This window comes from Canis lupus, chromosome 10, assembly GCF_003254725.2.
Source record: "Canis lupus dingo isolate Sandy chromosome 10, ASM325472v2, whole genome shotgun sequence".
NCBI lineage: Eukaryota > Metazoa > Chordata > Mammalia > Carnivora > Canidae > Canis > Canis lupus.
This window is the reverse complement of record NC_064252.1, coordinates 36608261-36715216: the sequence shown is the minus strand read 5'-3', so window position 1 is coordinate 36715216 and position 106956 is coordinate 36608261. Positions and strand designations below refer to the sequence as shown.

General features: G+C 38.9%; 1 protein-coding gene, 2 long non-coding RNA genes and 2 pseudogenes across 3 annotated transcripts; 4 read left to right on the top strand and 1 right to left on the bottom strand.

Annotated features, from left to right (window-relative positions):
* The first annotated feature begins 18305 nt into the window (after positions 1 to 18305).
* On the top strand, positions 18306 to 20050 carry LOC112675074 (WD40 repeat-containing protein SMU1-like; annotated as a pseudogene).
* Positions 20051 to 39326: 19276 nt separating this feature from the next.
* On the bottom strand, positions 39327 to 69814 carry LOC112669599 (uncharacterized). Its single transcript, XR_003142376.3, has 4 exons — positions 69530 to 69814; positions 43469 to 43659; positions 41186 to 41589; positions 39327 to 40536 (listed from the first exon to the last, which is right to left on the bottom strand). It is a non-coding gene; the product is annotated as an uncharacterized LOC112669599 (long non-coding RNA).
* A 383-nt stretch (positions 69815 to 70197) lies between these two features.
* On the top strand, positions 70198 to 75886 carry LOC112675234 (casein kinase II subunit alpha-like; annotated as a pseudogene).
* Positions 75887 to 87158: 11272 nt separating this feature from the next.
* LOC125755937 (uncharacterized) lies at positions 87159 to 101305 on the top strand. The gene is made up of 3 exons (XR_007413528.1): positions 87159 to 87449; positions 98281 to 98353; positions 100576 to 101305. It is a non-coding gene; the product is annotated as an uncharacterized LOC125755937 (long non-coding RNA).
* LOC112669585 (developmentally-regulated GTP-binding protein 1-like) lies at positions 96631 to 97832 on the top strand. Its single transcript, XM_035696113.2, is given in 2 exon segments — positions 96631 to 96850; positions 96852 to 97832. Coding segments are annotated over 2 exon segments (975 nt in total). The 5' UTR covers positions 96631 to 96638; the 3' UTR covers positions 97615 to 97832.
* Positions 101306 to 106956: the final 5651 nt, after the last annotated feature.

The window sequence follows — 106956 nt, the reverse complement described above, 5'->3', positions numbered from 1 at the left end:
TCGAAAGCATGTGAAACAATTGTAGCCCCAACCACATTTGTTTGTGTTCACAGAGCGTGAATAGATACAATGGATGTCACATGATCTATGTTCTGTTACTCAACACTGAATTGATGTTTAGCCTTCAGAAAAAATCTAACCCACATAGGCTTCTATTCCATAACAAAAGCTTTTCATTTTATTTTAGTTTTTAAATAAAATTCCTATTAAATAACACTATGTTTAGTATTTTCCACATTTCACTTTTCAGAGAGAACTATAAAGCTCCAGTAAACCAGTTCTTACTAGAGATTTTAAAACATAATATAAAATAAAACTATCTGACTACAGCCTTATGCATATTTGGTTCAATCTTCTATTGTTTTTACACTTGTTATCTACAAAACAATTCTGAGATCATTGTTTTAAGAAAGGTGGCTAAAAAAACTTAAAATTAATTTTAGTTCACTCTACCTTCTAGTTTAAGAAAAAGTATAGAGAATTTTAAACAATAAAGCCTAAAGGGAAATAAGTTTTCAAAATTTATGTTAATGATCTATTAGGAATTCTACTTTCTTATCTTCATCCCTGATAGAACCAAGGAGTCAGGACATGTTACCTTTCTTTCCTGGTTTCATCTTGGATGAGCTAATTGACCTTTCTTGACATCAAGTAATTTTCTGTAAATGACGCTCTTTAGAACATCTCTCTGACTTGAAATTTAACAACTACATTTAACAACTGCATCTGTCCTCCATATCACTCCAGACATACTTCATTCAGACAATTCATTATAGAACAACTCAAACTATCAAATTCTCTCATGAACTGAAATGGGAATGGCAAGAGAAAATTGTGGTGATGGACTTGTTCAGTATCTTGATCGTGGCAGTGCTTACGCAAATCTACACATCTGACACAACTGCACAAAACAATGGGAGCAAGGCTTCCCTTTCTCAGTGTTCCTGTGAAAGCCCAAGCTTTCTGCAACTCCAAATACCATGAGCATTGGCTCTAAGGCCATTTTTCTAGTCAATTGATCTGACCCAAAGTATAAGAAAACTTCTCATACCAAACGACTATAGCCCATAGTAGGGCTCTGGATTATATCCAAGGATGTCAAGTAGACTGGAATGTTTTTTTTCTATGTATTTACACTTCAGGAGAAATGAAGCTCAGAACTCAGAAGAATCTCTAGGTATTAAAATCCAAATTTTGAGTTTTTCTGAATTTTAGAGAGATTTTATTTAAATACCAAAAGGGTTGGAATTAGGACCCATGCCCATTATCCTTCCAAGAAGACTCAGGAGGTGAGGGAAACAGCTGAATTCTTCATTTCTATAGGCAAAGAAAAATCATTTTTCCTCATCTTTCATCTGTATTCACTGCCCAGAAACATTGTGTGCCATACACCATCACCATACTTTTTATGAGTCAAGTCCCCTTAATGACCACCCAATCTTGTTGCCTATTATTATAATTGTGTCTCCTGCCTCTTGATATTTGAATACCTTCATTTGGACTCTACTGTTTTGAGGTCCTATCTCCTATCACTCCAACTGCTATCAATGAGCCCCTGCTACCATCTGCTTTGGCCTACACAGGAAAACACTGCTGAATTTCCAGCACTACAGTGTATACCACTCAAGTAAGTCCACTTCCCAGAATGTTTTAATCCTTTCCTCTGCTATCTGATATGGCAATGCTGGTATTTCATCTTCACTGAGCAAAGCCAAAACATTTTCTTGTTTCTAGGGCCATCCTAGTAATGAGTTTACACTATCTCCAGGGGTCCTTGTCAGGGTGTTAAATTTGATACCTCAGACAAGTACTCCCATCAAAAAACCTTCTCATCTGGAAGAGGTACCAATGACCAAGTATACAAGACACCAGCCAGTCTTTGTCATTGGCCACTCGAGTCTTTATCATTGACCACTCAAATGTTGACATGGTGACTACATGAATAAAGTGGTCATAGTGGCAGAGATAGAGGGTATAGATGAGACTGGAAACACAGGCTCCTTTTGACTAAACTGATCTAGATACTACTGCTGAAACTGTCTGGTCTACCAGGAACAGAGACTAACACTGATTTCTGATATGGCTTCATTCCTTGAGGAAACCATCAGGCCACATGGTGGCAAGTTGATTTCATTGGGTTTCTTCCAATCCTGAATAGTAAGCAATTAATTCTTCCAATAGAATATATATATTTTTTTCTGGGATGGGTTGACTTTATTGACAGCACCCTCATCTAAGAGTTTATAGGGTGTGGCTCCTCCAGCACAGGATCCTTCATAACCTCGCATTAATCCAAGGGACCCACTTTATAGCAAAAGAGGTATGCAAGTAGGCCATGGGATTCTATGTCCATGGGATTCTTTGCTCATATTCTATAACAGAAGACCCAGAAGCTGCCTGTCTGTCAGAGTGTAACAACCTTCTGAAGGTACAGCTGAAACACTGCTTCAGAGAAAAGATTTTGTGATAATACAGTACCATTTCCTAGGATGCAGTATACAACGTAGATCAAAGAACTTTACCTCGTGCCATGTGCCCACAAGGAAAAATAAACGTGTCTGGGAACCAAGGAATGGGGAAGCAGAACTGACCCTACTAATCCACACTCCTATGGACCCAGTGGGGGAATTTGTGCTACCTATTCCTATAGCTCTGAGCTCCTCATAGGTGGAAATCCTGACCCCAAAAGGGAAATACTTAGGCTAATGAAATCATCAAGAATCTCATTGCATTAAAAGCCACAGCTGTCACCTGGGCACTTCAAGCTCATTTACCAAGGCTCTAGCAGGCAAGAAGAAAAGTCACCATCTTAATGAGGTATTGACCCTGATGGTGAGAGAGCACTAGAATACTTTTACCCAGTGATAGCAGGGAAGAATACATTTAGCATTCAAGTGGTTACTCTGTGCCTTTTGGTATTTTCTTGCTTACTTGTGAGTATAAGTGGATAAATTCAAGAAATATGTCTGAAAGGAGACATCATGGCCCACCCTTAGACCCCTCAGGAATGCATGAGTCACCAAGCCTGTCACCATAATCAGCAGACTTGCTAGTGTGAGTAAAGGGAATTTAAGATGGCTAGCAGAGAAGGGAGGCAATGAGTGCTGATCTTGGCCCTGAAAGCAGGTGCACTGGTAGAAGCTGTAGTTGGTATCATTTCTTTCTTTTTTTCAATTTTTCCTGGGAAAAGAGATCCACTGGAATTTTGAAAGAGTCAGTTAAAATTTCTGGACCCCCTAAGTAATGTGTGCCTACTTCCTCCTTTCAGGTGGTCCTTCAGGCTACCTTGGAACTACTGGTGAAGGATACTCAGCAACTCTAGAGTCAGCCTACTCACATATTACAAAGTTCCTACTAGTCAACATGTATTCATTTTATTTAAAAAAAAAAAAACTACATTTCCCTTACACTTGAAGCAAAAATTTTATCTATACAACAAAGTGCAAACTAACTCCCTATCCACAATTTTGATCGAAAAATGTAACAGGAAAGTCCCACTCTTGCCACCCAAACAGGTACAGATGATGCCTTATGGGCAATAGCAAATAATCTGATTAATATGGTAAATTCCTGTCATCTTTTGTCCTCATGGAAAAAAAAAATGTAGCTAAGTAGCAGAAAAGTGATGTTCTATAAGATAGTTCAGAAAGAGAAACCTTTGTTATAATTTCCATTCAGAGCAAATGCAAATTCAAATCTAATATACTTTTTTTATTTTTTTATTTTTTTATGACAGTCACAGAGAGAGAGAGAGAGAGAGAGAGAGAGACGCAGAGACACAGGCAGAGGGAGAAGCAGGCTCCATGCACCGGGAGCCCAACGTGGGATTCAATCCCGGGTCTCCAGGATCGCGCCCTGGGCCAAAGGCAGGGGCCAAACTGCTGCGCCACCCAGGGATCGCCTAATATACTTTCACATAATTTGCCACCTTGAAGAGGTGACAAAGGAAAATTTCACGACTCCACATGAAGTCAGAAGTTATCCACATAAGTCAAAATCCCACTGTGCCTGACCCTGTAATGGCTCTGTCTTTTTTTCCCAAAATTTCTGGCCAGGATCTCTCTTTGACCCTCTCTTGCCTTTTGTTGCTCATGGAGAAAGGGTTTGAGCCATTTTTGTCTTCTTGAGTCCTGTATCTTCACTCTGTACTTGGATGAACAGAATAAAGTTGGTAAACCTACAAATGCCCTTTTTAGAACATGAGAAGTGTAGAAGCTATACCCACTTACATTTTTATAAATATGTATTTTCCCAATATTTGAATACGTCAACCCTTGCTAATATCCTAAGAGCACAACTTTATCATGGTTTCTAAAACCATATTTAGGTATGTCTAAAAAAATCTAGAGCTAAAATAAACTAAAACAAACAGAAAACAGGAGAATGCTTTTAATTTTACAAGCAAAACCCATCACTTATAAAGACCACTGTCATAATGCACATGGTTATAAGAAACCATACTTTGTGAATTAATTTCACCCTCTTAACTGAAGGAATAGCTTCCATGAGATCATGAACTCATCCATTATTTATGTGGAAGCTATTTATCTTATCTGGCCTCATGCCTTTAGAAAAAGGTTGTAGGTTTCAGATATATCTTACAAAGGACTTTAGATAATTCAGGGGAAGTGTCCTAATTTATGACCCTTCTAGAAAAGAAGCAAACTATAAGATTCCCTGCCTTTGCCCTTCGTAGTGCCCTTACTAGAGATATTTCAGCTAACTAAGGGTACAGAGAAAACAAAACTGTACACATATTCCATTCTGGTTTTTATTAAAGGAGAACATATGTGAACAGAAGCTGATGTGATTCCCTAAAAACACTATTCTGTCCATATTAATCTAGTTGTTATACAAAGAAAACTTACAGATGCTTAGAGCATTATGGAACTCAGATATCTTTCCTCAGAGGATATTAGTAAGTACACAGGTCAGAAACATCATTCCAGATATTACCTAACACACACGTGGTATGCTTTTGTTAGCCAACAAAAGGATTCTGAGGCTTTTGAGATTATTTCTGGGATGGAAATAGAACCGTTTATTCAATTTTATGAGACCAGGCAACAGTTTCATTGGGTACTAGTAGAAATCAAAGATCAAGCAATAATAATACATTTAATTCTATTTATTAGGAAGCAGAGGATTAATATTTTTGGGAAACACATGCTGATTTCATTTAATAAACCATATTACAGAAAGACTCCAGGATGTCACCAGAGTGGCAAAGTAAGAGATCCCAGCCTCCATCCTCCCACGACGATCAATAATTAGGCAGCTATCTAGGAACAAAAACATCCATGGGAGAGTTCAGGATTCCACTTAAGAAATTTCAGGAACACAATGGGAAAACCTGGGAATAACTGCACAAAAAGGTAAGGAAGAACAATTTCATTTTACCTGCATCACCTCATTCCCCAGGCCAGCACTGCTGATCACCAAATGGGAACTACCTAGGTAGAAAGAGTGACCCTCGATGGGAAAAGCAGAGCAGGGTGAGCAATCAGCTTCCTCAGCCTTCGGGACACCACATGAAAGCCTCACTTCAAATCTACCCCACTCAGAGACTGGTAAAGCTGAGATGAAGAGAGACAGCTAAGATCAAGAAATAAAAGCAGGGGCTGCTGGTACCAGCCATGCTGAATGACTGAGGTTCCCATAATCTCTGAAGAGGACCCCAGCAGCTTTCACTTCTGAAAAAACATATGGCCAACACAGCAGCCATGAACCCACTGCAGATTTTACTAGGTGTTCCCTCTAAAAGTATTTGCATTCACATAAACTAGTCATAGCCCCTCCCTGCCCCATGCTACTCCCACCATCCAGAGCACAAGAACTGCACCAGTAGCCAACCTAGGCCTCTGCAGCTGCTTGAGGATGAAACACCAGCCTAGACCTTTGAAGGTGACCCTCATCTCCATGTATTTTTTAGGGCTAATCTCTCCAGCTGTGCATTTACACATCACCGCATTCTACTGCCATGTATTATGCCTGTGTCAAGGTCCTGCAGTTGCAGAAGTACACCCAAAAATCCTAGGTCCTAACAGATGCTTGTTGGCCCAGATCTGGCCCTGTCCACAGCTCATCTGCAGCTAACCCACACAGTTATTGGTGGGCGTGGCTCCAGCCCTGGGTCCTATCACAGGCCTGCAGCAAGTCCTTCCAGCTAGGCACCTTTACACCAGCAGCCCATCTCCGTTTACCACCCTCAACTGCCATGCATGCACCAATGAGGAGACTCTGCAGCCCAAGGAGTACATACTGAGGTGCAGGAAACCCTCAACTGCCAACATACCCACAGTTGACCCAGGCCCTTGCTGATGCTCATGGCCCCCACTGCTAAATGTGTTTGCAATCAATCCCTACTACTACACAGGCATCTATAGCTGGCCCCCAACAAAGTATGTATACGACACCAGCTCCAGCCACCAGTGTTGCCTCCCATTGCTCCTAGCCATTGGACTAGAGGTACCACGGAGGATCCCTAGAGGCCTTACAGGGTGGTCCTGCAGTGTACATCAAGGACCATGTAGTTATTGATACCATGGACTCCAAAGACCTGGACCAGAAACAGGATTACACCCAAGATTTGGAGCCACCACATGGCCCTGCGTGACTAGATCCAGTGTCCCAGTATACTGCAGGGGTCTCCTACCTGTAGATGAAGGGCTTTTTTACTGAAGTGAGTCCATGAAGTCTGGATGAGGTGACAGTTTCTTCAGGAATGCAGACACTTGCACAAGGCTATGGGGATCATGAAGAATCAGGGAAACATGATATCACCAAAGGGACACCATAAACTTCCACGTACAGACCCCAACAAGATAGAGATACATGAATTGCCTGACAAAGAATTCAAAATAATTATCTGAAGATGCTCAGAGTGCTATATGGGAACACAGATAAAGAATTTAACAAAATCAGAAAAACAATATAATAAAATGAGAAGTTCAACAAAAGCATAGAAAATAAAAAAGAACCAAACAGAATTTTGAATCTGAAGAATACAATGACTAAACTGAAGAATGCAATAGAGCTTTAACAACTGACTCCACCAAATAGAAGAAAGAATCAGTGAGCTGGAAGAGAGATCACTTGTAGTTATCTAGTCAGAGAAACAAACAGAAAAAAAGAATGAAAAAGAATGAAGAAAGCCTATGGCACACATAGAGAAATAAAAGAAAAAACTGACACATCACTAGAGTCCCAAAAGAAAAAGGGGCTAAAGATAATGCTTACATAAAGAAATACTGGTCAAGAACTTCCCAATCCTAAAGAGAGATTTGGCCATCCAAGTTTAATAAGCTAATAGATCTCCCCATAATTTCAATCCAAAATGACCTTCTACAATGAGTATTATAATAAAACTATCTAAAATCAAAGACAAAAATAAATTTTAAAGCAAAAGAAGAAAAACATATTCTCTCCTCCAAGGGAACCTACATAAGGTGATAAACAGATCTTTCAGCAGAAAAGTGGGATTATACATACAATGCATTGAAAGGATAAACTATCAAACATGAATACTTTATCCAGCAAAGTTGTCTTTCATAAGTGAAGGCAAGTTGAAACAAGCAAACAAAAGCTGAAGGAGTTCATCAACCACTGGTCCTATGTTACAAGAAAGAGTTTTTCAAGCTGAAAGGAAAGGATGCTAATTAGTAACATTAAAATATACAGCAATCTGATAAAGCTTAGCATAAAGTCAGATTTAGTATACTTTAATACCATACTGTAGAGGATAATTAACCACTTAATTCTAATATAAAGGTTAAAGAAAATAAGTATTAAAATAGCTATGCAATAGCTTGTTAAACAGTGTACAAGATAAAAAGGTGCAAAGTGTAACATCAAAAACATAAGATGGGGGCAGGTGGATAAGAGTGAAGAATTTTGTCATGCAATCAAAGTTAAGTTGCTAGCTTAAAATAGACTGTTACATTAGCAAGATGTGTCAGGTAAGTAAGCCTCATGCTAACCACAAAACACAAACCTACAGTAAATACATACAAGATAAAGAGAAGGTAATCAAAGTATATGACTACAGAAAAGCATCAATTCAGAAAGGATGATGGCCAAAGAGAAATAAAAGAACATAAAAAGCCTTACAAAAAAAATTAACAAGATAATGATAGTCTTGAGACTATCAGTAATGACTTTACTTATCAGTAATCACATCAAGTATAAATGGATTAATTCTCTAATCACAAGATAAAGAATAGTAGAATGAATTTAAAAAATAAGACTTACCTATATTATGCCCACAAGAGACTCACTTCAACTTCAAGAACATACATAGGCTCAAAGAAAAAGGATGAGAAAAAAGATTCCATGCACATGGAAACTCTTCAGCAATAATGTTTTTTTAATTTTTTAAAATATTTTTATTTGTTTACTCATAAGAGAAACAGAGAGAAGTCAGCATAGGCAGAGGGAGAAGCAGGCTCCCTGCAGGGAGCCTGATGTGGGATTCGATCCCAGAACTCTGGGATCACACCCTGAGCGGAAGGCAGACATTCAACTGCTGAGCCACTCAGGGGTCCCAAGAATAACATTTTTAAGATTAAAGTATGTACTTTGTTTTTTAGACATAATACTACTGCACACTTAATAGACTACAATATAGTAGCAACTTTTATATGCACTGGAAAAATAAAAAAATTCACTTGACTTGCTTTATGGCAATATTTGCTTCATTGTCGTGATCTGGAACCAACCCCTCAACACCTCCTAGATGTGCCTGTATTTATTCTTCTCAAGTGCAGGGGGAACATTTTCCAGGATACTCATATGTTAATTCATTGAAATGTCTTAGCAAATTTAAGAAGACTGAAATCATACCAAGTGTCTTTTCTGACCATAAGGACATGAAGCTGACAAGAAGGAAAGCTGGAAAATTCATAAATATGTGGAGATTAAACAACATACTACTAAACAACCAGTGGATCAAAGATGAAATCAAAAGAGAAATTAGGTTCTTTTCAAAGATTTTATTTATTTATTTAATCATGAGAGACACCCAGAAAGAGGCAGAGACACAGGCAGAGGGAGAAGCAGGCTCCCTGCAGGGAGCCCCATCTCAGGACCCGGGAATCATGACCTGAGCTGAAGGCAGATGCTCAATCACTAAGCCACCCAGATGTCCCAAGAAAAATGGTTTTAGAGTGGAAGATTGTGATAATGCAGTTAAGAGCAAATTGGAATCCAGGAACTGTATGTGTGTGTATTTTCTTTTCTTTTGTCTAGAATTCTGGTTTTATAAAGGAAAATTCTGCTTATTTAATCTGAAGTTTCATACCATGGTTGCACATTAAAATTTCCTGGGAACTCTTTTAAGAACCTAGAGGCCCAGTTACCTCTCCAGAGGGCATTAAATCAGTTTCCTACATGGGGCCCAGGCATTAGGATTCATTGGCCTCAAATATTTTCATTAACACTGTCATCGCTGTAAAACTTGTAGTATAAATTACAATTTACATATCAACAGGCTCGTTTTACCTTCTAGGATTCCAAAAGACTTTTTTCTAAAGAGAAAAAAAAAATTGTTTTAGAGAAAAAAAAGTCATCAGTGAAGATGCTAAATATATAATTCTTTGCCTGAAGCAGAGTGAGTGACAGGAAGTGGACTTTGGTTGAATCTTGAGTGAAAGTGTTTGCTCTTTGAATGTACAACCTTAGATGAACTATTCTATAGGTCACTCACTCATTTTGGGTAGAGGTGGAGTGAAAAGAAGGTCAGAGCATATCCATCAATCTTGATGTTGAAGGCAAGGTTATTGACAAAAAGGAGCTGATCCATCACACTCAGAGCACTCCCTTTCAAATAAAATGCTTTCTATTTGTCACGTGGGCATCATGCACAGATATATCCACTGGGGGGGGGGGTGCATGTATTAATGCACACAATGGATATTTTGTAATTTTATCCTTCATATTTCCCCCTTTCTGGTCTTGTTCTGATTAATTTTTTAAGGGGCACAAAATGAAGAGAACCTTTAGAAAGTTTTAGTGCCAAACCTTACAAAATGGCCAGCTTCAAAAATTAGCTCAGTTTATGTTACTTAAATTTAAAAAATGATGTGTTTTTCTTCTTTTCTATAGAGCACTGTGTTTAAGATCAAGGATACCAGAGCAAGGCTACCATTCAAATCATGATTAAAATATTTGCTAGCAGTTGGCAAGTTTCTTCACCAGCCCCACTTTCTGTATTAATAAAATGAGTGAAACACTTGAAAAATACTGCCTGGCACACTGTAAGCTCCATTGATATATTTGTGTTCTGTAATGTTCATCACACACACTTTTATTTGCAAGTAAGGACATATTCCTGCAATAAGAAAACAAAACAAAGCACCAGAGATTATAAAGTATTTCAAAGAGAATCAGAAGTCTGCTGCTTAGACCCCCTATGTGGTCTGGGGCTGGTGTCTTAGCTTCAATAGCTCTTTTATGAAGGTGAGTCCTATTAACTCCCACTGTTAGCCTAACCCAAAGTTACAAGGAGAGGTGGCTGGCAAGATACAAGCCACAAGACAGGTGGCTGGATTGATTATTAAAATGACACTGTTTGTTTATGATATACCCATGATCAGGTTGTGTTCACAAATGAAAGCTCAAAGTTCAGAGAAGATAACTATTTTAGATTGAGCCAGACTTTGGTGGCTTCTCTTGAGTTGAGACTTTTCCTTAGCAGAAGAACAGGAATCTAAAGTTTGCTGCTTCCGCATTAGTAAACACATGATTGCAAGGCTTCTGAGGCATCTGTGATTCTGTCATTGTTGGGACCAGAGGCTGCCTCTCAGGAAAGCGTGGAGCTCCACAGTCACTGCATGGCGGGGCCAGGAATGATTCTTGCAAAGACAGGCTGTGGTTTGCAGAGACTCTTGGAATTGCTTATACTCTCACAGCCCTTCCCAATTGTCCTTCAGGGTAGAAGCGCTTTGAAAGCGCCTCCCAAGTGGCTAGCTCTTTTTGGCATAAAACTCTAAATTCACTACTACTGAAAATAAATAGACTTGATTAAAACCATTGGAGAAATAACCCTAAGATGAAATATTTGAATAAATATGAATATTATTAAAATAGAACATTTATAATTATAGACAAATATGTATGATTAAATTTCATTACTAAATATTGTATTTATATATAACTATTAATCAAAGGATGAATTTATAGATATATAAATAGATAAATATATAGATCTCTATCTATCTATCTATCTATCTATCTATCTATCTATCTATCCGATTCAAGAAGGAAATTATTTGAGTCTTAAAAGTATCAGCCTACCCCCTCCACTTTCCCTAGCCTCATGCTTCTGGTTCCATGTTCCATTTTCCAGCAAGAGTTTGTAAAACTCCCCAAACAAAATGATCAGGACTTATTAACCTCCAGTAAATGCAAGAAAGGCCTGCAACTACAATTTAGCTGAAAAGAAAAAAAAATTTTGACTTGACTCTTCAGCTCAAACCTTTGAAAATACTATAGCTTCTTACAGGTTGGCTCCTCACATTTTAAAATCTGCTCTATCAAAATAGAATCCTGAGACAGATACTACTGCATCTGCTCACAAATGCCCTTAGTTCAGATGCTATTTCTTCTTAGTATATTTTTGTTTCATTTACAGAGAAGTTAAGATTGCATGGTCAATTCCCATTTGGCAAATAGAAGTTGCAAGTTTCCTTTTAATTCTATTGGCCACCTTGGCTGTAACTAATCTTAATTTTCAGTCTTCTACCAATTTTCTACTATATGAAAAATCACTCTTGTTATATATAATTTGCTATAAAAATTGCACACATAATCTCAATCAGAAACCAAAGAAATGTATAATATATAACTACAAACATATAAACATTCCAATATATATGTGCATGAACTTGCATTTCCTTATTTTTTTCAGTAATGCAAAAAGATAAAGTGATAGAGATAAGATTATAATTATTTGTAAGTCTTAGGCTGTCATCTTATTGACAGTAAATCAAAATGTGGATGGTGATAATGTTTTCTTCCACAAGAGTAAACTTACTAAAAAAAAAAAAAAAAACAGTCTACAGGAGGAAATATTAAGGATCCAGTTGCTTCTGCAGCCAATTTTGCCATATGTTAATACTGGATGTATTTTTTGACACTTGACGTTTCAATAAAAACAAAGTAACACTTATGTTGAATGTCATATAGTATGACTTTCTGAGATTCTGGTAACAATGTGCCCATTTTAACTTAGAAATCTGCCTTAAGCAGTGACACTTTGAAGAGGCAGGGGATATTAACACCAACCTGAAACCCACAGAAGGCCCCAAACTCTAACTTTAGTTGGTAGAGTTAATGTGTTCTACTTCCAATTATTTACTGAACTACATTACTTTGCATTTGATTTTGTCTGTTCCCCTTGAAGTCAGCCAGCCCAAGGAAGAGGGACCTACACAAATTCTACACTGGCCCAACAGCCTCCATTTCTAAGACTTCACTTATCGAAGGGCACCTTCACCAACCAGACCTGTTGTGCAGGCTAAAACAAAGGACACAGCTGAACAGGACCAGAAGCTTGGCTAAATTGGGACTGTTTGCATAGAGTACAGAATGCCAAAGAGACAGAAAACTGTCCCTTGCAGCACTTTGGAAGAGCAGAACCTTAATAGGCTCATCACTTACAGAGGCTGAACACCTGCCTAGGGACAGATAAATAAATGGCAGAGCTAAAAAAAAAAAAAAAAAAAAAATGGCAGAGCTGTCACATGAACCCATTTCTCTCCCGGTGGAACTTCCCAGCACCAAAGCCACCATCTTTCTGTGAGTGCTACCCACAAGGAGGCAGGTGGTAGAGTGGGACTGAGTGAAACTAAAGCTGCATGAGCCCAAAGCAACATCTTATCTAAAGGCGTTGAGAATAAATAAATAAATAAATAAATAAATAAATAAATACATTGAGAATAGAGAATACAAATTACTCAGGGAGGTCCACTTCCTTTACTAGGGTTCTTTGTTGGAATTTGAACTCTGTTCTTCTAGGGCAGCAAAAGAATGAGTCTCTTCAAAATGTAATTTCCCTCTAGTTCCATCACAAATGATGAATCACTGAACTCTACCTCTAAAGCTAACTACACATTAATTAATTGAATTTAAATAAAATAAAATAAAATAACTTTTAAATGTGATTTCCTCTGCAGAGTATATCTTATATAAATATATGTTTTAATATATAATATAAAACATATAAAATAAATTAAATATATTTTAATAAATTAATTAAATATATTTTATTTAATAAATAAATTAATTAAAAATAATAAATTACACACTCACACTTCAGAGGAAATCTTTCAGTAAGTATGAATATCTGGGTTATGGAAACATACTTCAAGTTGCTTTCAAAATTTGCAGGTATGGGGCACCTCAGTGGCTCACTCAATCAGATAAGTGTCCAGTTGTTGATTGCAGTTCAGGTCATGATTTCAGAGTCCTGAGATGGAGCGCCATGTCAACTCTGTGCTCAACAATGAGTCCACTTGAGATTCCCTCTCTCTCCATCTGCCCCTCCCCACCTCTCACCCTCTCTTTCTCTCTAAAGTGAATAGATACATGTATTTTTTGTTTTAATTTAGAGGTACAGGGCATCACCTTTCAGTGTACATTAATTATCTTTAATATTTTCTTATCCTAGATGAAATAAGCAAAGTGAGAAAAAGCATATTGGGTTCTGTTGTGTTTTTCTACTCTACAGACTATCAAACTAGTACATAAAACAGGAAGCAAAATTATGATACATAAATGTTGGCAATGAGCCTTAAAGAATGAGTTTTTCTGGGGCTTAAAAGGAAGCCTGTGTTTTTCCTGAAAGAAAAATATTATTTATACCTTCAAATATAATGTGGAAGTTAATTATTATAGAGACATTATTTTCATTCAGTGTTTGCAATCGCTAGGTAGAATGATAGTTCCCAGACAGACGGCAGGAAAGGTTGACATTTGGAAAAACAATTTGGTCACGCACTGTTTCAGTGTAGAGACCTAAGTTAAGAAGTTGTGCCAAACGTCTGGGCCATTAAAAATCCAAAATGTATTTGTGGGGGTAGGAAGCAACAATTGAATAATATGAAAGTTAAAAGGAAGGCATAGGGATCCCTGGGTGGCGCAGCGGTTTGGCGCCTGCCTTTGGCCCAGGGCGCGATCCTGGAGATCCGGGATCGAGTCCCACGTCGGGCTCCCGGTGCATGGAGCCTGCTTCTCCCTCTGCCTGTGTCTCTGCCTCTCTCTCTCTCACTGTGTGCCTATCATGAATAAATAAAAATTAAAAAAAAGAAAATTAAAAAAAAAAAGGAAGGCATAATTTGGAGTACTAAAGAAAGATGGAGAGTCCCCTGCATAAGTTTGCAATGAGGGGTACCTGGGTGGCTCAGTCAGTTGAGTGTCTGCCTTTAGTTAGGGTGGTGATCTAGGGGTTCTGGGATTGAGCCCAGCATTGGGTTCTCTGCTCAACAGTGAGTCTGCTTCTCCCTCACTCTCTGCTCCTCTCTGCTTCTGCTTGCTCTCATGCTCTCATGCTCTCTCTCTCTCTCTCTCTCAAATAAATAAATAAAATCTTTAAAAAAAATTGTCAGTATTCACTGAGGAGAAGTTACAGAAAGTTGTGCTGATTGTGGAAACAAGAAGAGGGGATGGCGATAAGAGGTAGGTTTCGACCTTCAAAGAATAAGTTTCCAAGAGAAGAATAATGTTTCTAAGTAGCACTGGATGGTGGGAGAATGCTAATGGGTTCTTTATGCTCTATAGCATGAGGTGTGTGAGTTAATAAGGAGGTTTTAACCTAGAAAACCAGAAAGAATGTACGATCTTTCAAGGAGAATACCAGGAACCAAAAGTTAAACAGAAGAAGCATCTTCTGAACAAGTAAAGGATTCAACAGAACAATGGAAAATAAGATAACTTTAAAATGCATAGAAGTGGTAGAAGCAGGATCTTGGTGGAGGAATCATAAAGCCTCAGGGCAATTAGATTTCAGGTGTCAAAAGCTAAAGAGCTCAAGGGTCATCCCAATGGAGTTCTCAGAGTACATCTCTGAGTCTTCATTTCAGCACCCCAGAAGAGAACTATTCCATTTGTGGGAAGAGCAAATCCTCCAACTATTCCCAGGAAAGTCAGAAAGAAGGTTGCAGCAAGTCTGGAAAACATAGTTTAGATTCCATATTATTACAGAAAGATCTGCATAGAGTGAGATATAGACTATCAAAAGTGCAGGCAACATGCAAAAGATGTGGAGCAACCATAGATGACCCATGTCTACTAGATCTTGTGTACTCATGCCCTTGCACAACACATGACACTGGTAGATGTTCTACAGCTATTAAATTGAATATGAATGAGCATAACATAAACAAGTAGGACTTCAGATTTTTTTCAACCAGAATTTCACCTGGTGACAAAGTCTGTCACCTACACAGCTGCATGTATCACAGGCAGCAGTGGCCAGGGCACCCCCTAGTACAGGGATCTGTACTGTAACCTAAAAATGGATGGAAATGGGGACATATTTTTGTAAGGATAAATTCATTTCTCGTCCCTAGGGTCTGAACTTGTAAATGTCAATGAAAAATATAAATTTACAACTGCTATTCCCTTGGCAAATAGTGTAGCAAATTATCTAAAGAAAGCCAACTGGCTTCTATGAGAAAACAAGCTGGTTATTGCCTATGTACAATCCTGACTACGTGACCACTATGGATTTGGAGTTGCGTTAGAATAAGATACAGTTTCTGTGGCAGACAGTGGGATCAATATGGATCACTTACATAGAGAAATGGCCCAGACTAGAAGTGGGAATGTGGGGGAAAACCCTAGGTGGGTGGAAGATGGAAGGGAACTTTGGAAAGATAAGTGTTAGAGAGGGGAGACAGGTCAGGAATAAGGAAACTCAGCAGGAAGATGTCTCTCTTTTCCTGATAGCTCACTCAGAATAGTGGGACTTAGGAGTTCCAGAAAGAAAATTGTACTTTTAAGAAATTTTATTTTTATTTCTTGATTTTTCTCCTAATCTCCCCTTTGTTTTTGCTTTCACAGGTTACTACTATCTCTGACAAGAGGAATCAGGGAGCTTTTGGATTCCCTTGGGCTCAGTGTAATGGGAACAAGCAATATCCCTACTTAACTCCTACCAGGGGCCAAAGTGATGGAGGTGAGCTCAAGGGCAAGAAATGTGGAGGGCAGAGTGGCACCTGTCTTTCAGCTATCCTTTGCTGATGGGAAAGCCTCCTTCCACTGGGAAGCTTGGAGGTTTAAGGTTTTATTTTATTTGGTTTTAAATAACCAAAAAAACCACAATCAAAATAACAACTAATATTTATTAAGCAATTTATTAAACAATGCCAGACCCTGTGCCACACCCTTTAGATATTTTTTAACTTATTAAATACTCCCCTAACACCCCCTGCTTCAGATGAGAATCTTCAGGTCAGAGAAGTTAAAGAAATTCACCATGACCATACAGCTAGGAGGTTAGGGAACCAGAGTTAGTCTTGGTCACCAAATACACCACAATATTTGCTATAAAGATGGGACAGTGGGTATCAGCTCACACTGTTCTTGTCAGTTCTGAAACCAACCACCTTACCAGACCCCTGCACTCTTATAGGAGAGTCATCCTTATCCCACTCCCTGACCCCAAGGAACCCCCCAAGTGCCACTGTAGGGTCATGTCCTGCCTCACTTACCCTGGGTCTGTCCTGACTCTTGTATAAGCTCCCTTAGATGTCATACTTGACATCTGACAGCTACTGTTCAGAGCTGCTTTTGGCCAAATTTCATTCATCTGGTCTCTTTTTCTCTTTGGTATACAAACCCAGACCACTTCAGTCTACTCCTACCCATGGCTCTGACATCAAGGGCAACAACAGCCAGGTTGCTGAATTCCTAGAGGCCATTCCTTAGAGTCCTCTCCATAATTTTAGGTGCCTAGTCATTTCCTTGTTAGCACAGACAGTTAAACACTGCCCACAGAAATCCCTGTGTAATTCTAAACCTCCCTACCCTAATAAATTTCAACGAGGCTAAAATCTATCTCAGCTAGTACACAGGTAATCGATAAGAATTAGGTTCTCTCCCTTATTCTCCATTAGCACTTGTTAGCATGAACTGGAACCCTGAAAGTAAATGGGCAGGTTACAATTGATTTTCACCTCCCACCTGGAGTCACTAAGCAGCCTCCAGTGACACAGATGCAGGGTGCTAGTGGGATTGAGTTTACATCTTTTCTAGGGTGAAAACAGAGCAGGATTAAAACTGTGTGCTTCCAGAGTCTTTGCTTATGTAGTACAGAAGTACAGGTGGGTGAAAGCCCACCAGACTGAGATATGAGAGCAGCTTCCCCTGTTCTGGGTGCAATGCACTTCCGAGTTTGGGAGCAGATGCCCCTTGGTAATGGAGAGAGTGTGAAGGAAGTTCTGGTCTGAGCCTCACTCCACACAGGCCCCGGCTGGCAAGGGGCCTGTGTCCTGACTTAAGTCATGAGCAGTTACAGTGAACGGATTATTCAAAAGTTGGGTCCGTAGACAGAGGTGGGGGCATTCAGAATGTAGTAAGAAGACTGGGTTCCAGCTTATTTCCCTGAATAGCAGAGCCCAATTCTTCCCTTTGTCCAAGGCAGAAAGAGCTCACTTGGGTTATTATCCAGGACCAGAGAAAAGAGTAAAGTCCCTGCACGAGAAAATTCTATGACAGCCTTCACAGCTATAGCATCTAAAAGAAAAAGGAACTGACTTTCTGTAGCAGCAATAACAGGACATTCCAGCTCTGGCACTCTTGTTGGGCTGTCAAGTATAAGCTTACCTCTCTGGTCAGCGTTTCTGAGTGCTGGAGAGGCCTGATACCTAAGTTGGAGACCAAAAGAGGACAAGATATGTGGGACATAACTTTAGCTTGAAGACCACATTGGAGGAAGCTAGGGCCTGATGACCAATCACAGCCCCCTACTGGGGCAGGTAGCAGGGAAGAAACTCTTTAAAGCAAATAAAACATGGCACCCTGAGAACACATAAGGTGGAAAACATTTCATGATTACTTAGTAGACCTTGTTTTTCAATGTGTGGACCTTAGGCCAGTAGCAAAACCTGAGAACTTGTCAGAAATGGAGAATGTCGGGCCCCATCGCAGACCCAGTGAAATGTAAGGTGACCCTATGTACATAAAAGTCTAAGCCCACTCTAGTTTAGTGGTTTTCAAACTGGACTGAACATTAGAACACCAGAGGACCATCCAAACATTGTGATCTTGAAGACTGGAGTAAGTTCTGCACCCATGATGATAATATTATGTGGATGGAAATCAAGTCCTCAGATGTGATCCATCTTATCATGCAATATTTGAAGGAGAACAGTTTACATTAGGTATTAGCTACCTTACAGGAAGACACTACTGTGTTTCTGAATACCATGGACAGCACGGAAAGTGGCTGACATTGATAGTGGCCATTGGATACTGTTTTCAAGCTCTACAGTCTCTGAAACTGCCAGACAAAATCCTCATTGATCTCTATGAATGGGTTGTTCTGGAACTGATAGAGCTGCATGAACGGGGGGCTGCCAGGTCACTCCTGAGACAGACTGACCCCATGATCATGTTAAAAACAAACAAACTACAGCCAGAGGGGTATGTTCATTTGGAGAGCCTCTTCGCCAGGTCTTATTTTAATCCTGGTGAGGAATACCCAAATAGAAGTAGTAACAAGCAGTGATTGTGCAGGCCTTAGCTGGGGAAGTCAGAGTGGTGCCTCCATCTCATCTCATGGCATTGACATTGCTGGGATAGGCACTGAAGTGGCAGCAGCACAGGGGTTGTTCCTTCCTGGTGTGACCATAGATCTGTTCTGAGGAAAAGCAGTTATCAAAGATGTGGAAAAAGAAAAGTTTCCTACACATCTGAGCACGCATATTAAGTTTGGTCAGAAATCACATGTGGAATATGTTTGATTTTCTCCAGGTGGTCAGTATTTGGTCACTGAGGCTGTTGTTGGATTCACTGAAGCCTGGAACTGTGTAACTGGAAAAAATTAGGAAGGATCTTAAGCAGCAGGCCCACAATGACTTTATGATGATGGATGATGCTGTCTCCACATATGCTTCAGCAGCAATACAGAAATGCTAGCAACAGGGGCCCAAGGTGGACAAATCCAAGTATGGAAGATTTAGAGTGAATGGTGTTTGAAAGAGCACACAGTAAAGGTGTCACCTGTCTCAGCTTTTCTAAGGATAGCAATCAGATCCTTAGCTCCTCTTTTGATCAGACAATTAGAATTCATGGATTACAATCTGGGAAAACCCTGAAGGATGTCATGACCATTCCTCCTTCATAGTGAAGCAACTTTTATAAAAAGATGGACATTATATTATTAGCACATCCTCTGCTGGCACGGTGAAAATCTGGAACATGAAGACCTCACAGTGCTCAAATACCTTTAAATCCCTGGGCAGCACTGCAGGGGCAGATATCACTGTCAACAGTGTGATCCTGCCTCTTAAGAACCCAGAGCACTGGGATCCCTGGGTGGCGCAGCGGTTTAGCGCCTGCCTTTGGCCCAGGGCACGATCCTGGAGACCCGGGATCGAATCCCACATCGGGCTCCCGGTGCATGGAGCCTGCTTCTCCCTCTGCCTGTGTCTCTGCCTCTCTCTCTCTCTCTCTCTGTGACTATCATAAATAAATAAAAAATTAAAAAAAAAAAAAAGAAAAAAAAAGAACCCAGAGCACTTTGTGGTGTGCAATAGATCAAATAAAGGCAGGGACAGATTGACAGAAGCTTCAGGTCTGGTAAGAGAGAAAGTGAGGATTTTGTTTGCTGCACTCTCTCCCCGTGGCAAATGGATCTACTGTGCAGGGGAGGACTCTGTGCTGTCCTCTTTTAGCACAGTCACTGGCAAACTGGTGCAAACTGGCACTGGCAAACTGGCAAACTGTGACAGTTCACAGGAAGGATGTGCTTGGCATCACATGTCACCCTCATCAGAACCTGATTGTTACCTACAGTGAAGGTGGACTCCTAAAGCTCCGGAAACCCTAATTCCACTTTTCTTTTAAAATTTGCTTGAGGGAGGGGCGGAGCAAGATGACAGAGGAGTAGGGTCCCCAAGTCACCTGGCCCCACCAACTTACCTAGATAATTTTCAAACCATCCTGAAGGCCTACGAATTCGACCTGAGATTTAAAGAGAGAACAGCTGGAATGCTACAGAGAAGAGTTTGCGCTTCTAACAAGGTAGGAAGGCAGAAAAAAAATAATAATAATAATAATAATCCAGTGAGGGAGGGGCCCCGCGAGGAGCCAGGCTAAGGCCGGGCGGGCGGGGGGAGCTTCCAGGACAGGAAAGCCCCGCCCCGGAGGAGCAGAAACTTTAAAAATCTGCACCGGATTCTTCCCGGACAGAAAGGAGCTCAGCAGGGAACTCGAGCAGAACCGCAGGAGGGCCGTGGAGCCTCCAGGTTCCCGGGGTCACCGACAGAGGAGGTGCGCCCGGGGAGAGCGCGCTGCACGCCGCCCGCGGAGCTCCGTAAAGGGCTGGAGCGCACGCCAGGCGGGGCCTCAGGGGGGAAGCCGGGCGGGGCGGGGGGGGGGGGGGCGGCTCCAGGTGAGGGGGCTGCACCTGCTGCCTTCGGGAGCCGCGGCCCGGGAGCGCGATTCCAGCAGCGCAGGCCCCGGATCCCAGGGCGCGGGGGACACAGCCCAGGACCCTGCACTGCCCCCGGGACAGGCGGAGGCGGGGGGCACCCAGGACAGCGAGGATGCTCCTGCCGCGGAGCCCTCCCAAGCGGTGCAGGTCAGCGCCCGCCCCCGAGCATCCAGCCAGCGCGGACCTGGAGACTGCGGCAGTTACCGTGGGAGCTGACTCCGGGGCTGGAGGGCTGGTCGCCGCCAGGGCTTTCCTCCTGGTGTCACCCTGTGCCTCAGAGGGGTGGGGCCGCCAGGGAAGAGGGGCCTCACAGGACAAACAGCTCCCACTGAGCCGGGGACCCGGCAGGGGGTGGGGCATCTCCCCCAGGTGCACACCCCTGAGAACCAGCACAGCAGCCCCTCCCCCAGAAGACCAGCAGGAAGGACAGGGGAAGAGCAAGTTCCTGACCAAGCAGTGCTGGAAAGCTCCAGAAGAATTCGAGGGATTTACAGTATAGAACTAGAGGATGCCCCTCCTTGTTTTTTGGTTTTGCTTTGTTGTTTCTTTTTTTTTCTTCCTTTTTCCACTAAACGCATTTTTAGCACTCTGCACTGAACAAAATGACTAGAAAGAAGAACTCACCACAGAAGAATCAGAAACAGTACTCACTGCAACAGGGTTACAGAATTTGGATTACAATTTGATGTCAGAAAGCCAATTGAGAAGCACAATTATAAGGCTACAGGTGGCTTTGGAAAAAAGCATAAAGGATTCAAGAGACTTCATGACTGCAGAATTTAGATCTAATCAGGCCAAAATTAAAAATCAGTTAAATGAGATGCAATCCAAACTGGAGGTCCTATTGATGAGGGTTAAAGAGATAGAAGAAAGAGTGAGTGACATAGAAGACAAGTGGATGGCAAGGAAGGAAGCTGAGGAAAAAAGAGAAAAACAACTAAAAGACCACGAGGAAAGGTTAAGGGAAATAAATGACAGCCTTAGAAGGAAAAACCTATGTTTAATTGGGGTTCCAGAGGGCGCTGAAAGGTACAGAGAACCAGAAAGAATATTTGAACAAATAAAATCATAGCTGAGAACTCTAATTTGGGGAGGGAAACTGGCATTCAGATCCATGAGATAGAGAGATCTCCCCTAAAATCAATAAAAACCGTTTAACACCTCGACATTTAATAGTGAAACTTGCAAATTACAAAGATAAACAGAAAATCCTTAAAGCAGCAAGAGACAAGAGATCCCTAACTTATATGGGGAGAAATATTAGATTAACAGCAGACCTCTCCACAGAGAACTGGCAGACCAGAAAAGGCAGGCGGGTATATTCAGGGTCCTAAATGAGAAGAACATGCAGCCAAGAATATATTATCCAGCAAGGCTCTCATTCAGAATAGAAGGAGAGATAAAGATCTTCCAAGATACACATAAACTGAAAGACTATGTGACCACCAAACCAGCTCTGCAAGAAATATTAAGGGGGACTCTGTAAAACAAAGAGGAAGTCCAAAGAATTAAGCCACAAAAACAGGGACTGAATAGGTATTATGATAACACTAAATTCATAGCTTTCAATAGTAACTCTGAATGTGAGTGGGCTTAATGATCCCACCAAAAGTCCCAGGGTTTCAGACTGGATAAAAAAGCAAGACCCATCTCTTTGCTGTCTACAAGAGACTCATTTGAGACCTAAGGACACCTCCAGCCTGAAAATGATAGGTTGGAGTACCATTTACCATTCAAATCATCCTCAAAAAAAAAAAAAAAAAAAAAAAAAAAAAAACAGGGGTAGCAATCTTCAAATCAGATAAATTAAAGTTTATCCCAAAGACTGCAGTAAGAGATGAAGAGGACACTATATCATACTTAAAGGATTATCCAACAAGAGGACCTAACAATTGGGCAGCCCAGGAGGCTCAGCAGTTTAGCACTGCCTTCAGCCCAGGGCATGATCCTGGAGACCCGGATCGAGTCCCACATCAGGCTCCCTGCATGGATCCTGCTTCCTCCTGTGCTTGTGTCTCTGCCTCTCTCTCTCCCTGTGTCTCTCATGAATAAATAAATAAAATCTTTTTTTATAAAAAGAGGACCTAACTATCATGAATATTTATGCCCCTAATGTGGGAGCTGCCAAGTATATCAATCAATTAATAACCAAAGTTAAGACATACATAGATAATAATATACTAATACTGAGAGACTTGAACACAGCACTTTCTGCAAATGACAGACTTTCTAAGTGCAACATCTCCAAAGAAACAAGAGCTTTAAATGATATACTGGACCAGATGGATTTCAAGATAGCTACAGAACTTTACACCCAAATGCAACTGAATACACAATCTTCTTAGGTGCACATGGAACTTTCTCCAGAACAGACCACAAACTGGGTCACAAATCAGGTCTTAACGATACCAAAAGATTGGAATTGTCCCCTGCATATTTTCAGACCATAATGCTTTGAAACTTGAACTCATGCACAAGAAGAAATTTGGAAGAAACTCAAACACATGGAGGATAAAGAGCATCCTGTTTAAGACTAAAGGGTCAACCAGGAAATTAGAGAAGAATTGAAAAGTTTCATGGAAACTAATGAGAATGAAGATACAACCATTCAAATTTTTTGAGATACAAGAAAAGGAGCCTAAGAGGGAAATACATCGCAATACAAGCATCCCTCAAAAAATTAGAAACAACTCAAATACACAAGCTAACCTTGCACCTAAAGGAAATGGAGAAAGAACATCAAATAAAACCTAAACCAAGCAGAAGAAGAGGGTTAATAATGATTCGAGCAGAACACAATGAAATAGATACCAGAAGCACCGTAGAACAGATAAACAAAATCAGGACTTGGTTCTTTGAAAGAATTCATCAGATAGATAAACCATTAGCCAGCCTTATAAAAACAAAAGAGAAAAGACTCTAAATAAAACCATGAATGAAAAGGGAGAGATCACAACTAATACCAATGAAATACAAACAATTTTAAAAACATATTATGGGCAGCTATACGCCAATAAATTAGGCAATCTAGAAGAAATGGATGCATTTCTGGAAAACCACAAACTACCAAAACTGGAACAGGAAGAAATAGAAAACCTGAACAGGCCTAAAACCAGGAAGGAAATAGAAGCAGTATCAAAAACCTCCCAAGACACAAAAGTCCAGGGCCAGATGGCTTCCCAGGGGAATTCTATCAAAAGTTTAAAGAGGAAACAATACCTGTTCTACTAAAGCTGTTCCAAAAGACAGATAGGAATGGAATACTTCCAAACTCATTTAATGAGGCCAGCATCACCTTAATTCCAAAACCAGACAAAGACCCCACCAAAAAGGAGAATTATAGACTAATACCCCTGATGAACACAGATGCAAAACTTGTCAACAAGATACCAGTCAATACGATCCAACAGTACATGAAGAAGATTATTCACCATGACCAAGTGGGATTTATCCCCAGGATGCAAGGCTGGTTTAACACTCGTAAAGCAATCAACATGATAGATCATATCAACAAGACTAAAAACAACAAGCATATGATCATCTCAATAGATGCAGAGAAAGCATTTGACAAAATACAGCATCCATTCCCTATCAAAACCCTTCAAAGTGTAGGGATAGAAGGAACATTCCTCAGCATCTTTAAAGCCATCTATGAAAAGCCCACAGCAAATATCATTCTCAGTGGGGAAAAACTTAGAGTCCCCTAAGATTAGGAACACGACAGGGATGTCCACTCTCACCACTGCTATTCAACATAGTACTAGAAGTCCTAGCCTCAGCCTTCAGGCAACAAAAAGAAATAAAATGCATTCAAATTGGCAAAGAAGAGGTAAAACTCTCCCTCTTTGCAGATGACATGATACTGTACATAGAAAACCCAAAAGACTCCACCCCAAGATTGCTCGAACCGATACAGCAATTCAGCAGTGTGGCAGGATACAAAATCAATGCCCAGAAATCAGTGACATTTCTATACACTAACAATGAGACCAAAGAAAGAGAAATTAATGAGTCAATCCCATTTACAATTGCACTCAAAAGCATAGAATACCTAGAAATAAACCTAACCAAAGAGGTAAAGGATCTATACCCTACAAACTAAAGAACACTTCTGAAAGAAATCGAGGAAGACACAAAGAGATGGAAAAATATTCCATGCTCATGGATTGGAAGGATTAATATTGTGAAAATGTCAGTGCTACTCAGGGCAATGTACACATTCAATGCAATCCCTATCAAAATACCATGGACTTTCTTCAGAGAGTTGGAACAAATCATGTTAAGATTTGTGTGGAATCAGAAAAGACCCTGAATAGCCAGGGGAATATTGAAAAAGAAAACCAGAGCTCGGACATCACAATGCTGGATTTCAGGTTGTACTACAAACCTTTGATCATCAAGGCAGTGTGCTCCTGGCACAAAAACAGACACATAGATCAATGGAACAGAATAGAGAACCCAGAAATGGGCCCTCAACTCTATGGTCAGCTAATATTCGACAAAGCAGGAAAAACTATCCACTGGCAAAAAGGACAATCTCTTCAATAAATGGTACTGGGAAAATTGGAGAGCCACGTGCAGAAGAATGAAGCTAGACCACTCTCTTGCACCACACACAAAGATAAACTCAAAATAGTTGAAAAATCTAAATGTGAGACAAGAATCCATCAAAATCCTAGAGGAGAACACAGGCAACACCCTTTTTGCTCTTGGCCACAGCAACTTCTTGCAACATCCATCTATGAAGGCAAGGGAAACAAAAGCTAAAATGAACTAGGGGACTTATTCAAGATAAAAAGCTTCTGCACAGCAAAAGAAATAGTCAACAAACTAAAAGGCAGCCTACAGAATGGGAGAAGATATTTGCAAATGACCTATCAGAGAAAGGGCTAGTATCCAAGATCTATAAAGAACTTATTAAACTCAACAGCAAAGAAACAAACAATCCAATAATGAAATGGGCAACAGACATGAAGAGAAATCTCACAGAGGAAGACATAGACATGGCCAACAAGCACATGAGAAAATGCTCTGCATCACTTGCCATCAGGGAAATACAAATCAAAACCACAATGAGATACCACCTCACACCAGTAAGAATGGCTTCAATGAACAAGACAGGAAACAACAAATGTTGGAGAGGACATGGAGAAAGGAGAAGCCTCTTGTACTGTTGGTGGGAATGTGAACTGGTCAGCCACTGTGGAAAACTCTGTGGAGGTTCCTCAGAGAATTAAAAATAAAACTATCCTGCAACCCAGAAATTGCAGTGCTGGGGATTTACTCCAAAGATACAGATGCAGTGAATCGACAGGATACCTGTACCCCAGTGTTTCTAGCAGAAATGTCCACAATAGCCAAACTGTAGAAGCAGCCTCAGTGTCCATCGAAAGATTAATGGTTAAAGAAGATGTGGTCTATGTATACAATGGGATATTACTCAGCCATTAGAAATGACAAATACCCACCATTTGCTTCGACGTGGATGGAACTGGAGGGTATTATGCTGGGTGAAATAAGTCAATCAGAGAAGGACAAACATTATATGGTCTCATTCATTTGGGGAATATAAAAAATAGTGAAAGGGAATAAAGCGGAAAGGAGAGAAAATGAGTGGAAAATATCCGTGAGGGTGACAGAACATGAGAGACTCCTAACTCTGGGAAATGAACAAGGGGTAGTGGAAAAGGAGGTGGGCAGGGGTTTGGGGTGACCAGGTGACAGGCACTGAGGGGGGCACATGACAGGATGAGCACTGTATGTTATGCTATATGCTGGCAAATTGAACTCCAATAAAAAATATATAAAACAAAAACAACAACACAATTTGCTTGAGGGTATGTATTTGGGACACTTGTGGACTCGGTCAGTTGAGCATTGGACTCAATTTCAGCTCAGCTCCTGATCTCAGGGTCTGGATCTCAAGCTCCATGTTCAGTGGAGAGTCTGCTTGAGATTCTCTCTCCTTCTGCCTCTGCCCTTCTCCTCCCTGCCCTTGTGCTCTCGCTCTCTCTCTAAAATCAATCATTCAATCTTTTAAAAAATAAAAAATAAAACTCTCTTGAGGGCATGTACTTAGATGAAAATATTTTCATGTATTACTTTTTTGGGGGGCAAAAGGTTACCTTTTCTAAGCCATTGTCTGAATTAGGCCCAAGAGTAATTTGGGGAGGTTTATATTCAAGTAGAAGTTACCTCTTTTTTAAATTTGTTTAAGGTATTCATTTATCTCTTTCTAATTGGGACAATCACTCAATGTTTTCAGTAGACTTCTACCTGGAGAGTGAAATACTGCTGTTTCTGAAAAAAACTATACTCCTCTGATTATTTGAAACGGTGATTAAAACATACTTCCTGCAGTACAACTTGTAAATAAGGAACTATCCAATATTCAGTAGCTCTTTGCAGTTACTTTGTTTTTAGACTTCATAAATTTTACACCTTTTAGAAACGATCCTAATCTTGAATCTACTCCCCAGTGATTCCTTAATTGGCCTGGGACACCAAGTGAGCCCTGGGATTTTTCAAAGCTCCCCAGTTGATTCTAACTTAAAACAAATATTGAAAGCCACGTTGTATCCAGACAGATGGTCCTCTCTACAAGGAGGGCCAGCAAGAAAGAGAAGGCTGGAAGGGTAGAGGCAATATTTGCAGACTAAAGGATACAGGCAGGCAGGTGGGCAATGTGAATCACAGACCCCAGAAAGAAGTGATAGGGCCCCAGGCACAGAACAGAAGCTGAGAGGCACACAGCAGGTTCAGGTAGTGGGTAGCTGATCAAGACAGTCACATGGTAGGTAAAAAAATAAATAATTTGGAGGACATGTCAAGGAACAAGGTAGAACCATAGTAATTAGGATGATGGCAGGGGTCAGAGAAAAATTATAGTCAGTTCTGCTGTAACTCAGGTTTGGAAAACACAAGTTTATTCCAATGTGATTGATACATTAGGGAACCGAGCACAAGGCAAGTTTTGTTTTTGCTTATACATGATGTCATCCATAGAAATACTGGTGAAAAAGAAAACTGCCCCTGATTGCAAGGGGCCACATCGGGACACATACAGTACATACATGTGTGCACCTCAGATGCCCTCAGCTCACCATGTGTCCACATTGTGTTACAACTTTCCATCCAATCTCCCATCACCTTTCTTCCATCTCATCACTCTCCTGCTGTAACTCACAAGCTACACCCTCATCCAGCTTAGCCTGGGGCTTTTTTGTGGTATAATGCCATATTTTTTGTGGTTTGTAGGTTTTTCTAGACCATCGAACATGTACAAAATGGCACTGTTATTTTTATTAGAATCCTACTTTTTTCTTCCTACCTGTTTAGATGAAGGTTTTGAGTGTTGTGTCCCTAATCCCACTATTCCCATAAACTCTGTGGAATTTGTTGTGAAGTTTTGCATAGCACTGTTGGTTTTTGAAGTCTGTATATTTCATTAGAGCAGAACCGACTATAAAATCAAGTGGATTTGATGTAGACTCATTTCCCTTCTAAATCAATGCTCGGGAAATTCTCCTTAAGGACAGGATTAAATAACAGATTTGAATGGGGCCATTTTCACCTCTGGAGAGAGGAAAGAGAAGGTAGTGAGGGATAGATTGTCAGGAAGTTCTTTGAAATGCCCAGTGGAGGGAATGGTACAGTGTAGGTGCAGAGGAAAGGGGTGCCAAATGATCAGAGAATGGAAAGGAGACATCCTTGATAACCTCATGTGCTTACAGAAGTTACTAGAAATCTAGAGAAGTGGAGTGCAGCTAAGTTCAGTGAGAAGCTGAAGAGTTTGGCCCATCTTTTCCAAGTAGTGAGTATGGTTTGTGAAGGTTTGGAGCAGGAGAATTACTCACTTGCTTTAGGAATAATCATATGATGCTGTCATACAGGCTGGATCTGGGGGACAGTGAGAGCAGAAACAGGAGGTTGGGGCTGTGGCCTTTGTGGAAGTAACTGGTCCTGAGTCTGGGCATGCCCGTGGGAATAGCAGCCTGCTTTCTCCTTGCCTCCTCATTGCAGCTTCCCAAAAAACTAACTTATCCTGGCTTTGCTTCATTAACTCTTCACACCTGAATCTGTCATGTAATGTCATGCCCTCCAAGCACCTCTTAAGAAGGCCACTCACAACCCCTTTCAACCAGACCTCTGGAAGCATACTTCCAGTCTTTGCCTTCATTGTCCTTTTTTACCCATTTCATTTTGTTGCCTCCAAACCAGTTCTCACAGCTGCCCCCTCCTTTGCACTCTTCAACAGCACTGTTTTCTGGCCCTCTTCTTAGTTTTGTGTCCATCCTAGATTTGCTTGAGTCCCTGCCTCTCCCACTCTTAAATTCAGGGTTCTGTCATTGGTCTTTCTCCTTGTATATATCCTACGAGGTCATTGTATCCACATTTTTGGCTTTAACAACCATCTACACTACAATATCTCTCAAATCCCAGATGTCCCTTTGGTAGTTCCATTTCCACTGAAAACTCCCACTGACATCACAAATACTTCCTGTTCAAAGCAGGATGCATTGTGTTATGTCTCCAACTCAAACTTACTCTTCCTGGATATTCTTTCCTATTTTGTGGCACCAACATCCATGGAAGTGCCTAAGTCAGAGCCAGGGGATCATCAATCCCACACCTGCAGCCACCAAGCCCTTCATGTGTTTCTGTCCTCATTTCCTCACTGTCCTTGCTTCTCCAGTCTCCCTGTTACTGATTTAATTCCACTTCTTCCAATCACACACCTGGGTCATTTTCTCCAGGTTCAACTTTCTCAGATCTACACAGTAGGCTTTTCCAGAAACAGCTTTCAAAATTCATATCAGTTATGTCACCCATCCCTGGGTGATCCCTGGGTGGCTCAGCAGTTTAACGCCTGCCTTTGGTCCAGGGCATGGTCCTCGAGTCCCGGGATCGAGTCCCACATCGAGCTCCCTACACGGAGCCTGCTTCTCCTCTGCCCATGTCTCTGCCTCTCTCTCTCTCTCTCTCTGTCTCTCAGGAATAAATAAAATAATAAAAAACAAAAAACAAAACTATGTCACTCATCTAATCAATCTGTCCAAAAGCTCCAAATCTTGAGAATAAACACCCAGATTTTTACTTATGCCAGAAATTCCTCCATTTCATGCCCCCAAACGGTCATCCTCATCATTTCCTTCTTCAAACTTTACTAAGCAGAAATCCTGAAGAGTTCAGAGTTCCCCAAAGAGCCTGTTCTTCTGTGCCTCTGTGCCTTTCATATGCTATTCCCTTTTCCAAAGGTGTCTTGTCCTTCTCTGCTCTTGGCCAAAGAGCATATTCCTACTTTAAATTCTGCTAAAACATTACCTGACTCTCCCAGACATAATTAATTTCTCACTTATATTTATGATTTATTTTTAATGTAATTTTACTTGTGTATGTGCACAGTTTATTTGTTTACCTATCTATATCCTATACTGGTCTGTAAGTTTTTCATGAACAACGCCAATACTAGGTACATTTACAGAAAAATTATAAACTGAGTTTCTCAAAATTGTACATTATAAGTTTGATAAGTTTTCTTCCTGTCAATTAATTAAAATAATTGCCTTTATAATTTTTGCATCCCTTTGCTCAGAAAATGTACTTTTGGAAATTTTAAACCATTGCAGATAATGTGTGTGTAACATTTATATTCCATCAGGTGAGAAAAAATTAATTAAAAGAATTAGAACAGGAAAGGAAGGAGTAAAATTATCTCTCTGATATAATTTTATATACGGGAAATCCTAAAGACTCAACCAAAAAACTGTTATATCTAGTCAGTGATTTCAGTAAAGTCACACGTTGCAAAATTAACATTCAAAAATTAGTACCATTTCAATACACTAACAATGAAATTTTTGAAAAAACGATAAAGAAATCAATACCATTTACAATAGAATAAAAAATGATAGAATGCTTAGGAATAAATTTAACCAAGGAGGAAAAGTATCTCCATGCTCAAAACTATAAGAGCTTAATGAAAATCAAAGAAGACACAAATAACTGGACAGTATACTGAAACCATAAATTAAAAGAATTAATATTGTTAAAATGTCAACACTACCAAAATCCATCTATGGATTCAGGGCAATTCCTGTCAGGATCCCAGTGGCATTTTTTAGAGAAGTAGAAAAAATATTCCTAACATTCATATGGAGCTGCAAAAGAGTCTTAAATAGCCAAAGATTTCTGGGAGCCTGATAGCTAAGGCTGCTGTACAAATGCCTTAGACTTGGTGACTTAAACAACAAAAATTTATTTCTCATAGGGCTGTAGGAGTCTAAGATTGAGGTGCTGGCCAATTCAATTCCTAGGGAGAGCTCTCTTCCTGGCTTATCCTTGAGCTTCTTCTCACTGTCCTCACATGGCAGAGACCAGAGACAAAAAAAAACAAAACAAAAAAAAAAAAAAAACAAGCTCTCTTCTGTCTCTTCCTATCAGGGCATTAATCCATCATGATGGCTCCACCCTCATGATCAAATTACCTCCCAAAGACCCCACTTCCCAATGCTATCATTTGTGGAGTATAGTTTCTAGTTTCAATATATGAACTTTGAGGGTGGGGGACTCAGACATTCAAACCATAGCAAGGATCTTGGTAAAAACCCGTGAATCCCAGGGCTTGGAGCCTACTGTTACACTTCCTTTGTCATAAAGTGCATCCCTTGGTCAGAGGTAATATAGTATGGCAATGAATAAGGATTCCTTTAAATGCAAGAACAGCCTTTCTAACAGGAGACCTATGGGTAAGGAATTCAAATCCATAACTGAAATGTGTGTCCATTCACAAAAGCAATGAGTTGGGGTCTATATGCCCAGTGGTCACCATGAGGCCGGTGGTTCCTCTGAGGAATGGTGTCAGAGGGGTCTTCAGTGTTATCTCTGCTGTCAGCATGTTGGTCATCCTTCTCCCTCCTCTAATTTCTGCTGCTGCTTCCCGTTGTCCAAACGCCACCAGAGATCAGTATCAAGACGTTCCTTATTTTCAGACAAGGAACTCCCATGGGGCACAATGCAGTTCCTTTCCTCTCTGTACTTCCCTCTCCCTTGAGTCAACATCAGACCTTTTTCCTATTTTCATTTTGATATTTTTTTCATAGACACAACAAGGTATGAGTCATTGTGACCTTCAGATCATATGGGTGAGAATAAATTATTACTTTATGACATTTAATTTATCTTGTAGTTGATTACTGGGGTACTATCTTTTGATGGCTATGTGCTTTTTATGCATTTCTACCTGCCACATCCCACCTGCCTACCTCCCATTGTCACCATTCATGGGGAGGTTGGAAATTGTCAGTCACCAACTCCGGGAAGTTTAGTTATGGCTGAAAATCTAAACCACTCCAATACTCCACCTAAACATTGGCCAGTAAATAAAATGTATTTTCTCATTACCTGTGTCTAGTGCTTTCACTTTATTATCAAGAATAAAGCTAGCGGGGGGGAGGAGCAAGACGGCGGAAGAGTAGGGTCCCCAAATCACCTGTCTCCACCAAACTACCTAGAAAACCTTCAAATTATCCTGAAAATCTATGAATTCGGCCTGAGATTTAAAGAGAGACCAGCTGGAATGCTACAGTGAGAAGAGTTCGCGCTTCTATCAAGGTAGGAAGACGGGGAAAAAGAAATAAAGAAACAAAGGCCTCCAAGGGGGAGGGGCCCCGCGAGGAGCCGGGCTGAGGCCGGGGCGAGTGTCCCCAGGACAGGAGAGACCCGTCCCGGAGGAGCAGGAGCTGCACCGACCTTCCCGGGCGGAAAGGGGCTCGCAGGGGGTTGGAGCAGGACCCAGGAGGGCGGGGATGCCCTCGGGCTCCCGCGGACAGTAACAGAGCAACTGCGCGCCCAGGAGAGTGCGCCGAGCTCCCTAAGGGCTGCAGCGCGCACGGCGGGACCGGCGGGACCCGGAGCAGCTGAAGGGGCTCGGGCGGCGGCTCCGCGGAGGGGGCTGCGCGGCCCCGGGAGCAGCTCGGAAGGGCTCGGGCAGAGGAAGAGGCTCCGTGCGGAGGGGGCTGCGCGGTTCCAGGAGCAGCTCGGAGGGGCTCGGGCGGCGGCTCCGCGAAGGGGGCTGCGCGGCCCGGGAGCGCGAATCCACCAGCGCAGGCTCCGGAGCACAGGGCGCCGGGACACAGCCCAGGATCCCGCCTCCCCCGGGACAGGCAGAGGCCGGGAGGGCCCAGGACAGCGAGGACGCTCCTGCCCCAGCTGAGCAGATCAGCGGCCCCGCCCCGGAGCCTCCAGGCCCTGCACACGGAGTTCCTGCCGGAGCTGAATCCAGGGCTCCAGAGCTGCCCCGCCACTGGGGCTGTTCCTCCTGCGGCCTCACGGGGTAAACAACCCCCACTGAGCCCTGCACCAGGCGGGGGCACAGCAGCTCCCCCAAGTGCTCACACCTGAAAATCAGCACAGCAGGCCCCTCCCCCAGAACACCAGCTAGACGGACAACTTCCAGGAAAAGCCAAGGGACTTAAAGAACACAGAATCAGAAGATACTCCCCGGTGGTTCTTTTTTTGTTTGTTTGTTTTTGTTTTTGTTTTTGTTTTGTTTTGCTTTTTGATTTGTTTCCTTCCCCCACCCCCTTTTTTTCTCCTTTCTTTTTCTTTCTCTCTTTCTTTTTTTTTTTTTTCTTTTTTTTTTCTTTTTCTTCCCTTTTTTTTCTCTTTCTCTTTTCTTTCCTTCTTTCTCTCCTCTCTTTTTCTCTTTTTCCCAATACAACTTGCTTTTGGCCACTCTGCACTGAGCAAAATGACTAGAAGGAAAACCTCACCTCAAAAGAAAGAATCAGAAACAGTCCTCTCTCCCACAGAGTTACAAAATCTGGATTACAATTCAATGTCAGAAAGCCAATTCAGAAGCACTATTATACAGCTACTGGTGGCTCTAGAAAAAAGTATAAAGGACTCAAGAGACTTCATGACTGCAGAATTTAGAGCTAATCAGGCAGAAATTAAAAATCAATTGAATGAGATGCAATCCAAACTAGAAGTCCTAACGACGAGGGTTAACGAGGTGGAAGAACGAGTGAGTGACCTAGAAGACAAGTTGATAGCAAAGAGGGAAACTGAGGAAAAAAGAGACAAACAATTAAAAGACCATGAAGATAGATTAAGGGAAATAAACGACAGCCTGAGGAAGAAAAACCTACGTTTAATTGGGGTTCCCGAGGGCGCCGAAAGGGACAGAGGGCCAGAATATGTATTTGAACAAATTCTAGCTGAAAACTTTCCTAATCTGGGAAGGGAAACAGGCATTCAGATCCAGGAAATAGAGAGATCCCCCCCTAAAATCAATAAAAACCGTTCAACACCTCGACATTTAATTGTGAAGCTTGCAAATTCCAAAGATAAAGAGAAGATCCTTAAAGCAGCAAGAGACAAGAAATCCCTGACTTTTATGGGGAGGAGTATTAGGGTAACAGCAGACCTCTCCACAGAGACCTGGCAGGCCAGAAAGGGCTGGCAGGATATATTCAGGGTCCTAAATGAGAAGAACATGCAACCAAGAATCCTTTATCCAGCAAGGCTCTCATTCAAAATGGAAGGAGAGATAAAGAGCTTCCAAGACAGGCAGCAACTAAAAGAATATGTGACCTCCAAACCAGCTCTGCAAGAAATTTTAAGGGGGCCTCTTAAAATTCCCCTTTAAGAAGAAGTTCAGTGGAACAGTCCACAAAAACAACGACTGAATAGATATCATGATGACACTAAACTCATATCTCTCAATAGTAACTCTGAATGTGAACGGGCTTAATGACCCCATCAAAAGGCGCAGGGTTTCAGACTGGATAAAAAAGCAGGACCCATCTATTTGCTGTCTACAAGAGACTCATTTTAGACAGAAGGACACCTACAGCCTGAAAATAAAAGGTTGGAGAACCATTTACCATTCGAATGGTCCTCAAAAGAAAGCAGGGGTAGCCATCCTTATATCAGATAAACTAAAATTTACCCCAAAGACTGTAGTGAGAGATGAAGAGGGACACTATATCATACTTAAAGGATCTATTCAACAAGAGGACTTAACAATCCTCAATATATATGCTCCGAATGTGGGAGCTGCCAAATATATAAATCAATTATTAACCAAAGTGAAGAAATACTTAGATAATAATACACTTATACTTGGTGACTTCAATCTAGCTCTTTCTATACTCGATAGGTCTTCTAAGCAAAACATCTCCAAAGAAACGAGAGCTTTAAATGATACACTGGACCAGATGGATTTCACAGATATCTACAGAACTTTACATCCAAACTCAACTGAATACACATTCTTCTCAAGCGCACATGGAACTTTCTCCAGAATAGACCACATATTGGGTCACAAATCGGGTCTGAACCGATACCAAAAGATTGGGATTGTCCCCTGCATATTCTCGGACCATAATGCCTTGAAATTAGAACTAAATCACAACAAGAAGTTTGGAAGGACCTCAAACACGTGGAGGTTAAGGACCATCCTGCTAAAAGATGAAAGGGTCAACCAGGAAATTAAGGAAGAATTAAAAAGATTCATGGAAACTAATGAGAATGAAGATACAACCGTTCAAAATCTTTGGGATGCAGCAAAAGCAGTCCTAAGGGGGAAATACATCGCAATACAAGCATCCATTCAAAAACTGGAAAGAACTCAAATACAAAAGCTAACCTTACACATAAAGGAGCTAGAGAAAAAACAGCAAATAGATCCTACACCCAAGAGAAGAAGGGAGTTAATAAAGATTCGAGCAGAACTCAACGAAATCGAGACCAGAAGAACTGTGGAACAGATCAACAGAACCAGGAGTTGGTTCTTTGAAAGAATTAATAAGATAGATAAACCATTAGCCAGCCTTATTAAAAAGAAGAGAGAGAAGACTCAAATTAATAAAATCATGAATGAGAAAGGAGAGATCACTACCAACACCAAGGAAATACAAACGATTTTAAAAACATATTATGAACAGCTATACGCCAATAAATTAGGCAATCTAGAAGAAATGGACGCATTCCTGGAAAGCCACAAACTACCAAAACTGGAACAGGAAGAAATAGAAAACCTGAACAGGCCAATAACCAGGGAGGAAATTGAAGCAGTCATCAAAAACCTCCCAAGACACAAGAGTCCAGGGCCAGATGGCTTCCCAGGAGAATTTTATCAAACGTTTAAAGAAGAAATCATACCTATTCTCCTAAAGCTGTTTGGAAAGATAGAAAGAGATGGAGTACTTCCAAATTCGTTCTATGAAGCCAGCATCACCTTAATTCCAAAGCCAGACAAAGACCCCGCCAAAAAGGAGAATTACAGACCAATATCCCTGATGAACATGGATGCAAAAATTCTCAACAAGATACTGGCCAATAGGATCCAACAGTACATTAAGAAAATTATTCACCATGACCAAGTAGGATTTATCCCTGGGACACAAGGCTGGTTCAACACCCGTAAAACAATCAATGTGATTCATCATATCAGCAAGAGAAAAACCAAGAACCATATGATCCTCTCATTGGATGCAGAGAAAGCATTTGACAAAATACAGCATCCATTCCTGATCAAAACTCTTCAGAGTGTAGGGATAGAGGGAACATTCCTCGACATCTTAAAAGCCATCTATGAAAAGCCCACAGCAAATATCATTCTCAATGGGGAAGCACTGGGAGCCTTTCCCCTAAGATCAGGAACAAGACAGGGATGTCCACTCTCACCACTGCTATTCAACATAGTACTGGAAGTCCTAGCCTCAGCAATCAGACAACAAAAAGACATTAAAGGCATTCAAATTGGCAAAGAAGAAGTCAAACTCTCCCTCTTCGCCGATGACATGATACTCTACATAGAAAACCCAAAAGTCTCCACCCCAAGATTGCTAGAACTCATACAGCAATTCGGTAGCGTGGCAGGATACAAAATCAATGCCCAGAAGTCAGTGGCATTTCTATACACAAACAATGAGACTGAAGAAAGAGAAATTAAGGAGTCAATCCCATTTACAATTGCACCCAAAAGCATAAGATACCTAGGAATAAACCTCACCAAAGATGTAAAGGATCTATACCCTCAAAACTATAGAACACTTCTGAAAGAAATTGAGGAAGACACAAAGAGATGGAAAAATATTCCATGCTCATGGATTGGCAGAATTAATATTGTGAAAATGTCAATGTTACCCAGGGCAATATACACGTTTAATGCAATCCCTATCAAAATACCATGGACTTTCTTCAGAGAGTTAGAACAAATTATTTTAAGATTTGTGTGGAATCAGAAAAGACCCCGAATAGCCAGGGGAATTTTAAAAAAGAAAACCATATCTGGGGGCATCACAATGCCAGATTTCAGGTTGTACTACAAAGCTGTGGTCATCAAGACAGTGTGGTACTGGCACAAAAACAGACACATAGATCAGTGGAACAGAATAGAGAATCCAGAAGTGGACCCTGAACTTTATGGGCAACTAATATTCGATAAAGGAGGAAAGACTATCCATTGGAAGAAAGACAGTCTCTTCAATAAATGGTGCTGGGAAAATTGGACATCCACATGCAGAAGAATGAAACTAGACCACTCTCTTTCACCATACACAAAGATAAACTCAAAATGGATGAAAGACCTAAATGTGAGACAAGATTCCATCCAAATCCTAGAGAAGAACACAGGCAACACCCTTTTTGAACTCGGCCACAGTAACTTCTTGCAAGATACATCCACGAAGGCAAAAGAAACAAAAGCAAAAATGAACTATTGGGACTTCATCAAGATAAGAAGCTTTTGCACAGCAAAGGATACAGTCAACAAAACTCAAAGACAACCTACAGAATGGGAGAAGATATTTGCAAATGACATATCAGATAAAGGGCTAGTTTCCAAGATCTATAAAGAACTTATTAAACTCAACACCAAAGAAACAAACAATCCAATCATGAAATGGGCAAAAGACATGAACAGAAATCTCACAGAGGAAGACATAGACATGGCCAACATGCATATGAGAAAATGCTCTGCATCACTTGCCATCAGGGAAATACAAATCAAAACTACAATGAGATACCACCTCACACCAGTGAGAATGGGGAAAATTAACAAGGCAGGAAACAACAAATGTTGGAGAGGATGCGGAGAAAAGGGAACCCTCTTACACTGTTGGTGGGAATGTGAACTGGTGCAGCCACTCTGGAAAACTGTGTGGAGGTTCCTCAAAGAGTTAAAAATAGACCTGCCCTACGACCCAGCAATTGCACTGTTGGGGATTTACCCCAAAGATACAAATGCAATGAAACGCCGGGACACCTGCACCCCGATGTTTCTAGCAGCAATGGCCACTATAGCCAAACTGTGGAAGGAGCCTCGGTGTCCAACGAAAGATGAATGGATAAAGAAGATGTGGTTTATGTATACAATGGAATATTACTCAGCTATTAGAAATGACAAATACCCACCATTTGCTTCAACGTGGGTGGAACTGGAGGGTATTATGCTGAGTGAAGTAAGTCAGTCGGAGAAGGACAAACATTATATGTTCTCATTCATTTGGGGAATATAAACAATAGTGAAAGGGAAAATAAGGGAAGGGAGAAGAAATGGGTGGGAAATATCAGAAAGGGAGACAGAACGTAAAGACTGCTAACTTGGGAAACGAACTAGGGGTGGTAGAAGGGGAGGAGGGCGGGGGGTGGGAGTGAATGGGTGACGGGCACTGGGTGTTATTCTGTATGTTAGTAAATTGAACACCAATAAAAAAATAAAAAATAAAAAAAAATAAAAAAAAAAAAGAATAAAGCTAGCATGTAAATCACAGGGAGCTAGAATTCTACTGGCATTCCATTATACCAGACCTCCCATTGGAAATTGGGCCTCAGGCACAGTAATAAACCAGAGCTAACAGTAGCAATGAAAGACAGAGCTGAGAACATACAGGCTATCATAAGGGAAAGGGAATTGTTTCCTTATTGTTGCTTGGTTATATTTTACTGTTTTATTTGTATGGCAGCTATTCACATGATAGAAAACACTCATGATGTAGCAACTTCCCTTTTGTTGCTTCAACAGGAGAAAAGATAAAATTCAAATGCATACATTAGATCACTAACTTCTTGATAGAGCTTCTTCTATGGAAAAATGAATATTAAGCTTTTTAATGATTTGTAAGAAATGCAAAAAAAAAAAGTCAACATCAGTGTCTTGGATTGCAATAAACCTGTGATTAACCTTTCAAGACATGGAGCCTATAGCTCCAGATAGAAATTATATTTCTCACCCGGCAGGGTGTTTTCCATTAAATTAAAATGTTCACTATTTCTGCACACATTAGCTTTACTAATTGAGACTAATTTAATGCTCTCAAAAGACTGAAAAGCAAGTATGCAGAAGCACAGATATTACAGATTTTACTGACTGATTAGCAATGTGTTTCTATAAACAAGTGGCACAGTGGTTGGCCTGTTTGGTGGCACACTGTTAGACCTTGATGAAAAATGTTAATTTTCATTTGTGTTAATGGCCTTTGACATCAGTGCTTCACACACTGCTCCCTGGCCTTCGCGGTGGGTACGGATGGATGCTAGCCTGTCTCAGGATGGCTTGCCATTTGCATTAAGTATTCATCACAGAGATAAATAGTCATGGTCTGGCACAACACAAATTGTGGATTTGGAGAAATCAGAGCAAGACCTAGGGATGGAGAAGAAAGAAATGTGAGAGGTTTGCTTTCTCGAGATTCAATGGAGTCTTTGCAAAGCTGCGGGTTGGTCACCATTTACAGATGGCACAGATGCAGACAGACCACGTCTATTTACATCAAGCGGTAAAACTTACCATGTCTATCTGCATAGGCATTCAGTATCTATTCATTTATTCAACAAATATTTTTTCAGGGGGTATACATATTAGGCAAAGTTCCAGAAACTGCTCTCTAGTAGCTTGTAATTCTAGTGGCAAAAATCAGATAATAAACAAATAACTTTTTGTAAGCATAATCTCCTGGAGAAAATTCCTGTTTCTTCATGGGAAGAGGATTTCTTAAACGAATGTGTACCAAATGTAAAGCTGAGCATCCCCCTCTATGACTGAACTCTGCATGAGTGTGTTTGAAGTGGAGAGCAAAAGTTGGGATATTCTAGAATAGATATGAATTTAAAAGGAGAAGAAAGTAGAATATAAAAAAGAAAAATTAGAGTGAACAGAAGAAGGAGAGCATGGAAATGAGAAGACAAATAAATTAAAAGAACGTTAAAGGGGAAACAATCTCCTGTAAATGAACAGTGACAGAGCCCCTATGACTGGTGCCAGAGGTGACTCCATTCACCCTAGAGCTTTGTTAGGTACATGACATGAATCTCATTCATTCCTCACACACACACAAATAGAATGATGAATATAAGGTGCATATTTCATGCTATACAATAAAAATGCTTTCTACATGCACTTGTGGGCATTGTTGTACAAACACACCTTGTATGGAAAAGTCACGTGTGACATAGGTTTTGACATCCGCTAGCTTCCTGAGGAAGTATAGCAACAGATCTGCTTATGAATAAAGGGGAGAGTGTTTCCCATTGGCTTCTTTTAGAATCTCTCCAGAGATAATGATCTTTTTATTGGATCTACTACAAATGATAACTTTACAGTGATAATGGAAGGAGTCAGTAAGGGTGAAGGAATGCCATTTTGGTAAAACTCAAGTAAGTAAATCTGTCTACACAGGTCCTTGTTAGCCTTTAAGAGAAAGAAATCATTCATTCAAAATGTAACCAAATACTCATTATGGGCCTCCCATGTGTCAGGATCTGAATTTGGTTCTTGCGATAGAATTGAACAGGATTGGCAAGGTCTCTGCCCCATGCACCTCCAATCTGCCATGTTTGTCACTCTGCCCTACCTCTCAGTAGGAGTCCACCTGCATGGAAGAGAGAGAGTCACCCTTTAGGGTCAGTTTTCAATTTCAGTGTTCTAGGGTTTAACTTTGAAAGCATAATTAGTGAGTCCTCTCATTCCCTTTTCTCTCATGCCAGGAAATGCTGCAAAGGATGCTACCCCCCTCATCCCTCCTCCACAATAAGTTTTACAGTTGAAATGGTAATCAGGACAAGTCTAGTGATGACATTTTGATGAAGAGAGCAAGGAATGTCTGAATCCTAGTGTGATCTAACTGCTCCCTCCTTTCCATGAGCTTTCTGAGAGCCATTATGCACCAAGGAAAGCAAACATGGCCAAGAAACATTTTACCTGCAGTTGTGATTGGTCCCCAGATTCAATGAAAAACTCCTGCAGCTTATAGAGGGACATGCTGTGATTCCATTTTCTAAGCTAAGGTTACTGAAGGATGCAGACCAAATGTGGTCATTTCCTCCCAGGTTGGGTAGAGGATTTCCTTCTCCTTTGTTCATTTGCCTAATGTGAAGTGAGCACTGTAAACACACTCAGATGCAGGTTGAGCATCTAACTATATTTAAACTGTATCTGTCTACATCCCACACCCTTCTATCAGTATCCCTCCAAGGCTTAGTTCTTATCTTTGTCCCAGGCTTTAATGTTAAAGTACTGACCATTGGATTCCCATATTAGTCCCTGAGGGGTCTTCTCTGCTACGTATTCCACATGTAACCACTTGGATCTGTGACATCACTTGGTTGCCATTTCTGTGATGGTGTAGTCTTGTGTCCATCCCCCTCATGATGTTTGGAGCCAGGTCCTTAAAAGTTTACTTGGTGATAAATACCTTTGATCTCCAAAAAAAGACTTTCTGGATGATGATCTGAAGCCCAAGAAAAGCCCTAATCTTGTGTATCTTCATGGTTCTACTTCTGTGTTGTTAGGGCCACATTGGAGCTCCAGAGCCAAGCATTGCCTCAAACATGGTTGTTTTGGTAATCAAGCTTCCCCTGTGTGGCTGAATTTCTTCCTTCATGTCCACCATCCCTCATTTTCTGTTCTGCTGGGTGTTGTTTACCTTAAAAATAGAAGAGTGAGTTATTTCATCAGCAGAAAAAAATGTGTTTATTTGAGAATTGCAATGAAGTATAAGCAAGCTATGGCAAAACCATAGGCAAGTCCAACATTAGGAGAAGAATGTTATTTATAGAGAAAGGGTTGTTTTGAATGAAAGTCCATTGGAAAAAAGCAAGACTTCAGGATGATGACAGTTTCTCATAGACTGAGTTATAGGGATAGCTGATTCCTTGTAGAACATACATGTACACCTTTCCCTGCTGGGGTCTGTAATTGATAATTCTTTCCCATTGAGGATTCTTCTATTGGGTCTGTAAATGATAATTATACCTGTAATCAGTATTGGTGTAGGATTACGCATTCTAGGCTCTCCTTCCAACATCAGGAGTCGACTTTTGTTAGGTTTCCCTTTATTAATTTCCTCGGTGGTAACATCCTATAGACAAGCTCCTGCCTCCTCACTCCATTCCATGTTTACACAGAGAAATCAAACCTCATATGCAAATGACTCTCCTCCCTTCCTAGAACTTTCCTCCCTTCCATGGTACTCTCTTCACTTCCCATATTCCCTGTATCTCGTGCCTTGTCAACTTCTCCCCTCACCAAGGTGTTTCTTCAAGAAGAGAAGACAAAAGATCTGTCACTTCTAAATGGCATTAAGCCAATATGGTTTCATTTTAAACCAGAATTCTCCACAGTGAAAGGCAAGCTTTCTTCATTATAGGAACATAGAGCATTGAAGATCCAGTATGAGAGATGTTTGAGAACATAAGGACCTCCATATACCTCTTAAGTCACCATCCAGTAAGACAGAACCAGGGTTAGAGTAACTATACACTGAGATTTCTCTTCACCAAAGATTCCTTCCAGCTTCCTGTCCTCAACCTACTTTCTCTGTTATGTAGAAGCAGCCAAATCCTCCTTGGAGTTTCCAGAGGCTTTCTGCCCTACACATGCCTGTGCAAATGCAGAATGAGAAACCAAGAGGGCACACATCATAAATTCTAATCTTTACAGAGACTCAGGAGCTCTCCTTACTGTCAACATTTTTCAGACCCTACACATGATAGTAGCAATGGTACTTTTATTATCTGTTGATTGAGAAAAAACATAATGCTGAAGAATTATGTGATATATGCAATAATTCTTTTTTAAATGTTGAATTTATTAAGCATAATAATCTACATATATTTAGAATAGCCCTACATGTGGCCAAGAAAAGTTATGTGTTCAATCTACTGATCATGCATGGTGCACATTTGGGGTCCAGATGCCTGGCTTTGATTCCACAGCCCTGCAATTGTCTACCTTTACCTCACTGGATCTATGTGCTTAGACTGTGGATAGATTTCCTACTGGTCAAATGAGACTTCTTGGTTTATCCCAAGATGTTTAGCACCATGAAGACAGCCTTAGTCCTCTTTCCCATGCTACAAAAAGGATTTTCTGGGACTGACAAGAGGGTCGTGTGGCCAGTTTTGAATCCATGTCCCTGAGGAGAATGGTGGGCAAGGGCTGAGGTCAGTCTCCAGAGAAGAGGAAGAAAGTCACTTTTCTCTTCAGAGCAAAGCCAAATAACACTGTGCTCTGCATTTTGCACATGGGCACTTTTTAAACATTTATTTAGTCCCAATTGCTAGAGAATGACTGATCCCTGCTACCAGGAGGAAAGCTATTTGGTCATCTTTCAAATGAACAGTGTTTTCCTTTGACCATCTGAACAATGTCCTATTCTATTAAGTGAAGATGAGAATTTTCTTCTGTGCATGAAGAAATGTAAAAATTCCATTTATAAAATAGAAAAAAAAGAATTTTCTTCTGTCCATGATGAAATGTAAAAATTCCACTTATAAAATAGAAAAAAATGATTAAAATTTTACCTATTTCCTTGATGAGGCAGTCACTGGTATTCCCTTACTTCTTGCTGGTTTTGAAAAAAATGTTGCATACATCAGTTTACACTTTTACTAAGTCTTCTGTGAGCCATCAGAATCATGATTTGTCAAAGACAAATCTTCTAAAGCAGTATATCTTAAAGATAGGAAAAGCTTCCAAAGATATATCCATCCACCTTTAAGGAAAAGATAGAAATTAAACCTTCAATTTCCTTTCTGAAGCTCATGAATAAAATTCACTTCATGAGTAAGTTCTATCACTGAGACTTGCCCAGAGTCTAAATATATTATGCCTTATTAATTTCATTTTCTTACCAAGGGAGCATTTTTCCCAAAGGTACAATGAATGTATCCTATCCTAAGTTCAGGTAATCATGGAGTTGAACAATGGGCATCTCAATTCTTTCCTTACTTGAAAGAAACATGTCCTTTCGGTTTTTATTATTGAGCATCAACTGTGCATCAGATTTTGAGTGCAATGAAAACAGGAGAGTGAATAAGACAAATGCTTGTACACTTGGGTGAAGAACAGGGGCAAAGGAAGAACATAGGAGGTAACCAGCCCAATTTGGGGAGATCAGAGAAAGCATTCCAAATGACATCGTAATTGTGATCTAAAGAAAGAACACGGGTTATGGGAAAGCTATGCCAGTGATTCTCAAAACAGGGACTGCCTATTGGTGTCAATCACTGTCTGTTGTCATGGTAAGATAAGTACAAACGTGAGAGTGGGCACTGAGAAGTTTTTTTCCTTTTTATTCTTTAAAGATTTTATTTATTTATTCATGAGAGACAGAGAGAGAGAGAGGCAGAGGCAGAAACATAGGCTTAGGGAGAAACAGGCTCCATGCAGGGAGCCTGACGTTGGACTCAATCCCGGGTCTCCAGGATGAGGCCCTGGGCTGAAGGTGGCGCTAAACCACTGAGCCACCCAGAGTGCCCCACTGAGAAGCTTTTATAGCAATTTATCTTACCATGACATCGAAGCATGTGATCGGCAGGTTTAGGTTTTGTCATTTTTGTTATTTTCTAATGTTTTTTTTGTGTGTGTGTGCTTTATAAAAAGCATTAGTCTGCCGTGAACAGGAAATCTGATCCTTTTTCCACCATTAATTTAAGAAGAAGTGATCTAGTCAATGATGTGTGAATGAGGGAGATTCCAGTAGAGGGTACAATAGAGGTTCTAAGACTTGGCTCTGAGAGATGGTAGGCAAGCTCTGAGAACAGCGGTTCTTCCTGAAGCATCCCTGTCCCTAAATACTTGTGTTTCTTCCTACAGTCCAGAAGCACTCCTTTCTATAATATTCATAATTTGTAACATTATGCATGCTTTCTATGTGTCTGGCACTATGTTAAGCTCCTTTCTGTGTTACTTATTCCTTACCACTTTCTGATAAGTTAGATACTATTATCCTTGTTCTGTAAATGAGAGACATAGGACTTACAGAAGTCAAGCAGCTTGGCTAGGGTCAGATCCCAGACTCCAGCCCAGAAATCTCCGACTTTGCTTATTTCTTCTAGTCCAGACTAGAACTGGTTCTACTCCAGCCCCATGGAGCCTCCATATTTAGGACATCCCATTGTCTCCTAAGGAGTTGCTGACAAGTTTCCAATTCCCTCACTTCCATCACTAGCCTCAGAATTGTCACTCCTTGAAACAATTTTTTGCTCAACACTACTTCAAAAAGAAATATGCCTGTAACCTAGAGTTGTTTCCTCTCCCTGCACAAGAGCAAAGCTTTCAACTTGTTTACCTTAGATCTGCAGTGAAAGATTATCGTGGTTTGTGCTATCCAAAAACACACATATCATTTTGATTTCTGACCCATTTGGCCCTAAGAACACTTGCTAGTGTAATTCTCCACCACCAGATTTTTGAAAGCTTTTATGAAGATCTTTTTTTTTTTCCTTTCTGCTCATTTCAAACTAAATCAGGGATGATGATGACTGTAATAAACTCTGCTGTGATGGCTGGTGCTCCCTGAAATGAGGCTTTCTCTGGCAGTAGTGTGCTGCTAGCTCATTACACAGTTGCTTTTCTATGTACTTTGTACCACCTCCTACAACTGTTCTCCAGGTTAGAAGGAGCTTGCCAGTTGACAGAATAAACAAACAGCCATGCACTCTGATTGCAAAACTTTCTAAAATGCAAACGTCTCTTGCAAGTACCAAGACAGGAAGCTTGTTTTGTTTTGTTTTGTTTTGTTTGAGTATATTCCAGTCATAAGAGAGGCAAACTCCCCATGAGTGCCTGCGGTGATGAAAGGCTTTGAGTCTATCACATGAGGGGATGACCATATGGACAGCTTCTCTGAAGGCGATGATGAATAGAGTTTTATTTCAGATAATTTCAAAGAATATTTCAGCAGGGAGAAAAAAGGTATTGAAGATTATCTAAAATAATCTGAGCTAGTTTGTAAATTTAATTTAAAAATCTTCCCTTGTACTCCTTTCTTAAACACACTATGTTTTCAGAATATTCAGCCTGAGATCCATAGTTTTACCCTCAATTTTTTATTCTCTGGATTAAGCAGCCAGAGTGGAGGGAGAGGGGTGTGAGGAGAATAATTATCAGTGGGAAAGGGAAATATTTTGACTTACTGCTGAGTCAGATGGGATCTCCAAACTCCATTTAATAAGAGAATTTTCTTCCATTTCTATTTTGAACTTTACTTGGCTTCATTTTACCCTTTAATGCTATACATCATGCTTAATACTTTAGTCAGTTTATGGGATCTCTTACTGCTCTTGAATATCTCATTTCAATGCTATTTAAGTCTAGGACTTTACTACCTACATAACTAAAGTAAAAAGTGAGCTAATTTTAATAAGTCAGCATTATTTGCCCTTATTTTCCAGATTCCTTCTTTAAGGAATCCTTTGCTTTTTCTTTGGCCTCAGCTCTCTGGTATTCTTGGGTTGCTCAGTTGATTTGATAATTACTTGATTAAGATAATATTTGAAATATATAAAAAATTTGTTAATGTTAAAATATCTTCACTTTAAGTAGGATATGGAACACTTAGATGACTTCCTGTAAGTGTTGACTGACAGCTTCTACAGAAACCATATCTTTGCACATCCTCATTTTCTCCATCATGGATTCAATTATGCTGCCTTCCACAGCACTTGATTCCTTTCTGTGAAAACCATATGAATGGGAGGATTGAGACAACTCAGTGAACAGGGATAGAGAAAGAACTTATTTTTGTTATTTTCATTATATTTTGTGATTTATAAAATTAATATTTAGTGTATTTACATTTGTCTTCAAAGTATCTTGTAGTTTACAATGCCCATTCATGTACATTATTCATCTTCAGAATAACCATATGAAAATCTTTTGTAATCCATATGTGTGTTCCAGCTAATTTTGTCTAAAACACTAACATTGCATGTTCACTTTATAGTGGAGATTCTGAGATAAGCGTCTTTCATGTGACCTCCTTTCCACAATTATTTCAACAAGGAGTTGGTTTCCCCCTTTGTCCTCTATCACCTGCTATGTAGAATGCTGCAGGGCAGTTTTGGATTAGCTGGGCACCAGGTATGTATCAGGCGATAAGGAGCCAAGAATAGAAGGTCCTCATCCCTGTCACAAGCCCATTTTCAAATTTCTAAAAAACAATTAAAATTTTTTTTTCACAAGTGTTCAATAATACTATTCTTCCAAAAAAAGCAGAGTGGAGGGCAGTGGGCCAAGCACATGCACATTAGACCCACTCAGACATGCGACATTGTTAAAATGTCAGCGCCCTATTCTAAGCCAAAAGCCAGTGGTTCCTACTCCAAGCCAAATAAATCAAAATTGCTGAGGGTGGAGACTGGCACTAGTCATTTTTTTTAAATTAGTAATTTGCTAATTTCTCTGAACCTCGATTTTTTTATCCATAAAAATTGGAATAGTGGTTCTAGTCTCACAGGGTTAATGAAAGAATTACATGAAAGAGAGTATGTGAATGAGCCCAGCACACTAATGGGCAAATAGTAACTTTTCAATAAATAATAGATTCCCTCCCCTGTCCTATCTGACACTTGAACCTGCATTTCTCTGAGAGTCACAATATTAGAAACATGATATCCTATGTTACATAATCGAAGATAGTAATATCTGCTTATGTTTTCCATGTAACAATCCATGGGGTTTTCTAGAAAAGAAGAAAAGAACCTTTTGCACATAGTTACGTTCACATAGGATGGGTTGCTAGAGATGCCCCCCAAACAACCATTTTAGAGTATGATTTTCCCAGTAGACAACAGTGGATCTATTGCTTAAGCACTAACGCTTAAGAGTTTTTGAGGCTGCCTTTATCAATAGCATATTTAAATTCAAGGCTAAGTATTATTTTGGAAAAGTTCCAGAAATGTACAGTAAGTCCTTATTCTATAGGAACTTGTCACAAGCACATAAGGCTTAGTAACCAGACTCAAGCCAAGTGGAACTTCAAGGCCCAAGTCAAATTTTGAATTATACCCTGGCCAACTACTAATAAGCACTTATGTGTCTACCTTAAGAAGCCACAGAACATTTCATCATCCACTATCTCATTTTTATTTTGTTATTTGGTATTTATAATCTACAGCATGAAGGCAAGTAAAATGTCCCAAAAGAAGGAATAAACTCAAAAATTAGAAATAAAAGAAATTAATAAAATATAATTATTCTGAATTCATGGTTTGGGAGTAAGTAATCATTATATCCAGGAATGACTAGAGTCATTAAACAAATCAATAACGTAATTGAGATGAGTGGAAAATGTTTCATCTATTTAAGGAGACAAGGTGATTTCAAGGCCACTGATATGCATACTGATGTGGTTCAATTCACTTGATGTCTTTCTTAGATTAATGTAACATTTGTTATTCCATATTGAATTGCATTCCTCAAAATTTCTTAGAACTTGAATATTACATTAACTTAGGCCAACCCCTTACCCCACCTAGTCCAAATGTATGATTCTTTGGTGTTGGTAATAATTCAATTCGCTCAGTGTTATGGAATGAACGATTGATTGTGTCCCCCTCAAAATCCTTCTGTTGCAGCTCTAGTTTCCAGTGTGATGCTATTTGGATATGGGACCTTTGGAAGGTAATCAAGCAATGATGGCACCTTGTAATGGGATTCACGTCTTCAGAAGAGACACCAGAGAGTTCTCTCTCTCTCTCTCTCTCTTTCTGTCCCTCTCTCTCACTCTGTAATGTAAGCAAACAATAAGATAGTGGTACCTACACATCAGGAAAAGAGGCTTCAGAATGAAATCGGCTTAGTCACAATTTGGGCTTAGACTTCCCAGCTTCCTGAACTGTGAGAAATAAATGTCTGTTGTTTAAGCTACCCACTTCTCAATATTTTGTTATAGTTGCCAAGCAGATTGATACAAATGGGCAAATAGTGACACAGAGAGGCAAAGAGGCTGGAGGAAATTCAGGGGTGCTCTTTGTAGTCGGACTCCTCTACCCCAGTTGATGCTATCCAGTGGAATTAATACAGATAATTACTTCTGGTTGGATGCACTGCTGACCGTCCTAAATTATAGCCACATCTTTCATTAATATTGGTCATATATTACTTATGATTACCTCTATTCAGAAGAGATTGTCCTAAATGCAGGTTAGTGAAGAGTAGGGGAGGCTCTTGCTAATAGCATTACATGTTTCAGACTGAATTAACAATTAATCATCCATCCTTATCAGTTACTAAAGGGCAAGCCATCCATTTCATATGGAACAATTACATACCTTAATTATAAGAACTTAATAATGAATACATAATTTCTTAAGAAAAGAAGCCCAAGAAGTTTCCATGTCAGTTTTTCAATCATTTGCTAGCCAATCTCAACTTCCTGTTATCTCATATGCTGAGCTTACTCCCTAAAGCAATGGTTCTCAAAGTGGGTCTCCTGACCAGCAGTATCGGCACTTCTGTGGAATTTATTAGATATGCCCTATTCCAGAAACTGAACCAGAAATTCTGGATGAGCGGCCAGAAATGTGAGTTTTAATATCTCTAGGTAATGGCATGTACACTAAATATGAGAGCCACTGTCCTAGAGCAAGGTGATATCTAAAAGCATGCATTAACCATGACAGACTGTAGATGATCATGGAAAACTGTTTATAGACCCTGTTAACTATAGCAGACTCCCTCCAGTATTTATTATCCAATGTCCCACCCTGAAGGAAGATGACCTATTATTCAAAAACTGTTTTAAGCACCTGTTTATCACCATATATAAAATAAATAAGGGATATTCTGACAAATCCTTGCCCTTGGAAAAATTACATGAGAAATCCTTGTAGAGAACAATGAACACATCAATCACTACCAAAATCAGACCAAATAAATAAACAAATTAGAGCCAGTAAACAAAGAAACCTTTAGAAGAAACTGAAGTATTCACCTGGCATGGTTACACACAAAATTTAAATGGTTATGTGAGATATGGGAATTCATCTTCACCTTCTATTCATTTAGTCCAATGGAATGGACCCTGGGTAGCCAGGGAGTAGCCAAGCTTAGCAGTCAATTTCTGTATCCAAGGGGAAGGTAATCTGGGTTTGTGAATCAATCTCACTGCAGCCCACCCCACTTTATGGCCACTCTTGGCCATCACAGGAGGTATTATCAGGCTCAGCTTCAGCCCCAATGTCCTAAAGACTGAAAACAGGTTCCAGTGGCCTGCTTGATGCCCTGGGACTATTTTCTGCTATGGGGAAGTGCTAGTATCTCCATCATGTGACATGGTAGGGTCTTTCTTGCCCTGAAATGCACTTCTTTCCATTCCACCACATCATTTATCATCTGAAATAGACTTGACCCTGAATCACACTTTACCAAATACAGCTGTAGCCCAGTTCAGGTCCCCGGGCCTGTCCTATTTGGGCTTGGTTTGCTCTTCTTCTCAGGCTGCCCATAACGTGGTCATTTCAAAGTGTCTTGTGCCCAAGCCTATCTTTGTCCAAATAGATCTCCCTTGCAGGCTTTGTCTGGTCATCTGAAATCTCTGCTTTATTTGAAGTTACTGAAATTCCCCATCTGAAAATGTTGTCAAGGAACATAACCCATTAAACCATTTTCAGCCACTAAAATATTTTTGTTTGTTTTGGTTTTCATTGTATTTTGTTTGAGACTAGAGATGCCATTCTTTATTTGAAATATCATCCCTGAATCAACAGATATTAGATATTTCTATCATTTCTACCAATTCTATCATTCCTGAATCAACAGACTTTTCTATAACAAACCACTTAAAATTTGCCCCAGGTAAAATAAAAATAATTGTTAAAAACTCAATTTTTAAAAATTGTATTTCTTCAAGAATACAGTTATTAGATTATATAAATCTTCCTCTCATCATTTGTATATATTAACATAATATACATACTATATATAACATAGTTATGTATATAAACATATAAAACATATATATTATATAACACATGTTGTGTATTACAACATATATATTATGTATGTGTATACAACTTCACTACCTCTCAATCTCTATGAATTCCAGTCCTCAACCTAGAATTTAAAATTCATGATGATACAGAGGCACCTGGATGGCTCAGTCAGTTAAGCATCTGCCTTCAGGTCAGTATATGATCCTGGAGTCTGCCTTCAGGTCAGATCATGATCCTGGGGTCCTGGGCTGGAGACTCACATTGGGCTCCCTGCTCAGCAGACAGCCTGCTTCTCCCTTGCCCTCTGCTGCTTTCTCTGCTTGTGCACTTTCTCTCTCTCTCTCTCTCTCTCTCTCTCTCTCTGTCAAATAAGTAAAGCCTTAAAAGAAATCCAGGGTGGTACAAAATGTAAAGACTGCTAGAGAGAACCTTCAGATGAATGGTCCTTCATGGCCACTAAGAGAATTCCTGAGAGTCATATGTATTACTTTAAGAGCAATGTGGAAAAAATACAGACGTGAGAATCAGATAAACTTTGCAGATGATCTTTAATTTTCTTAAGCCTTGGTTTCCTGTTTCCTTATCTGTGAAAGTATATATCATAATATCTACTTTGCAATGTTTGTGTTCAAATTAAAAATAAAATGTTGAACTATGGCTGGAACAAGAAAAGGAAAACAGTTCCTTTCAACTAACACATCTGTTAGCTATCAACTTTCCCAACTTCTGCAGCCTGTACATGTAGGCAGGTAATGAAATGGGTTCATTGGAGAATCAGGACAGGTAAGGGAAAGACAAAGAGCCCAACCATTGAGAATCCTGCACAAACAAAGCAGAACCATGAAAATAACTCAAGGATCATTTTAGGAATCACAAAGTCTCCCACTGAACAGGACCTAAGAGGTCTTCTCACACTAATTCAGAAGCTCTGGTGAGATGTTTCTCCCCACATTCTCTGTCAAAGAGAGGACTACACTGGGACTGTCAATGACTTTCCTGCCAAAATAGATGCTTTAGCAGAGTTAACTTCCAAATAATGCAAGCAAAAAGGAACTGCACATTACAAGCACCTGAGATGGATTTGATCTATGTACATATCATCTCCTTCCAGTGTCATATTTTTATGACTTGGCAGTGGAAGTTATTTTGATACAAGGTCTTTAATAATATCAATATTCATTCCTTTACTCTTTGATACACCCAATTAATATATTCTGCAGATGATCTGTCACCCGGTGAGGCTACTAAATGAATCAAGCTCATTAAGTTCTCCTCTTTTATTAAAAGCACAAGCCACATGTCTGCAATGTAGAAAAGCTTAATAGCTTTTTTTATTATTATTATTAGTGAAGTCTGCTTCTGTCTCTTGTTTGAAAGCATCTTGGAAATAAGTCAGCACAGTAAAAGATATGAATCAAGATAACCGGAGCCTGTCATGTAAGCCTGGAACAAATAACTCTATGCCTCCTCTGAGGGACAGCTGATGCACTGTTAGTGGGCTCCTGGCAAAACAGGTGTCAAAAGGGCAAAGCTCACCTGCCATTGGGTTAGGTTTCTTAAACCACTTCTGTCTAAAAAACCATTATTTAAATCTTCTTTCTAACAACAACAAAAAAAAAAAAAAAAAAAAGGAGGGGGAAGGGAGGAAATCCTAGATTACTAAATGAAGAAAGACTCCCTAATATAAACTGGCCCAATTGTTCTCAACCCTTATTGTATATAAGAATCATCTGGAATCTTTTAAAAAATATAAATGTCTATTATTAAACAAAATGCCAATAAATCTCAAAGGACTAAAATGGTACAGAGTCTGTACTGTCACCATAGCTGAATTAAATTAAAAAGAGCTCTCGAAAGCCCCAGTTAGAAATCAAGCAACAAATTTTTAAATAATCCACAAGTCAAAGAAAAAATATATGTAAATTAGAAAGTATTTTAAATTGAATTATAATGGAAATATCCATTTCCATGATAATGGAAATATTAGTATTTGTGGGATATAGCAAAAGAAGTGTTTAAATATAAATTTATGGCTTTAAATGAATATAATAAAAAAGAAGAAGAATTTTAAATCAGTTTGTAAGTCTACCTTAGTAAATTAAGGAAAGAAGAGAAATTAAGCCCCAAACAGCAAAAGACAGGCAACACTAAAACTGAATAAAAATCAATCCAATAGAATGTGGATAAACAAAAGAAAATAAATGAAATAAAAATATTGGTTGTTTCTGTCCTTCAAAAAGATCAGTAACATTGGTAAACCTCTAGAAAAACTGACCAAGAAAAAGAGAAAAAGAGACACAAATTATTACTATCAGAATTAAAAAAGAGAGACATCACAGAGATCACAAAGATATTAAACAAAAAACAAGCGGATATTATGAATGCTTTATGACAATAAGCTTTAAAACTTACATAAAATTTATAAATTCTTTGACACAATGAATCAAAACTGACAGAAAAAAGAAATAGAAACCTTAACAGCATTATCTGTTAAGGAAATCTAGTGAGCAACTAACAACATTCCAATGAAGAAAGCTCCAGGCTGAGATGGTGTCACTAGTAGATTTTATCAAGCATTTAAGGGAAAAATACTACCAGTCTCACACAAAGACTTTCAGATCATGGAGGAAGAGGTATCACTACCCAACAAATATTCTGAAGCCACAACCTGATACCAAAACCACATGATGTCATTATAACAAGAGAAAATTATGATCAGTAACCCTAATAAACACAGACAAAAAATATTCAACAAAGTACTGGAAAATCAAACCCATCAAAAAATAATCAATGTGCAAGGGTGTGTGGGTGGCTTAGTCAGTTAAGCATCTAGCTTCAGCTCAGGTCATGGTTAGGGTCTTGGGATCAAGCCCTGCACTGGGCTCTATGCTCAGAGGGGAGTGAGGGGAGTCTGCTTGTCCCTTTCCTTCTCACTCTGCCCCTCCTCTCTGCTCATGCACACTCTGTCTCTCAGATAAATAAAATCTTTGAAAACAAATTGAATGTAATATTGTGACCAAGCTTATCAGGCAAAGAGAATAGAGAAGAAAAATCATATGACCTTTTCAGATCATAAAGATAAAGCATTTGACATCATTCAATATCCTTTCACCATAAAAATTCTCAGCAAATGAAGAAGAAAATTTCTTCAATCCCTTTGACAATAGGGAACTTTGAAAAACTTACATCGTACTTATTAGTTAAAATCAAATGCTTTTTCCACTAAATTTGGAAATTCAAGTAGAATTTAGTCAAACAGATAGGAAATGACTTCTCTCAGAAACCTGAAGCACTATTTAAAATGTCTCAGGCCACACAGAGAGTAGTCAAGCCATCTATTCCCAAAAACGGTCATCCAGAGCTGGTATGAGGGATACCCATTCAGTTTCAGAGTTTGTAAAATGGATCCTCAGCAACATCAAGAATTTTCAGGACTCTGCACATAGGGGAAGGCATCCAGTGGAGTGACCAGAATGCCCCAATACTTCAAGTATGTCAGAAAATCTGAGTCCAGTGTAGCAATCCCAAGCAGGTGAAAGTCCAGAAGGAGCTTAAAGAGATGAGGAAAGTTTAAGAAGAAAACTTCTTAAGGAAACCCAAAGACAAGCCCCCAGTGCAATTACAGGTTAGTCCAAAGGACTGGGAAGCAGGCACCAGGTGGGAAGGCCAGGTTTCTAGATTTAGAGGTATCAGAGCAAAGACCCAGGGCAGCCCAGACCTAAGGGGTAGTTACTATCTGAATCTTCCCTGAAGAGGCAAATCAGCTTGTCCTTACTCCTAGGGAAACTGAGTCCATACTTAGCCTCTTCTCCACCTTTGACTACCCTAAATGTCCCCGAAGGTGTGGGATATAAGGCAGCCAGGAGAGGTAATTACCTGTCTCTTGGTGTCTTCCTACACCTTGGGACATAGCAGGTGGCAGGTACTTCAGAATGTTTCCCAGTGGGCCCTGGAATGCTACAGAAGTCTCAGAATGTGGAAGGAGAACCTACAGGATCACCTGGACATTTCCTCTAGAGAGAATGGCATGAGCGGGCAGTTGGAAGAAAGGGGAAGCTCTGGATTCACGCTGCCCAGAATTTTCTATGTCATTTTAAGCCATGAAAATATCTTTTTCTAGAACACCAGAAATGGAAAACCCCAGTAAGCCTTTACCAATCATATTTTAGCAGACCTACAGTGCAGCTTAATCTCTAACTAGTCTTATCCCATAACTTTGTAGAAGTCCCTCAAATCTCTGAGGCTCCAGTACTTGGAAACAGCCGTACACATGCAGCAGATTCTTAGCCAAACTTTTAGACTTAAACCTCTAGTCAAACTTTCAGACTAAAAATCCTCATGGCAATTTGTGTGGCCCTTAACAAGGTTTATAGAATAGCATGAAAAAGGCAGAATCCTTCACGCCTGAGCGTAACAGCCACTCTGAGCCATTGCCTCCCTCCCTTGCCATCCCTGCAGGAAACTTTGTGCTTGGGACGTGGAGTGGTAGGAGTAGAATCTTTGGGATGGGGATCACTGTGGTAGGTGTGAGGGTAAGGAAGGCACAAGATGCAGGTATGCAGGTACTTGTATTTGTTGTCCTGGTCCTTCACTATGCACTAGGACAGGGCTACTCCATTCAAACCCTCACCTGGTATTCTAAACTAGATGATATACAAACACAAGTGGGAGAAAGAGAGAAGAGAAGGAATGTTAAAGGAATAGGGCCAAGGAGACAGGAAAGGGGAAAAGAGATTGGGCTTTTCGACGTTTTTTCAAATGTAAAATTAACAAGAAAGAAGCCACAATCAACCACAGCAGACGTATTAAAAGATCAAAGGAGATTTAGAAACACATATGTGGAGGAAATTCATGCTGCACAAGCTGGACATGATCAGAAAGTTGACAGGTTCCCACAGGAGATGAGAAGGTCCTAGGAGGTTAATGACTGCAAGATAAGGTCTGGCTGAGTTACCCCAAACTGCAGGTACTTTGTGGCAGCTGTTGCTGATGTCTATTTTCTATCATAATGCATTTTTGTGATAGTTAAAAAAAAAAGTCTATCAAAAACCCAATTGATCCACAAATTAGCAGTAAACAAATATTCCAACAAATGCCATGTGATTTTCATTGTTCCATCTTGTCTTCTCTGGCTCCTTTTTTTTAACCATTGGGATGTGAGAAAAACAAGTGTGTCCTCCCACCCCTCCAAGCTGACTTAGCAATGCCAATGCTTATGCCTTCTCCTTGGAATCTGATGAAGAGAGAGAGCCTCGCTGGGGTCAATTCGTGAAAGGGCTGACTCTGAGTATGGCTGACTGAAGAGAAAGAGGTTGCAAAGGATTCTTGCTATTATATTCCTTTTACACACGGTGATCATGTAAATCTTTGTCCTCTGGTCTTCTCTACAATGTTAGAAACCTACCCTCACATCTTCCTGTTGTTCCTCTTTATAGGCTCTGGATGTCTAGCACCAAAGATTCAGGAACAGCCACATCCCCAGCAATAAGCTATTGACACCAGGGAAATTAACGAGGGCTTCCAGGGAGCCAGGATGGCAACTGAGTGCTTGCTGCTGGATCAGATAGGGCACCTGTCACTCTGCAGAGCACCATGCCAAAGCATTCAGAGGCCAGCCATTGTGAGTGTTGTGTTAGTTAGCAAGGGTTTTGCAGGCCAAAGTTTGGGGAGGTAGAAGGCGATTCACTCCCAGTTCAGGACTTGCTAGGAAATGTTAGAAGCTACTCAATGAGATCTGTGAACCTGAAGTCTGTCAAAAACAGAATAGGCGGGTTTTCAAAGAGAGCATCTGCATTGGGTGATCTCAGCACCAGTGAGTCCAGGAAGCCTGGCTGGTAGGGACAGGGTGGTAGGGCTTGGAGATGCAACTGCTTCACCCAGAAGCTGGCTCCAGATGCTACATCCACCTGATTAAAACCCACAGTGGTCTCAGGCACAACCTATCACATTTCCTATACCAGTTAAATTGGCCTCAGAATTTAGAGAATGTGATTATAACAAGAGAAAATCATTCCAGAGCTCCATAAATTGTTTTTCAGAAACTTGGCAAAGTCTCCCCCCGTGCACTGAGGTTGATCTGAAACAGCATCTTACTTCTAAAAACAAGAAGGACCATCTACAGCCTAATTGAGCCTCTCTATGGTATGAAAATCCCCCCAAAATGAGGTTGTGCTTACAGGATCCATGTGTTTTCCAAAAGGATTCTCAACATTAAGTCTTTAGAAATTTTTTGCTTGATTTGGTCTAACTTTGTATGTCATCTAACTTTTTTTTTTTAAAGAAAAACTGGATTAAGAGTAATTCCATCGGTTTATGAAAGCCTGGGGATTGTCAGAGCCCAATAGGTAGGTACAATTATTATTAAAGTGCAGCTCTTCTTGTTTATCTTGACTTCCCCGGAGCTTCTAAGGAAGGCTGTCTGTAGTTTCATTAATATCAGTGTGTAGGAAGGAAGCCCTGATATTTATAGCTATAGCTGTAGAGGTCAGGTTGGAAACTGTCTTTCTGGAATAATCTGGTTTAGGGATGGAAAGCCACCCTAGCACACTGGAGGTCTGAGGTACCACAGGATACCATACATGTGGGTTTTCTTCACAACAAGTACCTTATGAATTCAGTTGGTAGATAACTTTGGGATTTGGCTGTATGGTGTGGATGGAAATTACTTGTGGTCTATCTTTAATCATGGGATGGTTTAGTTAAGATTACACCCGATAGCAGAGTTTGGTAAAATCCTGCCTGTAATTGTTCTGTAGTTAGATTGTCAGAGAAAAGAATAACACTGTGACTCTTAGACACTGGACTGGCATCTATTTTATAACAAGTCTGTACACAACTTCTGTTTGACTTTTGCTTTTCTTACATTACTCATCCACTTTCCGCAGCTAATAAAGTCTAGCTCCACCAGAGAAGCTCCCAGAAAGGAGACTGAAGCCAAAGCGCCATGTCTCACAGTGACCAACAGTCCCATTTGGCCTGCTAAGAAGGATTTCCCAGGATGTAGAACTTTCTAAAATCAGTAAAGACCTAGGAAACAGGCCCAAAAGTAAACAATGGGACCAGGCCTAAGGAACAACTAATTCCACGAAGTAAAGTTGGAGTGAGGCTGGGAGCATATGGTTGTCTGCAAGCAGTTGTACATATGTCCCTGTACTTCTCTAGTCACCCATGATGACTGAGTGAACTTAACTGCTGTGCGTTTCCTACTTCTTGTGTAATTTGAAGATTTTCACTGGACTTAGCATCTCCCAAACTCCATCTAGCTCCACAGCTCATATCTGGCTATCATACACCATTGAACACACTCAGGGAAAGTTGACAAAATCAAAAGAAGCAAGAGGGCAGCTCTTTAACAGACCACATTGTATTAGTTACTGGAGAAAAGAAATTGGTGTTATAAAACAGGTTTATTATTAATTTTACTAATTAGAAAGTTAGGCAACGATACTAACCTTTTATAGCACACTGGAGCACATAGCTTTTTCACTTCTACTTCCAAATAGCCAACATCCCCAGAACATCTATTATCACTTCCATTTTATAATGAGCAAAGGGAAGCTCTGATGGGGTAAGTAACATGCAGCTGGTGAGCAGAATTAAACATGAGGAGCAGAGGGCGAGGCAGGATGGCCCGTCTAGTCCTAACCTCCCCAGCTACAGCCCTGCAGGAGCCCTGGAGGGCTCTGTTTGTTTCCCCATGTTAAGTGGGGCGAGGATGAAAACATTTCCTTATCATATGACTGTTTTGAAGATTGAAAAAATGTGGGACGCCTGGGTGGCTCAGTGGTTGAGCGTCTGCCTTCAGCCCAGGGTGTGATCCTGGAGTCCCAAGATCGAGTCCCACATCGGGCTCCCTGTATGGAGCCTGCTTCTCTCTCTACCTATATCTCTGCCTCTCACTCTCTGTGTCCCTCATGAATAAATAAATAAAATCTTTTAAAAAAAGAAAAAATGTACCTAATGCCTCAGAACAGAGCTTTCTACATCCAACTTTTTAGCATTTAGATCTTGTCACTCTCGAATAGGTGGGAAAGCTAGATTTGAGAACAACAATGCATATTTACTTAGCAATGACACACAGTCCTGAAGTCTGTTTTCAGACCCCACTCCACACTAACTGAATATAGAATCCTGACTCCTATTTTGAATTAACCTCAATGCCCATTTCAGTAATACTCCTGCTAAAACAAAACCATTTTTTCACTTGTCGATATTATTTCTAATGCAAAGGCACTTGCAAATTGTGCCTTATGCTGTACTCAATTCACAAATGATTTACTGACACAGAGTGTGTAGAGAAATATATTTTAAACAACTCTACACCCAGCATGGGGCTTGACCCTATAACCACAAAATCAAGTCACACACTCTACCCACAGAGCCAGCCAGGCACCCCTGAGAAGTATTTAATATAACAAAGTAACTACTATAGGTTGGTTACTCACAAAATTTAGTAAGTTTCAGCTAACATGTTCCCCTTCTGTATATATAGGATACCTACTCAGCTATTGAAAATCAGAGTAAAGTAATTTTGTTCCTGGATGCTGATTACTTGTACATTTAATTGTTTTTAAAGAGTTGGTTAAAATGAACAGGAAAAAAAAATGCTGTCCCTAAGGATGATTAAAATTATTTGTGCACAAATGATTAAAAAATGATAAACCCAGTTAAAATACTAAATTATAGTTTCATATCTTCCTTGAAATGCTGGTATTTGAAACCAAAGAGGCCACTTCCAAATTATCATAAGTAAGCTTGAAATTCTGTGGCTGATATCCATATCCTTTGACCTAGTAATTCCATTTCTGGGAAATCTTTTTAAAAGAATACATGAGAAAAACTTAGACAAAAAAAAAAAAGGACATTCCACCAGTATTTAAAATGGTTTGTCTGCATGATAAATGCAGGTTAAATAATACAGTTGGAAAATTAATATTTATCAAGACTTCAAAATTGACTACTTTTATGTTATAATATTCAACAAAATGGCAGAACACATTTATGCACAGTGTGATCAAACACTACAATGTTAATAGTGAAAGCCTTTGGGTAGTGGGTGATTTTTACTCTTTAACATTTTCTCTAATTTCCATATTTTATACAATAAGCATGCACTCTATTCAAAGTGGAGAGGGGAAGATTAAAATAAATACATCATGCAGATATTTTCAATGTCTTTGGCTTCTATTAGTCCTAAGTCATTTTTAAACTACCTGTGGCTTAGCCTCTTACACTGTCTGGGCAGACAGGCCCTCTTCATGCACACCAGCCCAGCCAGGTTGCATGGAGAAGAAGAGATAACACTCCTTAAATAATTTCTAATGAGTGGTAATTCATAGATATGATCCTTGAAGCTTTCCTGGAGTAGGACTGGTCATCACTGTTGATGGATGAGGGAAGTGAGCCTGGGAGTTGGTTGCTGCTCACAGACTGGGTTCCCACTGGTAAGAACCAGAACTGGCAACCCAGTCAACCTCATTTCAAAGCCCTGTACCTTCCTCTGTTCAGCTATGAGGCCAAGCAAGATGCTGTGCATAAAATGCTTTGAGAATGACAAATGCTATCAAAACAAAAAGACAAGAGTGTCCCTGTGCTATTACCAAACCAAAAAAAAAAAAAAAAGAGACACAAGCTCTCAAAAACAAGTGTACCAAAATTTAATTAAATCATTTATATTTAAAAAGATACTTTTATTCAGAAATTTCAAAATGCATTTTCCAAGTATCTTTAGAATTTCTACATTAACAGTACATTACAGTACATTTCTACATTAACAGTAAGGTCTAAATACAAAAAATAGAATATAAAATCTGAAAACTTCTATTTTTCAAGGGCAGTACTTTTTAAATCTTTTGACAATAGCAGTGTCAACTGTACAATGAGCAATACACCACAATTAATAGTAATGTATCATCTCTAAGAAGTAAAATGCATCTCCACACCTGGATGGGATGCTTTGGAATAGTCCTTCCACATCTACCACAAAGAAAACCTCTCAGTGTACAAATGGAATGAGGTATATAAGGAGGGTAAAGCTGTTTAAAACTACCTAATGAAGACTGAGTAATATTCCATTATATATAACATATTGCCTACGTACATAATATATATTATTAATATAGATATATGCACCATCTTCTTTATCCATTCATCCATTGATAGACCACTAGGATGCTTCCAGATCTTGGCTATTGTAAATAATGCTGCAATAAACATAGGGGTGCACATATATTTTAGAATTAGTGTTTTCATTTTCCTTGGATCCATACCCAGAAGTGGAATTGTTGGATCATATAATAGTTATTTTTAATATTTTGAGGATCTTCCATACTGCTTTCCATAGTGGCTGCATCAGTTTGATTCCTACCAACAGTGAACAAGGGTTTCCTTTACTCCACATCCTTGCCAACACTTGTTATTTCCTCTTTTTTATACTAGCCATTCCAATGGGTGTGAAGTGCTATCTCACTGTGGTTTTTATTTGCATTTCCCTGATGATAAGTGATGTTGAGCATATTTTCATGTGTCTGTTTGCCATCTGGATGCGTTCTTTAGAATAATATCTCTTCAGAGGATGGAGGGATGGGCAAAACAGGTGAAGGAGATTAAGAAATACAAACATTCAGTTACAAAACTGATAAGTCATGGGAATGAAAAGTACAGCATAGGGAAGATGGTCAATAATACTATAATATTGCTGTATGGTGTCAGATGGTGTCAATTCTCATCACGGTGAGCACCAAGTAATGTATAGAATTGTCAAATCACTATATAGTACATATGAAACTACTATAACATTGTATGTCAACTATACTTGAATTAAAAATAAACTAACATAAAATAAAATGGTGAAAATATTTTTTAGAAAAGGCAGATTAAAAGAATATTGAAAATAAAGCCTATGTCCCCTTGCTGCTCTCCTGGAATTATAACACATAAATCCAGAAGTCTCCAAACTGTTGATCACATGCCTCTATCATTAAGAAATTTGGAACACACATTATCAACGTAGTATATTTATAAATAGTAAATCTACACTACTATCATTCATGAAAATCTCAAGACCGAATACACACTTGGGATGAGATTCACTGACAATAATATTGGATATAAATATACATATCAAACAGTCTTTCTGGTTATTTAGAATTCCTTTCAATCTAATTCTTGAAGAAGTTTCTAGATTGTCACAGTTTTTATCTATATTGAGGCTGATGAAATATTCCACTAGGAATAGGGGTGGGGTGGTGTTACCACTCTCTCTTTCCTTTTGCAGCTTTCCTGGAAGTTTTGGTACTATCCTCAGGCTGCAGCTTTCTTGCAGGAAGCTACTCTAAGCCTCATCCATGTTGTGAAGGTTAATTCAGCCAAAGGTAGGCAACAGAAGGCACAAAAATGGTTTATTAGGCACATACATATTACAAGCATACATGGTATAATACATCGATACATAGCACAGAGGATGTGTTATAAATCCCATAACATGCAACAGCTGGACATATGAACCAAATGAAAATACCAGTGTCAAAACATATTTTGAGTAATTTACATAATTTATTTAAATTATTTTTATTTTCTAGTTATACATTAATATATTGCACATTCCTCTAAAGCTCCTCACTGGAGACCAACCTTTGACCTACATATCCATGTGATGTCTCTCCTTCCTGCATTGCAAGGTCATGGAAGACACAGTTTATTAATTTTTGCATCCACTGTGCCTCATGTATGTTCTTAGTACATTTTTTGGATGAATGAATGGGAAGCATTGGCATTTTATTTTATTGAAAATATCTAGTTAGGGGCGTCTGCCTTCAGCTCAGGTGAAGTTAGTTAAGCATCTGCCTTCAGCTCAGGTCATGATCCCAGGGTCCTGGGATTGAGCCCCACTTCAGGCTCCCTGCTCAGTGGAGAGTCTGCTTCTCCTTCTGCTTGTGTTCTCTCTCTCCCAAAAAAAATAAATAAGATTTTTTTTTAAAAAATAGAGTTAAAATTATTAATCTTTAATCAAATAAGAGTTCACTGAAAATAATGTATTTTAGGAGTAACTACTAAGGGACAGTATTGATTTTTCTCAATTTTTATTTGTCATTCCCTCATGGACATCATGTTATAGGGCATGACTAGAGCCCTCATCACCCCCCTGCCTAAGCCACTTTATGTCAGGTCCCATGAGCATTTCTTTAGAGGCTCCCGTTCTAGATTACTGTCTCTCTAGTTTTTTTCTCTGTACTGACTCACTGAGCAGAATATTATAATTTTCTTTTTCATTATACAAAGATAAGTATATTTTTATCTTAAATAAGACTAAGTATTCAAAGTACTTTCTAGAAATATTTCAATGTATATAAAATGAAAAAATTAATAGCACCAATGTGCTTTTTCAGGTAATTTGTCAGTTTACCAGTCACCTGTTTAGACTAGACCAGTCTTTAGGGTCCTACAGCCTCGGAAAGTACTGATAACAATAGTTAATAGCTGATACTCGGTGATTATTTTTCATGGTCATATTAAATGCTTTACAAGCTCTAGCATAGGTCCTGTTATTATTTACACTTTTCCTACACAGAAACTGAATCCCAGAAAATTTAAGTCACTTGTCAAAAGCAGCTTTTACACTCAGGATATCTGTTTCTAGAACCTGTGCTCTTAGATGTGTGTTCTCCTGTCTACTTTCAAAGACCCTTGTAGACTACTCCCCCCAGTAAACACCAATGAGAGGTGATGTACTCATCAAAATGTGCTAGCAGTTCTACTGGGAACAAGCTTCTGTTAGGCCAGCTAGAGTCTTCTGACAGGCTGAAGATGACCAACACATAAAAATACGGACTAAAACTAGCCTTCTGTCCAGGGTGCTGAATAAGCAATTGTTCCAACTGACAGTGGAAAAGTAACAAAATTTTAAATAACAAGTTCACTGAAAAATTTTTCATGTGTTCACTGGAATAAAGCCAGAATTTTGATTAGTAGCATTTTATTGATTCTACCCCTTCATTCACCAATAGGATACCACACCCCTCCAGATGGAGATACAGCTTTTAATTCTTTTTGTGTCACTCATTTCCCAACACAGCACAAACCACAGTATTTGGCACATTCTCAAATGTTCAGAGATGAATTATACATTTTTACTTTGTCTTCTTTAATTTCCTCTGCAGTCATGTTAAGAAGGGCTAGTATGTTCACAGAAAGTTCCTAACAATGAATTGAATGAATGAGTGATAAATGATTTTTCCAAAATCAGCTTTAAAACCCAGTTATCATAAGCTTGGTGAACCAAGTTAAAACTTTATTATTTATATATGAGTGTACATAAGAAAATCAACCACTTCTTCAGCAATGTAAAATAAAAATAGGCAGCCAGGGGCAGTCTCTTCAGCTCTTTGCTAACAACGACTATGAGGAAAACTGGCTTCACTGGAAGACGTGAGAAAATTACAAGCCAGGGTCGAGAGGGCAGATGCCTGCACAATTTTATATTTCTCCAGACAGTGGGTATTAGATATATTTATGGTCTTTCAGAGCAGAGTAGTCTGTAATGCAATTTTAGGTCATCTAATTGAGAAAGAAAAATGGGAAATGTTTTCCAGACATCTCTGCTTAAGCTTTCCCTGGATCCATGACATTTGTATCAATACAGGAAGTCATGGGGATAAATTGAATTTATAGACTTGTGAAGAATAAATCAATTTCCCATGGAAAAACCCTAGTACCAGAGCTTATACGTAAGCTTCCTCCTTGGCTATTTTTATTTGTACTTGCTTAGAGTGTGGTACAAAAACAAAGAACTGTGACATGTCTAAATGAGTCATTTTGAGCAGCAGAACCATTTGAGAAATTTTTCTCTAATAACGGAACTTTCCTATTTCTACATTTGCTTTGATTACACAGCAAGCTATGGAATTCCAATAACACTTGTTTTTTTCAATCACTTGTAAGATAGTGAAATAGGACAAAGGAAAGCATTTTTAGTCATTTGTCTTTGTAACATAAGTTCACCTTCCTTCTTATATTTTTCTCTTTAGAGTAAAAGATGCATTTGAAAATATTGAGAAATTGTGATGGTTTAGAGAGACCCATATGTGAGAGATCCATCCAAGTGACTAAAACGAGCAATGTTCACATCTAAAATAAATAAGACATTTTTCCATGGTGTGCCAGGAAAGGTTGTAGCAGGAAACAGATGGTCACTCCCATGAGCAAATACAAGAAGTTCAGTGTCAGGATCAGTGCCTACAATGTGGGTTCAGAGGAGCCTAAGAAGAAGGTGGTGAAAGTCACCAGAACTCTCAACAGCTGTAGGTCCTAAGGGGCAAGAGAAAGGGCTGAGATGCCACAGGTTGTCGCCATGGGAGAGCTGAGTGCAAGAAGGCAGGCCATGGCCAGACTCAAAATGCCCCAGAGAGGTGGGACAATATGCCCCCTCCTCTCTGTCTGTCCCCTCTGCAGTCTCTCACTGGTACAAACACAACCAAAAATTGACAAGTAAAAGGTAAAGGTAATTTGTCCAAGAGTGATCCATGCAGACTGATCTCTAAGCAATATAGCAGATCACCTTCTAGTTCCATGGAAAGCTGCTAGAGCCCAGTGCTTAAGGCCACATTTCCTGGATAACCTCATGGCTTGGGCTCCCAAAGCTGGTGCTCCTCTAACACATGCAAACACTCAGCTGAAAGGCAAACACCAGAGTCAAAGTGTTCGGCACATTGTGCATCTGAACAGATCTGTGCTTCCCTAATCATGCAGCTAAAAATGCCACAACCCAAGGTTTTATTACAACATCCAACCCTGTTAGACTTCCGAGTATTGCTCAAGAAAGGATGGAAAATGAGCATCCATACTGGTCCTACTGATGTCATCTTCCTGAGTTTTCCCTATCAGGGCCTGATATGGGTGCTGTCTCATCATTCACTTGTTTGCAGTGAGTAAGGAAGCTAGGTTAATACAATGCAAAGAAGTCAGCCTCCACACACACAAGATGGAAAAGTGTGCAGATTTGATTTGGAGGGGTGGGCTGGGCTGTGCCAGACGCTATACTGGGTTTTAGGGTCTCTCTCTCTCTTTCTGTCTCTTGAGTTCCACCTATAACTTATTTCACCCTTGTGGCAGCACTGATTGGGGCTGAGGGAGAACAGTGTTGATTAATTGATTTTTGTCCAACTCTGTTAAAGAGGGCGAACTTCAAACTTTCCATCAAATTTATGTTCAGCAAGTTTTCAGGGAATTTTAGGCATGTGCTCCCTCTTCTGCTGAACATAAGTCAGGAATAGCAATATTAACAATTGCATTAATAGCCATCATGGCTACCACTTATAAATTTTCTGTATGTGCACAACATATTTCACATTTTTCATTTAATTTTCTCAACAACCTTCATTTCATATTTTAAGTATGAAAAAATGGAAGCTTTAGAGAAGATAAGTAACGTGCCTCTATTCACACAACTGGTAAGTGGCAGAGCGTGCTTCAAATCTAGGTTCAAACTCAATTACTAAACTATACTCCAGCACACTAATTGAAGGATTTTGTTTTTTTGTTTTTTTTTTAATTTTTATTTATTTATGATAGTCACAGAGAGAGAGAGAGAGAGGCAGAGACATAGGCAGAGGGAGAAGCAGGCTCCATGCACCGGGAGCCCGATGTGGGATTCGATCCCAGGTTTCCAGGATCGCGCCCTGGGCCAAAGGCAGGCGCCAAACCGCTTGGCCACCCAGGGATTCCAATTGAAGTATTTTGAAATAGCACTGACCTTGAAGCCAAAAGACCTTGTTCTTAGCCCTGGAGACAAGCAGGTGACATCCAGGTGTCTGAGGCCATGTGTGAAGGAAAAAAAGTATGGAGGCCATAAGATGTTGAAACTAAAGAAATCTTTAGAGACGTGAAGTCCAGTTGTTTGTTTGGAATATCTGTCTTCATTTCCTGATATGATACCTGGGAACCTAGAACCCTGACACCAAGGCTTCTGAGCCAAGCTAGCATAGATGCTTCTAGAATGGCAAGGAGATACATGGCCCAGCATCACTGGTGACACCGCAGTCTGCAGACACTCTTGTCTCTGAGAAAGGAAGTATGAAGCAGTATAGACACTTTTCTCAGTTTCTGCTAACCATTTTACCCACTAATCACCCACACAATTAATAGAAAGTGAGACCCCTACCATTTCCCTTTAACTGATATTGTGACAATAATACAGAGAGATTAGGACCCCTGCATGCATGCATCTCTGAACCTCAGCATAGATGCCCAATCTCTCTACATGCACATCTTCATTTATAACATGGTGATGACAACACCTTTTCTGTTCTACCTCAGGACTAATATAAAGATGGAACAAGAGAAGGTATGTAAAGTCTAAAACACACTAAGTTGTGTCTCTGATCAAATAGTTCATATGTATTACGGCCTTGCTCTGTGCCCTGCATAGTGTTGAGAGAGACAATGATAAGGATTGGAACTGTTAAAAAAGCCTTGAAGTCTTTAAGAAAGAAAAGCTATTCCTGCATAAAATGGGTGCTTAATATAAACTGTCTTCCCATGCTAAATGAATTTGATTTGTTGCTCACCTCCCAGTGGGCTCCTGAATGGCTGCCCCATATGAAACAGTTTCAGGAGACCAGCTGTGTAAAAAGATCAGAGTTCTGTGATATCATATCTCCTGGGGTCAATATGCTCCCCTATACTTTTAATGGGATGTCAATATATTTCACTTCTGACTTTAGTAGTCTGACTTGTGACCAACATATGGCTATCCACAATTACTTAGAGGAATATCTAGAAATACAAGGGCCACTGAAACAGGCTGTGTTTGGAAACTATGAAACTCAATGAGTTTCAATACTGTGCTAATTCTCAGGAGAGAAATTGCTCATCCAACTCCACTGATTAAATCCTGCTGTTTATTTAAAGATGGACATTAAACTTTTGGGAAAGAAATAAATGATTAAAAATCACTTTAAGTTTCCAAGCCATTCACAGCAGAGTAATGACTACAGCTATTTCCGCTAAGTCTATTTTTAATCAACTCTTCATTTTAAAACTCATTTTGCTCTGATTTTTGTTTTAAAAAACAGACACCATGGATCATGTTGATTTTCTAGACTACAAATCCATATATGTTAGGGGAAATTTCTTATTGAGGAGCATTGAAGATTGGATCTCAATTAGCTGGCAACCGGAAGGACTGTTGTTTTCATTATATTCAAGTAACTGAGTGACTTTCCTTTTAGCAAGTGGCACAAATCCCTCTAAGCTTGAGTTTTATTATTATTTAATGAATGAAGGAGAGGAGCCAGATGATTTGTCGGTTCTCTTCCATCCCTGATAGTGTTGGGCTCTAGGATTCTTCCAAGACTGGCTAGTTTTAGTCAACAGAGAAAGCAGCAAAGATACCTAGAGTAGAATCTGTGGCATTGTGATGTCAGTTGACCCATGACAGTGTGTTTCTCTGTGCGCGGGACTTTCCTGGAAGGTGCTATACTGACTTGTGCTCTGCTCATATTTTTGTAGTTTTTGCATGTTTGGTGGCTCCTCTGCCTCTCTTTGCCCCATTAACTCAGTGGGGTCCAGAGAACCTGCAGCCAGTTCTTTCCAGCTGAGACCTCTGAGGCACAACTGATGACAAAAAGTCTGGATTCATCCACAGAACCACCTCTCTGTGTCTGCCCCATTGCACAGGCTTATGCCTGGGTTCAGTTGAGCAGCATGTGGTAAAGCACTCTGTGCTTATGAGGGGACAGCCTCCTTGGGAGAGAATTGTTACTAGCCCCCTATTGACCAAAACTTTAGTATAATTTCTCTTGTTGGTTTTTTTTTCCAATAATAATAATAATAATAATAATAATAACCCAAGTTTTCATCTGTCTTTCCTTGATAGATACTTATTGTCTTTTCTAATTATATAATTACTGCCTTAAGACTCCTTATGGGCTTATGTATTATGGATGGAAAAATATAGTTTCCTGAAAAGAAGGGATGTGGAAAGGAAATGAAACAAGACCTCTGAAGGTTGTGCTTAAGGCACAGGAAACTGACTTATAGGCCTGGGTTGGGGTTTTGCTTTGTTGTGGGAGGTATGCAGAGCATAAGAAGGGCCTGAATTATCCTGGAGCAAGACAGACCCATTTTGGAGGCCACAGTGAGAGGTAAAAGAGGTGGAAAAATGACATCAAGAGCCATCCCTTGGAGTAGTTCCTTCAGTTCCCATTATGAGGCTTGCAGGGTGATTCCTCTTCTTCATGAGTCCATGGTATCTTTATAAAATTACTCATTTGGTGATATGTGATAGAGTGGGTCTATTATTCAGACTTCTTGAAATATACACAGGATACAAATAGAGGCTACTTAATGGATACTAGCTCATATGGTTACATGGTTGTGCCCATCATTTTCCCTAGAATTTAACCTTTGGAAAGGAGGATTGTGTCATTCAGTCAGTTTAATTGGCTGAAAGGGAATTGTAATGCAAACAAAGGGAGGGGTCAATTATTCTAGGAATTTGCAACATGATTTGATTAAATATATAAGTTACAGAAAATAGGGCTACCTGAGCATTTTGCTGTGGAACTACTGTGACTGTGGAAATAGACATTATAATCATAGGATGGTAAAAGAAGACATTCATTCAACATATAACTCATGCATACTTACTTTGTGGCAGGCACTGTGCCAAGCGCTGGGTATCAGATTGAAGAAGCACATGTGCATGTTGCCCCCTCTCCAAGTGTTCTCCGCCAGAGAGACACACACATTGAATAACTTAATTACTATTCTAAAAAGTGCACAAATAATTAGAAAGAATACCACAAGGACATCTGCCTTAGTCTAGGATATCAGGGAAATTTCTCTGAGGAAATAATATTTAGCTCAAATCTGATGGTTGGGAAGAGATAATCAATCTACAGGAAAAAGAAGAGCAACAAAAAGAGCACAAATAAAGGCCCTGAGGTAGCAAGCAGGATGACACAGTCATAGAACGGAACTGGGAGAACAAAGGAAAGGGGGGGGGTATTCAAGAACTTAAACTACTTAGTCCAAAAACTAAGGTGAACAACTTACCCCAGTTTGTCTTAGATTTTCCCAATTTCACAACTGAGAGTACTACATCCCCAGAAACCCCTCTATCTCAAGGAAATAGGGACCAGTCTCCCAAGACCATCTGATTTTAAGGCTGAGAGGCCCAAGTGTTGGGACCCTCCTCTGTCCTGGGTACACCAGGACAACTGGTCACCATACTTCATGGTCATAGATAACCATCAGTGGAAATGGTACACCTGATTTGAGCTATAGGTGATGGGCCTTGACTGGCTGAGGGAGCAATGCCCAAGTATGTGATTTGCACAACCGAGTGTCTAAGGAGACCTTCCACTGAGACAAGAATGAGGAAGGAAGTCCGTTTGGGAAGTGAACAATCACAAGCTCAGTGTGGATATGCGAGGTTGAAGGATCGGTGTGTGTCTTCCTGATCATGGGGCTTACTAAGTATCTGGAACTCTGGAAAAGCTCCTGGGTAGTCTGGATCTGTAAGGGAGAATCTAGAAAGGAGATAATTACCTGAGAATTATCAAATAGTAGCTGAAGCCTTTGGGAATGATTGAGAAAAACAAAGGAGATTGTGGAGGGGGAAAGGAGTTAATGACTAAGGCTGGAGTAACTTTAACGTTTGAAGATTTAATAAAGGTGGAGAATTAAGAAACAGGCCTGAGGAGATACTGTCAGAAAAGCAGGAGGGAAAAAGAGCAGTTGTCATGGAACAAATGGCTTCCAGGAAAGAACAAAGGAAGGATTGATATTTTGTCCAAAAGGAGCCTCAAAAACCACCACTGACTTTTACAAGGTAGAAGTCATTGTTAAAACTATTTGTACTTTCATAGCCAAAATTATTAATTATACTTTCAAGTATAAGTTAATAATATCAATTCCTGGTGCATATGAACCATTTGGACCCTCAAAAAAGTAACAGGTTGCACCGAGGAAGGAAAAAATTATATATATATATATGGTTTCTACTCAAGGTACTTTGATTGTGCAAGGCATATTAACTGCAAACACTGCAAAAATGCAGTGATTTTTCACAAATATACAGAAAATGCCTCATCTTACAAGAGGTATTACACTAGGGATTTAAAACAACTGTTTCAATAAAGAGTCAGAAGTAAATATTTTAGACTTTGAAACCCAGAAGTCAAAATCAAGGTTATATGCAGGTATTATTATTTAACAAGAGAGAAAATAAATTCTCACAAACGTTATTTGTTTGCTTGTTTGCTTATATGTGAATTAGTTTTCTGAAAACAGGTCTACCACGGGGTGCCTGAATGGTTTAGATGCTTCAGTGTCTGCCTTCAGCTCAGGTCATGATCTCCAGGTCCAGGGCTTGAGCCCCACATTGGGCTCCCAGTTCAGGGAGAAACTGCTTCTCCCTCTCCTTCTGACTGCCACTCCCCCAGCTTGTGCGCTCTCTCTCTCTCTCTCTCTCTCTCTCTCTCTCTCTCAAGTGAATAAATAAAATCTTAGCAAAAAAACAACAAAAAACAAAAAACAAGTCTACTAGTAAAAAGAATGATTTGGGGATAGAAGGAAGTTAACTTAACTGAGGTTCAAAGCTAAGGTTCCAGAAGCAATGCTGCCACTTTCCCTGCAGTGTGAAGAAAACAGATGTGAAACCAGGTCTTGCCTACCAAGGCTTTGGAACCTGGGGGCTGCCAGATATCCAAATGTCAAATCCAGCTTTGTTGGCCATCCTGTCTGACACGTTGGACCCATGCCAACATTGACATTACAAATAATGAAAAGGTTGTTAAACTTCTCAACCCAATAAAGACAAAGAAAATCAAGTGTGAAATAAAAATTTTGAAGAATTTATGAGGCGATCCCAACATCACCTCACTGGCAGGCATTGTGAAAGATTCTGTATCACGAAGCCCACTTCAGTTTTTGAACACATGAATAACACAGACTTCAAGCAATTGTACCACTGTTAACAGACAATGATACTTGGTTTACGTGTATGAGATCCTGAAGGCCCCGGAGTATTGTCACAGCATAGGACAATACTTCATGGGAAGTGAAGCTCCTTCATGTCATGACTGGTCATGAGCACAGAAAGCTATGGCTAACAGACTCTGGATTGGCTGAGTTTTACCATCCTGCTCAAGAATATAACATCCAAACTGTTTTCTGATACTTCAGAGGTCTTGAGCTACTGTAGACTATCAGATGTATGATTCTACAGAGGTTGGATAGGTAGAGCTTGGGTTGTATGTGGCAAGCATGATCTTCTGGAAGGAGCCATTTTTCCACTGACATAAAATTACATTCAGTCAGTGAAGATAGCCTAGGTTCTGGGGTCAGAAGATTATATATGTCATATGACTACACTGACAAATATAACATGGAATTAGACCCACCTTTCAATGATATCCTGGGCAGATGCTCCTGTAAGCAATGGGAACAGTTTGACCACAATGCAAACCAGCAGCTTGTCAGCCCTGAGGTCTTCGATTTTCTGGGCAGGCTTTGGCAATCTGCCTTCAGTCACCGCTTACCACAAGACAGGCCATAGATCACTCCTATCTCCATGCTGTTGTGAAGGACCAGGCTTGAATGGGCTCATCTAGCATATGAATGGGCTCGTCTACAATGGATGGGTGCAGTACATCTGTCAGCAGTGCCAATGTGACATCATGGATTTCTTTAGTGCCAGCTGCTTCACCCCCTCGGGCCTCTAGTGTGCTCACCAGTGACTATGGCTGCCAATCCCCCTGGAATGCCTACTCCTGGCACTCATGCCCGGCAGGAATGGCGCCCTCTAGCTCCTGATCCCTAAACAGAGGTAGAGAGCCCATTCTTTCTCCATGCAGCTTTTGCCTTGTAGGGAGGGATGAAATACTTCAAAAGCACCTTATAGGGGAAAGGATAAAAAATGAGTGGGAAAAATTAGAGAGGGTGACAAAACGTGAGAGACTCCTAACTCTGGGAAACAATCAAGAGATGGTGGAAGGGGAAGTGGGTGGGGGGATGGGGTGACTGGGTGATGGGCACTGAGGTGGCACATGATGGGATGAGCACTGGGTATTATACTGTATGTTGGCAAATCAAACTCCAATAAAAAAATATACATATAAAAAAAATTTAGGGACAGCCTGGGTGGCTCAGCGGTTTAGCGCCGCCTTTAGCCCAGGGTGTGATCCTGGAGTCCCAGGATCAAGTCCCACATCGGGCTCCCTGCATGGAGCTTGCTTCTCCCTCTGCCTGTTGTCTATGCCTCTCTCCCTCTGTGTGTCTCTCATGAATAAATAAATAAAATCTTTAAAAAAAATTTTTATAAAGATGTATAAAATTAACAATAGGCCAATAATTAATTGCTGCAGAAAGGCCATTGGCAGAGAAAAAGAATATTCATTAATTTTATTGGTAAAAAGACACATTTTAAAATCTGGTTTAAAAAGTTGAAATCTAAAGACTTTTGATGAAGATTAAAATGTCACAAAATTAATTCATTAAACAAATTAAAATAATTTAAAATTTTAATCCAAATTGATTTAATGCTCCCAATAAAGAAAAACTAGTACATTGTTTTATGATTTAGGGTTTAAAAAAAGCACCAAGTCTGAGCCATTGCTTGTGGACTTATAGTAGTTCAGATCATTTTTAAAAATTACAAAGGCTTATTTTTTTCTTAACTCAAACTTTTTATAACTCAAGGATCCTCTGAAAAATGACCTACCATTTGAATACTTCATAGACAAATTTTTTTTCTTCCTTTTAAATTCAATTCCTCATCACTAAAGGACAAAGATAAATCAGCCTCAGTTTCCATGACTGCATTTGGGTGGAGATTACTTCCCACATTCACCATTGTGCCCCCATCATCCCATATTTAGGGTGGTTTGTTTCTCATGCTCTTCTCTGGAAACTACAAAAATGCAGCATCTTCAAGAGAGATGGGAAGAAAGGAGGAAGGAAGGACCCAACCAGCAAGAGCAGTGTACTGCTAGCCACTTACTATCACTGTCCTCCAAAGGTGCTTTGGTGGGGTTGTCCTGATGAATCTATCGGGAATAAACCTTCATTCATTTCACCAAGCTGTCAAAAATCTACCCAAAGAGTAGACAGGACCTGAAAACTTCTGTTCAGTAGTAGGAATCATGTCTTATTGATCCATTCGCTAAATCCAACTCACTTATAATTTCAGTTTCAATTTACTTAAAAAATTTAATACCTTCCCTCTCAGGCTCCTTGCCTTGGTCCTATCCACTTTCATCTCCCATATATACAGCTGGTAAGAGGGGGGAAGGCAAAATCTTTTTCAGTTTTGTCTGATTTAGCTATTTTGAATTGTTACTGGGCATAGCATAATTCTTTTTACAAAAGAAACAAATTACAAAAGAGACATTGTCTATGTAGGCTTCAAGTTAGTAATGCTTTAAGATCTAATAGAAGATGTGGCAACTCTGAAGTTCATTTTAAGCTTCTTGCCTTCTTTTCCTCCTATCCTCCCCTTCCCTCACAGCCATCCAGTGGCAAGTCCTGCCCCCTGGTCCTGTAAATGCATCTGACAGGTAGGAGCAGAGCCGCTACATCCAGTGAATGGGAAATGGTAGCCCCTTGCTGTGCTACAGGGAGGCAGGGCTGTGAGAAGAGAGTTTTTAGTTTTCCCCTATGCATGAAAGTCCTTCATATGTGAAATTTCCGTGTTGGAATTCCTTGGTGTAAAAACAGGTTTGATTTTATTACCAAGAAGAGGTGTAAAATCCCCATATAAAGGTTTCACGAGGTGGGTGTCTCACACTCAACATCTGAAGAGCCTGTGGTCCTGTTTTGTGGAGGCCCCCTGCAACACCCATATTTACACAATTCTGGCTCCACCCGCAGTACCAGGAAGGGCTAACGCGCCTTTAAAATCACCACAGCCAAAATATCTCTAGGGATTAAGTATCCTTCACTGTTTTACTTTGTGTCTCAGCAGTGCCAGGAATTGAGGATGGAATAGTCGCCAGTTCTTGTGTGTTTGTGTGTGTACAATGGATTTTCCATTGTAATTCAACAACCTAAGTTTATCAGGTACTTTACTGAGTGAAGCCTAGCTTTCTAAGTACAATATCATAACAGTCAGCTCTGTATTTTCTGCCATGATGTGATTAACAGAGCTGCTGGTAGGAACTAGGAGAAATTCTTCCAACGTATTTGAAGGCCTGAAGTCTTAGATCCTTTCCCCTCCCTACCTTTATAAATGTGAATTATATTACAGGTTACTGGTTTAACAACCCTTCTTAGCTCTAAAAACTTTATCAAGGTGGTAGCTTGAGTAAATATAATGGTAAACTTTACAAGAAGCTAAAGCCTCATTTTAAATTCCTTCTCAGGGATCCCTGGGTGGCGCAGCGGTTTGGCGCCTGCCTTTGGCCCAGGGCGCGATCCTGGAGACCCGGGATCGAATCCCACGTCGGGCTCCTGGTGCATGGAGCCTGCTTGTGTCTCTGCCTCTCTCTCTCTCTCTCACTGTGTGCCTATCATAAAAAACAAAAAGAACCTGGTTTCAAATAAATAAATAAATAAATAAATAAATAAATAAATAAATTCCTTCTCAACCAAAGGGAAACCATTCAGACTGTGTGGCAAGATGATTTTCTTCCTTTTGGCCCCTTATGGTGGATATTTCCTGGTCTCAACCTGTTTATGTCCTAGAATGCTGTGGTAGCTACCATGTTGAATTGTGCATAAGCTAAAAGCAAGGGATGTGCCAGAAATGCAATATGTGATTACCTTTGCACTGGATTGGAATTTGAATGAGACACTTGGGGTTAATGGAGTCTTTCTTTTGAGGTGGGAAGGAAGGAGAGTCAATCAAGACTTCACAACCCACCTTTGTAGCTCAGAGAATCTAGGTGTGGCTGAGGCTGATATGGAGTGTTTTGGAAGCTGGATATCCTGACCTTGCAAGAAATTGAAGGTGAATGCAGAGGACTCTGACATGCCACTCAAGAGCCTTTTAAAACATGTATGTAGAGGGTTTTTAAATATTACTTAAGAAGTCACTCAAGAAGCATGAAAAAAAAATAAGACCCAACTCCCAGCTGGGTGAATGCCAGGGGAGGGGTGAGGGCTGGGGCAAGGTTTTATAGAATAACAACTTTTAAAAATAAATAAATAAATTCTAGTCAGTTAACGTACAATGCAATATTGGTTTCTGGAGTAGAATTTAGTGATCCATCACTTATATAGAACACCCAGCACCCATCATAACAAGTGCCCCTCTTAATACGGATCGCCCATCTATTCCATCCCTTACCCACCTCCCTCCATCAACCCTCAGTTTGTTCTCTATCATTATGAGTCTCTTATGGTTTTCTTTCCTCTCTCCTTTCCACCCTCCCTCACAGACGTTCATCTACTTTCTATAATTCCACATATGAGTGAGATCATATGGTGTTTGTCTTATAGAGTAACAACGTCTGTGTTCTTGTAAACTATCTCATCGGTATCCCTTGTATTGGCACACTATTTCTCAGCTCTACCCTGTGTATGCCGTGATTAGATGGTAGGAAGTGGAATGCCAATATAAAACAGCTGTTTTGGCTTAAAGGTTACTCTAAAAGATTTTTAAAGTATTTTTTAACTTTGAAGTGGTCTTTTTTTTTTTAAGTATGAAATCAGAAGTTCCCCCTCCCCTGCCTGATTTATTAGTTGAGAGATCCCTTGAGCTTATGCAGAAGAGTACGAATGTGAATGTGTGAGGGCCCCAAGTGTAAAATGTCCACATTTAGACTAGTATAGTCAAGACTGCTTTATGAGAAGATGAAAATTTCATCTACAATATGACTCGGAAAGCCTTGGACTCCAGCTCACAAGTATCTTCCCCAATACCTATGCTGGCAGAAACTTCTACATTTTACGTCCTTCTTTAAGGGTCCCTTAAAACCGTTCTTATGCTCAACCTATTTAACATTAGATTCATTAATTTATTATGTTAATGTATAATTACATTGATTTATTACATTAAATTGTTATTTATAATTCATCAATTCATTAAACATTAATATCCTGGATCTAGGAAGGATAACTTAACTAATCACTATCTTATTGTTGACTCTTCCATGCCTGAGACTAGAGCACTAACGTCTCAAAACCCATGGGGTACTAACAAGACTGCAGAATTTGGGGCTAGGAAACTTAAACTGTAGGCCTTCAGCACCAGGGCATCTGCTAAGGAGGCATTCACCCCTCTCCACCCTCAGGTCTGTTCCAGTGCTTATAGGTTCTCATGCTAGTAAGAGTCAATTGACTAGCTGTAGACAGAAAGGTATAGGGTTTTAGACTTTGCCAGCCTAAAGGAGGTGATCCTTGGCAGGACAATCTTGTGGTTGAAGGTATACCCCTAAAGAAACTGGGTGTTTAGGGAGTGTTTCTTCTATATTTGAAAGTCCAAAATGAAAGGGGGAAATGGATGACCAACTGTGTCCAGAGACTTGACTAGTGGTCTCCCCATATTGGATTGAATCTGCTCACCAAAGTGGCCCAGACAGATCATAGAGACACTAGGGGCAGTGTTGTGTGAACCACTAGAGAAGCCCCTGGGGGTTTCTCCCCTTATCCTTACTACTTTTCCCTTCTACTTATGTTGAATTTAATTTGCTCTTCTCCTAGATTAAGATCTTTTATTTTAAACATTTTCTTTCTGTTTTAATCATTTAAAAATATAAATTTCAAGTTTTGATATGGTTGAGTTTTAATTTTCAATACAAAATATGTTCCTAATTTCTCTTGTGATTTCTTCCTTGGACCATAGATTACTTAAAGGCATGTTACTTGACTATCAAGTATTTGTAATTTTCCAGGTATCTTTTTGCTACTGTGTTTATTTTAATTTTGCTATGAGCAGAGAACAAGTCCTATATGATCTCAATCCTTTTAAATTTATCTAGTTGTGCTTTATGTCCTAGCATAATAATGTATCTTCGTAAACTAGAAAAAATATAGTGTTGGATAATTTTCAGTTAGGTCAAGGTGGTAGGTAGTTCAGATTCTCAGATTCTTTACTGAATTTGTTGTCTACATGTTACACTCATTACAGAGAACAGGGTACAAAAAATTCTTCCACTGTGTATTTGAATTTGTCTATTTCTCTTCTTAGACCTAACAATGCTTTCTTCATGCCTGTTTGCATATGTTATTAAGTGCTTACACATTTAGGAATTTTTTACTTTTTTTACTATTTGATTCTTTATAATAATGAAGTATCTATCTCTGGAAATTTTTCTTGTTTTGAATTTTAATTTGTCTTATAGAAAAATCAGTCTAAAACTTTTATGGTTGGTTTTTGCATGGTATTTTTTCTATCCTTTCACTCCTAACAATCTGTGTCTTTTTATTTAAAGTATATATATTTTCAAATAGCATTTGTCTCACTTTTTTATCCAGTCTGATAATCACTGCTTTTAAAATAGTGTATTTAGTCCATTTTTATTCACTGTGATATTTATATGCCTTTATATGTTTTAAGTCTACCATTTTTCTTTTTAATTTGCTTTATATTTATTGTTTTCTCTTTTCTCTGCCTACTTTTGGCAAACTTTTTAAAGATTTCTTTATTTTTTAGAGAGAGAGAGAGAGAGAGAGAAAGCAGAGAGAGGGGCAGAGGCAGAGAGAGAGAGAGAATCCTCAAGCAAACTCCCCACTGACCATGGAGCCTCACACAGGGATTGATCCCAGGACCTCAAGATCATTACCTGAGCCAAAATCAAGAGCTGTGGACGGCCACGGACTAGCTAGAGTTACTAAACCAAACCAACTCGGACTTGCATCCCTCATTCACTCAAAAGGCTAGGGAGCCTGACACTTGAGAAAGGGCTTGAGCAATGGTTTTCAGAATTTGCTTTTATGTGATCACCCACATAATGCAATAGATACAATTTATTCTGGCCTGGTCATAAACTTAAATAAGGGTCTGTGCTGTCCTTGCTGGTCTGTTAACCATATATAATGTTCCTTCGAGGTATATACACCTGGAGCAACAAGCTTATATATTAACCAGAACCCTAAATCTTCTGGCGCCTGTGGGTCTGTCTTGCATGCTGATAAAGGGAAAGCTTGGAGGGATTCACAAATATGCTAAGTATGGACACTTCCTTATCTTTGTTTTGCTTATGCTATATAATGCTGTAGAACCTTGAATAAAGCTGACACTGCTTGGACATCATCCACTGTGTCCCTCCTGTCCCCATCTCTTTACTTTTCTTTTATTTTCCTCATCCCCTTACCCTCCGGACCCTGATTGTGTTGCCGCAGAGCGCCCAACAAGGAGCTGGCCATTGAACTGAGGGAGTCATCCAGGCACCACTGAAACAATTTTTAATATTTCACTTTATGACATCTGTTGACCTTTAAGCTACACTTTTTGCTTCATATTTATAGATTGTTTTAGAGATTATAGCATGCATATTTATTTCAATTCACCTTTAATTCATATTATTGCTGTAATTTAAAAATCTTACAGCAGTGCACTTTCATTTACCTCTCATATAGGAGTTTCATGTCTACCTACATTATAAACTCCAGAATAGAGTGTCTAATATTTGCTTTAAACAGCTTTCCTTTAAGACAGCTAGAAATAATAATTTAAAAAAAGGACAGAAATAAGGAAAAGGACTATTTTGTATTTGCTTACATAGTTATCATTTCTAGTGCTCTTTGCTTCCTTCTGTAGACACAAGTTTCAATTTGCTGCAATTTGCCTTAGCTTTAGCGAACTTCTTTTTGGATTTCTTGTAGTGGGTTTCCCAAAGACAAATGATTTCAGCCTTTATGTATCTGAGATGTTCTTATTTTTCCTTCAGTTTTATAGGTCATTTTTGCAAAATAGAGAATTCAAGGTTAATATTGCTATTTAAAAGGAGTCATTCTACTGTCCTTCTGATTGTTCTGTTTCTGATGAATGTTTAGCAGTTATTTTTATTATTGTTCCCCTGTATCAAATATGGCAAATGTGGTTTTTTTTTCTGACTGCTTTTAAGATTTCCTTTTGTCTGTTTACATCAGTCCAAAATATTGTGGTTTGTTTGTGTTTTCCTGCTTTTAAACTTACAGGTTTATGTTTTTCATTAAATCTGGACTCTTCTCAATCATTGTTTCTGTAAATATTTTTTTCTACCTCAACTTCTCTCTCCTTTCTTTCTGGCACTCCAGTCACAAATATGTTAGACCATGTCCCATTGATTTTTTCTAGTTATTTTTCTCTCTCTGCTTCAGTTTTTGTTACCCCATCTCAAATCCCACTAATCTGGCTTCTGTACTTATCTAATCTGTCATTAAGCCTATCAGAAAAAAATTTTCAATTCAGATATTGTGTTTTGCTGATGCAGAATTTTTATTGGTTCTTTTTCTAAATGTGAATTTCTATGCTGAGTCTTCATCTGTCATTTTTTTATCCCCCTTTCCCTTAAACCTTGAATACATTGATAATTGCTTTAAATTTTAAATTATTTATTTACTTAATTTTTTTTAGACATAGAGAACAGAGGTGTGAGGAGGGGCAGAGGAGAGGGAGAGAATCTTAAGCAGGCTGCATGCCCAGTGTGAAGCCCAATATGGGGCTCAATCTCACAACCCCAAGATCATGAACTGAGCTGAAATTAAGTCAGATGCTTAACCTACTGAGCCACCCAGGCTCAGTACTGTTTAGAAGCCCTTACTTTATAATTCCAACATCTCTTGGTATAGTCATTTTCTATGGCTTTCTGAAAATCGTAAATTTTATGTTGCAGAGAGTTTATGTTAGCTTCCTTATGATAATATTTAAATTTGTTTTACTCATTTATTGGCTAATCAGCTTCATTCTATTATATTCTATCGTGCTAATTTTTAGACTGGTCGAGAGCATCCTTTACTCTGTGACTAGTATAGCCCTGTGTTCTGGCCTTGTTGTGCTCTCAAATGGATGCCTGTGGCATTCACTATGGCAAGACAGCTCTCCAGCATCTGCCAGCATTGTGTGACCCTGACAGCCCTAGTAGTTCTTCCCTGCTGGACTTTAGGGAGTCTTATTCCATGTATGTAGTGCTGGTATTTGGGTAAAAATTCAAGGAAACTCCTATACAGAACTCGTCTTCTGGACACCTTCTATTATGTCATGTTCCTTATGTTCCTAGGCACCTCAGTGACCCTGAACTTTATTCTGTGCTTCCTCCACCCAGTATTCCCACTAGACTCTGGGCTTGAATGCCCTATGGCATGGCTTGAAAAGCACCCCCAGTAAGAAAGCCAAGGACATGTGAAACTTGTCTCATGACATTCCCCTCTCCTAAGGATCCCAGCCCTATGCTGTCTTTCCTCCAGTGCCTGAATATGGCTGTTTTCTCCTGGTTTGTAGTGGGAAGATAAGTCTGAAATCTATTACTGCCTCATGGTTCAAACCAGAAGCACTCACATTTTTTTTTAATATAAGGAAAATAAACTTATAAATATTCATTGAATGAATTGAGAAATATGATGGTATCAACACTTTATAACGAATATGTCTTCTTAAGGGTTTTAGAAATTTGGGATTAAATTCCTAGCTCTGTGCCTTCAAATAATTATTTAGTCAGTCTAAACCTCAACTTACATATTTGTAAATTAAGGAGGGAGTATTGGATTATCTGTAAAGTGTTTCCTAGATATATCTTCATATTCTGTGGCACAAAGATAAAATTATGAATTTTTCAGTTTCAAAGAAATCCAAAAGTCATCCCCTTTATCTTAGCTCTGATTATAGTTTATAAATGCTTTGATTGGAGAAGTAAGATGAGGGGAGAAAAACTGAATGCTTAACGTACTATCAAATTATTTTTTATATGCTGTGTCTAATGCTTTGCACAATAGGCATTTAAATTTCCCATAAGAATACATGTAATATATCAAATAACTCAGTAAATGGTGCCATCAAGAAATCATTCCTTCCAAGTGAAACTATGTTTGTATATTAATTCTAAGAATGTGTTGAATAATAGTTGCCAATTTAATCATTTAGACTCCCTTCTTTATTGTAGACTGTTTGGGTTTAGTGACCAGACTTAAATAAAATTGGAATAGTTGGTGCAATTTGAAGATTGAAGATTCACATCCTTTACTTTCATTTATACATGTGTTCTACAAATACTCATAGAGAACGTATTATGTGCCAAGAACTGTACTAGCCTCTGGAGGCAAAATAAGAGGCAAAATAAACTTGATTCCTTCTATCACAATTTAGAGTCCAGTGGATAAAATAGCATGAATCAGATAATCAGAAATAAATGTAATGTTTCAACTGTGAAATGCTCTGTTAAAGAGAAGAATGTGGTTCAATAAGAGGTTATAATGTGGATTTTAGTTAGGGGGAAAACAGCATGCCAGAAAGAAGCAGCAGCCTGTATTAAGCCCATTAGTGAGAGGAAGTTGAGCAAATCTGAGGGCATAAAAGAAAGCAGTATGGCAGAAGCAATGAGAGTAAGGGGAGTTAAGTGCAAAATAAGGCTAGAGGAATAGTTAAGGGCCAGGTTATTTATTTTGGTAGGACATGTTAAGATGTTTGTCTTTTTTCCTAAAAATAATAGGACACATGGAACATTCTCCAGATTAGATCATATATTAGGGCACAAAATAAGCCTTGACAAATATAAAAATCTTGAAATCATCCAAAATAGCTTCTCTAGCAATAATAAAATGAAAATAGAAATCAATCCAGGAACACTGAAAAATTTATAAATACATGAAAATTAATAATTATTAATAGTCCTTTAATAATTCACCAATGAATCAAAAAAAGAAATCACAGGGAAATTTAGAGCCATAAACACCTATGTTTAAAAAGAAGAAAGGCCTCAAATTGATTATCTAACTGTACACCTTCAGGAACTAGAAAAAGAAGAACAAATTAAAACCAAGGCCAGCAAAAAGAAGGAAATAATAAAAGATCAGAGATAAATGAAATAGACAATACCAAAAAAAAATAGAGAAAAACTAAGTTGTTATTTTAAAAGATCAATAAAGTTGACAAGCACTTAGCTCTACTAAGTGGGAAAAAAACACAGAAGAGTAAACTGAATAAGATCAGAAATGAAAGAGAAAGCTTTACTACCAATCTTGCACAAATAGAAGTATAAAAAATTATAAGAGAATATTATAAATAGTTGTTTACCAACACAGATAACTGGACAAATTCCCAGAAACACACAAACTACATAAACAGACTCAAGAAAAAAAAACAGACAATCCAAATAACCTATTACCAGAACAGAGATGGAATTGGTAATCAAAAACCTCCCAAGAAAGAAAAGCTCAAGAATAGATGCCTTCCCTGAAGAAATCAACTGATCATTTAATGAAGAAATACTATTGGGTCTTCTCAAACTCTTCTAAAACACAGAAGAGAGAACTCTTCCTAACTCATTCCTTAAGGACAGCATTATCTTAATACCTAAGTCAGACAAAGACAACATAAGAAAAGAAAACTACAGATCAAATCCCTTAAAAATAATGATGTAAAAATCCTCACATACTAGCAAAGCAAATCCAGCAGTATATTAAAAACATTAATAGCACAACTATCTTAGCTCAGACTGCTATAACAAAATACCATAAACTTCTCATAGTTCTGGAGGTTGGAAGTGTGAGATCTGGGTGCCATCAGGGTCAGGTTCTTGGTGAGGCCCTGCTTCCTGGTTTGCACATGGCCAGCTGTCATTGTACCCTCACATAGAGGAGAGCAGAATGAGATAAAAAGCCAGTTCCCTGGTGTCCTTCATAAGGACACTAATCTCATTCATGAGGGCTCACCCTCGTGATCTAATTGCCTCCCAAAAGCCTTGCCTCCAAATACCAACACACTGAGATTAGTGTCTCAACAGGTGAATTGGGGGTGAGAGGGAATACAAACATTCAAGGACACTGCAAAGACCAAATAGGACTTATTTCATGAGCACATCTATAGAATCAATGTTTTAAATAGAATTATCCCAATTGAGGCATAAAAGGAATTTGGTGAAATCCAACAATCTTTTATGAAAAAATACACTTAACAAACTGAAAACAGAATTTTCCTCCATCTGGTAAAGAACATTAATGAAAAATCCACAACTAACTTCATGATCAATGGTGAAAGCCTGAAAGCCTTCACCCTAAGATCAGGAACAAGACAAGAATGTTTGCTTTTGCCAGGGTTATTAGTCAAGAAAAAAATTAAAGGCATCCAAATTTCAAAGGAAAAAGTAAAAGTATCCTTATTTGCAGATGTCATGAGCTTAAAGCTGGAATAAAAATGCACAGAGACTGTTAGAGCTAATAAATAAATTAAGCCAGGTTATAGCATGCAAAAGTCAGCTGCATTTCTAAACACCGGTAATGAACAATCTAAAAATGAAATTAAGAAAACAATTGCATTTACAACAGCATTCAAAAGAATAAAATGTCTAGGAATAAATTTAACCAAGGAAGTAGATGACTTGTCCACTGAAAACTCTAAAGCACTGATAAAATAAAGAAAACTTAAATAATGTAAATGCATCTGGTGTTTGTGGTTGGAAGATAATCTTGTTAAAATCACAATACTACCCTAAGGAATTTACAGATTCAATTAAAATTCCAATGGACCTTTTGTAGAAACAAAAAACCAATCCTCAGATTCCTATAGAATTACAAAGGGCTCTGAGGAGCCAAAATAATTTTGAAAAAGAAGAACCAAGAAAGAAGAGTCACACTTCCTGACTTAAAAACTTATTAGAGGGAAGCCTGGGTGGCTCAGCTGTTAAGTGCTTGCCTTTGGCCCGGGGCAGGATCCTGGAGTAGCCTGATCGAGTCCCACATCAGGCTTCCTGCATGGAGCCTGTTTCTCCTTCTGCCTATGTCTCTGCCTCTCTCTTTGTGTCTCTCATAAATAAACAAAATCTTAAAAAAAAAAAAAACTAATTAGAAAGCAACAAAGAGGAATCAAGGATAGACCTATTAACCAACAGAATATATTTATTCATTCATTCCAGAAATAAACTCAAATGATTTTAGACAAGATTGCTAAGATCTTTCATAGAGGAATGAATAGTCACTTCAACAAATGATGCTGAGACAACAGGATGTTCATATGCAAAGAATGAATTAATTTATTGCAACCTCACACCATCTATAAAAAATCACTAAAAATGAATCAACGATGCAAATACAAGAGCTATAACTATTAAACTCTTAGAAGAAAGTATAAGTGTAAATCTTAATGATGCTGGATTGGCCATGGATTCTTCATATGACACCAAAAAGGAAGAGTAGCAATAGAAAAAATAGATACATTGGACTCAATCAAAATGTTAAACTTTTGTGCATCAAAAGACATTATTAAAAAAGTGGAAGATACCCTATAAAATTGGAGATAATATTTGCAAATCATGTGTTTAATAAGGGTCTAATATCCAGAACATATAAAGAATTCTCAGAACTCAACAACAAAAGATAAACCACTCATTTTGAAAATGGGCAAAGTATTTGAATTGATATTTCTCTAAATAAAATATATAAATAGCTACTAAGCACTCAACATCACTAATCATTAAGAAAATAAAAATAAAAACCAAATGAGACACACTTTGCACCACTAGGATAGTTATAATTTTAAAAGGAGGGGATAACAAATGTTGATGAGGAAATGGAGAAATTGGAACCCTCATATACTGCTGGTGGGGATGCAACATGTCTCAGCCACTGTGCAAAACACAGACTTGCCATATGATCCAGCAATTCCACTCAACAGATGGATGAATCAATAATATGTGGTATATACAATGAAATATTATTAACCTATAAAAAAGAACCAAGTACCGACATATGTTATAACATGAATGAACCTTAAAAACTTTATGGTAAGTTAAAGAAGTCAGACAAAAAGGTCACATATTTCATTATCCCACTTATGTGAAATAAATAGCATAGTGAAATCCACAGAGGATAGAAAGCAAACTGATAGTTGTCAGGCACCAGCAGTCAGGGAGAATGGGAATCAACTGTGTAATCAATTTGGAGTTTTCTTTGAAGGTGATGAAAATATTTTAGAATGTGATATTAAGTGGTGGTTACATAACATTGTCAATGTGCTGAATGCCCATGAATCACATGCTTTAAAATGGTTACTTTTATTTTATGTGAATTTCACTTCCATGAGAAATTTACATGACTAAACTTCTAACAACTCAAAAGAAGAATAAATTTTGTGAAAAAATAATATGCACTTACATTTTTGGGGACAAATTATAGCCAGGATTAACATAAATCACACTTAACTTTTTTCATATTCTTCAGCTTTATAGCATATAGACTCTTCACTATTCAACCGTAGCTTATTTTTCTAGTTTCATCAATATCTTAATCCTACCTCCTATAAAATATAATGAAGCTACATATTTATTGCCAACAATTCCTCAACGTGTTCATTCATCACTCTGTATGTTTGCACACACTACTCAAAATACTGCTTAAGGTGATAAAAATGCAGAAGACCCTATGATCTGACAGTATGAAGTACCTAGCCATCAAACATTGTAGTATTAATCCTATAAGCTATTGACACTGAAAATATTCATAATGAATTGCCAAATGTAAACATATTGGTTAACTTTCCTGAGGAATATGTTAACTGCTATCTAATTTGGAAATATGTGCATATATGAGTGCATAGAAAAACATCTAAAAAATATACACTACAATTACAGCAATGGATACTTCTGCAATAGAATTTTTTAATAATTTTGTGTGTTTTATTAATAGCTTGTGTTAATTTTGTAATCCAAAAAATATTTTGTTTATTTTTTGAATGAGAATATATTAAAAGATTATTTTATTTTATTTTTTAAGTGGTAATTTTAAAGGTTATTTTACTAAAAGTGAAGAGATAAGATTTTCATCTGGAAAAAATTTACTCTAGCAGATGTTTATGTGCAAAAAAGATGTATGTCCACTGTTAAAAAATTTCAGCACCAGGAGCACCTGGGTAGTTCAGTTGGTTAAGTTTCTCCCTTCAGCTTAGGTCATGATCTTGGAGTCCTGGTACTGAGCCCCACATTATCAGGCTCCCAGCTCAGGGTGGGGTCTGCTTCTCCTTCTCCCTCTGCCCCTCCCCCTTCCACTGGTGCATACTCTCTCTCCTTCTTTCTCTCTCTCAAATAAATAACATCTTTTTAAAAAAAATTTCAACAGCAGTCCAGGCCATTAATTATTTGGATTAGGGTTGTGGTGCAGTGACCATGAGAAAGTGATGAAATAGTAGAAAGAAATATTAGAAGAAATTGACAGAAATTGATGATACTTAGTTACTCTCTGCTCTCAAAATGCTATACATTTGGGATAAACATAGCTACATTTTTTTCCATGCAAATATGGAAAATAACCAGGAATGGGCAGCATTTTAAATCAGTAACATCATAATGTGACCAAGATATCATCTATTATTCTCTGAGTAGTAAGCTTTCCCCAGGATCCTAGAAGCCATGACACCTGAAATAGAAATACAAAGAAGAGGCTGGTGTATGAAGAAACAAATAGGACCCACTTGACAATGGATTATAACTTTTCTCAGGTAATTCATTTTTCTCAAGTATTTTGATTTTTTGCTTTGTCTTTTTACTCTAGAAAATGTGTTGAAAATGGATTGCCTAGTACAAGTTAGCAATGTGTTAGCTTCAGCAGTTCAGGAGAAAAAACTGAAATTTTATGTCCCAGAATTCCTTTGCCTTTAAAATTAGTCAATAAAAGGGACATACATAATATGTGGAAAGCAGAAGAGAAGGGAAAACCATTGTTCTGCAAAGGGAAGACAACACAAATCATTGGCAGTAGCTTCCCTTGGCTTCCAGGGCTTCTCCTGAGAATAACTCACCATGGTGCTGCAGAAGCTGGGCTAACAGTCTGTGTACTTCCCATGTCTCTAAAAAAGAGACATTTCCTCCCCCAGTCATCTCAATGGTTGTATAAACCTCTAATTCTCTTTGCTAACACTGAGTGAATTGGGTCTCTGTTCATTTCCTACCTAAAATTATAATCAACCTTGAGAGATTTCTATTCTTATTTAAAAGTCTTTTTAAACATTAAAAAAAAAAATCCATGTCATTATTTTCCATAATAATCTTGAAATGTTGGAGTGGTATTCATAAATAAAAAATATATTCTAAAACCAAATAGTATTGTGTGATATCACCAATGGTTGCCAAGAAAATTATTTTAATAACATGATGGACTACATTAAACAGACAGTGATAACTGGTAATGGAGTTGTTTGTTAAATAACTTATTTGGCAAAAATCCACTGAATACTTATTGTCCAGCTCTGTGCAAGAATGTTTGTTAGATAGTAATTATGATAAACTGAATAAGAAATAGTCTTTGTTCCCAAAGAATTCGTCATCTGGGGAGGATACTGTTGGAACATCATTAACTATATTAAAGGTAATGGTAATAATAGTAAGAACAACAGCAACAACAAGTAGCACTTACCAAATACATACCTGTCAGGAACTAGAATGTACACATTATCTCATTTAAGCATCACAACAATCTGATGAACTAGGAAACATTATTACTTCTGTTTCACAGAGAAGGAAATATTTGAAAGGTTGTAAGATTGGCTCAATATCAAACAACTAGTAGGTGATAACACAGAGATTCAAATTCAAACATGTCTAACTCTAGAACACATCTACTACCACACTTTAATGCCAACCCTATGAACTACTTCCAAAGGAAATACAGACAGGGACAATTCATTCCTTTTCTGGAAAATAAAAGCTATGCAGAGAAGTGACTTTTCAGTACAGGCTAGAAATTTTCCACATGTTTAAGAATGTGTAGGAATTCAAGACAGAGATGAGAAAAGGCATATAGAAATAAAAATGAATGCAATGTAGTCATATGTGACTAGAAAAGAGAATATAGAAGGCTACTGGCAGTTGATGAGCCTTCAAAGGAAGTAAAAGTTCTTCCTGAATTTAAACTAAGGACCTTAAATGTCAAAGAGCCAAGAATAACATGCTTTCTATCTAGACAGAATCTCATTAACTTTTAATGAATAAAAGCAATTTGATGTGTACATAAAGTTATAAAATGGCCACAAGGGGGTATATCATCAGATGGCTTGCCTTCTTTAGTTAAATGTTGCTAGAAATTTAAAGATTTAATCTATTGTTATATACATGCATGCTTGTCAGCTGGATTGCATATTGTTGACCAACAGTTCTTTTGAGCTTAATAACATGCAAATGAAACTGAATATATACCTCCTGTGATTTAGAAGTCATGCAAAGCTGTGTGCCAAAAGTTCTTTATACCAGCCCATGACTGAGAAAGAAATTCTCATATTGAGTCACCCTTTGAGTTTAAGACAAATTTCTGCTCAGTGACATGTCAGACAGAGAAAGACAAACACAGTATGAAGGAGGAGTTAAAGTGGTAGAGAAGTAAGGGGATCTTAGGCTTACTTTGTCCCTTGATCACCGCTAGATAAAAATCAAATCATTTTGATCACCTAAGAAATTAATCTGAGGACTGAAAGGGCAAAACTGAACAACTAGAGGTAGAAAAAAACACCACATTGTGGAAGATAGGTGCTACAGAGACTTGATATGGGGGAGAAAGAGCTACAGGTGCTGCAAAGAGGAGGTAGCCCTGACCATGAAGAGAGGAACAAGAGAGAAAGAAAAAGAGTGAAAATGCATGCAGGGAATTGCACAAGAAAAACAATTCCTCAAAACTATGGACTGAGAAATGGAGAGGGGCTGAAAAATGCAACTTTTTATAAACAGTGGAGCATAGAGTCTGAAGTTTCAGCGGTCTGAGCCATCACCAGGGTCATGGCTGGCTGGCTTGGTGGTACTTCCTATGGGGAAGGAGAGCAGAGACCCAAGAGCGGGCAGTGCAGTCTGAAGATCCCTGGATCACACATAGGGAGAAACAGTTCCTCTACTTGGAGTGCATTTGGGAGAGATGGCACAGCTTCTCTGGGGGCAAAAGAACAAGCAGTACCAGTGTGCTGCCCTGTTCTGTAGCACAGGAACAAAGACACTAGCTGAGGACAGCAAAACTTGGTGTCAGCTTTTAGCTGCACTTTACCATAAACTCCGAGCTGCTGCTCAGTCATGCAACTAATTTCCAGGATAAGCCAGCACTGGCCACAGCACAGCAAGACCCTCCCCTAGAGAATGGGTGTGGATCTGCACCATGCGGATCTCTAAAATTTGGAATTCTGAAACACAACCACATGCCTGAGATAAAACACAGAAGTGCTGTGCCACTTGGCAGGTAGACAGCTCAGATGCAGAAAGGGTGAGGGAAGGGATCTGGTGGAAGTTGGGGATACAAAAGAGATTATTATTTGCTCTTCTGTGAGAGCTTCCTGAAGAGTGGTAGACACAAGCTCCTCAATCCAGGGATGAGAGAGCAAGGGAATGCCATTTTCACCCCTGCCCATCAGCAGGGGTGAACTGACCCTGACCACCTTCAGGGAGGGAAACCACCTCACCCAGTGGTGCCTGGAGTCACTTGTACTAAATCCCTCCCTGCTGCATCCTGCAGGTGCATCTCCACTAAGGAAGTCTGCCTGGGAGTCAGAGCAGCAGGCTCATCACCCCAGACAACAAGCACAAACGCTTCATACTCACCAAGTCTACTGATCACAGAGGGCTGCAAAGCTTCAGCTTTAGGAGAAATAGGATCTAACTTCTTTTCTTAAATTTATTTATTTATTTTTTGGCCTGCTTCTTTTAACAAGAAAAAACACACCCTAGGATCTAGCTTCCTTTTTTTTTTTTTAACCTCTTCTTAATATAGCATTAGTCATTACTTTAAGAAGCAGGAATACAACAGGCTTTCCTAATAATCACACACATAATAAAAAAGAGTGACCCAGACAAAAATGACAAGAAAGAGGAATTCACCCCAAAAGAAAGAACAGAAAGAAGTCATGGCTAGGGATTTAATCTATATAGATACAAGTAAGGTATGGTAACCAGAATTTAAAACAGTAATCATTAAGATGCTAGCTGGACTTGAGGAAAGCAAAGAAGATACTAGAGAATCCATTACTGCAGAGATAAAAGAACTAAAAATTAGTCCAAAATAAAACTTTGCCACAACCAAGTTGTAAAACCAAATGCATGCAATATAATGAGGATGAATGACTCAGAACAAATCAGTGATATAGATTATACCATTATGGAAAATAAGCTGAAAAGAAGAGAGAAAGAAAGTCTATAAATGTAGACTTGGGGAAATTAGCAACTCCTTAAAGCATAATAACATTCATATCATAGGAGTCCCAGAAGTAGAAGAAAAAGAAAAAGAATCATGTTTGAGTAAATTATAGCTGAAACATCCCTAATCTGGGGAAAAAAACAAACATCAAAATCCAAGAAGCACAGAGAATGCCCATTAAATTCAACAAAAGCTGGCCATCACCAATCATAGTCAAATTCACAAAATACACAAACAAGGAAATCTCCCAAAAGCAGAAAGGGGAAAAAAATTCCTTGACCTACAAGGGAAGAAAGATCAGGTTCACAGCAGATCTGTCCCCAGAAACTAACAGGTCAGAAGTGAGTAGCAAGATGTATTCATCTATATGCTGCTGATGAGAGACTTATTTTGGACTAAAGACACCCACAGATGGAAAGTGAGGGGATGGAGAACTATCTATCATGTTAATGGACATTAAAAGAAAACCAAAATAGCCATACAGATAACAGACAAACTAGGTTTCTAAACAAAAACTGTATCAAGATATGAAGAAGGGCATTATATCATAATTAAGGGGTCTGTCCCTCAAGAAGATCTAATAATTGTAAATAGTTATGCCCCCAACTTGAGAGTACCCAAATATATAAATCAATTAATAAAAAACATAAGGAAACTCATTGATAATAATACAATAATAGTAGGGGATTTTAACACCCCAGTTCAGCAATGAATAGATCATCTTAGGAGAAAATCAACAAGGACAAAATGACTTTGAATGACACACTGGACTGGATGGACTTGATATATTCAGAACATTTCATCTTTAAAACAGCAGAATCCAAATTCTTTTGGAGACCACACAGAACATTCTCCAGAATAGATCACATATTGAGTCACAAATCAGCCCTAAACAAGTACAAAGACTAAAATCCTACCATGCATATTTTCAGACCACAATGCTATGAAACTTGAAGTCAACCCCCCCCCCCCCAAAAAAAAAGGTAGATCACAAATACATGGAGTTTTTGTACTAAAGAATGAATGAGTTAACAGGAAATTAAAGGTGAAATAAAAAAGTACATGAAAACAAATGAAAATGAAAACATGACAGTCCAAACCCTTTGGGATGCAGCAAAGGTGGTCCTACAAGGGAAGTATATTGCAATATAGCCCTACCTCAAGAAACAAGAAAAGTCTCAAATATACAGCCTAAATTTAAACCTAAAGGAGTTAGAAAAGGAACAGCAAATAAAGCCTAAAGCCAGCAGAAGAGGGGAAATAATAAAGATTAGAGAAGAAATAAGTGATACAGAAACAACAACAACAAAGCAGTAGAACAGATCAATGAAAACTGAGAGCTGGTTCTTTGAAAGAATTAATACAATTAATAAACTCCTAGCCATATTTATTAAAAAGAAAAGAGAAAGGGGTCAAGTAAATAAAATCATGAATGAAAGATAAGAGATTATAAACAACAACACAGATATACAAACAATTATAAAAAAATGTTTTGAAAAATTATATGCCAACCTAAATATGCTTTGAATTCAGCCCAAAACTCCAAGATCCCTAGACCATGCATGTGTGAGGACAAGGAAAAGTGATTTGCAGCCAAGGCAGGCCGAACTGAGCTGAGACCTGAGCTGCTGCCACCCCAACTATGGAAGGACGCAAGTGAATCTGGGTGTGTTCCCTGCGAAGACAAAACAGGGGTATTCCTCAAAGCTGGGAGAAAATCCAGATTTTCCACAACTCAAATTTATAACATCAAAAACACAATCTGGAAGTCTATGGCATGCTGTGGATATAATTTCTAATGGAAAATTATGAAATAACTTTATAAGAAAAGACAAGCAGTTATAACTAGCTTGGTAGGCATATCTTTTTATCTCATTGAGCATAGTTATAATAGCTACTTTAAAGTTTCTCTCTGATAATTACATCTGACTGATGTAGGAGTTGGTATCAGTTGTCTTTTGTATGTGTATAACACACATATATTGTATTCATGTATATGTACATAACACATATACACCATATCATATGTGCATATAGCTATGTATATTTTTATATTTTATATATATTGAGTGAAACTATTAAAAAAATCTCATCAGGAAAGTAAAAATAATTTTAAAGGGCCAAAGTTTTAGAACATAAAATTACAGTAGCGAAAAAAAATTTCACTAAATTGTTTAAGGGAAGGATGACAGAGGAAAAAATCAATAATGAAGATAGCTCAATAAGAAGTATTCACTCTAAATGAAAGAAGGAAAAATATTTTTAAAACCCAGGTTCTCAGGTACCTTTAGAAGAAAGTGAATAATAAAAATAAGAGCTAAAGTTAAAAAAATCATTATCTCATTCTTTGAGACGTTTAACAAAATTGACAACTGGTAGATAGATTAATCAAGAAAATAAGACAGAGAAAATGCAAATTGCCAATATTAGGAATGGAGAAGAATTGATCACTGTAGTTCCTAAAGGCTGTAAAAGAATAGGAAAAATTAAATTTTAAAAAAGGAAAAAGAAGAAAAAATAGTAAAAAATTATTAAAAATTGAATTATTAAAATTCCAACAAACTTTGCAATTTAAATTAAGTAGACAAACTAGTGACCAATAAAACTATCATAAAAATTCTCAACAAAACATTAGCAAAATAAATCCATAAATATATAAAAAGGATAAAATATCATGACCAAGAGAGATTTATACTCGGAATGCTAGGTTGAATTATAGAATGTTAGTCAATAAATTTAGCATATTGATAGAACAAAGGAGGAAAATATGATAATTTAAATACATACAAGTAAAATGCTGACTAAATTCAATCATCCATTCACATGTAAATACAAATCTTCCTCTCTTCAAGAAACTAAGGAGGAGAACCTAATCTGCTAAAGACCATCTACAAAAAAAAAAAAAAAATCCTTTAGCCCTGTGACATTGACATATTGAACATTTGCACCCTACAACTGGGAACAAGTTTGAGATGACCACTGTCTCCATTTGTATTTAACATTGTACTAATCTAACCCAGTACTACAAGGTCAAAAAAAAAAAAAGCATATAAGTTGGGAATACAGTACTATACAGTACTATATCTATTTGTGAATTACATGTTCGTTTATATAGAAAATCTCTGGAAATCAATAAAACACTGGAAAGAACTAATACAAATAGGAAGACACAGAATGCAAGATTAATAATCAGACACTAATATGGTATATCATTTTAGCAGCAAATGATAAAAAATAACAGAATTTGAAATTTTCATCTTAATTGAGTCTAGAAAAATACCTAATGAAAAGTATCTAAAAACTTCTACTTTAAAAACTGCACAATATTGCTGAGAGAGTTCCATTGTTCAGTTAACCCTCATTTAGCACACTTTTCAGGCTTATAAATCTCCGTGCCTGATAATTCCATATGTCTAATTGGATACCACTTTATCAAATGACTTTTATAGTCCCTCATTACACAGCTCACAATCTGAGAAAAGGCAAATCAAGTAAGTTTTATGTATTTTCACCTCATTTTGCTTTATTGTTACTTAAAACAGCTTTCTAGAGTAAAGTGGCTCAAATTTAGTGAGAAAGGAAATGTAAGCAATATCCCAGCAGTATTCAGAGAGCTGTGAATTGAAGTACAGTCATTTTTGGGAGGTCAGAAAGACACCAGTGATGATACTTTAAGGTTTTCATTACTGCATTTGAAGAAATAATGAATGATCGTGTTTTGCAAAGACTCAAGTTAGAAGCTTAAAGGAAATAAGATTTGCTGCAATATAAAAATGTCTATGGATCTAGAGAATCATATTCTCAAACATAGTAACTCTCATATAACCCAGGAGTGAGACTCAGAGAATCCACCAAGGAGGAACCCCACGACACAGGAGGTTTCCCAAAAGCAGACACTTCATTGAAAAAGATTTTGATTTAGGAGTTTAGCAAAGATGGGGAAAGGATAGATAAAGGTTTATACAGCGCTTATACTGGCAGGTTGTTCCTATAAAAGGCTAAGGATATTTCCAGTCAAGTAGAGACCTCTCTGGATGAGACATGGCGATACTAGGTGTGGTAAAGGTGTCCAGAGACAGATCAAAGACCATCTAACTAACAGGAGCACTGATACAGAAATTATATTCATTATTTCCCTTTTTAACCATCCATCTTACCATGTTCTTATTAGGCTATGATTGGGGCAATTGCCCATTCATAGTTTTCACTGGAAATACAAGCACCAAGAAGTGCTTCAGTGAGTTACCTATGTTTCTTCATATTCCTGCCCACCCACGTTAAGTAGCAGCAACTTCCTGCTCATGATAATAAAAATTCATTACCTCTGCCAATATAATTTTTTCATTGCCTACTGGCATAAGAATTGCAAAATGACCAGTCACAATTTTAGGTTTAATGTAATCTCCACTGTCTTTTTTTGGTTAGAAGCACCCCCTACTCACACCTGAAACGAAGGTCTCTGATACAATAAATCAAAGCTATAGGAACAGGAAGCATAAGCGCTCCATAGGAAATTTTGAGATAAAATGGTGAGAACTAATTCCATTCCATGGGTCCTGAATCCAGGTACTCTATTAGGGACACAATATTGTATAAAAGTTATTGATTCAAAGAGGACACCATGTATAAAGAACAGAATCCAAGTCCTCATAGTATCATCTCTAAAGTGACACCAAGGGGATCCCTGGGTGGCTCAGCAGTTTAGCGCCTGCCTTTGGCCCAGGGCACGATCCTGGAGTCCCGGGATCGAGTCCCACATCGGGCTCCCAGCATGGAGCCTGCTTCTCCCTCCTCCTGTGTCTCTGCCTCTCTCTCTCCCTCTCTCTCTCTCTGTCTATCATAAATAAATAAATCTTTAAAAAAAATAAAGTGACACCAAGGCTGTACCTTACAGAGGCAATTCTGATGCGCTATCAGGCCAGCAGCTTCTGGATAATGGAGTAAATGGTACAAATAATGGATCCCATAATCATGTATCCATGGCCCTGGGGGATACCATGTTAGTTAAGTCAAAAACACCATGAAGCTACAAATAGCATACACTGAGGCACTGGGGAAAGGGAGGTAAACCCAGACCTAGCACACATATCAATCTCATTATAGACAAATAACCACTTTCCCTAAAATGGAAATTGACTTGTTCTCAAGTGTCTGGTTGATCTCTTTTAAATATATGCAGGATAGGACTATGTGGAGGTCCATTTTTACCTCTTATTATCTCTGTTGCTAACAGTTCATAAATTCAATGGTAGATATCTCTTCCCCTACAATAGAGATGCATGATAGAGATGAATGCATAGTTCCATTGGGCAAGCAGAGAGTGCTCAGTTATGGAGGCTGGTGTGGACAAGTCATCCACTTACTTGATTTAGTGTTCCCTCTGAGGTAGATGCTTTCTAGCAGGTTCTGATATGAGACACAGATATTTGCATACTGTTTGCCCATTCCCATAGATTCATTCACATGCCTCTTCCCTAACTTTATCTCCCATCTTCCAATATTGCTTTTTTGGGGGTGGTCATCTATGCAGAGGCCGCTACGCTCCCCAGCGACCTCCCAGGGACTCGCCATCATGAGCAGCACCTTAGCGGAGATCGTGGAGATAGAAGCCGAGATGGCTCGGACTCAAAAGAACAAGGCCACAGCACACCACCTAGGGCTGCTTAAGGCTCGCCTTGCTAAGCTTCGTACAGAACTCATTACCCCAAAAGGTGGTGGTGGTGGTGGGCCAGGAGAAGCTCCTGGATCTTCCAGGTATCATTGAGGGTGCCAAGGATGGGAAAGGTAGAGGCCGTCAAGTCATTGCAGTGGCCCGAACATGTAACTTGATCCTGATTGTTCTGGATGTCCTGAAACCCTTGGGACATAAAAAGATAATTGAAAATGAGCCAGAAGGCTTTGGCATTCATTTGAACAGCAAACCCCCCAACATTGGCTTTAAGAAGAAGGATAAAGGAGGCATTAATCTCACGGCCACTTGCCCTCAGAGTGAGCTGGATGCTGAGACTGTGAAGAGCATTCTGGCTGAATACAAAATTCACAATACTGATGTGACGCTGCGTAGTGATGCGACAGCAGACGACCTCATCGATGTGGTGGAAGGAAACAGAGTTTATATCCCTTGTATCTATGTGTTGAATAAGATTGATCAGATCTCCATTGAGGAATTGGCTATCATTTATAAGGTGCTTCACTGTGTACCCATTTCTGCCCATCACCGCTGGAATTTTGATGACCTATTGGAAAAGATCTGGGACTATCTGAAACTAGTGAGGATTTACACCAAACTCAAAGGCCAGTTGCCTGATTACACATCTCCAGTGGTGCTGCCTTATTCCAGGACTACAGTGGAGGATTTCTGCATGAAGATTCATAAAAATCTTATCAAAGAATTTAAATACGCTTTGGTCTGGGGTCTGTCTGTGAAACATAATCCTCAAAAAGTGGGTAAAGACCATACGTTGGAGGAAGAGGATATTATTCAGATTGTGAAGAAGTGAAACCTTCCCTTCTGCCCATCTGCTGGGCCAACCATAGCAGCTTTTCCCGTGACCAAGTACCCTATCCCAAACCCCTTCCGGCTTTGGCAGCCAGTGGATCGAGATTCAGGGGAGGGAGATGGAGGCCCTCAAACTGGAACTTTACTTATCTTACCTTGGTGTCCCCTTATAAATTCAACTGCATAAAGGACCTGGTAGGCCAGCCAGCTATGTGCAGCTCATGTGTCATTGTCAGAATTTGTTTGGGGATGGACTGAATGAGGATGGGTATATACAGTGAGGTAGCTGCAGAAGGGGTTAGTTGGGAGCCTGGTCTTAGATGTGAAATGGATTAAAATGTGGCTGCAATAAATAAATAAATAAATATTTATTTATTTATTTATTTATTTATTTATTGCTTTTTTTCCAGTCACTTGACCAACAAGTCCTCAGCCATTACCCGGGAGTCCTTACCTCAGGCCATCGTTCTCTCCACAGCAAGTTTATGACCAGGTTTACTGCTCCAGCCTTGCTCAGTGGAAGAATGTATCCTATCCACAGTCTCTTAGAGCTAAGCTAGTGGGGGTATAATGTGGCAGCAATCCATTTCTGCTCCCATCAATATACCAAATTGATTTATTTGTGAATCAAGCATGAAATTTTAAATGCTTTATCATCTGATTATAGGGATCTTCTATGGAATCACAGCTGTTAGCTAAAGAAGTGTTTATTATTGGACAAGGGTCCTGCTCAATGCACGGTAAGCCAAACAATGACAGCAGTTCTTGCAGCAGAGAAAGAGTTTTATTGCTGGGCACCAAGCAAGGAGCAGGGAGTAAATTTCTAAAATCCGTCTCCCCCAGGATAGGGGGACCTGAGCACTTACGGGATTTTACGAGGGAGTGGGGATCTGGAAGGTGGATGGAGGTGATTGGACATTTGGAAAGGTGAGGTAAGGAAAAAGACCTCACTACTTCTGCTCAGGTGCCACCCAATGACCTCTAGGCACTTATGGCATAAGTAGAAAAAATGGTGGAGTCCGGGGACATCTCACGTGTGTTGTCATGGAGGTTACTTTTATTCATTCTCGGTCCTTTCTGTGCAGCTGCAAGACTCCTTCCCAGTTTTTCCCAGTCTTACTCGGTCTTGTGGCAGTAGGTTAACTTTCTGCAAAGCAAGCTCATAAGTCAATTAGGTTAAACAGAATGTTCTTGGGGTAGAATGGTCAGGCATGTCTTGTCTCCAAGAGTCACATTAGTAGAATAGAAGCAGTGATGAGAAGATCTGAGCTCCTATCACACAAACTACTTGTGCCCCTGGCCCTGCCTAGACAGGCTCCATGATATACCATTTCCAGTATATAATGGACTGCGGCCGGGCTCACCCAACCTTAGGAGCTGGTGAAGAGCAGCACCCAGTGAGTGATCGCGAATTGCAGTGACCTAGTCACTTAATGGCCAGCATCAGGCATTCAGTCTCTACAACATTCCGGTTGCATTCCAGGGACTACTTTTCAGACTGTTAGTTCTGACAGAATATGAGCAGAGGACTGAAAGAGATAGCTAAAGTGACATCAAGAATTACATCAGAGAGAGTCCATCAGCAACACTGTGTCCATTAAATATTTCAATGCCCTCATCTCAGCTTCCTCATGGGTGTCCTTCAATTCCCTGGAAGGACAAGCAGCCTCAAATGTGTAGTCACTTCCCCTGGCACTAACAGAAAATAAAATCCCACAGTCAAGAAATCCAAAAACAACAACAAAAAAACAAAACAAAACAAAACAAAAAAACCAATAAGGAGAAGAGCCGTTAGATCACCACACTTGCCATTTCTGTGCCTTTTACTGAATTGAAACGGTAATTAAAGTTGTCCAGATGCTGTCGTTCCAGGGGAACACTAAAGTAGAAAACACAAAATTGCTTTAATTGCCTGGAGGTGATTAAATTTGGAAGTAATGGGCTCTCCATCAATCTAGCCTCCTTTATTTAGAAGAGAAAACACTAACCAGTTTGCATTTTCAAGAATATCGATCTGTAAGAGCTGTGTGTGTATTTTTAAATAACTGTAGGCAGGTTATAAATCTAATCTACTTTCAGATCCTTAGTAAAGTGCCCCGAGCTTTTCCTATTCATTCTACAATAACATGTCAACTTCTCCAGTTCTGTCTCACTAGCTTAGAAACCTCTTCTCACCTGGGTGTATGCACAACGGCAAAACTATAAAGATGAACTCTCTGAAGTAGAAATTCTCATGGCATCTCTAATGTGGAAACAGACTGGATTGATGAGGTCACTATTAAAGTGGCTATCTCTAATGAGTTGACGACTCCCATTTGTGCTATATCCTGATGCAGAGGAAGCCAGGAGAACAGAATCAATAAGATGTGATGACTTCTTCATCAACATTAACAATATAGAAAACAGAGGGTGGGCTGGGGTGGAGGAGTGTTAATTCAAACAATGAGTCATGAATTTCGCTTTAAAAAATGAATTCCTTTGAATCTGTAATCATTAACCAAACAGACAAGTTCTAGTTTCCTAAAGGAAGGTATAGAGCAGTTGGCAAACTAAAGTTTCTTTGGAAAGTAAGACACATCTTCCCCATGTAAGTGGCATAGCGCTGGGCGATCCATCACTGTTCTCCAAATGCTGGGAGATTTGGCTTTTGATTCTGCAGTTTGTTAATGTCGTGTAGGTGTGTTGTCTCTTCCCAAATGCAAGGCTAAGATGAAAACAAGAAAAAATTGGAGTTAGATTAAAACTGCAATAGAAACTGAAAAATCATACTGAAATGTTCAGGGAAATTTGTTTATAGAATCTATGCTGGAGCAATAGTCATACACTTATGGAATGCTACCTATGGAAGGCTTCAGGCAAAAAATGTTGCACTTACTTCAGGCAAAAAATGTTGACTTTAATAATTTGAGGCAAATATTTCACTTTGCTGGCTAATATTCATAATTCATTTGTTCTGTTCCAGTTGGCAGAGCTGAAAGAATGATCCTTAGAGCTAAGAAGAAATGAAATCCCTGAATTTTCTGCATTTTTTTCCTTTTGAAGTTCAACTAGCTAGTCTAACATCATTATGCAATCCCATCTAGTGAAATATGCCAGTGAACATTAACACCTGCTGCAAATTGATGAAGCTCTTCAAAGTGTAGTGCCCTGGACAATAGTTAATTCAAAGTAAATGTTAATTGTCAAGGCAGACACAAAAGATTCCTTTGTGAATCTGCCTCCAGATCTGTCAGCTTCAATAGCATTTGTTCTTGAGATGGAAAAAATACATAGACCAGTAGGAGAAGGTCGATGAAGAATGATTTAAGAATTCCATACTTGTGGGATGAATCATGCTTACAGAGAGGACACACTCTTCACTGCACTCTGAGATTAATGATATTAAAATTCAATATTAAGTTGCATGATCAAAATACTTTTCTGTTCATCACAATTAAACATATACAACTTTTATAATTGAAAGTGAACTTTTATAATTGAACTATAAGCATATTAATGTTCTCTTCAATAAATAGAATATCACAAACGAGTGAAATATTTTTGAAGCATCTATCTTTCAATTATATGATATAGATTGCACTTTTGCCTTGAGAATGTAATCATCAAATGGCTTCATTACATCTCTACTTGATTAATGGATGTATTTCTTTCTATTCAAGGTCATAGCAAGACAAACAACCTGTGGAGAGCAGTGAACATGAAATTTGCCCTATGTTAAAATAAATTGTTTGTAGTTTTCTGGTTTAGCTCAGTCAAGTAAAGCATCAGAGAAAAAGAACAGTGAATATCTAAACAGGGCAAAAGACGGAACCGATGTCAGTCAAATGTCCTAGCCTCATAAATACAGATAATGCTGTCTCCAAATATAACTTTTTAAAAAAAAAAACTCTCTACTTAGGCATTGGCAAACACCTTCTTGAGAAAGTAAATCTGGTGACCTGAGACTAGAGAGATAACGACAATCATTTTAAAGGAAAAGATTCTACGACAGTTCTAGTCTGGTCTTTGCTTCCTTCAACTCCATTGTAACATTTAACAGGTTGAAAGGAAATTATTTATTAAATAAAAATTGCCCTTCTTTTATACCTCATCTGGTCTTCAGAGCAGCAAAATGTACAATTTTGTCTTCACACATAAAGAGAATTGTTAAATATCTTAAGCTGTTTAGTAGAAATCTGTCATAAACTATAGGAGGAAATATGGAGTGGTTTAAAAAATGCTGGAGTACTCAGAGTAAGACATACCTGCATCTGAAACAGGGACTCTCACAAGGTCACTGCCAAGGAGTCTTAAATGAAGGCCTGACTGTGGAAGGATCTATTACCAAGCTGATGTGGTTGCTGGCAGAATTCAACTCTTTAAGAGCTGTTAAACTGAGGGCCTCCATTCCTAGCTGATTTTTGACCAGATGCTACCTTCCATTCCTTGAGACATGAACTCCAATATGGCAGCTTACTTCACCAAAGCATGCAAGCCAAGAAGGCAATAGGGAGAGTCAACTAGCAAAACAGAAATCATAATCTTATGTAATTTAACCACAAAGTGACATCCCATTACTTTTGACATATTCTGTTGGTTAGAAGCAATTCAAACTCAAGGGATGGGATTTCACAATTAAAAGTACCAAGTGGTAATCATTTGGGACCATCTTAGAGTTTCCCTGCCACAAATGGTTTCCTCCTTCAAGGGATTACCGTGCATATTAAGTCATATATCTCATAGTAAGCATGTGGTAAATGTTAATTCCTGCTTATTGCATAGATACTTTCTCTTCCTTGTCATTGTACCCAATTATTTTTGCTAGGGTTCTGTACCTACATTGTCTCAACCATATGGGTTTCCATGAATTATGTTTCATAGATTGCTTCAGTCAATTGCTGAACTCCTTTCCTATGGATAACATTTGCCCTGATGCTTTCCCTAGATTGGAAAGGAAGCTCCTTAATGGACTGGAGAAGAGACAGTGGACAGATCATGAACAGAGACAGAAAGAACAAAGAGCTTATAATATCCAGAGGAATGGTAGTCATGTACTGCAGGAGAATATTTTTGGAAGGCAGAGATTTTAAGTAAGGAAGAATACAAAGAATAAGGAGAAAAGGGGGGGGAAATAAAAGGAAATAAATAAAAATAAATTTTAAAACCATATCTGGATTTGTAGGTAAATCTACCACTTAATAATTATATTCTTGGGCAAATTTTAATTTAACTTATGTGAACCTTAGTTTTTTCATCTGTAAAAAAGATATAATAGAACTTCCCTCATTTATAGGCATGCTATGGAGCTCAAATTGAGATCATCTTTGTAAAGAGCTTCCGTAGTACTTGGAACATGGAAAACACTCAATAAACTTTATTATTATCATCATCATTGTCATCATTATTAGTAGTATAAAAAGACAAGTTGGGATTGAATTAGAGGGAACCTAAAATGCTGAGCCAAGGAAAAATTTGTATTCTTATTTAAAAGATGATTGCTAGTGGGCCTCAAAAAAGTCATGGTCTAAAAGGAAGTGCAACAATATTTTTAAATATAAATAGCACAAAAACTTAATTCAAGGGAGAATCATCATTTTTATTAAAAGGCAGAGACTAGAGTGGCACTGAAGAGAACCCAGTTATAATATTTGAGTTAATAAATAATTGCCCACTGGCATGGTTTATGTCTGCTTTTTGTCTTGCTTGTACATCCTCGTGGACAGTGAAGGAAGACTTGGAAAATGTGATGAAGTGGATCAAATGGTCAATTCAGTCATGCAGGAAAACAAATAAATAAACAGAGTCAAACTTCATTTATTCTGAGTCTAAAAAGAGTATTTGTTCAAAAACACAAACAAAACAAAACACTGTGCTGAGTTGTCTCCAGGTTTGTGAATGGTGGCAGAGGCAGATATAATGGAAACCAGAAGAAAGTGACAACTCTGAGCAATTTGTCTTGGAACAAGCTACTTTAGAAAATAATTACCACCCAAACAGATAGGGATACTCAGAGGTTGCTCATCTTCTCTCAAGTACTCTGTCACCATGTTTCTTTTTTTATATCTTGTAATATGTGCCAGAAATTATTAAGAAAACAGTGTGTGTGTGCCAGAAATTATTAAGAAAACTCATGCACACAAATGAAAGCTGATTCTGTTCCTTTTAGCTTTAAATCCACATGGTTTAGACTAGTGAGAGATCACAAAGGCTACCTTCCCTCTGCTATAAGGGAGATGGAACTGAGAAACACTTACAGGAATGGGGCAGTTCTCAAGAAGTAACTTTAGAGGATTTAGATTCAGTAAGGTCTTTTGAGAGATCTTGAGCTAAGACTCTAACATTTGCCTGAAATCCCTTTGCAAAATCACCAAGTGGAAAGCCCATTTCTACTTAAATACATAAGGTAAGAAATCTACTTCCAAAACAGCCAATTCCATTTCCAGGCAGTTAGGCTGTTAAGCAGACCTGCCAGGTACTGAGCTAATATGGGCTCACCAACAACTTCCACTTCCATGTTCCTGGTTATGTATTTCAGAATCAAACAGTTTTGTGTTATTCTTTGTCACAGTGCAGTGCCTGTGTTCATTTTTCACTGCCATTTTTTTCTAGAATATCATTTATATTTCCTCTATTTATACTTCCATAATCCTTTCATATCATCCATACAAGACACTTACTTCTGAGAACAAGAAAGAAAGTAAAAAACCTGCCCTGGAAGCCGGCAACTAGGAGCAAGGATGTCATCTTTCACAATAAATGTAAACAATCTCAACAATAAACAGACAAGGTCACTCTGTGACCATGATGAAACAAGCCAAAAACAAGACCACTTTGCATTTTTGTCTGAACATGAAAGACAAGGCTTCTATAGCACCACAAAGTAACCAAAAACTCCTCTCCCCCATGAACATAAGTGATTATTGCTTTTTTTTTTTAAATCAAAGACAACTCTAGCCCCACATTATTCATTCTGTCTCCTAAGTAAAAATTAAGATGCCTCAATGTTGGCATCATCCATGTTTATTAAAGGGCAAATGGAAAAAAAAATAAAGGGCAAATGGATAAACAAAATGTGGTTTATCCACACAATGAAATAGCAATCAGCCATAAGAGGAATGAAGTACTGGTACATGTTACAACATGGATGAACCTTGAAAACATTCTAAGAAACCAGAAACACATGCATATATATGATTCCATTCATGTAGAAATCCAGAATAGGGAAATCTATAGATACAGAAAGTAGATTAGTGGTTGCTTAGGAGGTGGGGAAAGATTGAGGTATGGAGGTGATAATTAAGAGCACAGGGTTTAGTTTAGTTGTTTAGTTTAGTTTAGTTTAGTTTAGTTTAGTTTAGTTTAGTTTAGTAATTTTGTTTGGTTTGGTTTGGTTTTGTTTTCAGGGGCAGTGGTGGTAATGAAAATGTCCTAAAACTGATTGTGATGATAGCTACAAATATCCGCTGTGAAAGTAAATGAAGACCAACCAGATTAAAAGGGACAAAGACTATTTATAGAGCTTAATAGAATGAAGGAATCAGCCATTATTGCTAGTGTTTGGTAGAGACTCAAAAGTAGTCAAGAGAAATGGGAAAGCTTTATCATTAAGAGAAAGGGTGGTATGCCAAATGGAGGCTGCTGGCTTAGGGCAATTATAGGTGAACTAAGTAGAAGTGAGACATATTATGTGAGTGGTTAGGAGTGCATATTTGGCTTTGTCTTGTTGGTCCTGAGTTGGAAACGCACAAAAATTAGAGAAGCTATCAGTTACTAATTAAGTTCTGGCCATTTGTGGATGATTTTTAAATTTGGCTTTATGCACTGTCTACTATAGATAGTCATTTGATTTCCTACAAATCTGATATAGAGAGAAGGGTGACTTTCTGGGCTAGTTACTAAAGATAATGGGTTGCCTTCCTGGTTGTTGAAAACTGTGAGCCAAAGTTTTATTTTTATATATGGTCTGAAATATGGCCCACTTGTATGTTCAATCTCTTACTGTGTGTATACTAAAAGATTTTGAATTGCATATTTCCATGGGTGAATTATATATTATGTGAATTATATCTCAATAAAACTTTTTTAAATTCAAAAGATATCCTGATCATCAAATTGCACCTGCTTCCTGCAACACTCAATCCAAAATGGACACTTGCCTCCCTAAAATCACCCAGCACACACCTAATACCTATAGTATACCCATCCTTCCTTCCTCTTGTTGAAATGCCCATGATTTGTGTTCTATCTTGCTATATCAGGTTAACTAAACTTTTTACTACACGTGTATTCCTGAAACTCTTTTGGCACTGGGCTTTATCCCTACTCAGTTTCTCTCCTGTAATATCTAGGTCTGCCCACACCATTCTTGCATCATGTTACTGAGAAATCCTTATGTATGGTTAGATGAGCACAAAAGCAAAAAACATCCTCATCTTGCCCATTATTGTCACTGAATTTTCATTATAAGAATGTAATGTGATTATTTCTCTGACTCAAAAAATGCAGAAACATTTATCCTCAGAGGTAACAAGCATCTCAAGGCAGGGAGAGGCTGATTATTTTTCTTCAATAATCAGACTCCTCTTTCTGAAATTATTAGAACACGTTATACACACACACGTTTCTAACACATATGTATCTATGTATGTTTTTAATGTGCATATGGATACATAACATAAACATACATATGTGTAATATAAAGCTTATACCTCAGAATTAGCTATGAGCCTGTATTAACTCTCTTCAAACAAGCATTCATATAGAAATAGTCAAACGTAAGGAAATTCGGGATCAATACTGAATAATTTTAGTAAGTCATTAACTTTATTAAATCACCAGTAGCACATTTATTTCAATTGTTGATCTAGTCTACACAGAGTGAGCAAAGCTTCTTGTATTGGTAACAAGCCAATTGGGAGAAGAGGAAATTCAGAGAAAGGAAAATATTTTTTCCATCAGCATTACCCCTTCAGGCTTTGTACTTGAGAATTTCATTTTTGGAACCATCAAGAGCTCCATCAGTTTTTTGTATTCAAGCTATCAGCAATATTTACTCATGAAAAGAGAAGCCCATTGTCACTGTGCTTCCTATATTTAGTGTCCATAAGCAAGATGTTGTGATATCCAGGCTATAAATGTTAATATCAACTAAACAAAGCAAAGGGTAAGATACTGAAAGTGTGAACTTTCACATTCTACCTAAATTCCCCTTCCCCTTTGTACCCCAGACCAAGCTGCTGTTCTCACAGAAGATCTGCAGATCCGCATTGCTTCAAGTCCCAGCCCCATCCCATGCCCTGGACTTCAGCAGAGCTGCTAGGCTACAGGGGCATCTGAATTCTAGAACTGGGAAGAAGACAACAGA